The following is a 144,179-nucleotide window of genomic DNA, read 5'->3' as shown; positions in this document are numbered from 1 at the left end:
GTTCCTTCAGGATCAATTTTTTCAGAATTCGGACTGTTTGATAAAGCGTCAATAAACGAAGGTCAATAAACTAACATTTATAATATATGACTTAAAACCTCCTCCTCTTCTCAACTGAGTATTACAGATTAGTTAAAATTAATTAACTGAGTTGTAAAGTTGAAACTATATTTTATTGTACATTTAAGTAATTTTCCATACTTTATTATAATTCATCTATAAATCTTACTTATTGCCTTACTAATTGTATAATAAATGTTTACAGACTTAACAAAATATTTTATTAAACCTTTATACACTTTGTTACAATAATTATGTAAACAAACTTTAGATATTGTATTTTGGGATATTTTGAGCTGAAGGATTATAAGGTTTAAAGTCATGTTTCCCTCATCTAATAATTTACCCGCATATACAAACTTTGCTCATATTATAGTATATATATGCAAAAAATAAATAGCAAATAAACTCTTAGTTATTCTTAGTTTAGAGTATTGACTCAGATTGAATTCCTTCCTTAATTACATAACTTATGTGATTTTATTTGAAGTAATTACTGTAAACAAGTACAAATAAAGGGTGTTCTACTCACTTTTTATAATATGCTATAATGTACGATACGAGGAAACAGATGACCCGGCACGGAGCGTTGAGCTCCAAGCGGTCGCGGCACTCGTAAACTAACGGCTCACAAACAATAACTTTCTGGCCAAACCATAAGAGCTAATTAAAAAAGAAAATATGTTCTGAAAACTTCAACTATTCAACAACATTTTCCACCGTTTTTAAACTTGCCTGACCAAAAAACGGCAAAAGTAGCAGCCGACTAACTTTTTTATGTCAAGTTTTAAAATGTAAACATAATTCTCGACTTTATTTAATTATTTAAATTGCAAAACTAATTTTTTTGAACATTTGAATGATACCACAGGCATCCATAGCTTATTGACTTCACTCATACAAAGTTTCAAAGTATTTTCTTTATTATAAGTAGGGTAAATCATGAGTTGATTGAAACGGGAGAACTGAATTTTTACACTAATCGGAGCGTAGTTTTGAGTTTCTATCCCACGACAACATGGCAGACCTGGCTTCACCTGTCCCAATGTTGGCAAGATAGGCATAGCCCATTTATTTGGTCTTATTGTAATCTATGAGCCTAGCCCATCCTTATGTTACATTATCTTGATATCATTCTTTTATAGCAAATGACAGACAACAAGAGCACTCAGCTGAGAGTGATAACCAGCGATACAGTTTATCGAAGTAATTGATATACGTAGCCTAGCCCATCCTTATGTTACATTATCTTGATATCATTCTTTTATAGCAAATGACAGACAACAAGAGCTCTCAGCTGAGAGTGATAACCAGCGATACAGTTTATCGAAGTAATTGATATACGTAGCCTAGCCCATCCTTATGTTACATTATCTTGATATCATTCTTTTATAGCAAATGACAGACAACAAGAGCTCTCAGCTGAGAGTGATAACCAGCGATACAGTTTATCGAAGTAATTGATATATGTAGCCTAGCCCATCCTTATGTTACATTATCTTGATATCATTCTTTTATAGCAAATGCCAGACAACAAGAGCACTCAGCTGAGAGTGATAACCAGCGATACAGTTTATCGAAGTAATTGATATACGTAGCCTAGCCCTTCCTTATGTTACTTTATCTTGATCTCATTCTTTTATAGCAAATGACAGACAACAAGAGCTCTCAGCTGAGAGTTGTAACCATCGATACAGTTTATCGAAGTAATTGATATACGTAGCCTAGCCCATCCTTATGTTACATTATCTTGATATCATTCTTTTATAGCAAATGACAGACAACAAGAGCACTCAGCTGAGAGTGATAACTATCGATACAGTTTATCGAAGTAATTGATATACGTAGCCTAGCCCATCCTTATGTTACATTATCTTGATCTCATTCTTTTATAGCAAATGACAGACAACAAGAGCACTCAGCTGAGAGTGATATCCATCGATATAGTTTGTCGAAGTAGTTCATATAAGTAGCATAACCTATCCTTATGTATTGCCAAGTAGATCTACTCGGTGAAGAAACTGTTGTGCGCGTTTGTTTATCTGCATTCTGCTGGATCTAGTACTATTTATTATTGGTACACGCCATTTAATATTTATATTACTTGAAAGCAATAAAATAATACTGATGTAAATTTGGTAGTGATAGGCTACATGAACGTACCTTGTAAAGTCACTTTATAGTCTACCCCCAGCTGTTACGCAAGACAAGATCTCAGCGGAAAAACTGGATATGAAGAATATCACGTTGCGTGATGGTATTAAGTTTTGCCACAAGCAGATTATTGCATATCTTTATCTCGTATAGATTGATATCTGATTTGAATTACACTGTTTCAGAACTTTTGAAATCACTGTGTATAGGTAGGAATCATAAGTTAGTAATATAAATAACCATATACCGTAGTTTATTATGTGTTTCATACAACAATAGCAACGTTATAATCCTAGTAGTAGAAAGTGTAATCTGATCATTACAGGAAAGTTACAGTACGGTAGTTGAAATGATACAAGGTTGGCAACTGATTGGGCAAGCCAGTGTACGGCTGATTGAACTGACCTTGCCTGATAATGATAACGATAACGAGCAGTCTAACCTTTGACTTCTAACCTCTGCTCCACTCACATCTAACACACACACTCATTGGTAATTTCACACAGTTTTACACATAAGAAAGTTCTTACAATTTAATACCTCTATATAGATAGTAAACTGGTACTACTTACTAGAATACGAAGCTTTCTCTCCTGGCCCTCCGCTGGGCGACCGGGATGCCGTAATTGGGATAATGATGCGTCTACGTAAAAGTCAAACAATTTAGACGGTTTCCACATTTTTTGGATACTCCAAATTTAATTTTTATTTCAATATATTTATCTCTTTAATACTTGTAATTTTTGTAGATTTACAGTTTACCCTATGTTTATACTTGTAAATCAATAGTAGTTTGCTGTTGAAAAGATTTGAAGAGAACATTTATTCATATCTATAGACGGCTAGGATACCTTAAGAGTTACATAATGGTAGTGTGATATTCGAATTCCTTAAACAGCTGACAGGTTTAGGAAAGTCCAACTTTTATTTTCTCAGAAATCAATTACTTTGTGCCTCCGAACTGTATAAGTAATACAAAGCTTGACATTAAAATTTCTCCACTAACAGTCTTCTCACAGTAAATATACGTACAATCTGGTACTTACGGAGGTTTTTAAAATATCGTGTGAACACACTGGCACGATGTTACTGCGTGATACTCAATTACATGAAACCATAGAGTAAACAGAAACTACTGTATTAACACTAAATTGAAACTGTGAACTATAACTGTCTTCCGTTATATATTGTTGGTGACTTACTTTTTCTTATGTTATAGGAACATAATAAATTTTAATACTCATTCATTAATACACACTAAGTTCTATATAAATTACGTTTTAGTTTTACAAAATCCATTTGTGTCTTTTTTTCAAATTGTTTGCGATGTGTCAGAGGGAACAGAAACGTTCTCAACAACACTGTAAACTATTCGGAACACACTATAACAATGGCAGGGGCGTGGGCGAGGAAGAGCGCAGGTGTCCGTTGGATGCTAGTGATGTGGAGGCGAAAATGCGCCAGAAAAACCGTTATCCACCCGTGATTCCTGGTGTGTTCTATCTTGGCAGAGCCAGAGTGGTAAAGATAGTTGGGACAGGACAAGGTGATGTCTTTCTTCTTCTTGTGTCCATTGTGAGTGATTATAGTGTTATCTTGAGATAAACCTGAAAGGTGGGCGATGTAGGAAGAAGTATTTTACTGAAAACTGGATAGCGAATAGAGCTGGATGGTGTGTGTAATAGTTTGCTGAGAAAAATTGAGTAATAGACAAGTCACCGATAACTAGTCTCAAAGTGTAATGGAACTAGTTTAGCTATCACATACCATCCTGAGAGTTCACAATAATTCATCAGAATACGTTTAACGTGAGATTGATACCAACAGTAAATAATCATATATCGATCTAATGTATTTAAAGTTTTAAGTGTTATGTTGTCCTAGTTGAATCAGTTTCAAAATGTTTATTTAAATACTATGAAGATTCTCCACAGCGTCGGCCGCTGCTTGCTAAACTCATGGTTGAGTGCCAAATGAGCTTCAACAGTCCATGACAAATGTCTATGAACGAATTGGACGTCGTTAGAAAAGATGACGTGATGAGTTCGGCATATTTATAGAAATGGTCGTAGGAAGTTAAAAATCAGTAGTATATACTAAGCTAACAATCAGTAGTATAATATTAAGCTAACAATCAGTGTTATACATTAAGCTAAAACTCAGTAATGTATATTAAGCAAAAAAATCAGTAATGTATATTAAGCAAAAAAAATCAGTAGAATATATTAAACTAACAATCAGTAGTATTTATTAATCTAAAATCAGTAGTTTATATCAAGCCAACAATCAGTATTATATATTGAGCTAACAATCAGTAGTATATATTAAGCTAGACATCAGTAGTGTATATTAAGCCAACAATCAGTAGTGTATATTAAGCTAACAATCAGTAGAATATATTAAGCTAACAATCAGTAGAATAGCTAACATTTAGTAGTGTATATTAGCTAATAATCAGTAGTATATATCAAGATAAATATTAGTAGAATATATTAAGCTAACAATCAGTAGATTATATTAAGCTAACTAGCTGTTTCCTGCGGCTTCGCACGCAATTTCCCGTTGAAAACAGTACACTATATTCACTTATTCTTTTTCTATCACATTCTAAACATTGCTGAGATAATTGATAGCCGTTCCATCGTGAGCCTCTTGGGCGCATTATGAAGGTATGTACCATATTTCTGCCTCTATCTTTCGTGGTTTTTGCTAGGTGTTGATAAGTTATTCAGAACAATTAATGTATATGGATGAATTTCGGTAAACTAATTAGGTTATAAAGAATCAAATTCGGTCTGTTAAAATTAATTTTCTGTCTAAGATATTTCCAGTATTATTTAGGAGTGTGCCTTCAAGAAAATGTATCAAAGAAACCCAATTTCGATCATAAAGTGTCTTCTTTCGGCTCTTTTCATTTACCTTCGATGTAACCAAATTCGATTAACTTATGTGCAAACATTTACGGATTTTTACAATGAGGTTGTTTTCACAATAGCGTTTAATAGTATTTTCATTGCATTAGATAGTTTATTGATCATTGGTGCAATCTGAATTTAAAATTAGGCAATGACGTCTTCTATGCAACCTGCATTACACTACTGATCAAGCACTTTACAATAAAAATTTTCTAAATTTTAAATGTAAACAAATGTTTCTGCCTCTTTGATGAACTTCAGCTGAAAGTATTAACAGCTGTTAAGTTCGCTTTGTATTATGTGTCGTAGCGCAGTCTGTCGGATCCAATATAAAACACTCTAACATCAACAACGATTTATAATTAAAAAATTAATTAAATAAACTATTTAAACAGCCACCTCTCTAAAAGTATGCCTATGTTACTTCCAGGAACGTGTAGAATCACTGTACAAAATTTCACGATGTTTCGTGCATTGGTTTCAGAGTTATAACGGAACATACAAACAAACATTCGCATTTATATATATATATATATATATATATATATATATATATATATATATATATATATATATAAGAAGATATTCAGTAGTATACACATATTAAGCTAACAATCAGTAGTATACATTAGCTAACAATCAGTACAATATATTAAGCTAACAATCAGTAGATGATATTAACCTAATATTCAGTAGTATATATAACTAACGTTAAGCTCAATTTATTACCACTTCTCGTGACACTATGGAGAAGCTAGAGGATATGACTATTCCATAATTTAATTAGATCTACAAAATGTGCGATGGTTTTTAGATTTTGTTTTACGTTTCCATGTATGTGCCGAGATAGGTGCCCGATATGGGCTATGAGTTTAAGAGTTAGCGAGAAACTGCTTTGTATTTTTCGGATGGTCTTTTCTGGGAACTCGGTATGGAGCGAAACAAGTGATACTAGCCAGCGTATGGGCTAGTCACTAATCCGAATTTTGTTTTATGATTAAATAAGATCAATATTATTTATTGATTATCAAAACTTCTGCTTGTGTAGAGTGATCACGCCTTGTAGAGGAATTCTTAGTCGAAATTGTAGTTAGTTCGTTACGTTCGAATCAGCTCTGTTTAAACAAACATTAAAAGGCTAAACGATGTTTTGATATTCAATTCCGAGCTGATTGACATCCAAGAATGACTGGAGATTCGTCCACGTAATTTGAAGTTGCTTCAGAAGTCACCTAATATCATGTGGATCAGAAGCTGAGGATTTGACCAGTGCGGAGGAGTTCGAAACTATAGTCTAACTAAAGTAAATTTCTCTGTTGACATGTTTGAATGAAATGGAACATGGGGAAGTTGTATGTATAAATGAAGAGTTGTTATCACAGCCTTGAGATAAGACAGTTGGCTACAGCTGATTGTAGGAGAATAGCCTATATAGTAGACTTGTATATTAGTACTAGGATAGGAAATGAGCAATAGTACCTAATGACTATTATTGTTTTATTGGTTACAACATGGTTTAACACTTCATTACATACAATAATTTTAGGATTGATGGGGAGGAATTGCTGATTGACATTCTAAGCTCTCCTATGGTAGTAGACCTTCAAATATTCCCATACGAAGTATTTTGTTTTAAGTTGAATCGATATTCAATGAAGAAAAGTTAACATCAGATGTACTCGGATATCTAACCATTCATGCCATCAGTATGTTCCATTTACTTCCGAACATTATCGAGGATACCGGATAGCTCAAATGCCGTGTATATTATACTTGATGCAGGGTTGATTCAGCATAACGCGTAACTGTACATTCGACAAATGGTAACGAGTTTTACCGAGGTCTATGTCATCACTATCTTTTGCGCCATCCGTCTGCAGTAACGTTAAGGGAATGACATTCACTGCGTTTCCACTGTTGTTTAAGAATTTACTGTTCACCATGCAAAATTTTACGAAATACAATTTTACTGACCAGTTCACTAAAATGTCTACCATAGCACGTGTGGTGGTGTAGGTACTATTCCATGTTAAATTTGCATGTCTTTTCCTCGAAACAAGGCTGGTGGTAAAAAGTCCTACTCAGCAACTAACAAAACCTTGTGGACTGGTGGAATGGTGTCGACGAGGCGACACTGTGGCCGAGACAGGCTGGTAGCAGTGGTAGCTGGTAGCGGATTAATGGAGGTGTTATTTAACAGGGACAACCGACTTGTTAACTGGCAGACTCGACCGTGATAGACAACGCCCCGCCCCGCTTGTACACTGTGGATTGGAGTCCTATTACAAGTCTGAGGATGCTTTAGTTTGTATATGTTTATAAGTTTATTTACAATTGTGTTTTAAGAGGACGGCGGTTGAACTGGTTGTGCCAAATTGAGGTGACGAAGAGAAGTCTGTTTTAGATAGAAGGCACATTAGTTTTCGCCGTCATTGTCAGTTTGTGTACATTGTATATGGATTCCTATTCCTCTGTCATGACGGTCCAGGCTTCTGAAGGCACTCTTGCTTAGCAAATTTCTGGAATATCTCATTTAGAATCATATTTATTAACCTATTTAAATTTGGGAACTACTACAGTCGTTTGTCTCCTGCTACTCCCGCATCATCACAGTGAAAGACATAGCCGAGGGTGAATAGTTCTCATGGAATGTCAAGCTTATAAAGTAGCTCCAATGTAACGTCTATTATATATCTTAATCATACCTGTAATTTGATACACTAATTGAATTTAACTGATTATTTGGATTTTACTTAGTTTAAAGGCTTAAGATTGTACTTTACTATGATCTCTATAGTTGGGTGGGTATCGATAGTGAGTACTGGGGGAGGGGGGCTTTGGCGTCCAAATAATTCAGATACTGCCCCGGTTGAAGTAGTCAAACCAGTTAATATTTATAAAACATGGCATTTAAAGTTAGATATGTTGAAAATGCGTGAAAGAAGGCAAGACGAGTCGACGAGGCACACAACTCTCTGGCCGCAGCCTGTCTTCGTCTTGTGCTGCAAAAACTTGCCTTGTCTCAGGTCGACCGAGGACTCTACAAGTCAGCAGAACTGGCCTGGCCGCTGCGCTGCGCCGCGAACTGATACATGTCGTACGCCGCGCCGTGCTGTCAGTACTAAACTGAACTTACAAAGATGTTTCAATTTTAAACCACTTATCCAGTAACAATATTATATTTTCACAGTAACTCATAACCACAAGGTATATATATGTTACTTTTGCGCTCATGAATTATAACGATTCTTCTAATTTGACTCATTGTATAGTGCAAAAGACGTAAGTTGTAATGAAATAAACCTATGATGAGTTCTTGGTAGTGATAACAGCCCGGATCACACGTCAGATCGCGGATAACTCCAATGGTTGGTGATAACGTCGTGATAAATTGTAAGATTACTTAGTTGTACGTCGTTTGTTTGGCATGACTCACCAAATAGCGTACATAAGTCCGAGATGCGGAGACAACAATAGCCCGGCACTATATACAAGTACATTGCTAGCAAGCGGGTGAAACTGTAAATATTTAGAATTTGCTTTTGGCTTAGTGTTGTTTGCAAGTTAAGGTCAGACGAGTCACAAGAGAAGACCAGCGGAATCAGAGATAAGAAAGCAAGAGCAAATACTCTGACTAATGGATATTCTACACTGTGAGCAACGTGTTTGCTTTCGTCCCTTCTGTAACTGTTCGCTCTTACGTCAAAGCTTTGGCGAATACCTAAGTATTACTTCCAACCAGGGCCGTACCCAGCATCGGCGGACCCCGTCATGTCGTACCACCACGCCCCCGTAATCTCCCTCCCAGTTTATCATATTAACAACATCTTATTATTTTGTTAATGATAATTAAATACAGATATTCACTGCTCAGGGTTTGAATGTGATTGTAATGATTTAAAAAGTAATAGTCACAGTTTCATCGAACTTGTAATGAACGATATTAGAAATGTAGCCTATAATATCGTTATGGTTATTGAGCTATCTCGTCCGTCCAAACGGTCCCTTCAAATAAACTTATGATTGGCCCCTATGAGCCCTGGCTCCGGTAAAATTGTCCGAGAAAACCGGTCTGAGTACGGGCCTGCTTCCAACGTAAGATGACCATGTAGACCCAGCACCATGTTAAAAAAAGACATGCACCTATTATTCAACAAATTGCTACTTGACAATCTGTCTATACATTATGACAAATAACACTAAACTGTATGATGGAGATTCAAACATCCCCATTAACTCACAGAAATTTGTAGCCCTTTCTAAATTACTGAAAAGCTCCTAGTCTTCATTTAAAAATGTTATCATGCTTTTTTGTTTAAAAGAGGAGAGGCCAATCCCATACTAAATATTTTATATTACTATTGCAGGATTTTAAAATTCAATATAAACGTTTAAAATTTTTCTATATAAATCCATAATTATTTAAACTATTTTAACACGCATTTTGAATTCATATTTTATATTTCAACCTTGATAACAGGATGTATATAGGTTCTCTGTTATAGCAAAAAAAAATCAATATTTCCGTCCTATGTGCAATTTCAAATTATAAAAGTCTAAATTTACACTTTGTCACTCTCTTTCTATCATATCCCATATCAATGTTTAATTATGACACTAACTATGTAGTGTTTGTGTTCGTATACGAGGCGGTCGCCCAGGTGTTACTCAGGGTCTAAATTTACACTGTGTCACTCTCTTTCTATCGTGTCCCATATCAATGTTTAATTATGACACTAACTATGTAGTGTTTGTGTTCGTATACGAGGCGCTCGCCCAGGTGTTACTCAGGGTCTAAATTTACACTGTGTCACTCTCTTTCTATCGTGTCCCATATCAATGTATAATTATGACACTAACTATGTAGTGTTTGTGTTCGTATACGAGGCGCTCGCCCAGGTGTTACTCAGAGTCTAAATTTACACTGTGTCACTCTCTTTCTATCGTGTCCCATATCAATGTATAAGTATGACACTAACTATGTAGTGTTTGTGTTCGTATACGAGGCGCTCGCCCAGGTTTTACTCAGAGTCTAAATTTACACTGTGTCACTCTCTTTCTATCGTGTCCCATATCAATGTTTAATTATGACACTAACTATGTAGTGTTTGTGTTCGTATACGAGGCGCTCGCCCAGGTGTTACTCAGGGTCTAAATTTACACTGTGTCACTCTCTTTCTATCGTGTCCCATATCAATGTTTAATTATGACACTAACTATGTAGTGTTTGTGTTCGTATACGAGGCGCTCGCCCAGGTGTTACTCAGGGTCTAAATTTACACTTTGTCACTCTTTCTATCGTGTCCCATATCAATGTTTAATTATGACACTAACTATGTAGTGTTTGTGTTCGTATACGAGGCGCTCGCCCAGGTGTTACTCAGGGTCTAAATTTACACTGTGTCACTCTCTTTCTATCGTGTCCCATATCAATGTTTAATTATGACACTAACTATGTAGTGTTTGTGTTCGTATATCAAGGCTCGCCCAGGTGTTTACTCAGGTGTCCTATATTTAAACACTAAATTAACTTTTAGCTATCGTAATCCATATCAATTGTTTTTAATTATGACACATCACTATGTAGTGTTGTGTTCGTAATACCAAAGGGCTCGCCCAGGTGTTACTGAGGGTCAATATTTTACACTAAATAACTCCTATCTAATCGTGTTTCCATATCAAATGTTTAATTAAGACACTCACTATGTATGTTTGTGTGTTCGTATACCAAGGGCTCCGCCCAGGTGTTTTTTACTCCAGGGTCTATATTTACACTAAATAACACTATCTATCGTGTCCATATCAATGTTTTAAATTATGACACTCACAAGGTAGTGTTTGTGTTCGTATACCCAAAGGGCACGCCCAGGTGTTTACCTGAGGGTCTATATTTACACTTAAATAACCTCTATTCCCCCTATCGTGTCCATTATCAATGTTTAATTATTGACACTCACTATGTAGATTTTTGTGTTCGTATACCAATGGGCTTGCCCAGGTGTTACTGAGGGTCAATATTTACACTAAAGTAAACTCTATCTATCGGGTTTCCATATCAATGTTTAATTTATAGACACTCACATATGCTAGGTGTTTGTGACGTATAACCAAGGGCGTCGCCCAGGTGTTATCTGAGGGTCTATATTTAACACTAAATAACTCTATCTACTCGTTGTTCCATATCAATGTTTAATTAATGAACCACTCACTATGTATGGATTTGTTGTTTTCGTAATACCAAAGGCTCTCGGCCCAGGTGTTACCTGAGGGTCCTATATTTTAACACTAAATAACTCTATCTATCGTGTTCCATATCAATGATATAATTAATGACACTCACTATGTAGTGTTTTTTGTGTCGAATACCAAGGGCTCGCCCAGGTTGTTTATTTTAGGGTCAATATTTGCACTAACTAACTTTATCTATCGTGTTCCATATTCAAGTTTATTGTGACACTAACTTATGTAAGTGTTTGCGTTCGTATATCCAAGGGGCTCGGCCCAGGTGTTACACATGGGTCTAATATTTACACTAAATAACTCTATCTATCGTGTTCCATATGCAATGTTTTATTGTGATACACTTAACTATGTAGGTGTTGTGTTCGATATACCAAGGCTCGCCCAGGTGTTACTCAGGGTCTATATATACACTAAATAACTCTAACTATCGATGTCCATATCAATGTTTAATTATTGACAACTCACTATGTAGTGTTTGGTAGTTCGTATAATTAAAGGGCTCGCCCAGGTGTTTACTTCAGGGTCTATATTTACACTAACTAACCTCTAGCTATCGTGTCCCATGATCAATGTTTAATTATGACCACTCACTATGTAGTGTTTGTGTTCGTATACCAAGGGCTGTCGCCCAGGGGTGTTTACTCCAGTGTCTATATTTATACACTAAATAACTTTATCTACTCGTATTCCAAATAGCAATGTTTAATTATGACACTCACTATGTAGTGTTTGTGTTCGTATACCAAGGGCTCGCCCAGGTGTTTACTCAGGGGTCTATATTGACACCTAAATAACTTTATCTATCGTGTTCCATATCAATGTTTAATTATGACACTCACAATGTAGTGTTTGTGTTTCGTATACCAAGGGCTCGCCCAGGTGCTTACTCAGGGTCTAGATAGTTTACCACTAGATAACTTTAATCTATCGTATTCCATATCAATGTTTAAATTATGACACTCACGATGTAGTGTTTTGTGTTCGTATACCCAAAGAGGGCTCGCCCAGGCGTGTACTGAGAGGTCTAATATTTACACTAAATAAACTCTATCTATCGTGTTCCAAATCAATGTTTAATTATGACACTCACTATGTAGTTGGGTTTGTGTACGTATCACCAAGGGCTCGCCCAGGTGTTACTCAAGGTCTATAATTTACAACTAAATAACTCTAGCTAGTCGAGTCCATATCAATGTTTAATTATGACACTCACTAAGTAGTGTTTGTGTTTCGTTATACCAATGGGCTCTGCCAGGTGTTACTACAAGGGTCTATATTTACACTCTAAAATAACTCTATCTATCGTGTACCATATCAATGTTGTAATTATGACACCACACAATGTAGTTCTTTGTGATTCCGTAATACCAAGTGCTACGCCCAGGGTTGTAACTGTGGTCTAAATATTTACACGAAATAACTCTATCTATTCGTGTTCCATATCAATGTTTGAAATTATTGACACTCACTAATGTAGTGTTTGTGTTCGTGTATACCAAGGGCTCGCCCGCAGGTGGTTTACTGAGGGTCTAATATTTACACTAAATAACTCTATCTATCGTGGTTCACAGCATATCAATGTTTTAATTATGACACTCACTATGTAGTGTTTGTTGTTCGTATACCAATGGGCACGCCCAGGTGTTACTGAGGGTCTATATTTACACTAGAATAACTCTATCCATATCGTGTTCCATTATCAATGTTTAATGAATGACACTCACTATGTAGTGTTTGCGTGTTTCGTATACCAACGGTCTCGCCCAGGTGTAACTCACGGGTCAATATTATTGCACTAAATAACTTTTATCTATCGTGATCCATATCAAATGTTTTATTGTGACACTAACTAAGTAGTGTTTTTGGCGTTCGTATATCAGGGGGGGCCTCGCCCAGGTTGTTTACTCCAGGGTCTATATTTACACTAAATAACTCTAATCTAAGTGTTCCATATCAATGTTTTTATTGTGACACAAACTATGTAGTGTTTTGTGTTTCGTGTATACCAAGGGCTCGCCGGTGTGTTTACATCAGGGTCCTATATTTACACTAAATAACTCTATCTATCGTGTCCATATCAATGTTTAATTTATGACCACTCACTTATGTAGTGTTTGTGTTCGGTATACCAAGGGCTCGCCCAGGTGTTAATCCTCAGGGGTCCTATATTTAACACTAAATAACTTTATCTATCCGTGTTCCATATCAATTATTAATTATGACACATCCACTATGTATGTTTTTGTGTTCGTATACCCAAGGGCTTACGCCCCAGGTGTGTTCCCATGGGTCCCTATATTTACACTAAGATAACTTTAATCTATCGTAATCCAATATCGAAAGTTTAATTATGACACTCACTATGTAATAATAATGTGTTCGTATACCAAGGGCATCGCCCAGGTGTTACTGAGAGGGTCTATATTTTACAACTAAATAACTCTATCTATGGGGCGTGTTCACATATCAATGTTTAAATTTAATGACACTCACTATGTAGTGTATTGTGTTCGTAATACCCAAGGGCTCGCCCAAGTGTTACTCAGGGTCTATATTACCACTAAATAACTCTATCTATCGTGTCCATATCAAATGTTTAATTATGACACTCACTATGTACGGTGGGTTTGTTGTTTTTCTGAAACCTAAAAGGCTCGCCCAGGTGTTACGTCAAGGGTCTATATTTAATTTACACTAAATAAACTCTATACTATCTTGACAGTATCAATGTTAAATTATGACACTCCACACTATGTTAGTTTTTTTTGTGCGCGTAAACCAAGGGCTCGCCCAGGTGTTTACTGAGGGTCTATATTTACACTAAATAACTCTATCTATCGTGTTTTCCATATCAATGTTTTAATTATGACACTCCCACTATTGTAGTTGTTTGAGTGTTTCGTAAAACCCCAAGGGCTCGCCCCCAGGGTGTTTACTCAGGGTCTATATTTTACACTAAATAACTTTATCTATCGAATTCGCATATCAAATGTTTAATTATGTACACTCATTATGTAAGATGTTAGTTTTCCGTATACCAAGGGTCGCCCAGATGTTACTGAGGGTACTAATATTTACACTATATAACTCTATCTATATCGTGTTTCCATATCAATGTTTTTATTGGTGACACTAACTATGTAGCGTTTGTGTTTGTATACAAGGCGCTCGGCCTGGTATTATTCAGGTTCTATATTTACGGTATCATTCTCTATGTGTATGTGTCCCATAACATTTTAGAAATACAAGACTAACTCTATAGTGTGATACTGTGTATAATTATAATATTTCAAGCATTTTTAGTTTTATTAGGGCCATGTGGAAATTTACAGTCTATCAAACACTGTAGATGACATATTTCCTAATAGTAGGTTGGTTATCTTCTTTAATATGAAAATTTACATTGTTTATCATCACCTACTCTATCTGCGTCTCCAGTATGATACCTGCAGCACGTTGCCTCGCTGCAGCACGCATTTGCATTATCTCCTCACTCAGGACCCATCATTTAAAATGTTGAGAATATTTTTTTTTATTTACATGTTTCATTCAAGAAGTGGCTGATCAGTGATAATGGTATAGTAGAAAAAAAGCATTCATCTTCTCGTTAATCTAGCTAATATTGAGTACATCACTTCTATACGTGTCCGTATCGGTATCGTGACGTACCCACGAATCTTCTGAAAATTCTAATTCCGGGCTTGGAATCATTCTGAAGAATGAGGGGGCTTTCTCCCCTCTGTAAAACCAATCCGGATATCTTGGGTATCTGGATAAGTCATTTGCGGATAAACAAGATGTATTGTATAATACAATGTAATTAAACACATATTATATAAATTTAAACTTAGATCTTACTTCTTAAGATATTTTTACCAAGTAAGAATTAATAATAACAGTAATGCTTTGTTGGGTATGGGTGATATGTCTCAATAGATAACGAAAAACTTATACAATATTATTATTAGAGTACCTCCTGAACAAATAGTTAGAACTACTATTAACAGTGCTTCTCTGCATTACAGCAGAGATCTGTGCGTGATGGTCAGACAACGCTGTAATTAATACATCGCAATGAAACAACAATCCTGCAGACCAGTATAAACGTGATCCATCAATCACGTAGATTGTGTTAATTCCTTTGTGTACAATTTAACTTTATTGTTCAAACCAACAGATTTTATCGTGTATGTGTAAGATTACTGCTGTTTACAGTCATGAGATAAATCGACGTTAAAATCATCCAAATAATAGTTGGAATGTTAAAATTTATTATTTTATTCCAACAGCCAACAATAAAATCTGATAATTATAACAAACTTAAACGTCTGCTATTAAACTATGGCCATGAAGGCAGAATTCAGAGACACGGGTAACTAACTTCTGACTGCAGTGTAGACGGGTAGGGTCCAATAAGCGGACCCGGTTTTTTATATCGAAATTGGCAAACGATATTACTTAATCATAACCATCGATATAATCAATCGATACTGATGAATTATTTTTAACAACTTAAATAATCTATATGAACAGCTGTAAACACTTTCAAATAATACAATTAAGGTAATATTTTAAATTTCACGTAACATTGTGTATTAAAATGGCCGTCAATCTTAGGAAGCTTCACGAAATTGCTTTAAAAGACGATAAAATATGTTTTTTATGGCTTCAGGATGTTGGGTTAGTACCTAAGAATCCATTATGTGATATTTGTGGAAAGGTAACAAATGTAACTGTCAGAGGAGCTAACATGGTCGTCTTCAGATGCAAAAAAAGAAGGTAATGGTGGACACAACTTTAGTAAAAACGTTTTCGTTCTGTTTCATTTAGTTAAAGTTATGAGTTTCCCTGATTTTGGTTATGTTCATTTATTATTATTTGTTATCATTAAATTCACATTTTAATTTAAACATATGATTGTTATTACTTTTATATCGATTGATAGTCTATGATTCGATATGCGAATATTAGGTATCGATGATTATATTCTTCGATATAAAAAACCGGGTCCGCTTATTGGACCGTACCCGTGTAGACTTGACAAAAATATATAAAACCACTCTCTTTTACTTATTACAGCGACATGAACAGATACAACTTGTAATAAAAGTAATTTTTATTTTTAATTTACTTATCTATTATTTTTACTCAGAATTAAAATTAATTGTGTTAGTTATTAGATTAGGACTTTTATTTCTATATGACGCTTGCAATACAATTATTGTTAATTGTTTCCTGCAATAAAGAATATTATTATTATGTTGTTTTCCTCCCTTTGTGCTCAGATGGTCAGATAATCAGAACACGTCCGATAACCTCAACTTGTAATAAAATGTATGAAATGTTCGGTCTTATTCTAGAGCGATTCGCTCCTGAACCAATTCGGAATGATAAGCTGCCATGTAATGATAAGGAATGGTGATGTACGGATTAAAGCCCACCCAACAGGGATTGTAAAGTCAGGGGGGCGTCTAGCATACCGCCGCGCACTGTACATGTAGCCACGTCTTGGTGCAACATCAGAACAGGGATCTTGTAGCCACATCTTGGGGCACCATCAGAACAGTAATTGTAAAGTCAGAGAGAGGCGTCTAGCATACCGCCGCGCACTGTACATGTAGCCACGTCTTGGTGCAACATCAGAACAGGGATCTTGTAGCCACATCTTGGGGCACCATCAGAACAGTAATTGTAAAGTCAGAGAGGGGCGTCTAGCATACCGCCGCGCACTGTACATGTAGCCACGTCTTGGTGCAACATCAGAACAGGGATCTTGTAGCCACATCTTGGGGCACCATCAGAACAGTAATTGTAAAGTCAGAGAGGGGCGTCTAGCATACCGCCGCGCACTGTACATGTAGCCACGTCTTGGTGCAACATCAGAACAGGGATCTTGTAGCCACATCTTGGGGCACCATCAGAACAGTAATTGTAAAGTCAGAGAGGGGCGTCTAGCATACCGCCGCGCACTGTACATGTAGCCACGTCTTGGTGCAACATCAGAACAGGGATCTTGTAGCCACATCTTGGGGCACCATCAGAACAGTAATTGTAAAGTCAGAGAGAGGCGTCTAGCCTACCGCCGCGCACTGTACATGTAGCCACGTCTTGGTGCAACATCAGAACAGGGATCTTGTAGCCACATCTTGGGGCACCATCAGAACAGTAATTGTAAAGTCAGAGAGAGGCGTCTAGCCTACCGCCGCGCACTGTACATGTAGCCACGTCTTGGTGCAACATCAGAACAGGGATTTTGTAGCCACATCTTGGGGCACCATCAGAACAGTAATTGTAAAGTCAGAGAGGGGCGTCTAGCCTACCGCCGCGCACTGTACATGTAGCCACGTCTTGGTGCAACATCAGAACAGGGATCTTGTAGCCACATCTTGGGGCACCATCAGAACAGTAATTGTAAAGTCAGAGAGGGGCGTCTAGCCTACCGCCGCGCACTGTACATGTAGCCACGTCTTGGTGCAACATCAGAACAGGGATTTTGTAGCCACATCTTGGGGCACCATCAGAACAGTAATTGTAAAGTCAGAGAGAGGCGTCTAGCCTACCGCCGCGCACTGTACATGTAGCCACGTCTTGGTGCAACATCAGAACAGGGATCTTGTAGCCACATCTTGGGGCACCATCAGAACAGTAATTGTAAAGTCAGAGAGGGGCGTCTAGCCTACCGCCGCGCACTGTACATGTAGCCACGTCTTGGTGCAACATCAAAACAGGGAATTTGTAGCCACATCTTGGGGCAACATCAGAACAGAGATTGTAAAGTCAGAGAGGGGCGTCTAGCCTACCGCCGCGCAATGCACTTGTAGCCACATCTTGGTGCAACATCAGAACAGGGAATTTATAGCCACATCTTAGGGCAACATCAGAACAGGGATGATCAAGTTAGAGGGAGCGTTATGCCTATTGTCGCGCACTGTACTGGTAACGTTTATGTTCAGAATGATTTCAAATGTTCCAAAGGAGAAAAGGAGCTTCCTTTTTCCTTTTAAGATACAAATGAATATCCCCATCCACTTTCTAGGACATTGCCGAGATAGCGACTCCCAAAATTTTAAAACACCTGAGAAATAAACCTACCTTCACGTAAGGTAAATTAGAGTTGTAAAATACCTTAGACTTAATTATTACTACCGGAACAAAACACAAAGCAAGTACAGTAAGTACGAAGTGTTTGTGTATGTATGCCAGCCAGCACGCCCAGGTGTTACTCAGGGGCTATATTTACACTTTATCACTCTGTCTATCGTGATTACAGCGTGCGGTAATGGCATTTCGTGTTTTAATTAAAAACAGCTATTGCATTATGTACATAATCAAATTCTGCCATTCATTACTTTCTACTTTAACTTTAAGTAGTAGCCTAGATGAGGTACAATCTGTGAACTGTATTTCGTCATGTTTACGTTACGGTACGTCTACAGACACAGTTTGGCACAGAGACATCGTTTGGGCGTCCTTGATTTCATTTGTAATTTGTAGATCAAAATAAAATTAATTCCTTTTTACAAAATATTTATCCAGATGTGGATTATACCACTCTTATTCATCGTATGGACAGTGATGGTAAAATATTCGTAATTGTGTTACGTTTACAACTTGAACTGTTTTACATGTAGCCTACCTACAGTCTTAGAAATATAAAAATGTTTAAGATGAAAATATTCTCGGGATATACTTATAAATTACATGCATTTTATCAAAACTAAACCTTCGTATGATATTTTTACCGGTTTCTATTCCGTATTCTTCAACATTTTATTTCTTAATCGGTTATGTTTGAACGAGAATATTTGCAGTTAAAGTTAATTTGTTTTAATAATTTAAGGAGCTTTAGTAATACAATTTAATCAATATTGTGGACCGGGTTTTAAATTAAACTATTCCGCGTGCCAAATTTTGGTCAAAATGAAGTGAAATAATGAAACATTCTTTAATTATACAAGCAAAGTTACTCCCCGCATGGCCCTTTCTTACACTTAACCTGCAAAAACGTAAAATTTAAAACATTAAATAAATGCTACCTTAAGAATAAAAAATAATAATAATAAAATAAAGAAATAATTACATTTAAACAATGTGGTGAAGTTAATATAATATTTTAACATGTTAAAATTAAAATTTATCAAATTAATAAACCAAACTCATAATCACCCAGAGAAACACAACATTTCAACATCTGTCGATTTCTTCTTCATTCAGAATTTGTACAGGCGGTTTTAAACTAATTATATTTTATGTATTCTCCGATTCTGGGTCTCATGGACATGACAGAATTACTAAGTGGGCTAGTTACAAGGACGTGTGTAGGCTCTATAGCACGGTGGATGAACTGGTACGAAACAACAACTAACTGAGGGGTGAGATTTGTACCTTTCCCATCACCTCATGTACCCACAGTCAGAATACGTCATTAAATGTAATTATTCAATTATAAGCCTTGTTCAAATCAACGTAGCTTACATTAAATAAGTAATATTTCATAAATCGATTGTTTGCTCGTGTTTACAGTTTATCTAGTCATCATAAAAGTGTGATCGTAGTTTGAAAGTGTGATATATATATATATATATATATATATATATATATATATATATATATATATATATATCACCCGGCAAGTGAGAGATCCGGGTTCGAGTCCCGGCGGAGCAAGTACTTTTTGCGATTCAATGTTTATTGAAATAAATTAAATTCGGCTATTGCCATTTATACAAATTTAATGAATGTAAATAGAAGTCATTTGACAGGTATTTGGTCTTCCGATCATATGTTAGTTTGGTTATTTAAACACATAATTATGTGAAAGAAACGGCCAAATACAAAATAATTGAATCGTAAAAAGTGAGGGCTCTGTGGTGTAATGGTAGCACATTCACCCGGCAAGTGAGAGATCCGGGTTCGAGTCCCGGCGGAGCAAGTACTTTTTGCGATTCAATGTTTATTGAAATAAATTAAATTCGGCTATTGCCATTTATACAAATTTAATGTGTATATATATATATATATATATATATATATATATATATATATATATATATATATATTGAAAAGCCTTTCATCTGTTATGTATACCTTCCTTAATATCATTAATGTCAAAAAATTTTAAAATTTTGTTGTAAGTACACACATTTTTGTAAATGCACACTTAATAATTAAAATAAGTCGGGGTTGTTTACAGAATCGACGTAAAATGCATGAATTTTAGAAATGTAAACCATTATTAATTTTAAAAAATCTAACTGTACCGGTACACTAACTAGCTTAATGTATTGTACAAATACTACAACTGTTATATAAAATTTCAAGTTTACAGTATCCATTTTAGATTGTTAAGAACTAGCATATACTTACTGGGTTTTTAAGTTGTTAAGTTACTTTCATTGAGAAATTATTTCAGGCAATAACGCATTGCGTTGTTCACCCAATATACTGAGATGAATGTTTGTCGTATATTTTGGAAGTTGTAAGAAGTAACCAGCTAGTGTGGATGCAAAGACTAAATAAATATATGTATATATGGGCGTTCCATATTGTTAATAGCTTTACGGGAATATTTACACTCGCATGTCATTATAGTAGTTACCTAGGTTCCTAGGTGAGTAACGCGTTCTCGTAATGATTTCAGAGATATCCGCGGTCAAACCTGAAGTTTTTCAAAATCCTTTCACAGCTATCTTAGGTGTTCGTTGGAAATGGCTGTGAATTCCTGATACTTCGAGTTTAATGAGATAGAGTAGTATTTTATTCTTTACTCTATGACGTGTACGAGCTAAATACAAGTAGGTAGGTATATTCTCCGCACCAGTGGCAGATCCAGGGGAGAGACTATATGTCCCATCACTCACGAAAAAAACTTTATTTAGTAGTGTAAACAAATAAAATAATCTTAACATAATGAACTGAATTTTTAGTATGAATAAATTAATATAAAACTCTTTTCTTTTGTTGTATTGAAATTCAAACCACACATTATAGGATAATGGTAAACTAAAACCATGATGGCCCCTCCGAAAAAGAGTACAGGATCCGCACTTACAGTGCTGGCCAAATTATTAGACTAAAGCACATTTTTTTGTTTTTTCTTCTCAATTTTTACTAAAAAAAAAATTTAATTTCATGTTGGTATATGTTAAAGTATATACCCTCATTCGTGTGTGTTACTTTAGAGTAGTATTAGCAGAAAATTTGGTAATTTTACATTGGCGGGTGGCAACACTGCCTGTTTTGTTTATCGTCTGCCTTTACAAATCTACCAGCTTCATAATCTCAATCAGGTTACAGTTATTTTTTCCTGTGGTTAACATGTTTTAGTTTCAGTAGATCTTTCTATTAGTGTGTTCTGTTATTATTAAAGTAAGTTTAAGTTCATTTGTGAGTGTCTGAAACCACTTTTTTTACTTCCTTATTGGCTATGTATAAAATTATCAGGAAATGGGTAAAAAGAGTACCTTTCATCAAGGAAATGTGCTGTGGCTAAGGTTCTTTTGGAAGAACGACATTACACACAAACTGAAATAGCACACAGACTAAATATTTCACCGAAGTCAGTTAGTAGGATCAAGAAAAACACTTGATATCAATGTATTTATAAATCCAGCCGTATCGGAAAATGTGGCCGGAGAAAGCGTTAAGTACAAGGATGGCCAGAAAGTTGAAAAACCTGACACTAGTCAATAGAAAAATGATCAGCAAGGTTCTTAGTGACCAGTTAAGAGATTATGGCACAAATCCTTCGCCCAGGACCATCAGAAGAACCTTGAATGAACAAGGTCTTGGAGCATGCAGGCCTACAAAAAACAAACAATAATACCGGCAATGGCTAAGAAGAGATTGGAATGGGCCAAAAGCATTTAGTTCACTGATGATGATTGGAACAAGGTACAGTACCCTCAGGATTCAGTAGAGAACTGAATCCCTTTGACCCATTCCAATCTCTTCTTAGCCATTGCTGGTGTTATTTTTTGTTTTTTTTTGTAGGCCCGCTTGCGCGAAGACCTTGTTCATTCAAGGTTCTTCTGATGGTCCTGGGCGAAGCATTTGTGCCATAATCTCTTACCTGGTCACTAAGAACCTTTCTAGTCATTTTTCTAATGACTAGTGTCATGTTTTTTCAACTTTCTGGCCCATCCTTGGACTTAACGCTGTTTTCCGGCCACATTTTCCGATACGGCTGAATTTATAAATACCACTGATATCAAGTGTTTTCTTGATCCTAATAACTGACTTCTGTGAAATATTTAGTCTGTGTGCTATTTCAGTTTGTGTGTAATGTTGTTCTTCCAAAAGAACCTTGGCCACAGCACATTTTCCTTGGTGAAAGGTCCACCTTTTTACCCATTTCCTGATAATTTTATAAATAGCCAATAAGAAGTAAAAAAAGTGGTTTCATACACTCACAAATGACCTTAAACTTACTTTAAATAATAAAAAGAACACACTAATAGAAAGATCTACTGACCTAAAACATGTTAACCACAGGAAAAATTAACTGTAACCTGATTTTGGTTATGGAGCTGGTAGTTTTTGTAAAGGCAGATGATAAACAAAACAGGCAGTGTTGCCACCCGCCAACATTAAAATTACCAAATTTTCTGCTCATACTATTCTAAAGTAACACACGAATGAGGGTTTATACTTTAACATATACCAACATGAAATTAAAAAATTATTTAGTAAAAGTTGAGAAGAAAAAACAAAAAAATATGCTTTAGTCTAATAATTTGGCCAGCACTGTATCTTGCACTCGGTGGTAGTAGCAAAACGTAGTGTAACCGATACCATTAAGCTTTAGAGTAAATCCTAAAGTAATTTTATCATTTTAATTGACTCAACAATAAGTAAAAAAGCTGGTATAAAGAATTATGTACGTTTCTGCGAATTGTCCCTGTTGGTTATATAAACATGGTAAAGCATCATCCTCATAACCAATTGTCGAGACGTCCAGTGTTCGAAGCCATTATGAAAGCTACCGTGGGCTTTCGTACATTTTCATGACTGCATTACAAATATTTATAATCTTTTTCGTATCTGTTACAGTGGTCCATTTCACCTGTAATTACATTTCGATTCTAATAGTTTGGCAAGTAAAGAAAGCTCAACAGTTACTGTTGTGTTATATTTAATATAACTTGCTGCATAGTAATGAACTAAAAACCACGAAACAACAGTGAGAATATTCTGAAATCACCTCAAACAGTTTAGTAGTGTAGTTTGTAAAATTCTCAAATAATGCTCTATCCCCGACATTCATTATATCTCTCCTTATAAATAAAATTCAAATTTTGAAGTATCTTGGTAGCTATCAGATCCAGTAACACTTCCAATTTTGAGTTTCACAAGATTCGAGTAGTCCCAAGTTTGTTTGAAATTTCTACAACTAGTGCAATAAAATCAGAATTTATAAAATTAATTCTACTGATGACGCAGCACAGCCCAAAGCAAATGGAGGTTTTAGACATACAAACATTTTAAAATTGAAACAGCCACTCAGTTGTTTTAGGAACTTAATTGGAAAATAAAGAAACAAAAATAAAGCTTTATAAACATTGGTCTTTAATTGGATTTCAGTTAGTTATATATTGTATAGTGGATGTCATAGTTTTAGAATAAGAACAGCCATGGCGTTGTTGTTGATGCTAGAAAGTCTCATCTCTAAGACCAAGTGAGCGTTGTTACAGAGCCTTTCTTTCTTCAGTAATAATAAATCTTGTCTGTTCCTCTTGTTCTCACCATTGTAGACACGCCGTTTCCTGTCATTTTTATGCTGGTTTTTACCTGGATGTGCCCACGATTTTCTTGGCTACAGTGGCCAATGGAGCACTTCAAATACATGCTAATTGTAGTTTTTTAAATGTTTACCTTGTGTATCGAAGGTATTGCTATTTATAAAACAGCAGTAACTTTGTCAATACCATATTGTTATTTTTATAAAATATATTAGTAACATGTGAGTGCATTTGTGTAATCAGTTTCGTATCAATAATCTTCGCTCAATTGATTTTCGCCAAATAATTGCGAAGGAAACAATAAATCCAGTACATCTAAATTGTATAAAAGAAAACCTTAAACTTGGGATAGCCGACCATCTTTCCAGACAAAATCCTGAACCCAGATCATGCTCAATGTTACTGGGTGAGGTCAGGTTTTGTGTAACAAACATATAAAGACTAGCTTACTCTCTATATGAGTAACAACAAATTTAATGAAGAACCTATCACAAAGATATATTGGGATGGTCATGGCGGGAGACAAAGGCAACAGTAGGGAATTAAGTGGAGTAACACGTGGGTTATCCTTTATCTCTTCGCGATATCGACCGACCGGCCAGACCAGACAGTGACGCTCCTGGCGGCGACTGCACCAACTGTAAGCTTCGCTTAGCAACAGAAGTGACGTCACTGTCCCGCCACCGCTCAGCTGATTAGCCGCCAGCCGGGATCGGGCTAGACTAGACTGTACAGTGTCATTGTCGGACTGATGTTACACGCTACACATGTTTATTATGCATCGTACTCCACAAACCACAATATTATTAGCAGAGTAATAATGAATTAGTATAACTCTATTAAGCAATGTTAAAGCAATGACCTTCGATTTGTTGAGCATATAGATAACACATCAATTGAGTGGAGACGCAATCTTTAAGACTTGTTTACCTGCTCCTCTACAATGTTATTTTTGCATATGAGGTTTGATACTGTGTGTGTGTAAATATTTGGACTCTCCAAGGTATGCAGGGATGTATAGACTGTATAATTTTTAAATATAAAAAAATACCTGAAAATGTTCTCACTAATGGCTGTCAACTGCTGCTGCCATTTTAACAACTTTAGTTGAAGTTTGTGGATAAATAATTCGATAATTGTGTTCAAAATTCTGCCGATCACACAAACTATCACTTTTATCATAGAATACGTAGTATGTAAATATTTTCTGTGTTTTTGGTTGATCTCCTTTTTTTAATGAAAGAATAACTAAACATTTTCAAATCCTCAAAAAGGATATATACTACCTTTAAACAATGATTTTCACTGCCGCGCCGCGTGTACAAAGAACGTTGTTTGGTCAATTTGGATTTCGTTGTTTTTGGATGATAAGCTATTTCTTTTGTTGCCCACTTCGCCAGTCACCATGCACGACATTGGGATATTAGTCACTGTACAAAAACAGGTTGTTTTTGTGTTGTCACTTTTATATCCTGTTGGAAAATACTATTTTATAGTTTTCTGCTTGTTTGCCAATTAGAATATTTAGTCTTGAAAAAGTAGAATTGAGTTAATTATAATTAGTGTTAACCAAAATGTTTTACATTTTTCCATTTATATTCTAATAGAAAACCCGTTTTCTTGGATTAGCATAGTTTTATTCGCAAAAAGTTTAAATTTAGCTGTATTGTAATGGTGTTTCCGTGGCATATAACTAAAAATAGGTTTATATATTAAGAATAGTTAACATTTCATAGAACAATAACAAATTACTTAAACAGTAAGAATGTATATTTTGTTTAGCTTGATTTATCAATAGTTACTTACGCGTCATGTAGGCTACCTCAAATATACGCGTCAGCTATTAGTAATGTACGTACGGTACATTCATTCTAATTTACGTTGCATTAAATTGCGTTGTGTGGATGGGGCGTAATTTCAAAGGTCAAGTAGGGAGCAGTACACGTCTTATCCCGTCCTGGTTGTAAATCAACACACTCAATAGACGTGAATTTGAAATGCTCATCTATTTTACAACTCGCATGTGTTTTGCATAATATTGCGTCTCCGAAAATGTCAGTCTATATAACAATAAAAGTGCTGCATTATGTAAGGTTTTATGTCCATAACATCGCTATTGGTTATATCGCACTCGTAGTAGACTAGGAAACACGAAACCTTGTAGACTTTTGTTAATCTCAGACGCGTTAATTATAGTATATTTGATATGGCACGTGACTCATGGTTAGAGGTAAGAAATGGAAAATAGGCTAGCTTTTCGTCCGTGTCTACTTTGTAACTATTTAAACATTAATAAGCGATTTCCAGATGATTTCGTTTGACAACTATACAATTTAAAAATGGTTCCTCTCCATTTTACTCGCCCAACAAACCTCAAATAAGGGATGTTTTCTTGTACGACTGTCGATAGAATATGCAAAGAGAGCATCTCTGAATCCTAATTTGATTCATCCGTAAGAATATGAAAAATGAACTTATTGAGAGAATTGAAACGGACAATGTCAAATCAATCAACTAAATTTAGGGCTGTGGCATTTTTTATACAAAATTGTTTCCTATAATATTTTACAATATTATATTTCACAGAGTCCTCTTATTTTCTATAGTACGTTACTGTTTAATTAGCGGTCCGCATAAAATTGCGACGGATATAATTTATAATCTTAAACATTTGGCTGATAATAGTTCAAATAATTGTAATGATATAACTAACTGTTCGATGACTCGGATTCAAATGAACAGATGGATGTTAGTACATAGCTCGTCGATGTGAGTAGCAAGGTTCAGTTCCAAGTAAATAATCATTAGCGAAGAAACCTTCAAGCACAGAAACTTTTGAAGCGGCACGTTACGGCTTGTTTCATGCTATTCTTCGTGTTTTATTACACTAAACGGTGTTTTATTTTTGCTCATTCTTAATTGATCACCGAGGACTGTATGCATGGACGCATGCCGCTGGTCGGTACATGTGGAATTTCGATTTGAAACTTAAAGAATAATTAGTATGTAATTAGCTTTTACCAATGTATTAGACTTTTCGACACGAGCCTAACAATTGATTGCACCGGGTGACTATATAGTATGTGACCTCGATTATTTACGAAACACGACTTGCAGATCTCGCGCGTTTGTGGTTAGGAAAAAGTAACGTAATAAAAGTAATTTACGTCTACTGGAGGATATAGAAAGTTAGCACGGTTCCCTCGCCCGCCCCTCCTCCTCTGGCTAGCGTGAGGTGGTTGTAGAGGAGACAGGACAGGTGCTGCCGGTGCCTCTCGGTTGACCTACCTGATTAAACCTCTTCCGGCAATAACGGAAGTGACCCGGACACCGGGGCACGCTGCCACCGTCACCAACAGGCACCAGCACATATCGACTATTATTGATACGTCAGCATGTTACCATCATCAGTAATGTGTTCTGTTGGTGTTGCCATAGATCTTCAACTTGCTCTTCACTTTCTATAAATGTTTAAACTCATGTTAATCAGATGCCATCTGTAATAATCAGTTTTGATTCTCTGAAACTCTAATTACTGTCTATGTGTTGATGGATATGATTACTGTCGGTGGGCTAGGAGAAGTGGCTAGGGATCTTCCTGAGCATTCTTTTTCTACAACGTTTGTTTTTATAACATAATACTGCCCCAGGTCCGGCTTCACACGGTCTAATATATTTATTTTTATATTTCTATATTCAATCATTGATTTTTATCTTCATGATTCTGATATTGGTTCGAAATCTTCCCATAAAACCTCAAAGTACTATAATGTACTAATCTAGCTAATAATAACTAATTGCCTTACCAATCAAATGATATTATGAAATTAGATCAATTTATAATAATTTATCTAACATTAGACTGTTATTACTAATAATAACTACAGAATATATTTATACAAATATTTACACCAGTTTTTTTCATTTGAAAACACAAATAGAATATTCTTGGAAGTTACCCTTGAAAGGGCAACACATAGTAAAGTTGTCAATATCAAAAACACTGAATGCTTATCTCATCCTGCAATATTGAATGTTTGACCCTGTGACTTATTAATTAATGGTCATTGAAAAAGACAATTTCACCGGAAATTGCAGCCGCTTAAATTGGAAACGTAAGGATTAAAGGAATCCGAGGAATCAAAACAACTTCTCCAGTTCCACATCCAGTCAGTATTGTGCATTTTACTATTGAATTTTTAAAGATTTTACCTGTAGTCATGTACCATTGCATAATTTAGGGGGATTAAGGTTACAGTAGTTAAATGACAGGACACCTTACTTTCAACTCTAATTTATGCAGAAGTATTCCAGAGAGCTGCAAGGAATTCAGGAACTCTCTAGCAAAATGAATTTACAGAGTAGTATGTTTGCACCTGTGAATCAATTTTTGAAAGTATCAAGTATTTGCTTTGTCTACTTGTTCATTAAGAATTAAACTGTTGAAGAATAAAATGTTTGTGTTTATACTTTATAGTATGTTAGAATAATAAAATAACAATAATTGCTGAATTTGAGAATATAAGTAATCTAAAAGTAAACTAAGATAGTAACTCTACTAAATTTTACTCAACTTCAGTTAAAGATTACTTAATCTTGGATTTCATTTTACTTCCCAATAAAGTGTGGTATGATGTCCCCTCATCCAATCAGAGCACAGGTGCCGTTCTTTGGTCGTAAGGCCAAAACACATGGGCTTTTGAACATATCTACCATAATATTGATCGAAATTATTTGCCTTTAGGTATTTAATGGATACTTTATTGATTAAATAGCTTTGGAAATGCAAATAAAAATGTAATCTTTATAAGAGTTAAATGGTTACTGTGGGTTATTCTTAGGAGATACGAGTAGATATGCTACTGCAGACTTTTTGTTGCTATTTATGAAATGTCCAATTCTGTAGTACATTTTTTTTTTTCAAGTCGTAAGGTTTAGTCAGTATTAACAATAAAAGCACTAAAAAATATAAATTGTATTATAAACACTTTTCTCTATTTACCTACTATGATAAAAATATTGATGTATCACACCTAGGAACCTTTCCTAGTTCATAACGAAGCCAACAGTGAAAATCTTATCAAAATCCGTTGATTAGTTTAAAAATATCGATGCACAAAAAATAATTTTAATTTATACTATGTATTGATTTGCAAAACAGGTTTTGAAGATCTGAAGTTGTGTGTGAGCAAAGCAAAGTTAGTGTGTACAATACTAAAAATGCCACAATACTATTCATCCAAATTTTATGGGACTACTAATTCTCTTTCTCTGACTCACAGTATAGCATACATACTACATCTACATCCTACTCCTATACTCATACAGTGCAATGTAATTATAATCAATCCCATTCCTATGAGATAAAAGGTGTTCACAGAGTAGTATGTCAGGTGAAACTTCTTATGGCTCACTGGCAGTTAAATACTACATTTGTGCTAATGTCATCCTCAAACAATACAATTTAAGTATTATCCTGAGAGACAGAAGGTTCTTTATTTATAAAGTTTATTATTGATAGAATTAGAAATAGTAACAGATTTCCAGACTTTGCCATTTGGAAACTTTCTTCGTCTTCAGATATCAAAAACAAAATGTGACAATGAACTCGTCCAAGTCATAGTTGATAACAGAACAAGTTTGTCAACAGAACTCAAGCTTACATCTGAAGGTTGGAAAGATTGTAGCAAATACCAACCATGTCACTAAACTCAACAACACATTGGCACACCAGAGAATAGTCTCTCAGATGATAGCATAGTCTATCTCTCTCTCTCTCTCTCACACACATTCTCTGGTATGAGAGTGAGTAAGCCTGTTACATTTTCTTTGTATCTATCGAACAAGTGTGTTTTAACTCAGACATCAGAGTAATAATCTTGTTATGTTATCAGTTTATGTATTGGTGACAATGATGAGTATTGAACAGGTGTTTTAGCTCAGAAATCAGAGTAATAAGCTTGTTATGTTATCATTGTATGTATTGGTGAGAATGATGAGTATCAAACAGGTGTGTTTTAACTCTGATATCAGAGTAATAAGCTTGTTATGTTATCATTGTATGTATTGGTGAGAATGATGAGTATTAATCAGGTATGGTTTAACTCTGACATAAGATTAATAATCCTGTTATGTTATCATTGTACGTATTTGGGTGAGAATGATGAGTATCAATCAGGTATGGTTTAGCTCTGACATAAGAGTAATAATCCTGTTATGTTATCATTGTATGTATTGGTGAGAATGATGAGTATCAATCAGGTATGGTTTAGCTCTGACATAAGATTAATAATCTTGTTATGTTATCATTGTATGTATTGGTGAGAATGATGAGTATTAATCAGGTATGGTTTAGCTCTAGACATAAGATTAATAATCCTGTTATGTTATCATTGTATGTATTGGTGAGAAGAAGAGTATTAATCAGGTATGGTTTAGCTCTGACATAAGATTAATAATCCTGTTATGTTATCATTGTACGTATTGGTGAGAATGATGAGTATCAATCAGGTATGGTTTAGCTCTGACATAAGATTAATAATCTTGTTATGTTATCATTGTATGTATTGGTGAGAATGATGAGTATTAATCAGGTATGGTTTAGCTCTGACATAAGATTAATAATCCTGTTATGTATCTTTATCTTGGGTGGTAGATGAGTATGAATCAGTATGGTTTAGCTCTGACATAAGATTAATAATCCTGTTACATGTTATATAAGTATACATATGGTATGGACAAAGTAGGAATCCACCACATTACTTGTTGCATGTTCTACAGAATTCTCGTTGCCATCATGGTTCTATATGACTAATGTGAAAATGTTTACTAACACTCAGCCAAATCCTAGGGAGTGACATTTCTCAAACTCAATGTTACCTGCATAGAAATGAAGCTTCCTTCAAAATGTTAAGTTTCTAGGTCAGTTTGTTTTCAAGATATTGTATGGACAGACAGACAGTTTTATTCTATATGGTTTTTATTAAAGTTATAATATTTTAGCTCAGGCATGAGAGTAATAAATCTGTTATACTATTTCTGCATAAAAGGATGAGAGGGATGAGTATAAAGTAGAGATATTATATCTTGGTTATTTATGTGATTAAGCTGGTGCAATTGATTTTTTGTATGAAAAGTATTTTCCTATTTAAATTTTGTAGCCCTTCTCAGAAACAGAACAGTAAAAAAGATCTTTTTTGATTACTCCATGAGAAATTATAGACATTTAAAGTGGGAAATTACGGTAATTTTGAAATCAGATCCAAATAAACATGCTAATGATAGAAATGTGAAATTATGTCATTACATACATAAGTTATAACTCCAGAGTGTTACAAGGTTTTTTTTCATTAATTTACAACTTAAGTAAATGATATTGTTTTAACTAAATGCAATTTAAGAAAATTACAAGGATTTTTTTGTAAATTTTTCTTGAGAAAATCAAACTACTTTATAAATACAATACAAATAATTTCTTCCAGTCATATTTTATGTAAAATTGCAAACAGTTCAAATCCTTATCTTTAACCATTTTTCTTTTGATGTGATATTATGATGTTCCAAAATTATACTTCAGTTCTTGCTACTATCAGGGAAATAGTTTTAAAAATTTGGTCCATTTTCCAGTTTTCAGAAACGGTATCTTAAAGGGCTGTGAAAAAAATTTTATTTAGAAATGTAAAAACCATGAATTCAACCGAAAACTGATTGCATTACCTTAAGCCTAATTCTTTACCTTTGTAAGAATTAATTGGAGAAATGGTTACCACAAAGTGATGTTATAGCCCAGGCTTGAGTGTGAATAAAATCATCCATTCAAAACTATCATTTACTACTTATTATAACTCAAAAATCATAAATAATGATGTTCGTTAATTGTTATGTCTGAACATGGGATTTGTTGCAATTTAAAATATTGTGTTTCTTATTTAACAAGCAATATAGTATCATATTAACAGTAATCTTCCACTTCAACAGAATGATTCTAAAGTAATTTCTTTTTAAATAATAAAAAAAACATTCATATTCTTAAAATGAATGAATATGTCAAGTATTTAGGGTTTTATATTCTTGTCCCATCATCTTGTCTTTAATGGTGTTTGTATTACTATATAAAAGTACTGGTAGGTATTTAAATAAAGTACAATTAATTTATTTGCAGGACGGCATGTCTGCGGACAGTCTAGTGCCGGTGGACAAGGGAGTACTGTACAGCAGTCCACCACCACTGCCCGGAGCACCAGGAGTCGTACCCACATACCCTGAACGCTGCAAAACCATCGACTACCAATATGATTTAGTCCCTGCAGTCATATGTGCCATGTATCTGGTCTTCGGCGTAGTTTACAGTCTTTTTGGTGAGATGATATTTTAAAATAATATTTATATTGCATATATATGTTTTACACTATCACTAAATGGAGATTTTCAATTTTATTGCATAATGAATCCCGTATTGTACTATTTTTACTTTTACATCTAAGTTACATTAAAGATAAAACTTTTCATGAGTTCATTCAGAAATATGAATTTTTCATTATTAAAAAATAGCTATTTATTGTTTTAAGAATTACTAGGCTCTATCCAACTATGCAGTAATGTAGAATTTTATTTTTTAAATGCTGCTGTAGTTCTATAAATGCAATGCTTCTGGTGATGAGACTTTTGTATATTTTATACATCATATAAATCAGACTCATGTATGTTCAAATACTAATCAGAAGGTTTTCAATTTGTTTATTTATTGTTAACCTTGATAAAGATTCCATAAGTAATCTAAGTAAATATTTGTTCGTTCAAAACGTGTCAAGCATTGGTAAAGCTGTTGATGAGAAGGTAGAGAGTGCATCAAACCGTCGAGACTCTTCCACTCTTATATAATGTTTTGATGTCCAGGTTATCGATGCTTCAAGGCAGTCATGTTCCTCACGGGTTTCATATTTGGCTCAGTGATTATTTACATGATCTGCATCCAAGACAAACTCTTGCCACCTTACGTTAATGCAGGTATGTACTTTTCTCAACACTATGAAACTTGAATTAAATGAAATGTATGTATATATATATAAAATTGGTTTATATTTTACAGCATTACAGTAACATGTGCTTGATTTACCATTGTAAATTGAAATTAATATTGTTATTTCTGTATTATGAACATCATTAATTGTTTATAAATTATAAAATTTGCAAACCTACACTAATTCTTGGTAAAGTATTATCATTTCATTAAAAACCAATCGATAATTTTACAGGTACTTGATAACCAAGATACTCATATTTTTTCCAATTTTTCAATTTAAAATGTATTAGACAGTATTTTACAATTTTTGTCCAGAATATTGTAGACCTTGGTGTCATGGGAGAAGGCATAGCATGATGTGCTAAATTTTTCCTAAAACCACAGATCTGACATGAATATTATCTGAAGGTTTTTATCTATAGGCTGGTAATTTTTATTTAAATCTAGAATTCCTGGTTACCAAAGCACGTCATGCACCATGAATTAGAATTATTTATACAGTTTTTCTAGTGGAACAGTGAATCAGTTGAGATTTTAAAGTGTTTAGTTCCAGATCATTAAACTAATTTTGTGATTTTCAAAAAGTGTAATTTGTGGATGGCTATAAACCAAAGTTTTCAGAAATGGGTAGAGCAATGTCAATTTCAAAAATGTCACATTTTATAACTGAATCCCTCCAGATCATTATATTATAAAACCATCTATGAAAAGTTGTAAAAACTAAATAAAACTAGTAATGAACAGTAAAAGTCCCAAGATGGAGGAACTTGTATTTCTCTTTTCTATTGTAGCCTTGTCTTTGGTCTTTTAAGTAGGACATGATCCATTCAAGGTTCCTTATTCTCAGTCCATATAAGTCTACTTTATCAAGCAGTATAGAATGATTAACAAACTCAAAAACCTTGCTGGTCACATAAAATTGGTACTAGATGACCGCTACTATTCTGAACTATTCTTTGAAAACTAGTTTAATATCTACATACTATTGCATAACATTCCTTCAAGAGATTGGATTTTTACAGTGCCCCTGAGAGTCAGAAGAGTAAATCTGTATTCGTACTGAGTGATAGACTTAAACGATGCTCAGTCGCATGGACAGACTTGCACCTTCATCTAACTCATTCTTACCTATGTAGAAATGGAGTTTCATGCAAAATTTAAAATCTACAGATGAGAATCGTCAAGCAGACAGATGAGGAAATTTGCGAGAACCCTTAGAAATAGCTAAGCAAAATAAAACAATTTTTAGTTTATAACTCAATTTAATCTCAAGTTATCATTTGTTGAGTACAGGCTTTGTTAACAATCAGCCAAATAAGAAGGGATTATCACAACTGCACCATTATTGAACTTTATCTTATCGATATATTAATACATTGCTACAACAGATAATCAAAAAACCCAAAAGAATTCAATGAAAGACTTACCAACCAACCCACCAAATATCACATATAATGTGATATGATTGGTGGGGGTGGGGTGGCAGTCGTGCTGAACAGTGGGGATTCGACTGTGTGACAGAGTTAAGACCCTCTGTGTTTTGCTTGGCGGTGATCTCACTTTCACTGACTATGTTTCTCACGCCTCTAAGTGTGCTCTTGGTAGACTGAGAGACCTGAACAGGTTCAGAATACTGCTAGCAGAATCTGCTAAGCTGCAGCTCATGCAGTCATTAGGTTTGTCATTATTCAGCTACTGTTATCTTGCCTATGGGAACAGCATATCAGGAGGCGACGTGGATAGAATCTGGAAATTATAGAACAGTAAAATCAGGTTCATTTTCAACCTCCGCATTCATGGTCATGTTTCTGCTTTTCGTGATGCTGCTCAAATGCTCCCTATGGGAGTAGTATGTAAATTGCTGACATGCTGCATGATTCACAAGGCACTCATGATTGGAGAGCCACATTACCTAGTCGAGAGGCTCTTGTACCATGGGCAGGTTTCTGAATAAAGCACCTGTAGCTTCACTTTCCTAAGGTGAGGCTAGAAGTCGGGAGGAGGGGCTTCTCGTATTTCGGTCCCAATTCGTTTAGTGGCCTTCCTGAACATACCAGAAATATTGTATCTTGTGTTAGTTTTAAAACTAAGTTTAAGAAATTATTAGGTACATTTTCTAGATACGACTAGACTAATCCATGTATTGTAATGTATATATATGTGTGTTCTTTATTGTGATTTTAGAACTAGATCTTGATTTAACAAGAATTGATTTACAAAACAATGATGTACCGTTGAAATAAACTCACTGTATAAAAGGCATTTTTATTTTATTCATCTATTTATAAAATCAATGTAAAAATGTTCACTAATGCTCAACAAAAATCCCATGGAATGATATGTACCATCATCAAACTCGATGTACATCATATAGAAATTAAGCCTTATGCATAAATTGAAATCTAAGGTAAGCTTGTACAGATACTTGAGGTATCTTGCCGACAGACAGACATGAAATTGGCTTTGCCAATGCTCAGTCGTCAATAAACCCATTCATACTGATTACCTGATACCTAAGCAATATTTTTAAAAAATTCCTCAGGATCGTAGTCTTTTTTCAGGTAAGGTTTGAAATGCTAAATTTTAAAAATTGATATGTATTAGCTACTAGTCTACATCACTGAAGAATCACAAAGAAAAATCTAGTTTGAATAATTGATGTAATCTTGTGGCAGGGATGGCGCTGAGTGCTGGTCTACTACTGGGCCTGATCACAATGTTGGTCCAGTATGTTGGTCTCTTCATGACAGGCTTCCACACAGGACTATTCGTAGCCATAGCGTCGCTGGCGACCGCTGAGCAGGTCTCTCATCCCCCCACCCTCCTCACCACAGCTGGCACTTTACTGGGCTGTGGCTTGCTCTTCGCCGTTCTAAACCTGCAATGGCCAAAAGGTAAAAATAAAATTGTTTCGTTGCTATCCAGCAGTTAAGCAAAAGGTCGATAAAAAATGTATACATAAATAAACTGTTAAAAATATAGTATTTATTCAAAAATGTCAAATTATGAACTGAACTTTATATTTTGCAATGGTTCAATATGACATCTATACCTATAGTTATTACAATTCTACAATTAATTTGGAATTATTTTGTTGTCATATACAAATTGCTTTTTAATTATACATGCACTTAGTGTCATAGCTAAATTGATAGCTAACTTACCACTAAATACAAACGGGAATCTGATCTAACTTTTATGTAATCCATGCCAAAAAAGTCAAAGAAAAAACTTTGTAATTCAAACCAAGAAATTTAAACACATTCATAAAAAATGCATGTTCACAATTTGGAAACTTTTTGCCATTTTGAAAATGTTTAAATATTACAATAAAATATGTGCAAGTTCTTCATATAAATTATCTGTAAATTTAAATGTTTATAAATCGGCTATTCAATTATTGTAGACAGAAAAATTCAATATATTGTCTCTTTTATGACATAAGATGAACTTCTGAACACAATAATTACCATAGCTTATTTCTTAAACAATTCAAATTAAGAACGGTTTGGTGACAGTACTTACTATTTTCTTGGACTTAAGAATAGATTAATGAAATGAATAACTATTTAACTTAAATCCTACTGCCCACTTTTATGGAAGCAGAATACATGAAACACATTTAGGAGAACTGGGAAGTGGTTACTAAGATCTCACCCTGTTGATATTATTTTTTAATCATTATAATAAGAAATAATTCTTTACAAATTTATAATGGTTATATGAACTTGAAAAATAAATAACATACTTTTTTCCGTGATGTATCTAGTAAATATGAAAGTTGATACTTATTTTCTTTATAAATTGAATGTTATGTGTAGCTCTAACTGTGATGGGTACGAGCGTGTATGGTGGAGCAATATTGGCAGGGGCTCTTGACTACTTCGTAGAGAAGTTGATAATGGTACGTTGGGTGTGGGACCGTATCACACTGCGCCAATCCGGCCAGCCCTGCTGGTTCAGTTGGATCATCCTGTCCATCTGGCCAGGAATGGTCGTGTTTGGACTCATCACACAGTTTGCCATCACAGGCAGGGGCATCTACCACCAGCAATGTGAGTAAAGTATTATTTAATGACAATGCCTGAGTATTGTACATGTTTTATTTGTATGGTTAGACAGGGATGCTACAGGTCAGGGAAATCAGGGAAGTCAGGGAAAAAAAACAGGACTGGAAATCAGGGAAAAGTCAGGGAATTTTGACGTTGGTCAGGGAAAAATATAAAATCCCTTTACACAAATAAGCTTACTGCCGTAACAATAAACAATACACAAATAAACTAATTACTTATGGTGCAGTGTTCTAAAGTATTTTACTTCTGTGTTGTAAAAGATCATTTAAGTCAATCTTTTTGTACGTATTAAACTGTGTTCACTTTATTTTTTGCTTTTTTATATTTGCCACCCTGTTAGCCTCAACACCGCTTTTTTCCACCCATTAATTGCCAAAAACCCTGGGGATTGCGTCGAAAAAAGTCAGGGAAAAATGAAAAATTTGGTCTGGAAATCAGGGAAAAGTCAGGGAATTTCATTATTGGACTCCTGTAGCAACCCTGTTAGAACAATAAATCACAAAAGCTAGGCATGTCCTTCAGATTTAACCTACTGTAGTTGGTATTAGAAGTACTTGTGATCACAGTACTTGTTGTGTAATGTCTGAAAACCACATTCTTTTTTCCAACCAACCCTACACTCAGCATATGTTTATTAGCCTCATAGTATATAATACCTAGACCAGCAACAATCAATTGTTCCTTAGATAAAAATATTATTACAATAAATACATCACTGAACATGACAAAAATATATAATACCTAGACCAGCAACAATCTTGTTCCTTAGATAAAAATATTATCACAATAAATACATCACTGAACACGACAAAAATGTGAAACAGAACTAAAGTGTTGTGTAGATAATGAGGATGCTTGCTTGTGTGGGAAACGTACACATTCCCGCCTGTTCAGGGAATTAATTTCTCTCCTGTAGTGCAAATCGTATAGTTGGTGTTGATGCTGAGCTCATTTACACTGAGCCCATTACTTAACAACATACAATAAAAATGAATGGTTCCAAATCCACATGCATGAGTAGAAATTCGAGCATGCTCATAACTATAGGTTCTGTTTAGCAATTACTGCATTGTATGTAAGTAACAGTGTTTTCAGATGTAAGTGTTTACAAACTTTGCTTTGATACATGATACTTAATCATAATAAAAAATTTGACTATTTACTAATTTTTGTACATTTTACCTATTATTAAGTTAAGAGAATGGGGCTGTCCCTAAATTACATAACACCCTAGACGAAAGGAGATTTCAGCAGCGTTATGCACTGCTACAGGAAGAGGGTTGTAAATATTAAACCTCAATAATTGAGTACTTGAATTTTTTCACAAAATTCACCTGTTTCTCCCAAAGACTTTAAAGTTAGTATTAAATACATCCCCCACCTTAAGAAAGCAAACGGAATGAAGTCTGAATCTCCCATATAAATTCCCCACTAAATGGTAAAGCAGTTTGTTTCAATCTGCTTGTGTCAAGTGTTCTGACCGAGTAGTATGAGTTTTTGACGTTTGAGCCAAACGTTGACATTAGATCAAACTTTGCGGGTTAACATTATCTCTATGATAAATCCAAATATGCAAGTTGGTAAGAAGAATGACTCAAAGATCTGCCATCGTAGGCTAGGAGATAGGAAGTGTGATGCTTTATGTCTGGTGATATGTACCATAGATATCAATGTTACAGACAGATGTGCGGCAACTGGAGCGACAAGCAAGCAAACTTTGAATCGTGTTTCAGTTGTGCATGTGCATTACAGTCGAGTGTAACAGTACAGTGAGCACCATGCCGAGCGATGGTGTAGTGATTGTCTTGTTACGTTGTGGTTGCATTAAAAAAAGTAGCCATAGTAACACTGTTCTAAATTACAAAAATGCACACCCTTAGAAGAGACAGCAAACAGTTCAAAACCATGTTGTACAGTTTTGGAATGCTAATTTTAGATTATTTAATCACGTTTTCTTTTGGAGTTGAAAAAAATTTGTTGAATAGTATAAATTTCAGGTGTGAGGTTGTTGGTGGCAGCAGTACGTAATGTTTGAGGGGATTAATGTTACCATTACTATTCTGTAACAGGGGAGGGGGGAGGGGATCTGAAAAGTTAGAATTTAGTGTTATGTAATTAAAGGGATGGCCCCAAATGATTTATTATCATTAAAGTTTAAATGTTTAATTTACTTTTCTATCTTTTTCATATAAGTGGTGACAGTAAAGCACCAAAACCGCCATGCCAACATGCCAAGAGTGCGAACTAGAGAGCAAAGGGCTGAGCTCCGACAGAAGAAGTACCGGTACTTGTATCAAGTGCGGACTGCTCATGGAGATGTTATTAGTCAGGTAGGTACTATATTTGATACTGCTGCTAAAGGCAATATTTTTATTTAATTCACAATAACATTCCTATGCTTGGTATGTCTTAGACCTTTAACCCTTTCATAGCCAACATATGCAAATGTAACATCATAGCAGTTCCTAAAATTATTAGTATGGTATTTTTACTGTGTGCCAGGTCTATCCAGATCATTTGTAGCCCTAATTAATTAAGATAAATGAGTTTGTACTGTTACGGTACTTGTGAAACAATTTACAGAATTATATTCAAGTTGTAAAAAACAAGTAGTTCCGCATGGGCTTGATAATTCCTGAATGATTACAGGTAGCAATCAATATACATTACTGCACCTATAAATATACTTTTTGAAGTAACTACCAATTTTTTTGTCAAGTCAAGGGGATGACACGCAAGGAGTCAGAAAAAAATCTTAAATGAGAGCATAGGTTTAGTAGTGCATCAAATTAAAGGTCTTTATTAGTAGAGTACAATGCCACTAATCCGACCTCAAAAGATCCAATCTTTAAAAAATTACGCCATTTTAAAGTTTGAAACATGTATAATGTAGCTCCTGTTCTAGATGGTTTAATATCTTCAAAAAGTAGTTTGTAGGTGCAGTAATGATGTACCAAGTCTTATTGCTTTACCTATAACTGGACTTTTTTACACCCTGTATATATTTTATGGTTATTTAGTGTCAGCTAGTTGAAAGAGGGAATTATGTATACATATTTGGATCTCTCTAATCTTAACGGACAAGAAAACTAGTTCAAGAATGCATAAACTAACCTACCTGTACTGTAATTTAAATTGGAATTATAATTGATTGTGTTCCAATTGTTTAGTTCATAAATAAACTAAGATTATTAGTTTTTGATAATTTTATATTAGCCAATGTCAGTTTGGAAATGCTATTCTATTAGAGATTTGATTGTCCTCAGCTGTTAACAGTGGGAGTGAATCTTGTTACAAACTATCTACAACTGATATAATTACAATAAATAGATTACAACTAGGACATAACATGCTGCAACTAATGAAACATTGGACATAATAAAATGTAATGTTACACCCAAATATTTATAACAGACTGAGTAAATTAGTTTTTTAACATCTCATCTTTAAATGGCCAACATTTACGAAGATTTTAGGCATAAAATATTTTCAAAGATTAAGACTAAAGACTAGATGCTCTTGCTTACAGTCCTAGAATATTTGAAAATTATGGTTCTGTTTTAACCCTCTAAGTGGCAACTGCCATCTATACTGCAGTTTGGCCGCTCGCGTACTGGTAGTGGTATAGTATAGCAAACAGAATAACAAAAAAAGTTTAGATATCACAGTCTTATAACTTAATGCAACCTCTTTTCTGAGAAGTGACTAACTTTAGCTGCATGAGTGATTAAATCCTCTCTGTTGACATCTTGTTATGGTTGTCATAGTACTGACTGTTTAATATCGATGACTGTTTATTAAATACATTCATTATTTACGAATTTAAAAAATGTCTTCCAATACAGGTGAAAGAAAGTTAGATTTGATTAATGGCCATCCAGAAATATCAAATTGAAGATGCTCTAGTTTTGAAGGTCAATATGTGTTCTAAAAATAATAGGCTTTTATCAGTGATATGAGGGGTCACTTTGATAGTTTTGAGATATATGAAGAGTTTTTGTGCTAGACTTACTAAATATTAGATGTAATCAAAGTAATCACCTCCCACATCATTGCACTTTTAAAGTAAGATTTTCCACTTGTTTAAAGCAACCAGCCACTCAATTTTTCTGAATGGAGTTAAAATTATGACTCTCTTTTGCCTCCAAAGAAAAGTGATGACCATGCAATATATTATTTTCAGATTAAAGAATAACCAGATGTCACACATTGTTTTGATGGTATTTTCAGCCAAAAACTCCAAAGATTTTGCAAAAGTGTGAGAAGAGTGGGCTTTGTCATGGTCCAAATATAACTTACTCTTAATATTCAAATCCTTTAGAACTTCTGACAAGCATTTTTCAGTGCATAGTCCCTGTGATAGTTCTTTGTCCTTACAGCTTAATAGCCTTCAACAGTCCAGTATTGGAAGAAAACAGCTTACATTACTTTCTTCACTGATCATTATTTCTTGAAGAAATACTTAAAGAGCTGAATATTGTCTTATTGTTAGACTTTAATAAGACAACATTCTCTTATCGCCCACATCTGTGTTCCCCTTCTGACACGAAGTGTTTGGGCTTTACAGAATCAACTGTAACTCCAAAAGTAAACTCTAAAACCCTTCCATTTTGTTTGATTAAAGTATGCCTAAACAAGCTATTTATAATCTTTTTTGAACATTTCATTGTGTTGTGATAATTGTGGCACTAATAAAAAATTGAATAATTTAACTTGTATTATTTATATCAAGAATTAATTGTCTCTAGGTATGTACTGAGATCAATAGTAAAAATGTTTGTTATTGCAAAAATTACATGTTGTCATGGCAGAGGCCTTACCATGCAGAACATTAGGGAGAGTAGATGGTCTCACTCAGTATAGAGCTGCAATAAAGGGGTTAAAATAAAAGATTTAATGTAACTTAAACTCTAAAAATTGTATACATTTATATTGAATTTATATTATGTATAATGTTAACTCATAATTAACAACATATAAATGGGCATAAGGAAAATGTGAGCCTTTTGGAAATTACACCCAACAAATGGTCTTTGTTGTATCTGATATTTGCTCCAGACGATTATTATTGTGTATCCACTTGTGATATAACTTGTCTCTAAGCTAAAAGTTATGTCATTAAACCAGTTTTTAAAACAAGGCTTAATATTTATGACTCTCCTAGTGAGGTTGAATTGCATTAATTTATGTCAGTAATGTATTGAAACAGAAAATTTTGAAGACAATCACATATTTGAATTTTAGACCTTAAATATTCAAATATGTTGTTTTTCGGAATTAACAACTATCTTTAGTTCTTTGTCAGCCTTTATATCTATGGATCCTCAGCATCTGTAACTGATTTAACATAATGTTAAATTATAATAGGCACTATTTTTCACTCCCTTTTCATCAGTAAAGTTGATGGGCTGAAAATACATGGATCACAAATACTTCTATGATTATTGAACAAATGATATCATCATATTTCATCTCTCATAGGCTAACATTTAAATAATAAAGCACACAGAACAAGTGTGGAAGTTGTATAAATATTTGTTTAAAGCTTATTTATAATCTACATTTCTGGCATAAAATTATAAATCCTACTTCCATCTATAATCTTGAATATAAACAAGGTAAGAGTATGCCACACTACATGTTGTGCAACAGGCTTCGCTGAGTTTCAATAGACAATTTCAAGTCTTTAGTTTTCTATTATTATTATTGACAGATAGAACAACACACAATCACGTGGAAAAGAAATTTTTACATCCCTAGCAAACAAAAGAGAAATTGTATCAGCCTTGTGAATAATAGCCTTGTGAATGGCATGCCATTGAAATCAAATTCCATGATTAGACGTGTACCATCAGATCATTCTTTTCCATGTAGAAATAAAGTTTCACGCAAAATCTCAAGTCTGCAGATATCTTTTTCACAATATCTTGCCATATCATACATTCACATTTTTGTTCATTAAATTGGGTTTAATATCGGTGTTTAAATAATAAAAGTTTACTCACCAAGTCACCATAAAATGATGTTGTATGTTGGGATAGTTAGTTTACATGTCTTAATATGTCACATTTAAATATCTCTTACTAGTGTACTAAATTGGTTAACAAATTTATTTATTCTGCTATTTTCTCATTGCCATCATGGTTTACCCTTAAGACCAATGTAAAAATATTTACTAACCCTCAGCCAAATCTCATGGAATGTCATGCGCTCAGTGTTCTTCATATAGAAATGAAGCTTCATGCACATTTTCAAGTCTGTAGGTTAGTTTGTTTTTGATCGTGTGTATAGACAGACAGACAGAAATAAAATTTCTCCAGCCCATTGAGTGATAGACATCGATAAAGCTCAGCCAGTTAACCAATTTGCTGCAGCACTGTACCATCATCATCATCACCAAAATAATTAGAATGTGTGTCCATTTGTAGTCAAAATGTGTACAAGGGTCATTCAATAAGTAGTGAGACAAATTACTACTGCTCAAAAATGGTTCATTCAATCAGTAAAAAACTTTGGTTACTTTTCATCATAGTCCCCAGCAACACATACACTTGTTCCATCTTTCTGCTAATATGTAAATGCATGGCATGACATTTTTTGAGTTGTTCTCGAAGCTACTTTTGCACCTGGTTTTTAACCTCTTCATTGGATTGAAAATGTTTCCCATGTATACCCTCTTTAAGGGGTCCAAACAGGTGGAAGTCTGATGGGACGAGGTCAGGGCTGTAGGGGGAATGTGGAAGGTTCCTACCCCAGGTTCTGAAGTTTTTCTTTCGTCAGCTGTGCTGTATGTCGACGGGCGTTTTCATGAAAAAAAATCACGCAATCAATCAAGATGCATGCTGCGTTATGTTCTAATTGCAAGTCTTATTTTGTTTCCCAGCATGTTGCTTTAGTACTGGCTGTTGATTGTTCTTTGGCCTTGGAGAAAATCACAATAAACTGGCCCCTGAAAATCTCAGAATACTGTAAGCACGACTTAACCGGCAGATAGCAAGGTCCTGAATTTTTTGCGAGTGGGATATCTTTGGTTCCAATCAAGGCTCTATAATTTTGACTCTGGCTCAAGTGATGGGTCCATATTTCCTCACAAGTTACAATTCTTTTCAAATAACCTTGTCTGTTGTCTGATTTGAAGCTGGGTTCTTTGTGAGCGTCCATGAGTTGTCTAGGCAACCATCTCATACTCGCACAGGTTTTCTTATACTGGAGCTTGTTGTAAATATTTTTATGGACAGTTCCAACACTTGAATTTATTGTTACACTTATCAGTTCAACAGTGAAATGCCTATTGTCCTGAATTTACGCATCAATCCAACTTCGACTAGTGTCCACTGCGTTGCTCGTGAGAAACTTTTGTACGACCACTTTGAAATTGTTCTACCCCATTTGTAAATGTCCAATCAATTCAAACAATTGCCTCTGTACACCTTTAACATTCTTTTTGGATTTTACAACTTTCCTCACCTTCCGCGACTAAAATATGATCACGGCATGTTGCTCTTCCACGGAGCAATTCTTGAGTGGACTCACCATTATTAACTGAGTAAATTTGAGACCATGTTTGCAAAATATGATTGAATAGTCGATCAGATATCATAGCAAGATTGCTAACTTTATTTATATGAAAGTTTCATATCGATCAATTCAGCCGTTTTTGAGCATTAGTAATTTTTCTCGTTACTTATTGAATGATCCTCATATAATAAGCTTACTAGCTAAGCTAAAATCCCTAGGGTATTTTAAACTCGTTGACAGAAAAATTCTTGATTTTTGTGATAGTTAACTAGGTGATGCAGTTACAAAAAAACTAGTTTCCTGTATAGGACAAATTTTTTTGTTAAAGGGCCCATTTGAATTACTTCCTTGTAGAATCAGTATTGACATGGTATTTATTATTTGAAATTGAATTTTTTAAATGTTCAAAAGAAAAAATTATATATTTATTATTGTTTTTGTTATTTTTGTTGCTATTTTTAACGTAATGTTTCGTTTATATTAATGGCAGAATTACGTCCAGGCTTTGCAGCGCAAAGTGATTGGTGGTGGAGGTGGAGAAAGCTCGACCCTGCAGTCCGATGCTACACACCTGACGATCCTGCCAGAGACCACGGCAGTTCATCTGGCAGGCCTCACAGATGACGAGATACAGTTGGACTTGCACTACCGATAGTACGTCCCACCCCACCTCCTGGGTCAGTGATAACGTCCATCTATCATAATGTATGTGGGTTGTAAAATAATAATGATGTGACAAATTATTATAACCTGTATTTTGAAATAAATCCCTTCAACAAACGTCTTGCTTAGTTAAAACAATATTTAATGTATTGGGCATACATATGATACTGTTATGTAGTTATTTTATTTCAACCTTTCTATGTTTGACATTTTTTTAGAGATTGAAGAGATTATATCAATGGTATTTCATAGTTCTCCACTTATTCAAGTGTTATATGGCTATTTTTAGTTTCAATGGCTATTTATTAGAGTCTTTTGTTGGCTATTTTCAAACACGGATGAAGCAGAAGTATAGCAACTATATGGCATATGTCAAATGACTGGTATTAGATATTTAACATTACAAAATTATTCAAGGGGTGAGTTTTAAAATCGAGATATGTTGATCTAACATCGCTAACAAGTCAGCCTGCAGATTTTCTGTTATTACTAGCAATTTATTGTTGCCAAAAAGTCAGCTGTTTAAACTTGTAAGGCAGTTGTATTGCTGTTTTTGTATTTTATTCATATATTAAATAATACTGTGTTATATATTTAATAATGTAATAAATGACATATTGTGACTTAAAATTTCTTTTTAATGTAATAATTTTAACATATGGCCTGTAATAGCATTATTGTCAGTATTGTGGCGTTAACTTGTTAGTGAAAGTTAAAAGTGCCATTTGATCTAACTGTTCAAGAGTAAATGGATGTCTCTAAAACTAATCTATAACAATGCTTGTTAAATATAACAAGAAAACATGCAATATTAATTTAAATTAAACACTATGTTGAAATGGCATGGGCCAATCTAGATTATGTTCTCATTCAGGTATTCAAAGGTCAAAATATTGCTTTAGCACTTTGACTACAATCAAGACAGTTGCTGACGTCAAGTGATAAACCACACACTCCTATTGTTATACCTCCTCTAGTTACACACAGTAAACTCTGTTATTTATAAAAATTATACACAGTGTGTTGGAGACTAGACCTCAAATCCATTGTTATAAACTTGGCCTCAAATAAATATATACACCTTAAATGCTGACAATTTGAAATATAACATGTCATTATATTATTGATTGAGTTTGGATCCAACCGATTTAATTTGTATTTATTATAAATGATCCATTATGTACACTTGCATTGTATTTAATAACTTTAACAGATCTTGCTTATAGCTTTTTGATGTAATATTTTTCTTAATTATTTATTACTCCAACTTGATTTTAAATTACTAAAGTCCATTTTGAGTTTTATGCTTCTTAAAAGTGATTGAATTAAGTGTACTGCAAACGTTGTGATGATGTTGTTATTGCATAATGATATGTATGTTTTGTATTGTTTAATATAACAGTTTGTATGTAAATTTAAAAAATTTATTTTAATTTTTGACCTGATATTTTGTTATGATATACTATTTCTGAAAATAATACATGTATTTTTTAAGGATATGCACAAATTTAATATGCATTGGTTTATTTTTTATGACCAAGATTTTTATGCAAGATGTGAAGTGTTAGATACTTACTTATTTTGAATACACATAATTGGTTTTCACATTAAAAAATATTTGGTTTATTTGCTTACACGTATGCTTTGTGATAAGTAGTTGTAATCCAGAACATTTGCTCTATTTTAAAGTTTTAAGTGACAATACTGCCCAGTTAAATATATATATACATATACAGGGTGACTGCCGGGAACCGGACGAATTTGCAACAGCTGTTACATTGTTGTTACACGTTCTAGGGAGATTGAGGTTATGTCATTGTTTTGAGTGAGCTTTACCATTTTAGTCACGATGGATCAGTGGTCAGTTCAGCATCGTGTTTTTGCATATGACACATTTATTAAAAATGGCGAATCCGTTATCAAAACACAGCGTATCTTCCGACGCCACTTTAATATTGCGCGAAATGACACGGTTCCAAGCCGGAATACATTGCTAAGATGGGTGCACAAGTTCAGAACAACAGGAACAGTATCAAAGAAAAAGCCACCCGGTCCAGCAAGAACAGTGAGAACACCAGACAACATCGCTAGAGTGAGAACTGCTTTGATGAGGAGCCCGGGTTCGCTCTGCACGAAGACACGCACAAGAGCTACGCATGAAGCGCGATTCTGTCAGAATAATTTTAAAATCAGATTTGAAATTTCATCCCTATAAAATACAGATGGTACAGCAACTGAAAGAGAGGGACTATGGACAAAGAGAAGATTTCGCAGTACGTATGCAGGTGTTGTTTACTGATAATCCTGATGTAATGATGATAATGAGCGACGAAGCTCACTTCCACTTAAACGGTTCAGTGAACAAACAAAACTTACGATACTGGGCTCCTGAAAATCCATGTAACTTTCATGAAAAACCACTCCACTCTCCAAAAGTAACGGTTTTGGTGTGCTGTAGGCCACTTTGGGATAATTGGTCCGTATTTTTTTGAGGAAAATGGAGTCACAGTGACAGTGAATTCTGCACGCTATGTTCACATGTTGGAAACATATCTCAAGCTACAACTTCGGAGGCGAGGAATAAACGTGAAAAATGTTTACTTCCAACAAGATGGGACTACAGCGCATACTGCCGCTGCATCGATGCGAGTTGTGAAGAAGATGTTCCCTGGCAAGTTTCACGTTTTGGTGACGTGCCGTGGCCGCCGAGGTCACCAGATTTGTCGCCCTGTGACTATTTCTTATGGGGGTATTTGAAAGCTCGTGTCTATGTTCACAAACCACGAACATTATTGCAGCTAAAAGATGCAATCACCGAAGAGGTGAATTTGATTGGACAAGACATGTTGATGAGAGTGCGTAATGATTTTCTCCAGAGGTTGGAAACCTGTATCCAGGTTAACGGCCATCACATGCATGATATCATCTTTAAGAAATAAACCCAAACTAGATAAAAGGTTCCATAAAACATATGTTTTTTGAAATGGTATGTTTTCACCAATATATATTCCACAATTAAATAATTTTACTATATAAAATAAGGTTGTACTATTCATTTAAAATACGTCCGGTTCCCGGCAGTCACCCTGTATATATATATATATATATATATATAAATAACACCACACACACACACATATATATATATATATATATATATATATTTAACTGGGCAGTATTGTCACTTAAAACATATATATATATATATATATATATATATATATTATATATATATACATGACATCAATGATTAGTGTCCTTGCACATAAAAGAGTATTATTTTACAATTACATTGCTGATGCTAGATATGCATTGTGTTTTTCACGAAATCAAGTTTAAGTTGTATAAAATATAAATATATTTACCCGAATGAATAGTGATAGGGTCTGTTCACGCAGCAGGATTATGTGTACCACAATGGGATGTTGGCAATCAATGTGTTAAGAAAAGCAAATAAGGATATACTCTTTGTTCATATATTACTCATATTATAAAAGAAATTAGTACTAATTAATGAAATATTGCATACATTTTCTGCCTTTACATGAGAGAAATTTATAAGTATTTCACTGTTTCATACTATCAGAAAGTCCAATTGGGACATTTTGATACTCGTGGTTTCAAATCCTTTTATACAAAATCAAAGTTAACCCTATGCACTCAAAAGCAGTGTTTATAATTTGTCCTTGGAGTTCATATGGCCAGCTCTATTAGCCGCCGCCATTTTGTCAGGAGCGCAGATTAATTTTTGCCGTAACGTTATCTCAGCTTGTATGTCCAGCTGTACTAGCCAAGATATATATAATAAGTCCATAGCTCGCAAGGCGAGCACCACTGGCCACTAAACATAGCAGTTATTTTCTAATATTTTCTCTGTTTTATAAAGAATAGTGAGTGCTGAAACCTTTCAAGCAGCTTTATTTTAAAGTAAATTAAAGCAGTAAATTTTTAATTAACCAATAATTTTTCTCTAAACATTGAAAAAGACTGTGCAAATAAGACAAATGATGCGTAGTGGGCCTATACACTAAAGTGATAGAAACCTAGAAAATTTTACTACAAGATGTGTGCTAACCATTCTTGACTACTCATAGGTATGTATTTTTGTAAGATTTACTCCGTAAAAAAAATGTAAAGACTGAGAAAAATGTAAAATAGTTCATGTCTGAGTATAACATAACTGTAAAAGTCTACTTTGTAACATTTTATTACATATCTTTGTTAACAATATACGTATAAGAGTTATATGTTTATCTTTGTACTAGAAACATTCTCTAAAAATAAATTTCAAATTATTTTTAATTTCTTCTTTAAACATTTTAAATTACTATGCAAATAACGTAGAGGAAATTGAAAAATAATTCCAATCTTAAGTGGCATACATCAAATATGGCTGTTGAGCTGTGAATGAAAGTAATGCGGCTATGTGCTGGCCATATGAGTTGTGAGGGCAAATTACAGCAAAATAACGCAAGCTGTCTGCTACCTTGGTGTGGCCAGTGTTGCTGGCCTTTCAAGTGCAAACGGTTAAATATAATTTTCTAAATATAAAGTTTTGATTTTTTCTTTTCAAATCACTCAGGGTTTGTGTGTCAAGCATTTCTTAGATGTTATTATTACTTAACCAAAAAATAGCTTTATTGTTAAATATAAAAATAACAGTTCCAGGTATTACTAAAAGGTTTCCACCTGCATGACAAATTTTGTATAGACAGCACATACATGAGTAATTTTCTTATAAATCATTTTTTACTTACATAATCTCATAATGAATCCTATTAATCCTTAACTTAAAACAAAAATTTTGTTCCTCATACCATAACAATAATTTTTTGTAACATATTTTGTTTTAAAACAGGTATTTGGTTATGTTTATCACATGTTAGTCTGGCTATTTAAATACATAAGTGACAGAAACAGTCAAATACAAAATAATGTATTTATAGAAAGTAAGGTCTCTTTGCTGTACTGGTAGCACACTCACCTGGCAAGTGAGAGATCGGAGTTAAGTCCCAGCAGAGCAAGTACGTTTTGTAATTCAATTTTTATTGAAATTATATATAATAAATAATCCTATATTATACAGATATGAGTAAATATGTATTTAATTTTTCTGAACAGCGTATTTTATACAAAAATTAAAACAACATTAGAACTGATCAATTGATTTAACACACTAATCAAGAGGAATAAAGATTATTCAGATTACTCCACATGTAGAATCAAGAGCAGGTGTAGAATTTTGTTTTGGAAGAGTCTTAATGAAGAAGGATTACTAGGAGTTCTAGTTACCAGGAGTGAGTACAGAATAATCCCAGAAAAGGGAGAGTCCAGGGATCCTCTGAGAAAAATTTCAAAAAATTAAAAGCAAAATTGTGAAATCCGTAGCTTTAGAAATAGAACTTTTACTTATAAAATCTGGCATTTAAATAGTTTTTGCCTTACTTTTATCCTAATTTATTAAAAAACATAAAATATAAAACAAAGCATGTTAATGACACTACAAGTGAGACTTGTGTTATTTATTAAAATTAAATGCATAAAAAGCCAGAACAATTGAAGTAGAGTGTATAGAGAGCAATGAATTTTACATTTCAGCTGGTTATCAGTTTTACTCACCAAATTTTATATTACTTCAATATATTGACAGTAGCATTTTGTTCTGAAAACAACCAATATAACTTGTCATGCGTCTTTCTATTACACAACATCCACCAGGGTTGAATCATTTTGTACAGAACTTTAAAGAATTTTTGTCTTAGTTTATTAATTTGTACATAAGGAAAGTACTCACATGTTCACTTTCTTATCGCTCAAATGTTGGTTGAATAAATAGGTATAAGTATAGTTCACCCACATTATTATTGCTATGTCTGGTTTGGGATGTCCCTGTGAACTGCCAACTTGTCATTATGAATATTCTCTTGAACGTATTTGAATTTTATATATATATATATATATATATATATATATATATATATATATATATATATATATATATATAATTTAAACAATGATTAAAATCAATTCACATAACATGAACACTATCAAATTTGAAACTGTAAATGCTTTGAACATCAAGCGTTGCAAATTATTAATCTGTGGGGATTATCTAATGTGAAAGGCTAAGTGGTATTGCTTTTGAACACGTAGAAAGTTTTACAATAAGATTCATATTGTAGTTATTTTTCTACAGCACAATTTGTGTGACTTTTATTTTTTGGATTACTTTAAAAGTTCCTAAAGGTTAAAATTTAAAAATTAGTGCACTAGTTCAAGACAATTTAAACATTGTAATGTAACGACTATTTCAACAGCAAACGAATTATATTATTCAAGAATTTGCTTCCTGTGATTTTTTAGTGGTCCTTCAGTAGATTTTCAAATGTTAATTTCCTAATTAGTTATACTCATGTAATTTAGAATCTTTATGATATGAACACTGTTATGGTTTCTGAATATTTAACCATACTCCCTTTCATAAATTATAAAATATGTATCAATATAATCTGAAAATTTTAATTAAATGTGATTGGTACATGAAAAACTCTTAATTTGATGAATATTGCTATGTTGTTACCTAAGAGGTTAGTATTTTATATTTTTATTCCAAGAATCCAGATCAGAATTCCGGTTTAGTTTTGATATTTTCTTTACACTACAGTAGGTGATAATCATGTGAGCTTTATCTAATGTATTGTAATGAATACTTCAGTGTACAAAACTAACCAGCCCTTAGACATTCTAGCTGTAATAAATACCCATGTACCAATAGCATAAAATTAATAATTTGGTTATTTCTATTTCTGGTTATTATTCTCCAGAGTAAACTTAAATAAAGCAGTAACATTATTTTATTACAAATGTTCATACCTGTAACATACTACTGTAGAACTCTATCACAAATACTGGTAAACATGAGAGCACAGAGTTGTACATTTATTTGATCGTGTAATATACCACATATCATGTGTAGAGGAAAGTGGTCTGGTGTATTCTCTAATTAGTAATGTTATAGTAATTTTACTCCAGTATAGATCTTGAATGCCATATTTAAATTACTTTCAGGAGTAGGATGGGTCATATGAAGAATTAGAGAGGGGACTCACAAGCATGGGCTTTACTTTATACTTAAGTTTGATCACAGATTACCTTGTATTTAACTTACATTCAGTATCATAATAAATACTGTTTCAGTAATATCTGAATCACTCATTGTTAAAGAATGATTATAAGTACAAAATAAATTGGTTTGTTTATAGAAGAATATGTCAGTACTAACTATAATTATTGTTGTATTTTCATCACTGGTTCTTCTGAAATGGGATGCCACTAGAGAGGGGAGGGGGGAAATAAGCTTAAGCCTCATACTGCCAATACATGAAAAAGCATCCTTAGTAGCTTAAATCTACAAAATATGATTAAAGTATTATTATATTTTACTTGTTAAGATGTGTTCAGTATGGTGACACAAAATTCCTCTTGGAGGAATATATCTTTATCTTGTTTTACATTTGAACATAAAATAAACCAAAACATGTTATTAAGCAAATGTTTATTTCTATTCCACATAATCACACATATTATTATTATACACTATCATGCTTGGATGCTGTATATGCTATTAAGAGAGTGATACAAGAGTTTTGGAACTCATATTCTATTCTTTTTTCAATTTTTGTCTCAATCTTTATAGCTTATTTTTTCATAAAGTATCTAGTCCAATGCAATGTATTTACATTGATGTCAACTGGAAAATGTGTTTTAAATATACACTGATCCAGGAGGACCTAAATTATAATGTAATTATTGTAATTTTAAAATTTATTGTGATATATTGGACAATGTGTTGTGTTGATTTGTTAAGATGTATAAATGTTTATTTGTTAGGTTAGGATTTTATACAATCATGCTTTGCTGTAAGTTAATTGCTCTATAACTTCACCCATTTTGTAGTCTAGTAGTAACTGTTTGTATACAATTGTAATTATTTAAGTTTTAAGGACTATGTGATTAAATAGTATGTAATTCTGACTGATTTGAGTAAATATTATATTTATATAAATTATTATTTTTGCTTAATCTGAAAAGTGATGATTATTTAATTTTTAAGTTTTAGGTAGAAGACGAAATAAACCCAACATTTTGTGTGCACAAAACTATATTTTTCTTATGTGTAAAATGTCCAACTGGCGTTTAGGAAACACACATTAGTTGAACAATTGTATTCCATTTTGTAGATTTATACATTTTTGAAAGGTGCTCTATTAACGTGATTTTTATGGCCAATGTTACAAAAATTTTTCATTAAAATTATATATTTCAACTTTGTTTCTTATTTAACCCTTACAAATTATAAGATTAAAACATTTCGCAAGCTTTTATTTATTATAAATCACACATACAATATTGTGTTATACGTACTCAGGGGATTAATCCTTCCAAAATTGAACTACATTGAAAAGTTTCAATACCAGGATATTTTTATTTTTTGTTGTCAATAATTCGGAAATTTGGAGTATATTAGAAAAAATACATGCGAATGTTGAGTTTAGCTCCAGTTCACTTTCCTTTTAGTGCAGCATCTGGAATCTGATGCTGTCACAAACTTAACTCCTGAAATCTGGAGTCATGTTCATCTGAAGAGATCCAAAAAAAGATACAATCTCTATGTACAGTGGAGCAACTGAGTTTTATATACAATGTAGCTATGGGGGGAAGGGTTGATTCAATTTAAATGTTGAGTTTTGCTCCAGATTCAAGGAGTCAAGTCTGTGACAGCGTCATATTCTGTACACTGCACTAAGAAGAAGGTGAACTGGAGCTAAAGTCAAGATGTGATGTGTAAACTATATAGTTTGTAAGTAATAACTCCTTGACTGCAATGCCTGTGACACATGTGATCCTAATTTGCATTAACTCATTGCGGATCACTGACGAGCTGTGCTCGTCACGCAGCGGCCGGGCCTAACGAGCTCAGGTCGCAAAAGCGGTTTGCTTTTAAGTTTCCCTCCATTTGGTTCCCCTCTATTTAGTTCTATTAATGTCCGATAGATTGGGCAATCGTCTTCACTTGTCAACTAAGAGTGTTTAACAACAGTCTATGTTCAGAGTTTTCAAAAGTTTTATAAATATCCTACAGATCGCAGTTGTATGTCGAAGTTGAAAAATCATTCATATGAGTTTACTCTCTGCTGTTTAGTGCTTTTCTCAGCTGTTATTATAATAGTAACTAGTATAGCATTTTATGGTATAATTTGCGAGTCATAATATGAGCTGATTGAAATGGAAAATTTACGATCGTCTGAACTTGATCGATATTTATTAGAGATATTTATTACAGTAGTTCATAGACAATATATTGTATTTAATTATTTTGTTTTTAAGAATATAGATAGAGATATTTTTATAAACCGGAATCCAGTTCAACGTAGATATGAAGTGAGTATACAATAGCGAGCGATACAATGTGGCGCATCATTGCTGTTCGTTCTGCAACTGAATTAATTCGTGCCCGCGCGCCGAAACAATACAATCCGCAATGGGTTAAACTGACACACCCATGTTATTATGTTCTAAAAAGCTACTTCGCTACACAATGCCTGGCAGCCATAGGCATATCTAGGATGATCTAAAGGGGGGTAGTAGAAATTTTCCGTACCTCCTAGGCAAGCTAGGTACGGGAGCCAACCCCCGCCCAGAGTATGTTAAATGCTAATAATATTTAAAATTTGTCAGTTTTACAGCCATTTGAGATCATTATTATTATTATTATTTTAAGCTCTATAAAAACAGCTATAACATAAGTGAAAATATACTCTTTGGGAGACTACCCGATAACACAATAGAACTTTATGAAAATGAGGCTGTATTAATGAGAATAACAAAAGCTCAGAAAAATGGTTATATCTCAAGAACTAAGACACATCCTCCACCTTTTACCTAGAATTTATACGTTCTAATATATGGTTTTAAGATACTCGAAATGCTTAATATTTCGTTACTTTTCAGTAACATTATCAAAAGCATGTATAAAATAAAATATAAACAAATATAAGATTGAAGGTTATAAAAACATTGCAAACAACAAAAACATATGGTATCGAAACAAGTAAATTATACATGTAACCTTTCCTAAACACAGAGATAGATAAAATTTTTGAATAATAAATTTAAATTAACTGTGTCTCAAATTTAATCCAACTGGTGATTTTGTTTGAAGAGCCATTATGTTTGCTTGATATATATATATATATATATATATATATATATATATATATATATATATAATTTGAAAATATGGGCTTGTATTTGCATTACTTAAATAATATGTGTTTGGTATTTAAATGAATTTAAATTTCAAACCATGTCATCCCTAATAAAAAATATTGGGATATAAATTGACATGTATTTTTATAGGTGATAATTTACTGTGTATACAACTACACAAATTTTCAGAAATGAAATTTTTAATTGTGTGATTTTTAGTGCGGCTGAGTGGTTTAGTCAACTACGTGTATTGTGTATAGACACAGCAAACGCTCGGCGATGAAGAAATATAGACATACAAAATATGAACTTTAAGTTGAATATAATTTACAAAGCATGATATTCAGTTACTTTGGTTGTGTAATTTTGGGTTTTCGTGTATAAAGTGTGACAGAAACACACTATAGCGATCGGTTGGTATCGATCGTTATAATTAATGAACGTACACAAATATAAATCCATGAAAGATGAATCTGTTTTGTTTCTTGGCGATTTGAATGTCATCAATGTCATCATATTAGTGATAACAAGGACTCTATTGTCTTATTAGACATTCTTTTGGTTTACAGTTTTAGACAAACTATTAAAGGCATCAACCTGAGATCTGACAGAGTATAGACAGTATTTTTGTTTATCTTTCACGTAACAAGTTTGGTTTTAATTTAAGAGTTTTGTAGAAGCAAGTACGTTGAATCTGAAAAATAAAAGTGATAATTTTTAGTATAGAAAGTATCTAAAAACATTGCAACATGAAAATTGGAATAAATTATTCAATGAAAAAAGTATTGAAAAACAAATTAACAACTTTAATAGCCAAAGTTTACTTCAACGAGGTAGGTCATACCCTCTTGCAGTTTCACGTCATCATCAAAGTGCTGCGTCGCAAGCTAGGTCTTTGTTTGAAGGTTATTTTTGCTAGAATCATTGCTAGGTCTACATTGCTAGAAACAGGTGGTAGTCGCTGGGTGCAAGGTCCGGACTATAAGGCGGATGTGGAAACACCTTCCAGGACTTCTCGAGTCCGATTTTTCTATATGTTGATTTTCAGTATCCATATTGCATGGTAACACAACTTCTGTGAGACAAACCCCTTGAAATTTGATGAAAACTAAGTGAGGTCTGTTATTGTGAATCTGCAGTCTTCTTTAATCGTCTCATCAACTTAAAGAGACAATTTCATTGGTCACAATGCTTGCCCATCCACTCCGTTCGTCATTATGCACATTTTGGCCATTTTTAAACCTAATGCATCACTGAAGCACTCCACCTTCTGTAATACATTGTTCCCATAAACTTCACACAAACCCTTAGCCAACAAAAACCGTATTACTGACCGCACTTCAGAACTTGCCAGATTTTCAATTGCGTTACACATTTAAAACTGCTATTGTAAAACACCAAGGAGCGACAGTAACCTCACTAGCGTGGCTGAACAGAGAAATGCCCTAACATCAAAATGACCGTGATAGTACCAGCCCAAGCGGTTACAAAACAAAACGTAATTTACTTTCTGAATAGCCCTTGTATTTCATTGAGCAAATTATTATATCCATATTATAGATATGAGGGGATAGGCCTCAAATTACTTGCTTTTGAGGAACTTTTATCTTTCAATTTAGGATAAACTTTAGTTTACATTAGTTACACTTTAATGGTGAAGCTAAGTATCCATTTCTTGGTGATTTATTGATTACATCTAGTAGTGGTAGCACCTATTCATAGCACCACAGAACTTGTAGACTTTTTAAGATAAATTTATTGATTCCGAAAGATGTTTTTACTTTTAATATGCTGATAATTTCCACCCGTTCCTCTCTTTGCATTTTTATAATGTACCAGCTGTTGTATTGTTAATAGTCCAGTTAGTATTTGTGGTTATTTCTTAAAGTTTCTGGTTCATGAACTATTCCATACATCTGAAGACTTACTTTTTTTCATTTTCAGACCATGCTGTGTTGATTGTATTTCGTACCACTTTTTATTTATTTAGTGTATTATTGATGTAGTCAGATTTGTATTTCTTCCATGTGAATTTCAGAGTGCTATATATAAGATTAGGACATAGCCATTACTGCAGTGTTGCTCTCAATGGACAGTGAACGAAAATTTGTGAGTAATTAGTTATACACAATAAGCACATCTGACTGGTACCGCAATAACAACAATCTTTTATACTATTTCTATACTACTTTTAGTCATAAAAGTATCTGTTAATGTTTTCTGTAATCAAGTACAACTTTAGTATCCATTAACGTTATGCTTAACCTGAAAAGAGAACAGATACCAGTTTTTATTAAATGATATTCCCCACATGGGCTAGTAACAAATTAAATAAGAAGCCCCCTCAATCTTGCCTACTGCTTAATTTAATTGTGAAAATCATTTTAAATACCTTAAATATAAAAAAGTAACGTACAATCTCTCTTCCAAACACAGGACTTTGAGAAACCTTACCCGATTCACATCCCTAAAAAGTAGTACAGTACTGATATTATGAAAAGTACAGAATGCACCCAAATATTTTACTAGGGTCATATTTGGATCCAATCTATATTACCAACCTATCTTGGAAGAAGGCTTGGTAATATAAATACTAGGTTTCGATTTTCCTAGTTTTAATCAGTGAAGCTGATATGAACTTTGGTCAATCATAAGTATTCTTAAGCTTAAGTATTCTAAGTGCTAATGCACTAAAACTATGGCTACAGATAAATATCTTTTAATATCTCGTATGTGATATACACAAGGTAGGAATACACTACACTGTGATTCCGTAGCAAGCTTTGCTGAGGTTGCATGCAAAATTTTAAGTCTAGCTTATTTCATTCTCAAGATGTCCTTTGGTCAGACAGACAGACAATCATACACAAAATAAATTTTTACATCCCCATAGTAGATAAAAGAGAAATTGTACCTGCCTACTGAATGATAGGCTTCAACGATGCTCAGCCCAAATCCCATGAACAAATAAGCAACATCACAGAATTCATTACTGTCTGTGTTGAAATGAAGTTTAATGTAAAATAAAATGAAAATTTTTAGATAAAATCTTTCTGCACATAGTTGGGCTTTATTTGTTACTATGTAAAAACTTGATCTGTGATTTTCTTGTTGCCATAATGCCTACCCATAAGATCAATGTAAAAATGTTTGCTAACCCTTAGCCAAATTTCAAGGAGTGACATGAACTATCATCAAATTTGATATTGCCTATATAGAAATAAAGCTTCAAACAAAATTTCAAATCTATAGGTCAGTTCCTTTTTAAGATACCATGTGGAGAGATGGACAACCAACATTTTGGCAGCAGCTAGAGTGGTAGGCTTCGCTAACGCTCAGCCAATGAGACCATTAGTTTAAAACATTGTCCATTCTTTATTATTTTGTTATTGCAAATTAAAATAAAAGAAAGTTTCATAAAGTTAAGACCAAATGAAACCTAAAGTAAGAAATACCCTCCAATATCTCTCTGTAATTCCAGGAAACTAGCAACACGAGGGGTTCAACAATAAATCAAACAATAACAAAGTCCGACTAGCAATTTATTTTATAAACTCTTAAACAAATTTATAAAATACTACATCTACAAATTTACATATCTATTGCAATTTACATAACATGCCTAAGAAATTGGAGTTTTGAGTCAAGAAATCACAATATTAAAATGTTTCTTTACCCATTAATCAAAATGTATCAAAACCTTTTTAAATGCTGTATATTTGAGTCTTATAATACGATAAATTACTAAACCTTAGTAAACAGTATGATTAATAAATAAGTTTTTAGCTGCCGCTAAATATTACTAATAAATTACTGCATGATATGCAATTTACTTATTAAGTATGTCAATTCTCAAGTTAAACAATGAATAGAAAACAAATAATATTTTAGCATAAACATTGTCTGCAGAAACAATAGACTTAAAAATAAAAACTACATCACTGTGCAATTTCTTGGCAATTTTGCGTATGTCCCTAGACAATTTGTTAAACTTAGCTTTTTTCATAGTGCATCACAAAAAGAACAAAGCTGATTTGGAATAACATATTCATGAGACAAAACAAGGGCTAAAAGTTGTTCTGTACCAAAATGCAGTCAGTCCACTAATTGATGTCAACTGGGCCGTTACATCGCTGACACTCCGTGAAACAACTCGCAGGCACTTTGTTGGTTTGTGATATAAGGTTGTATGTGTCGATTACAAACTGAATGTTGTAATTCCATGTATGGACAGAGCCAAGAAACACACAAAATATCATACAACAACTTTTTTTCTCGTCTATATTTATCTTCTACTCTATATTTACCCCCTCTACAAAGGTTTATTGAAATATTGATCATCTTTGTCAGGCAAAGTGGTGATGTCTAACACAAGGTCACTTGATTTTGGTGAGTGAATAGGCCGACCAGCATAATGGGAGTGAAGTCCTTATCAAATTATAAGAAATTAATTAAATGAGATTATCTCTTTAGGATAACAGAAAATAGTTCAAAGCAAAACTCTGATGATCAGTTTGCCACAAAGTGAGATTCTTGCCAGAAATGTGCTGTGCTAGTTACACAATTTTGTGATTAAGGTATAAAAAACTAAATAAACTGCATGGACACATAATATTATAACTTTTTAATCTTCTACTGGTTTACGTTATGACCACAGAGTATAAACATGATGGGCAGATTGTTTGTAATGAACACTCCTACATTTATTATTATTATGATTAAATAGTTCATTAATATTTTTACAATACTCTGGTCTGAATTTCTTTATAAATTGCTCAACTGAATTTTGAACATGTTAATTTTTTATAGTAATCTACCAGTATATAATGTTATCAAGTCTGTTTGTGATTATTATAATATTGGCATTTATGTTTAAACCATTTATCTGCCACTTAAGATAAATGTGCCCATTTTTTCTGATTTTATTGTTTTCAAAGACATAATACGCAAAATTAATAATTGTAATATTTCAAATGCTCCCATAGTTATTAAAAATATTACACTTTGCCCATTTACCGGAATAATCACTGACAAAATGCCTATTCACTTTTCCATGTATCAGAGATTGTAATATATTGAGTAACGGGAAAAGAAAACCAACGTGACCTAAATTATCCATTGTACTCACCTACTTCTACTTTAATTATCCCAATTAAAGCAGTTCTGTAAAGCATGCCTCAACAAGGAACTTTATCAATTGAACTAGGACAAAACTGCATAGATCATCTTCTCTACCGTAATGCCAGTCTAGGATGTTGACACTCTACTGTGCTAGTGCACTAAATTAAATTAACAAACATTTGGAGAATAGTAACTTGTAAAAATGTAGCTATGAGTTGATATAAAATTAGTTTCTAATATCAAATAATTGTATAAAAATGTAACCGTGTACACAACCTAATTCAAAGTACAAACAACCTTGATTTCATGCTCAACTGTCTATGTTAAGCAAGTTGTAAGACATAGAATCAGATCATGGTAGAGATACTAGCAAAACATATTGACTGTATATAAATCCATATGGTACAAATATATTAACAGACATTGTGTTAAACAGAAACATAAACTTTGATCTAACCTTTTAAAGACATATTTGGTTAGCTATGGAATCCTTATTATGTTTTAAATTAAAACTTCAAAATTAATATTAAATTTAATTTAAACAGTAGGTTTTGCTAACATGAATTTTCATTGGTGTTATTCAATTTTTAGTTTTGGAACCAATTAAAATTGATGTCTGACTTTTATACAGATTAATATAGATACACAAATAAATATGTTTAGTATAACGGTGAAAACAAGCAGCAACTAAATCAATTAATTAGACATCCCAGCCAAATGTGAGAGAGTTGTTTCAGAAGTTTATTTTTTTCAGACATTATTGCTGCCAATAAGTTGTTAAGAAGTACAACTGTATTGAAAAATAAATTAACTAGTTTAATTTCAAAAACCAGTGTTAATCAAACATACAAAATGGTTTTTTAAACTTAACATCCTTTTAAATCTTTTTCCAAGGTAATCTCACCCATCCACATCACATGTGACATAAAGTTTAGATAGAAATTACATTGTAAGATGTATATTATATACTATCAAATATTTATTAGCATTTAAATAATTCATATTGTATTGCACTTAAATAATTATAAAATTTACTTTCATCGGGTTATTCATGAAAACTGTCCTAAGTAAATTGAAATCACATTTTGTTCATTACAATTGGTGCAACTTTTCATATTTAATTACAAAAATAAGAATACATATTTTACTAAAAGAAGCAGACTTAGGCAATTAAAAATTAGTTAATTTTTTTATTATATATTATTAGAGTTAACTTGAGAATATTACATTTTGGAAGTTATTTGATATTAGTCATAAGAAAAAAAACTATTCTTAACAATAATGTATATATTATATACATCATAAATATAAAATTAAATATTTGTACATGAAGAAGAATTGTTAGAAGGAAACTCTTACTAGTTTAGGAAGAGAATTGAATAGTTAGTACAGTCTACATAATATTTACAAATAGTAGTGAACTTTGGTAACTGAGTTCATATTTTTCAACATAACTGAAAGTGTATATATGTATTTAAAAAATTAATATTAAGTTTAATGTATAAGTGACTGACATTTTAGTAAACCAAATACATATAGTTCTTGAGCTAATGTGTACTCAAGATAAAATATTGATCTTGAAAGAATTAAAAAAAGTAGTTCATAATGACAAAATCTACATTGTATATGTTACTTATTAAAACGTGGAATATCATAACACATGTATGATAATGAGAGATGAATTAATGGAATGAGAGAAAATACTGTGTCTTTCACGATCTGCCACATGTTGGGAGATTAACAGTGAAGAAAACATTAAGTTCAATCAGTGTAGCTAACACTAGAAACATCCCATACATCATGAGACATGCATATCCCACCTGAAAACAGAGAAAACATCTTACAATTTAGTTACATATATTAAGTTCAATCAGTGTAGCTAACACTAGAAACATCCCATACATCATGAGACATGCATATCCCACCTGAAAACAGAGAAAACATCTTACAATTTAGTTACATATATTAAGTTCAATCAGTGTAGCTAACACTAGAAACATCCCATACATCATGAGACATGCATATCCCACCTGAAAACAGAGAAAACATCTTACAATTTAGTTACATATATTAAGTTCAATCAGTGTAGCTAACACTAGAAACATCCCATACATCATGAGACATGCATATCCCACCTGAAAACAGAGAAAACATCTTACAATTTAGTTACATATATTAAGGAAAAAACAAAAAAATTAGCAACCATTCGAGAAACAGAAACAACTTTTGAATTTTATTAAAGCCTTATTACTGAGGCAATACAAATAACTTTTATTTTACATTTTGCCATTGTTTTAAAACACCAAAGTTGTTTCAACATATAAGAAAGTCTAGAAACATCCCATGCATCATGAGACATGCATATCCCACCTGAAAACAGAGAAAACATCTTACAATTTAGTTACATATATTAAGTTCAATCAGTGTAGCTAACACTAGAAACATCCCATACATCATGAGACATGCATATCCCACCTGAAAACAGAGAAAACATCTTACAATTTAGTTACATATATTAAGTTCAATCAGTGTAGCTAACACTAGAAACATCCCATACATCATGAGACATGCATATCCCACCTGAAAACAGAGAAAACATCTTACAATTTAGTTACATATATTAAGGAAAAAAACAAAAAAATTAGCAACCATTCAAGAAACAGAAAGAACTTTTGGATTTTATTAAAGCCTTATTACTGAGGCAATACAAATAACTTTTATTTTACATTTTGCCATTGTTTTAAAACATCAAAGTTGTTTCAAAATATAAGAAAGTCAAGAAAATCATCATCTGGGACGTAGTATAGAAATTTATACTGATATACATTATTCTTTCAGAAAGAAATGGAGAACTTTACTTTGTTAATACAAATTATTTATAAAAAAATAATATATTCCTTTTCTAATGTTTGTTTATAAATTTATATTTGTATGCTTTGGACTAATGCTTTGAAATTAGAAGCCAACTAATTTTCAGAAAATGAAAAATCTGAGATAGCTGTCACCTTGCAAATTTTACATAAATTATTAATAATGTTTGAAAAATAAAATTTAGACCTAGAGTAAAAAAATGAGGCTAAAATTTGAATAAAAAGTATTTTTCCTATTCAAATTTATTTACAGGCACTAATTATGATATTACACCATAAAGTACCGAATAAACACAATACAGTTATTTATGTTTGCTAGCCAAGTAAACAAACACACCTGCCAAAATGACCGACTTGCGATACAAAGTTGTATTTCAACAGATAATGACGTCATGGTATAGAACAAAGAAAGAAAAAAAATACCTAATGTTAGGATATCTCCTAATCAAGAATCAAGAAGTTTATTGCAACAAAACATTCACAGATTTTACAAACTTCAGATGTTGTGTGAACAGGTTGCTTGTCAATAATAAATACTAAATCTGTAATACAATTACATCAGAATAAAACTTACATTACATTAAAATATTACAAACATTAAAACATGTGATCGCAAAGACTGTCATGTAAAAACTCAGTTATGCTATAGTAAGCTTTTCTAATTAGTAGACTTTTAAACTGAGTTCTTAAAACAAGACATTTTAAGCTGTTTTAAATGAGGAGGAAGCTTATTATAAAATTTAGTTCCCATATAACTTGGTGAACTTTCAAATAATGTTAATTTGTGTACAGGAAATTGCAGTCTATCTTTAAAACGGGTGTTATACTGGTGCTCATGTTGCTTTATATTTCCTGAATTTAGACGATTATGAATAAAAAATTAAACAACTATAAATATACAATGATGGAATTGTCAATATTTCTAAATCTGTAAATATTTTTTTTACATGAGGTTCTTATATTCAAAAATAGCATGGTTCTTACGTATCTCTTTTGAATTTTGAGGACAGAGATAATGCCAGAGCAGCTGCCCCATATTTGTATTCCATACTGTGCTAGTGAATAAAAGCAAGAATAATAAACTATAAGCCTAGTCTTAATGTCTACCAACTCCCTTAATGTAAACATTTGGTAGCAAGCTGAACTCAGTTTTTTGTTGTTTAAGACATCTATGTATGGTCTCCAGGAAAAATTTTTATCAATAAGGAGCCCCAAAAATTTACTAAAATCTACAGCAGTCAGAGTTGTATTCTTGAAATTTATCTGAAAATTTGACAGGGTCTTGCTTTGCAATGTTTGGAATTTTACAATTTGAGTTTTATCACTATTTAGTACAAGCCCATTATATGTAAACCATTTTTCTAAATCTATGAGTGAATTAACAATTTCTGATTTAATATGTTGTCCTCGGTTACATTTTACTAGGGATGTAGTATCATCTGCATACAATATCAAATTATTTTTAACATTATAAGGCAGATCATTTATAAAAATAATAAATAATAAAGGACCCAAAATAGATCCTTGTGGTACACCACTACATATGTTTGCCCATGATGATGTATGTTTTATGCCATTATTGTTGAGTAATATTCTTTGCTTCCTATCAGTAAGGAATGATTGGAACCATTCCAAAGGCTTACTTAAGATTCCATAAAATTTAAGTTTACTTACAAGTAATGAGTGATTTACACAGTCAAAGGCCTTGGATAGGTCACAGAAAATACCAGCAGTATCCTGCGACCCATCCAAGGCCTCTAGAATTTGCTCAATCATTTCAGATGCTGCCTCAATAGTGCTGTGGCCAGAGCGAAAGCCATACTGATTTTTTACAGAGGAAACCATTGTTTTCTAAATATGTACATAATTGCTTGTGGGCTATCTTTTCAAAGACTTTTGATATGCTAGGTAATATTGACACTGGCCTGTAGTTGTTAGGGTCTTGCCTTTCCCCTTTTTTAAAAACTGGTATTACATCTGCATATTTAAGTTGCCAGGGAAATTGACCGCACATGAAAGAGTGGTTAATAATTAAAGCCAGAGGTTGTGAGATGTAAAACGCAGAAGCCTTCAGCACTTGCACTGGGATCTCATCCCACGCAACGGATTTTGTGTGGTGTTTTAAGTGGTGTTTTAATCAAGTTGATACATTAACATTTTGCACTATAAATAAATAAAAGAGTCAGTGCTTAGGCAGATAACCACTGATTACCACTAAGAGGGTTAAAAATGATAATAGATAAAGCTAGTAAACAAACAATGCTTTCCAGTTCTTGAATTCTGTTCCAGAGGTAAGGTATAATACTCAAGACTAGATGAATTCTGGACAGAACAATTCTATTAGCATTGTAACAGATCAACATCGATAAAATTCAAATTCAAATGGTTCGTGGTGAAAATGGTAAACAGAAATTGAAGTATAACCTGTGAGTGGTAATTGACGTATAACCTGTAGATGCAAACAAGGATGTTTTTCATTCTATTCAAACATATCAGTTTGGGTTGGAGACTGGGAAGCTAATGACTTTCATTGATTTCCGCTGTGTGACCCCTCTTTTGTTGACCTTACGTTTGTCGGAGAAATCTCAGCCTTCTTCCTTCTTGATGACAAGACGGGTGACATGAGGGGTGAAGTAGTTTCTTACATTGAGGGGATCTGTGTGAATAATTATTAGGGTAAGTTAAGCTGGTGGCTTTCAGAAGTCGCAAATAGGCGTAACGGGCCCACGGCAATATAATCATAGAAAATTAAAATAAACTTCAAGCAAAATATTATTTACAAAATTATAATTTGTTTGTTAGGTTATCTATTTACGGGATTTCAAAGTACAATAAAAACACATTTTCACAATCGGTAATTTGCACGATGTCGATTAGCTGTTGACAGCAAATAAACACAGCAGACACACGACACTGGGTGAACATAAATATATAAAATACCAACTTCAAGCAAAATATTATTTACAATATTATAATTTTTTGTTAGGTTATCTATTTACGGGATTTCAAAGTACAATAAAAACACATTTTCACAATCGGTAATTTGCGCGATGTTGATCAGCTGTTGACAGCAAATAAACACAGCAGACACACGACACTGGGTGAACATAAATATATAAAATACCAACTGCAAGCAAAATATTATTTACAAAGTACAATAATTATTTAATTAGGTTACATATTTATGGTTTATAAAATCCAAAGTATGGCTAAAACACGATTTAGCAACCAGTAATTTGTGTATTGTCGATCGGCCCGATAATTAATAATGAGACTGATCTCCGCAGATTCGAATGTTGAATCCTGATTGATTCTTGAATCCAAATCTTTGTTGAAGATTCATGATTCAGTTTTAACCCATTACTAGACTGAGTACAATAAAAGATAAAGTAAGCAAAAAGGTTATTCTGATGGCATTTCTATGACAATCTTGAAGAAATATAGAAAGCTCTCAGGATTTAAGAGATTTTGGCTAAACATAAATCTTACTCACTAGAAATGCATGTTAGGTTAGTGAGTGAGGATATCTATGAACCTCAAAAGATGCTGAAACTTAGGATAAGAACTAAATTTCCTGAAAGCGAGCTAATCAACCTAGTAGCCTCTATCACATCACAAGGTGTGGCACAGTTTGAAAAACAGGACATACTGTATAATCGTGTGTCTCAGAGTCAACCAGATCATAAAATTTCAGGAGGATAAGTGGTCAGATGTTATATGAGTATTGAAATCATCAGAAGCTGATCACTTCAGGAAAATACATCTACAGGAGGCTATTGACATCCAGCTTCTCTTGATCTATAGCATACCACTTACAGCAACTGTTGAAATGACTATAGAAGCTGCAACTATTAGAAATCAGTCTAAGCATGCTAAAAGCGGTGATGATGAGAGTTTATTCATGTGGTGAACTCTTTCTAGTGAAAGCCAATCCTAGATCCGAGCTTGAGGAAAAGTAAAGCCTTAGACGAGGACAAGACAATTTTTGTACAGGCAAAACTATGATGTTAAGAGAAAGGCAGTAAAATGACTGATCCATGTAACTATGGGTGAAGATATAGGAATATTAAACTCCAAGAACACAACATATTTAAGAACAGTGACTAGGAAAAAGATGCTCAATGCTGGCATCAGAAAAGGTAAAAGTAAAAGGATTGTTTAAAGCAAATAACATGTAACCTTACTGGAGTGATTATGATTGCCAGCACACCACTGTTTGGCATTTATTTACAGTTTATGGACTATTGGTATAAATTAGCTATTATGCAGGATATAATGCGTATATGAAAATATCTGACAAGAGGCTATGGAACAACCATAATCCTGAACTAACATACTCCTCCTGCCTTCCAACCAATTATAAACTGTACTACTACATGTTAATTTAGTTCAATAATCAACTGTCCAGGAACCAGGGACTATACCTACACCTATCACTATAGATTAATTATTCCACATTGAAATATTTGTCTACCTCAAATATAAATTAGGTATTCTCTGAAGACAAGAAAAATACAATAATCTATCCTGTCTCCGTCTGAACTATCACGTCTCCATCACTCACTCATACCATGTCCTGTTCAATCCTAAGTTCCCTTATCAGTCACAGGAATTGCTTAAGAGGTTATCTTATCAGCAACTGGTTCCCAGATAATGTGAGGTGGTCAGCCATCACAGCACTGGAGGTGCTAATTTTGTAGTAAGATGTTGGACAAATCAGATAAGCTGTGACTGAATAATTGGCCGGTGCGTCTGGTCTCACTTTCCATGATTAACTTGTGACTTTGTTAATTCATCCCAGACAATTCGATGTTGATTTAGGTCTTTGTTTAAACCAGGAGCTGTCTTTTAAAGCAGATTACAAAATCTTGTTTACAATTCATTTTACATGTTTTCTTATGAAGTAATATAAGTGCATTTACAATGTAGTCTAGAGCTACAATTCAGCTTGGACTTTTAAATAGTAAGATTGAATTACCTTCCTGTCTAGCTTGAATCTGTTGATGGCGAAAGCTATGTAGAGAAGCAGTAAAGTGGAGAGGAGCGATATGGCACTGTACTCGAGCCCACGGGAGTTGATCCTAACAAAATGGTGTCCAGCACTGGTAGGTAAGAAAGAGGCCTTGATGAGCCATGGCAGACCCAGGCACAGCAGGATGTCAAATGTGTTGGAACCCAAAGAGTTGCTGATACCCATCGATCCATGACCTACACAGGTTCCATATTAACATCCAATAATTATAATTATTCAAAGAAACACATATAGCTCACAAAATTTTAGTGTTAAAAATATTAAATCTTAAAATATGTCAAATAAAAAAACCAGCTTACCTTGTTTAGCCACAATGACACTAGATACGGCTTCTGGTACACTTGTCCCAGCTGCCAAGAAAGTGATTCCCATAACCGAATCTGGGATCTTCAATGTATCACCTATGTATAGACAATACAGTAAGTTTATTCACAGTTTATACTGTATATTATAATTTATTATTAATTTCAAGATATTTTAAAATAATTTCTATACAAACATGTATTGTTATAACAATAATAAAACTTTTGGCTTGACCCTTTTAGTGCCAACTTCCTTATATATTCAGATGATTCAAAAACATTCAAAGGATGCCAATGTATGGAAATCGCGATAGCTAGCTAAGAATGTCAATGGTCTGTAATATGCAAAGGGTTTTCACAGAACTATTTTTTTTAATTTTGGACTTATTTGGGTATGTACAGTTTTAGTGTATCTAACAAAACGAACTTATTTGTTTCAAAACAATAATTTTATTTAAGTGCCTTTAACAAAGTGGAACTAAAAGAATAAAAAATTCGAATATATAAGAACTTTTAGCTAAATAAGATTATACAGTGGTTTTTTTTCCTTTTAGGTCAAATATAAGCTTCTAATATTGAAAGGTCTAGTAAATTATCTATATATTTACAGTTTTTACAAGTGTGTTAATAAAACAGTGCATGACACTCAAAATAGGCCTGGCATCCTTCAGTAGTACCAGTGCACATACCTTAGCGTTCTTTAGAGTGAATATTAATTTTTGCCTTGCACTAATACAGTGAAACTACTATATGTATGACTTGCTTGAATGATGGCAAATGTCCGAAATTCTATTATCTTTTCAAATCATCTATCATCAATAATAAATTTTAAACAAGGGATTAATTCTTGGTACAGACCTGGAACCAGTAATTAATGTCTTACGACATTTTTTCACATAAGAAAGAGGGTAAATTTTAATTCCTCAAAACATAGTGTTATAATTTTTTGTAACACATAATGATGGCAAAATGCAAAAATCCTACTATCCTTTCAAATCATCCATCGTAAATAACACATTTTCAACAAGGAATTAATTCTCGTTACAGACCCAGAATCAGTAATTGATTTCTTAAGATAATACTGTTACATTTTGTTGTATTAAAAAGCAAATGCCCCTACACAAGTTTGACCAAAACATAACAACACGTTTACATTGACAACTTTTTTCTGGACTGTTTTATTTGCCGTTGAATTTTTCAATAATAGTGGCAAAAAACTGTAATCTTTTTTATGTTAAACAACTACGTATAACAAAAAATGTATGTCATAATTTTGCATAAACAAAATTTATTTCAATATGTTATTTTAATGTTTCTTTGTGTATCCCAAGGAGTAGCTAAAAAATCACTTTACATTAAAACTTAAGCAATCGTGCACCCAACGGGGTACACGATAGTCTAACGCAGAGCTTTTTAAAGTCAAGTGTGTCATGGATCCCCACCTAATAACCTACAGTCTTTGAGGACCCCCAACCTACAGTTGGAGGAATTTAGCTGTGCTCTTATTATTCAATTCCACCAGAATCAGCACTGTCACACAACAGACTGATTTTATTGAGTATAATGAGTTATTTGAGTCAATACGATTCCTGAAAGGAGGGTTTACCCATGAGTCACAGGAAATGTTTTCAGGACGCAGCGCATAACAGTAACCCGCCAACCCCTCCCGCCTATCACCACACACTCAAGGTCACACGCGCAGCTAAAGTCCTCAAACTGTACATAAACCCCATTATGCTAATTATCATTAGTTTTGCCCATACATTTATACATAAATATATAGATTATTATTTTTAATTTGAAGTACCAGGTATTTTCGAAAATATATGAAATACAATTCTCACGAAAATATATCAAAGTAAATAATTTATTAGTTACACATTTGCATACTCTCACACTCATAAAAATTAGTACAAATTCAAAGTTTCAAAATGTTTAATTTACCCATTTTAATTGCAGTAATAACAACTCAGAATTCATTTTTATCTTTTGCTGTAATAGGACTCTAAATACGTTACTTGTACTCAAATATGTTATTAACATCATAAGACAAATATAAAACATCTGTAATTATTTTTTTTAAATATTTAGTATTAAATAAATATTGTATTATCTATGTTTTCCTCCATCTCTTTTGAAGAACATATAATATTATAACTCATCACTATCAATAGGAAAAATGAATTTGTTTCTTTAATTTTATAATGTCCAAAGTTTGGGAAGAATTGTCTACATTTTCAACCTCAGGCTGGTTCAACGTTCTTCAGTTGATTTCTCTAGACACTTTTTATGCTACAAACCATAGAAAATGTTTATTCACACAAATAAGTACAGTGGAGTCCCGCTAATCCGCCGAACGTGTAATCCGAACAGGTCCAGGAGGAATTATTTATAACGATAATGAACAGTTATAGGAACTAATTACTTAAAAAATGAAAATGGGTGCATCATTTCGTACATAAACAAATAAAACTTTAATTAAATAGACATACTACGGTATATTTTATTAAGACAAATTGTGTACGGTACAGTACATAAATAATGATGTTAAATACAGTACCAAATTGAAACTTATAGGTTAAGTATGAGTTAAATTACTGTATTAAGAAGTGAAATCAAACAAAAATTGGACGTACAGTACTGATATTATTATTGAGTACAATATTAATTGTTAAAAGACATAAATTCAGTTATTGTCTTCTGTAGCATTGAAGAGAGTTTATTGGATGACTCACATTGCTTAACAATAGAACTCTCACACTAAATACGGTAAATGTGCTTAGTATTCGCAAGCACGTTTATTTGTCAAGAAATACAATGCAACAGTCAGAAAACATGTTTTAATAAACAATGTTGATAATTCTATAACAAAATAGACCCATTCTCAAGATTAAAAACCGTATTTTTCTGTAATTCTGGCTAATCCGAACAATCACATAATCCGAATAGGGCTCGGTCCCAATTAGGTTGGATTAACGGGACTCTACTGTAGTACAAAAAGGTAAAAGTTGTTAGATGGCTTTGTTTGCTAAATCTGTGAATTCAGTTATTCAATTACATATTTTGCTGTAACTCAGTATATTTGGAAAATTCACTTCTGTCTGTCTGTCTTCCACAGCATATTTCTTCAAGTCTATGCTCAGACTTGAAATTTTGCATGAAGCTGTATAGGCAAGATCAAGTTTGATGCATATCCATTTGGTGGTATTTTTAGTTGAGTATTTACAAGTTTTCAAAGGGGAAAATGTCCAAACCCACGTAAATTTATATTGACCTCCCCATAAATTGAACCAGGGTCCTCTTGGTTGGAGAGCTGCAGCCTTGCCAGAAGTTGCAGTGAAAGTCAATCTATATTTATATCTACCTTAGTCTTAATATATATCAAAGTTACTTACCAACCACAGTTATCATCCATGCAACAACATAGGACAACCCTCCAATCCAGATGATACACATAAGAAAAGTGACGGGAAACCACTTCTTGAAGCGAGGGTGCTCACAGTCTGGTATGGTAAATAAGAATACAGTATGAATTGGTAGGACAAGTATCCAAGACAACTTTCGTAACCAACTCTTGCTGTATGGAAAACTCAGAATATCCCAGGCTGAAATAAATAAATATAAATCAGTATACTGTTAGACCTGACATTAATTAATTACAATAGACAGTCCAAATAGCATTTTGTACTGCACTGTATATTGCCATCTTTTTATTACATTGAAAATATACCCCCAAAGCTTCTATAAACAATTTTAAAAGAATTTAACCCTTCCCACACCGTACACGGATATATTAGAATGGTAGACTTTGACCAAAACGCCAAATACAGTTGTTGTATCCCATATTATAGATTATGTCTCTTTTTAGTTTTTTAGTTCAAAAAAGGCCTTCAAATGCCCGTTGCATGTTCCGTGCTTATTGCGGTTGCCAAGGAAGTATAAACAACCTTCAATCTGAGGCAGGGGGAGGGGAGTGCCCTTTGTCTAACTTGGATCACCTGATCGACAGTTTTGCGTCTCCTACAGAGCTATAACCAAACATCTATGGTGTGTATTACTGCATTCTCAGTTGTCATGAATGCGTGTCTACTATATATTTTATAATCATTCTTCATCGTGTAATAGTGTTGTGATTAGTTTGAAATATTTATCTTGTATTATAGTGCGACAAGGTGTATTTAATTTTAATAGTAGAATTCTTTTAAAAAAGTTTTGTAAATAGTTCTTTTATTTTTATCAATAAATATACTAATTTTAAGTAAGATGCCTGTTTTATATCTTTTGTGCTTTTACCTTTTATAATTTAGTTATAATAAAAATTAGCTTTCAACTTAAAGAAAAAATAGTTTTACTTGTCTTGGCATTATAGGAAAGTGAAAGGATTTGGATTAGTGGCGTACGAAGGGTTAAAATTGTTAAGGAAATAAGGTCAAGAGTACTCCCTATCTTATACTAGAAGACAAAAAGCCACTCAAACACACCAATGGCACTTGTAATTTTTTTGCACTAATACCCGCTTGACAAAACCATATTAGATTATAACATTATCTTGACAGTAAAGACATTGAAAAAAAGAAACGATGCTTCTAGGTGTCAAACGAGGCAACTCATATAGGGATTCCCTCTCCTTAATAAAGGGGTTCTTTGATAAGGTTCAAGTAATTAATTGGTAAAGTAGTAAGACGGGAAATTTGTTTATACCTCCAGTAGTCTCTGTAGGTGGAGAGTCAACAGTTGGAGGAGGTGGGGGTGGCCGGACAATGTTCCCATTCTGCTGGGGGGAGTTAACTGTTTCTGTACTTGGTACAGCCAACTGCACATCAGGTACCTCTGGCAACAAGGGCAGTGTTATCTCATAATATAACAAATTTTATAACAGATAATACGGTTTAAGTAAAATAACATAATAGGAATAAAAACAAAACTGCATGATAACCTAGTTCCAACAGTGGATGAGGTAATATTTTCCAAAACATTTCAAGTGGGAGATAGATATTTAAACAAGGAATTTGCAAAAATTAAATATAATTATTTCGTAATACAAAACCAAGTATATATATATATATATATATATATATATATATATATATATATATTATATATATATATATATATATTATATATATATATATATATATATATATATATATATATATAAGTATAGTATATAAGTATAGATATATAAGTATATATTTATATATATAAATTATGAAAAAAGTATATATATATATACACATATATATATATATACTTTTTTCATAATTTCCACCAATAACAGTGCCACCAATGGCACTTGTCATTTTTTTGTACAACCAAATTTTGAAGTCCATTCTTACTGAAGTCTACTGTCCGATTTCACACAATAATAACATTGTTCGATTCCATCAAATCATTACAGTCTTGGTGTAGACTGTAAAGATGCTTCTTTCAGTGCAGAAACATACGATGCCATGAGATCTTTAGTTTGATGAGCTATGTGTGGATAGACATTGTCATGGTGCAAAATGATTTCCTTATTTATCATACCATGCCATTTGTTTTTTGTAGAAAGTCATAGATTTTCTTTAAGATTTGACACTTAGTTGCTGAATTTATTGTCACCACAAGGCAAAAAATGCTTATAAGCAACATCCCTTTCTTGTCACTAAACCCTTAACATAGTACATATTATTTGACAGACAGCAATCGTTTGTTTGATCTTCAATTTTTATGGGTAATATGGAATGCTACCATTGATGAATTGTTGCTTGATTCTTGTGTAATGAGGGTAACCTTCAAGATTCGTGTGTCATGTTTGTCACCTATGACGTACTTCATATTGGCAGGATTCTCACATATTAAACAAATATCAAAATAAATTTGGATTGTTAAGATAAATCTTAATATATTATAAATACTCATTTAGAGTCCCAAAAAATGAATCTTTAATTGTTGTGTGTTATCTTTTTGTTCTGAACTTACTACTTTAAGGCAGCAACACAATATACTACACATATTCCATTGAATATATTGTATTTAATTTAAAATGTGAATACTATACAAAAAAATGATTTATTATACACTTCATTTACTCCTTATAAACCCTAATACTATAGATAGACTACCCCATATAGTAGTTATGAAATCTTTGATATAAGTAACCTCTGAACATATCCCAACATATTCACTTCCGGCTGATGTATACTTGACAGTAGAACCTATAGTGGATACAGCAAAAACTGATGAGTCGCTGAAATGTGGGTAACACAATAGATGTGTCTAGAAGCGACACATCACTAACTGCAAATCTTGAAATAGAGGGGTAAAAAGAGCTGGTCAATAGGTCTAGTTTACTGCAAAGGATGAGTTTACTGTTGGAGTGGGTGGGAAGTGTTGCTTCCCAAGCCCATTTTGACTGGAAGTGGCTGGAACAAAGTTAACCTCATCTTTTTCAAGGTGACATGACTGAAATAGGGATCATTATCCCTTCTCATAAAATCTCAACAGGAGGCAGCTCTTTACCTCCTCCCCCCCCTTAACCTTACTCATCCTGAAAATCCCGTCACCCATTTCAGGACTAACTTCAATGAGCAGTTTGTTCTAAGTGAACACAACATACCATAACATAACTTCTGAACAACATGGCCTAGAGTAGATTACAGCATGAGTACATGGATAGTATGTGAACTTGACACATATACTGCCACAAAAAGTCATTCTGCAATATTTGTTAGTGACATACCACTCAACACCAAGCCCTGGTGTAGTGTTCCAGCTTGAGGACAGGGATAATTCACGAACTTGGAACACATACTGCCACAAAAAATGGTTCTGCAATGTTAGTGACATAACAAATCAACACCATGGGATAGGACAAGAACTTAGCACATATACTGCCACGAAAAATGGTTCTGCAATGTTAGTGATGCAATAAATCAATTTCATGGCCTGGTGTAGCGTTCAGCACAAGGACAGGGATAGTGTAAGAACTAGAAATGTTCACTCTCTCACTCTCACAACACAGTGATTCTGCACAATCTTCAGTAGTGACAACCATTACTGGCCTGGTGTAGCATGGATCATCTGGACAGGAATTGGATAAGAATTTAATAATTGCAACTAACACAATAGCTTATATATATATATATATACACCAGTATATATTTTGTGACAATCACAATAAGTAACAAGTAATTTCAAGTAATATAATGCTTACCAACAGGGTCATGTCTTTTGAAACTTTTTTTTGATGCGTGTCTTAAACCTTTACGAGTGCACTTCTGGAAGGATTTATCCCAGTACATAACTGAAACAAATGTAGAATACTCAGTTGTATACAAATAGGCCACTAATAGCAGAACAATACAATAACACTAAGAGCATACATAATATTGAACTAATTGTAAATAAACAATTCTTCTTCCAAACAAAACATACTTGTACATCAATCCAATAGCCTAAAACTGACGGTATCTGTGTGGGTTTACACTTAAAGTGTATTTTAAATTGTATACATGCAACAAATGTATTCACTTTTTACGTTTTATTGTCTTGTGCTAGTCTATATTTAGTTATATGTCTTGTTTAACAATAAAACATCGTGTATCTTGTAGATATCATAAACTTTAAGTTGTGGCTGCAAAGAATTGTGTAGCATTTCAACATAATGTTGAGAGTTAACTATGACATTTTTAACTCCAAAAAAATAAGGTTCAACAATACCAATTTTTGAAACATCACATCATACCATAACTTTAGGACTGTGCAGTGGTTTTTATGCAATTCAATTCTTGTGGGTTGTTGACTGTCCAATAGCTGTAGCCTGCTTGTTTACAGATCCATTCAAATGGAAGTGAGCTTCATTATCAATCTCCATCATTAAAACAACATTATTATCATTTGCAACAACATCCAGCATTTTCTCAAAAAAATTGTTTGTTGATCAAAATATAACATTCATGAAGCTGAATAATCTTAATCTTGTAAAATTTTTTTAACTCATAGGTCAGGATGCGCTATAGCGAGCGATAAAATATGCCCCAGATCAAAGAATTCCGCCTAGTGGAGTGGGACGACTTCAAAGAACCTCGGCTCTGACACTGAAAAAATAATTTATTCCACCATTCTTTTAAAATTTCACATTTTGAGGACTAAGCTAACCACGTTGCCAGTAATGTGGTTAGCTGAATTTATTTAAAATTTATATATATATATATATATATATATATATATATATATATGTTTTTCCAGCTCTTTAGTCTGCTTTTGTACCCTAGAGGGGATGACATGACTTCCTCACATCATGTACGTACAAGGTAAGTCCAAGAAATTCTCATGAATTAAATACAAGAATTCTTTCTTTTTATAAAGGCCAATATTAGCCATGGTCAACTAGTGGACTAGTCCGGTCAACCAGTTGTACAATAGCATAGCTCGGAATCATCTCACTTAGAACAAGAACAGCTGATTGAGATGAAAAAGTGTTGGCTTTAAGTGCTCTAGCCTACTGCGCATGTACGCACCGACCTTGTTGTACAGCAGTGGTTGTGTCTGGACAGTAGGCTGCATATACAATGCTCTTTGACCCAACTGAGATATAAAAATTTGACAGAGCGGTTGCAGGGTCTGGACAATATCGTTAGCTAGTTGTACAACTATTTTTACTTGAGCTACTGATCTTCCACGCCCAATAGCCCATATCCGATTAAATACGCATAAAACCATAGTGGTACAACCACTAGTTGTCCATGGCTAATAGCAGCCTTATATAATATTATAACATAAAAGAATCTGCAACAAAATGTTTCTTTCCAAGTAACTAAACATATTTTTTAAGTTTGTCAGAACATCTCATAAAATGTTGATACGTTGATTTCCTTCCCGTTTCCATAATAATGTGGAACCAGAAGGGTGGATGGAAAATGTTGATTTTTCAACCAAGCCGTTGGGAGCTTCTTAAAACTCCTAGCACAAAAGTCAAAATTATAGAAAAATATTTAGAAGTGTTATAATAATCACCTGCAATATAGACCGTGTACAGAGTAACAAGGACCATAGCTTCATACCACTCTACTCGTTCATCATGGATAATGCAGATGAGAATCGTAACTGTAACTCCGTATGCCAGGCAATCTCGGGTCAATGGCCACCAATGTAGTGGGACAACCTGTAATGTAGATACAATACTACAGACACTTGTATTGGCAAGGTATTCTCTGTAAAGGCCCACCCAGCACAGCAAGGCTTCCAAAAAGGTGTATACTATGGTAACAGAAAAATTATTTAACAAGGCAATCTCAATCAAGGGAATCCAGTTGAATTTAAAAGCCTTTAATTCAGCCACAGTAGTATCTAGTACTCTGTTAGCAAGAGAATCCAAGGTCAATGACCATCAATGTGATTGGAGAATCCATAACACAAGTAAAACAAATAATAACAGAAATTATTTTGTTAACAAGGGAATCATAGGTGTAAAGACTACTGTACACATGTAATTGGTAGATTAGCAATGCAGGTGATAGTATATTGACAGGGCTTGATGTAGGATCCAGTTACATCACTGCAGTTGTTAAGCGGCATCTTAGCATTTTTTTTTTTAGTGTGCATGTCCTTTGAACAAGTTTTATATTCTTATCTGAGTGAGTGCATGATAAACGTTAACATCAAATATAAAGTTTGTATATGTAAAGTATAACACATAAATTGCCAAAAATATAGACGTTTTCCTCACTGCCACATAGGTCAGATCTCACCTCCACGATACATCCAAGCTTTAAGTCGGCCTTAAAGGGTCTCCTTAAATATTATTAAAATCTCTTGAAGAACTCTTAATTTTTCTCATCATTAATAATGTAAAGTTGTTATAAATGGCAACTTACATGTGGAGTTTGAAAAGACACATTAAAACAGTTAAGTGTATTTAGTGCTAATGATAAGCTGCCAAGTTGTGCATCTTTCTTGACTATATAATGACCAGGGGCGCACCGACTAAATATATTGCAATCAATACAAAAACTGGAAGTTCTTGTTAATAAACAGTAAATATTTAGAAACACGGAAATAAACAAGCTAAATTTTAATATAATTTTCATTACTGTAGCTCTATTTATTAGTTTGTGGCAACTTTCAAACTCAGACAACTATACTTTTTGATCCGAGAGAAGACATCAAGCTTTAGTCTTTATTTGTGATTCAAACTTAACTATTTAGTTAATGTTATGCTTAAATTTTGTTTTAATTACATATACTTCATATAAATTGCATTTGTTGCAGAATATTTTTAATGTCCCTGTAAAGCTTCCTGGTGATTGCTGGTTTAGAGTGGTGTTACTCTAAACTATACATTCTGACCTGATCCTTGCCCTCCTTTTATAAGTTAAGAATTATTATAAAATAATAACGTGGGAAACAGATTTCAATAATTTTCACAGAAGAGGACTCCTAGGATCCCTGTACTGATCTTGGAGGTTGTTTTCCATACCCCCGACTTCCTGGTGTTCCGTACACCCCCCAGAGAAGATTTCTGGGTGAGGCATGATATTGACTACTGTAAACCTACAAGATTAGAAGTGTGAGGTCATAAATTGTATTTGTCTGATCACAATGTTTTACATTTTAAATGTTTTGTGAGGAATTAAATGAACATACTGTGAGCAAAAATGTAAATATCTCATCAAAATCTAGGCTTGTTACTAATAAATAGATTGTTAACTTTAAGAAAGTCTTGTACAGTAGAACCCCTCATATCCGGCCACCACGGGACCGAGCCCCTGGCCGGATAACGATTCGGCCGGATAAACCAACCTACAGTACACAATACTTGACGAAACAAAACAATTGTACTGTACTGTACTAACCGCACTGGAAATAATCAACGAACTGTTTACAGGTTAAACCTACTAGCTCAACTGAGGACAACACAGGAAAATGTAAACAAATAGATACACCAAAATAATATTTATACCATAATAATATACGTGTCATGGGAGACTAGTGCGTGCAACTGCGCGTCTGCAAGCCGTGGTAAATAAATTTCGATATTGGCTTCCGGGAAGTGGCCGGATAAACCGAGATGCGGTAAAACCGAGGCCGGATATGAGGGGTTCTACTGTATAATGAAAATTGGTCATTAATTGTTATATATAATTAACCAGCAAATATTTTGTATATCTTTTTAACCAGTTTTCAACACTTTTGGATGATTGTTTTCCTGTTAAATGTATAAGTGAGACTAAAGTTGAGCAATTAGCAAAGATGAAAAACTAAAATGTTATTACAGATTAGCATTAAAAGAAGCTAATAAATGTAAAAATAGGAAATTATTGAAAACTCCCGAGGGTAAAGAGGAAGTGATCATAACTAATAAAACCATAGGATGGACTTCTTTAGCTAGTGCTCAACCCATCATTCTTTTTTCCTCTTCCATGGAAAAGTATGTGAGAAAGTTAAGATCTTTTTACAATAGCTAAATATTTGAAAGAAATCAGCATCATGCAACCCAAAATTTGAATTTTTTCCACTAAGGCATTGAAGGCATTATGTTCCTTAAAAACATGTCTACTAAAGATGTTTATGTTATCTCCAGTGATGTTTTAAAAAGTGTTGATGTTGAGATTATAGAACCTCTTGTTTATTGCTTTAAAAGTACATTTTAGAGGCCATATTTCTTACTTGTTTGAAACTATCCAAAATGGTACCGATATTAGAGAAAAGAAATCTGGACAAACCTAGTATTTGACCAATCTCTTGTACACCAGTTGTGGTAGAGGTCTTTGAAACATTCAGGTATGTCATAATTTTGAATCACTTAACCTATTTAGTGTTGTTTGGAAGTAAAAGTAAGACACATAATTTAATTACAGCCTTAAGACAAGACAGTAAAGTTTAACGCAAGAATGTTGTTACTTTATTAGGCATAACTTACTACAATGCCTAGAATGTTGTTACTTTATTGATGCAAGTCTGTCAGGGAAAAATCAAATTGATAGAATATTTTGCAAAAGTATATATTTACTTGCTACCTTGAAAAGACAGGTTACTTATGGTAATCAGTATTTAAGAATGTCTTATTTCTTATAGACAATATTTTGAGATATGAACTGATTGTCTAGGAAAATGGTTTAAGCCTAGAGAAGATCTTAGTTTTACTGTAAAAAGCGTAAGAATTATAAAGAATGCTGAACCTGTGGATGATTGCACACCTTTGTTCATTCATACTAATTTGTTAACCCCTGTAAATCTGCATATACTTGATATTAGTTAGTTAGGGAAAATATTAATGTTTTTATTATAAGAAACATCATTCATAGCTACATCACTAGAAGAAATATAGAGATATACTTGAGTTGTCAAAATGCAGTCTTACCAAAACTGTGAGTTATCATAAATATACAATGTGAGTTAAAAGTATGGATACACTGTTTAGTTTTTTATGGATAAAGATTGAGGGATGGAACTCGGGTTGCATTTCTAGTCACTGTTACAACTTTGCCAATTTCCCCAAAATGGGATTTGGGGAGGGGCTCCAAATTTTTAAACGTAAATATCAATGTGAAGGGACACCTCATTTCAAAGTCTTGATAAAAGAAGAAGAACAGTAGAAACTAGAGCTTTCTATCTCAACCCAGTCCCAGAAATTCACTACAACTAGCAGAGTGGTTGTACACATGTAATGCATACTAAACAGCTTGTAAAGGTCCAGGTAACTGGTAGCAGTGCAGGCATAAGATACAACATAGCCTTAACTTTTACTTTACATCTAAATACTGTTATGAAACCGAAATTAATTAATTATCTTTTGACAAAAGTAGGCTTCTCACTGTATATTTTCTTGACCAGCAAAGAGGCAAAATCAGCTGTTGAACAAAAATACTAACATCAAAGAAAATTACAATGACCATAAATATACACTTCTTAACATTTTTCTTGATTGTGGGAAGAAGGTAAGCTCAACATTGGCATCGGAAATCTAATTCATTCAAACTAGAATTGCTCATACAGGTGCCAAGCCTACAAAGTTATGTGCGGAGACATTGTGTAACTGCTAGTAATACTTAATTTTGACATAATTATTTATAATACATTAAATACATACATGTATAATAACACATTGTCATAATCTTGATCTGATCCACTGGAACATGTGGCACTCATAAAATCTTTGAATGAAAAATGTTAATTATTCTCCATGACATTAAAATAAAAAAGTGACAGAATCATAGATAAATAACACAGATATAATAACAACTGGAACTCTATTAATATTTACAAATCCTGAAATGCCGATAGAATAATAAGGTCTGTAAATGTGATTTTAATCCCTGAATTCCAAGTCAAGATTTTACTGATATTTAACATCTTCAAGATCATCACCTGGGTTTAGAGGGTTAAATTATTATCATAACATGATTAATGTAATTTTATTGTTAACTTCACGTATTACACCTAGACAGTTATTGCACAGTAGAATAACGTATTGATTATGGAAGACAAATTAGTACGTCAGGTTTAGAAACACTAGCAAAGATAACTCTGTATAGACTTACAATGAAAGTCTAAAAATGAACCGCTTTTTCATAAATATAAAAATGTCTTTAAGTACACCTAGATTGTTATAAGCAGACTATGTAGAAACACACTACTCCTCTCAAGTTTTAACTAATAATACATATTTAGTGCATTTTTAAGCGGATTACATATAGCTTGTCTTTAAATATTGTGTTACATACGTATAGCTTCTGCTTAATAACATGTCATAAATGTCGAAGAACTGTCCAATATCTTGTGTTTGTGTTCCTTTCTGAGTAGATTAGGTACTCAACAAGAGATTAGGTTCTCAGAAACAATTTTATAAATTACAGAACAAGACACTTTCGAAGGAATTCCATGGAGAATGAAACATTGTTATTTTGCATACAGTACTATTTTTCTTGATAGTAATACCTCACTTAAAGTAAAACATAAATCAAATAGTTTTACTAGTTTCAAAATGGTGGCTGTTTAAAAATGCTTACACATATTGATACATAAACCAGCAGCAAGAAACTTGCAAGACACATAAAAATTAGAGCTTAAGGACAAAAGGTTTGGTAGGCCTACTTTAATTTGAAAAATTGAAGAAAAAGTAAGTAAGAAAATACATTTTTATTCATCTCATGTCACAGATAAATGCATTTGTATAGAATTTACTATATTTAGTACAATCATTCATACTTAATTACAAATTAATGTTTAGACTCTAAATAAGCATAAATTTAAGAATATTCGCTTATTAATTTTCAAACAAAATAAATATAGCTTAAATATGTTTTTGGTTTTAACTTAACTTAATAATAAACAAATTGCAGTGTATCAATATTTGAGCATTGTAAGAAACACACACACACACACACACACACACGTGTGTGTATGTAGAAAAGCCTACATAACAAAAAAATATTCATCACTAAAATAATTCAAATTAACTGAAAAAGAATTATACTACTACAACATTTATAATGAGAATAGTTTAATTAAATGTTACCTGCATCAATAAATTATAAACTTCACTGAACTTAATGTTTAAAAAATAAAATCACAATTAACAGAATATTTTAATTCTACTGATAAAAAAGTGCTAATAGAATCACATAGCTACACAACGAAACTAAACGGTATACAGATGACATCACTAACATAATCCAACTAGCTGGTTGCTTCTAATAGTACGAGTAGTATTATGTTGAAATTTTTGAAGATATTCACATATACATACCAAAGACAGACTTTTAATACTAAGAGTGACATTGAATATTAGGAAACCAGATGAAAATGGTGTGGAGCTACTGAGTTAGAGATCAATGATGTCAGCTAGGTGAAGGCTTATGCTTAGGATTGAAATATCTATAATTTTGTTGTCTACTAGGTATGTTTAAGTGTATGAAATTTAAATCAAGAATTTCAAAAACATCAAAACTTACCATACCAGAGCCAATGCCACAGCAGGCAGCTACGGCCAGTATGTTGAACACAGCACTTCCAACAATTGTGCCAACTCCAATATCTCCTTCTGTGATGAATGTACCAATGACATTCACAAATAGTTCAGGTGCTGATGTTGCAGCTGCCATGAATGTTGCTCCAGCAACATCATTAGACATGTTTAGAGCTGAAAATAAGAAAAACTAAATTTTAAATAAGATAGTTTTAGGTTTTTTAGAATGTGCTGAGTAATAATAAGTTTCCAAATATTTAGAGAACAGTTAAATTTGCCTCTTTAGATACTATATTTGTATGTTTTCTTAATTTATTTTTGTCATAAATAAGTTGGTACTTTGGGATTATACCGACCACACCAGTATGAAGATCACATAGACATAAATTTATAGAAACAAACATGATAGAACGAAAAAAACAACTCTTAAATTACAAAATTACAAACTTACAACGATTATCAATTGTTAATGGGGTCAGATTCCGTTATATGCCCCCAACGCTTAAACTTTTTTCAATTAACTTAGACCATTATAAAACGATGTAGTTGAGTAACAGAACTAACATTCCATCAATCAACAAGCATTTCCAGGTATTGTGATCAGTATTGTTGTCGCTGTTATCTTATCTTTCTCGAGAATCCCGATTACGGCAGGCCGCACGGCATCACATGATTATTTAAGTATTTTGCACGGTACATAATTGCCTTTCTATTACAATTCAATTTATATTTCTGATCAGCCCCTCTAAAATTTGATATTTTACTGATAGATACTATCTCGAGGGATGTTTTTCTTTCGTTGACATCAGCGCGGGGCAGCAGCACCGTAGTAGGGTGTAGAACTCGGAAGTACAACAACCAGCTGAACGGGCGGCGAGAGTCTGCAATCACGTTATCTACTAGACCACTCGACTTTGACCTCTGTCTGAGGATGGGGAGGGGTTTACGATAAGACAATTCCTGTTTTATATTGACGAAATATTGTTCTACGCTAATCTAGTAATCAGTAGAAGCAAAATGTCAAATAACGATTCATGTCTGGGTGTGGTCGGTATAATCCCAAAGTACCAATAAGTCTTTCATTGTTGTGTAAAACAAGCACAAAACATAAAATAACACAATGAAAATGAAATATATTATTAACAATCAAGTGTAATAACCTTAATGGTTTTAAAAATTAATTTTATTTCTTGAAAGATGAGTTCATGATTGAATTAATTGTTTTATGTAAGAATAAAATCTAATCTATCTACATACATTCTAGAGTTCCCACAGAAAAAAAGGATTCTAGGTGTTTAGCAAGTTAGATGTGAAGTACTAATAGCAATAACACCGGTATTAACTATAACTACGATACTATGATACAATTGCTGAGGTCAGGTTTAGGCTCAATTGACTAAGAAAATGTGGATCTATTGTGACTTAACCCTATTACCTAGACAATCAGGTCATCTTGAGGCTCTTTATAAACCTCAAAGAAGTCCTTAGAAGTTAAAACTTGCTGGTACTTCAGTATTATCCGGAGGCCACTATGTCCATATCTTATTTGTTATTTAGGCTACATAATGAGGTCAGATCACGTCAAAACAACTTTTCCGTTGTCAGATCACATTGGATGATATGGACATGATCTGAGGTCAAAACAATATCGATAGGAAATTTCCTTGGCCATCAGTGCTGGCTAGGTTCCACCCTGCACTTTTGCCCTAAACAAATAATAGTGTCCAAATTCAAGCTCAGATCACATGAGTACTCGTAAAGTTTCACTTTAACTTTGGTACTATTAGTAACATATTTATAATAACCTAATTTAATCTTACTTATATTGCATAACAAGTAGTAGATAGGGCCAGAATGGTCTCAGGATAATACCAAAGTACTGGAAAGGTTTGTAAATCTGTTTCGATCTAATCATGGCAATCGCTACGCAATCACTATTGTATATAGCACAGCCTCCTTGCAGAAGTGACTCATGTCCGACTCAAAGATGACCATTTTCAAAAGGTAGTAGTTAATGACAGTGTCCAGTCAACAGATTGGAAAATAATGTGATCTCCGGCCTTCTGAGATCAAGAATAGCTTCGCTGTCTATTGTTAAGGATTTATGACAGCTTTAGATTGTCTCAGACGTACAAGGCTTTTCCAGTAGAGAAAAAAAGGATAGTCCTGTACAGCCATTGATTTAATGACAGTATATATGACCTGACACTTAACCAAACCACAAATGTTGATCTATGTACTTGATCTATGAGTTGCAACATGATTACAGATCTCGACGTCTCGACCACCTGTCCACTATCTCATTCCCTTCAGTACCCTCATGCCCCGATAGCCAAGGTTTTAGGCGAGAGATCTCAGTTCAACTTGACTGTCCAATTGAATATAGATCATGGCATCCTTTGGTTTTCTTGCCAAGTTGATCCAGGCACACAGTTGTTATGCAAGCATATCTGGCAATATACACCTTTTACTATAGAGAGTGTCATTGACGAATTTAAGCCATTTAGTGTATTCTGAATACTATAAACATTCCTGTAACATTCAATGTAATGAACAAAATTGTGTATGTGTATATGTAAGTTACTTGAAATTGGCTTCCTTTGACACTGTGGCAAGTGTCATATTTAAAGTGGCCGAAGGAATAAAAACAGAGGAACAGATTATTAAAATGGACTACAGTATAATTAGCGGCCACCAACATAATTGGATGATGATTATCAATTTTAAATATTAATACTATGGAATACAACATTTGACGTAAAGATATTCATAACTAATCATTACCAGCTTTCTTATTTAGACTAGTGACTTCATTATCAGCTGTTGTTTTTTCATTTATACAGGAGAAGGTTAGTGACAACGACAAGAACAATGGTGATGAATATGCCAATATTGGCTCAAAATGTTTTTATAAACAAAGAAATATTTTAAAACTGGTCTCAGAAGTGAGTGCATTGTCAATCATCTTGCAAAATATATGTATTGATAAGAAATTATGATTACTGATGTGATCCATTCGCATATTTTTTAAATGCTAACAAACATGACAGCAAAGTAATAGTATTACGCCGCTCACAAATAATTTAAATACAATTTAATCATTTTATACGATTTGGTTCTTTTCCGTTAATTCACTACCAATCCAATATTTAAAATAATATCTCTATTAAATTTCATTATGACAAGTCACTTAAGACCCTAGCTTGCCTATTCAAAGCTCAGATCACGCGATGCTTGCCCGCTGCGCAGCGCTTCGCGCTGCTTGCTCTTTTAGCAACTCGAGCTTGCAAACTCCAAGCCCAGATCAAGCGGCGCGCGTTTATCACTAAAAAAAAAAGATAAATCCTATCGTTTCCGTATTCTGTATTCCGATTGGTCCATCCGTAGGAATTTCCTCACTGCGCATGTGCGTGGAGATAGAATATATAGGGTGAACTGTTAACACGCTTATATAGGTAGGAGGTGGCCAAACTCATGATTCGTCGGTTAAAAGTGACCAACCAGAGTTTAAGGATTTCCCGCTTTTCAATAGACAATGAATTAACCGCTTTAATCGGACGATCTTTGTTCGAAATGAAACTTCAATCTTCATGCGACCGCAGTGATCAGTACTATTTACAACAATAACAATTGTACATTATCCTTTTGTGGTTATCCTTTTGAATTATAAATAAAACATATGACGGCGTGTAAAATGTTTTTTAGATGCTATTTAAATCACTTCATTCCAGGTATTTACTATTATTAACTAACACAATTGGCTAAAGAAAACCAAAATTGAATCTAATTTAAGTACAAACATCATTGGTAATGAATTAACGGAATTCCAGACCATAAAATTAATGGTAGTGAATTAACGGAAAAGAACCTACAATTTAAAAAACAAATTCATTTCTTTTACATATAAAAATATAGCTTTTCTATATTAACATTATAAAAACCTAAAATGTAATTCAATTCGACATCATCGTTCAGTTCGTTTCAAAGTAAGAAAGTGTTTGGAAATAAATTTAAAATTAAAATCATGTGTTTTATTATATGTACTAATGCCGGCAAGTACAGTGACTACATGTCTTCTTTATTTCACAAGCAATCACATTTATCCTTGAAAATAAAGAAGGTAAGTACAGTAAGTGTTATTGTTTTGTTCTAATAATATTAATTTTATATTATATTATATTTTAATTTGTAAATTATATCACTATTTAGCTATATATTAATTTCTAAGATTGAAAACTAGCCAAACCATATTGTTTTTTAAAATATCTATTAGGTTATTTGGTCAGAAATTTTGCTTTCAGCCCTTTGGATGGTCATGAATATAGATGATTCCGTATCATTCAATAATCATCATCCGATAATGTTGGTGGCTGTATATTATACTACATCCAACCTCAACGAGCCATTCACTGTTTATTATTTACTGATTTTGTGGATAAAATTGGCCCTGGATGGAACAGAGTATGATAAACGGGCCTTGTTCTTATATTGCCTAGTATAATAACATTGATATTCAATAAGATATCTAACAAGAGAGCTATAGATATTTATCAATAATTTAATACACCTAGCCTACAATAAAAAGTTATAAAAATATAACGAACCATAACATTTAAAGAAAGATAACAATAAGTAAAAGTTTGTTGTAACCCTTTAAAAATCTCTCTCCCGAGTAGCAATGCACAACTGCTTTTTAAATGTTTGGAAATAGTTATCTGTATGGACAACCATAATTCTACACATATTGTATTCTACCCCCTCAACCCAAATTTGTTTATTGATAGATAACTTACCGTACTTATTAACTGAATCGTTATGATGTGATTTGTATTATTTTTCAGATTACACTTCAATTATTTAAATATTGTAGAGGCACAGATTAAATCTTATGAACTAGCTTTACTTGCTATTCATTTGGTTTTTATTATGATTGTCAGATGTGGACCTATGTTTCGGCTTTATTTCTCCCTCTAAGGTATCCCACCAAATACTTTTACACTTTTTTAGTTTCAGTTCTAATTTGGCCGATAAAACTGTGTATGAACATTGCCTAGGATTTACAGGGTTAGACAACCCTAATTGTAACCTGTACAATGTAGCCGGGCTGGATTTTAATTTGACATCTAGAAACGTGTCTCCAAATTCAACTTTAACTTTGTCAATTTTGGCTTTAACCACAATCGAAATTATGATAAATTCTACAGTCTGGCACCAATAATAATTTATTCCCGGTTTATCGGCATGTAATGTCAAAGTCATGTTTTTTTATTGATGGTAGGACTATAAAAACATTGTCCATAAAATACCAGCTATTAAGAATTTCGTTTAATCTATCATTAAAAGCCCCAAAAATATACTTTCCTTTAAAATAGCGGATGTAACATTATTAATTTAAAGGTCGAATGTTACCACAAAGTTTAAAACACAATAACACAACAAATAACATAACCTGACTTGTCAAATTTGAGGCAGAAGATTCATTATAACAATAACCAACAAATCAAACTCAACCATCGCACACCCGAAACTATATAGAGTAAACAAGAAAAAAATAGGAACTAAAAAAAACAACATTTACTTCAAGCTGTCATGTGACTATGTGAGTTTTGTCGTGGGAAGAGATGACATCCAGATAATATCTATAATATATTAAATGATTGTAAATAAAAAAGAATGTAATTTATCAGAAGTCTTGCAAGCTTTATGGTATATCAGTATCATCCGGAGGACACTCTGTCACTGTTTATCATGTGTTACCATACAAGTAGATAAATATCTACGCAGTAGTATAGAACTTTTCCGACGTCAGATCATGTACCAGATCATCCTAGGTGATCTGACGTCGGAAAAGTTCTGTACTACTGCGTATATATTTACCGAGAGTAAGAATCGGGAATGCCCCTGACCATCAGTACTCGCTTCGGTGGCGCCCCCCCCCCTCCTTACTATGTACTTCGGGTGGAAAAAGAAAAACCTCTCGACATAGTACCCAAATTCAAGCTCAAATTACGTGGGCGCTCGTAAAGGTTCACTTCAACTTTGGTTACTACTAGTAACATATGTATGATAACCTAATCTAAACCTACTTATATCGCGTAGTAAAAGTAGTAGATAGAGACAGAGTGTAATATCCTCTGGATAATAGCAAAATACCAATTCTGTTCCAAGGATTATTACGTTGGTTCAACTACAAACCCTCAAATATTATGATGAATAACCATCGGTCTTTATCCAACAGAGAAGGTGAAAATTTTGGTTCAATAAATACACTGGGTCACAAAGAAATATTAAATAATTGCTACTCGTTAAAAGGAATTTGTAAAGTACCAAATATAGATGATTCTTAAAAAACTCAAATTGCATAAATTAGGACTAGTAAATCAATTAATCGCTAAATCAAAAGTATAGTTTGGTCTAAGATATTTAAATAAAAGATGAATGTTTATATTGCCTAAATTACATTATTTTAATTAGAACAATGTATATAATTGTTTCAAGTCAAGTCAAGTCAAAATTTATGTATTGCCATAATAACATAAGTACATGCATTGGCTTGCGTCAAAATAAATATAACTAAAAACTACTAGCAATCTATGTATGGTACTCTATCTACCTTTAATATACTCTTCTATAGAATAAAAACAATTTTCAATTAGGAATGATTTGAGCTTTCTTTTAAAATAGTTTAGATCCAAGTTAGATTTAAGGTGATCAGGGAGAGCGTTGAACAATGATACGGCACTGTAATAGGTGTGATGCTTAAAGAAAGAAGTGGTATGGTAAGGAATATTCAGTTTTTATTTGTTTCGCAGGTTATATCCAGATTGAGGGACAAGAGATAGAAAAATACCATGGTTCTGCTTAAAAAACATCAAAGTGTAAAAAATGTAAACACAAGGAAATGTCAGAAGTTCAAGCTTCTTAAAAACAGATTTACAAGACTCTCTTTGACGAATGCCAGAAACAATTCGCAATGCCCTCTTCTGCAAGGCAAAGATACAATGCGTATTGCATCTCTCGGAACCCAGATGGTTACCGCATAAGAAAGGAAAGGAAAAATAAGTGCATAATATGCTGTAAGTACAACATCAGTGTTTACAAAATGAGAAAGCCTACAAGTAAAGCCTACAGTACAAATATTCCAGAACTTATCCTCTGCGCCACGTCGCTTATATGACAGGAAAAAACTTAAATTTCTGTCAATAGATAAGCCCAAAAACTTAACGCTTTGTTCAGAAAAGACTTCTACATCATCAACCCAAACACTAAGGTCATCATTATGCTTTCTTGTGATAGCAAATTCAAGTAATGTGGTTTTATTAGTGTTGATAACTAATCCATTTCCTTGGAACCATTGGACTATCCGGTTAGATTCTACAAAGGTTTTGACCTCCATGATTTCACGACATTGGCTCTCTATCACAATTGATTGTGTCGTCCTCAAACAAGCACAAGTGGGCAATCTGAGGTACATCTTCTAAGATCATTAATATATAAAATAAACAAAAGAGGACCCAGAATGGAACCCTGGGGTACACCCGCTTTAACAGTTTTGCACATCAGAATGCCAATGCTTTAAAGTGTTTCCATCCACAAAAGGCAATCCTACAACTTGTCGACGTTCTTTCAAGTAAGAAGAAAACCACTGCTTTGCGACACCACGTATACCAATGCTCTCAAACTTTTTTAGTAGATGCTCATGAGGAACTATGTCGAATGCCTTTCGCAAATCGAAAAAGACACCAGAAGCAGACTTGCCTCTATCCAGAGCCTTGATGACTTTATCAATGAAAGTAAACATAGCATTGACAGTTGACCCTCCTTTGACAAAATCAAAACTGGTTTGCTGAACAAAATAGTATTTTGAATCAGAAAAGACCATAATCTACTTAAAGCTGCCTTTTCAAAAACCTTAGAGAACGTTTGAAACAATGGAGATCGGTCTAAGTTATCGAGATCATCAACCTTTCCTCTTTTGTGCAAAGGCTTTACGATAGCTAGTTGTTAACCACATCTGGAAAGGTTCCACTTTCAAAAGAACAGTTAACTAATGCACGAGTGGTTCAGCAAGGGATTCCCAAGGATGACTTAAGCAGTTTAGATGACATATTTTCATAGCCTGATGATGTCTTTGCTTTTAAAGATTTTATAATGTCTGACATTTCCTTCCTACAAACAGAGTAAAAAAATAAAGAATAGGTGTTATAGCAAGGAAGATAATCTGAAAAAACTCCCCCAGTAGAAGTGAAACCATTCTGGGAAACATTTATTAAAGAAATTATTAATAATATTTGAGACCAGCTTTGGATCACTCACGATCAAGAAGCCCTTTTTCTTTCCCTATTTTCGTTCACTATATCCCATACAGTTTTTGCTTTATTTGAAGAGTTTTGGATCTCCTCCAGCACTTTGGCTGATTTTGCAATTCTAATTTTAGACTTGGTATTGCCGTTTTAATGATAAATAATGCTGTCTTCTCACATCAGAAAAATCCAAATCTTTAGTCAAGTGATACCACTGGATGACCTCATCACGAAGTTTCAGTTGATCAACACTTAGAGACACTTTACCTCTAGAGACATTCTTCCGAATTCTAATTTTATTGTTAAGTGGGCATTGCATTGATGGATGACAGTTTGCTTGCCATAGTACTCGAGATAAAAATTGTTTATTCTTGTTCACTTTATGCGTCAGCATCTGCGTAAGTTCCCACGCATCTTTATTCGTGAGTGTAAACGTGCTCTAGTGAGGCAGGTTATTGACAGGATCTGAATTTGCGCTCTCTAACTCATATCCAAAGCCTGTCTTCTTATACAGCTCGGTCTTTGGCAACCCCAATCCATGTAAGCTATGTTAGTAGCTCTAATCAACAGCAATTAATAGAAACATTTTTCATGAATGCATTTTATTTGTACAATTGTATGATTAGTTTTAAATGCATACATTTTAACAGTCTTCATATAAATATAATTAATTGTAATAACTGATATTAATGTTTCATTAGTTTATTATAATTATGTACTAAAGTCTAATATAAGTGCGACCCACCTTTACATATCCTTTCTACTGCAGGTACGAAGTACTTGTCGCACACTAAGGCGAGGGCCAAAAATAAATATAATGAAGTTGTGACGTGAAATACTAATGCACCATTTTGTCTTTGTTCCTCCGTAAACATGTCATGGGGGAAGTCGTCCATAGCTGGCGGTGTACAGCTCATGTTGTTGAAGTGTTCTCCTGCACAGTAAAATATCATTTTAAAATGGAAACATATAACACACCTAATTATCAAATTAAATTTATTTAGAGTTATTTTTATCAAGACCATAATAAAGGTAATGGTAATAATGTGAGTTATTTGGTAACTTTATAGTCAAAATAAAGATGCTAATTTTAAGTCACTTAGGATTATTGATTGCTTGTATACCTACTATTGTGTTAATCACTAACCAACCTAACCTTTCAAATTCCCTGTTTCGGATGTTTGCACGACATTATATCACTGAAAAAAGCGAAATAATCTATTGAATATTCTACAAGTTTTTAGTTAAATTTTACTTTTCTTTCCTCATCGGAAACGGAAGGTTCTTCCATGCATAGTGCCAAATTGAAATACATCAATATTTTTGATAAATAATACAAAAGCTACAAGTAATTTCTGTGCTGAACCGTAAAAGAGTAATGTTCTGTTCATTTTCAAAACATAAATCATTTGTACATAAGTTAAATAACAATTAATCAATTACTGTTAAACGTAAACAATACCTGTTTAAACTGTAATTGATATTTTAAATTAACAGTGTCGATACTGAACCAATCAGAAAGAGAGTCGCTAGCGCTGCTTAAGGCTAGGTATCCAGTACAATACAATATAATCTTTTTACTCATAAATATAATATATACTCATAAATGTAATATATACTCATATGTAATGGTATGAACGTGACACGTACAATAATTAAGATTCAGTCACTAAAATAGAGAAACACAACAATATATAAATAATAAGAGATTTATTAATTTGTAGCATAGCTGAGGGGAGACATCTCCCGATGGACTGAAATGACTCCGAAATTAAAAAGTAATAAATGTTTATGCTATGTATAATTTCAAGTTTAATATGTATGGATTTTTATAACCATTTGTATTATTACTATTGTAATTCATGAACTCATCAACACTGCAGAAAAAAGCTTTTAGCTTACTATGAAATTAATTTGTATTACTTTCTAATAATGTACATAAGTAAAATGTTTTGGCGTCAGCTTGAATTGGAAAACAAATTTAATTTATACTATTGTATAGATATTGGTATTTTATTGTGTCTTGTATTATAGTTATGAATATCGTTTCCTGTTTTATATTTAGTTTTAAAAACGACACATACTATAGATAGAATCATTATCTGTAACACCCTGAATGTATTTTCCCAACATGACGTAGTTATAATTTATTTAGTATACTTTCCATGCCGTACTCTTGTCAAATCAAATTCTTTCTGAAATTCATTATTGGTCCGATTTCCAGAACAATCATTTTATGCTATTTTAAAACGACAATAATTCCTGAGGATTCTCAGAGCATATACGAGTATACCCAAGGAACATTAGGAACAAAATTAGTTGAAATGATTACAAAAGTAAAGATTGATCTAAATGTATATACCTAAAAAGGAACTTGTTGTTAGTTCTTAAAGAGCAGCCCGTTCTTCAAACATACAGTAGTAGCCATAGAGCGTCATTTCGAGAACATTTAGTGGTCCGCCTCAAATGTCATTAAATATTTTGGTGCGGGCTGCTTTAGTAAGATAATTTGTATTACTATAACAATTCTTCTGTTTAGTTGATAGGAATATGAATTAATTTTCTGGTTAAGAAATAATTATAAGAATTGTAATCGTTCGTAATATAAGTACGAAAAGAATGCTCTGGAAAGATCAAAGAAAATTTCCACTGTGGGCTGATGATTTCCAATCCTGTTATTATAGATTCTATTAGGATTATTCCAATTGGTGACCTCCTTAAAAAAAATAAATAAAAAGATTATAATTTGGAGAAAACGTGAAACTTATCAAAATAATTCATTAAACAGATGAGGCAGTTTTTTCAAAACCAAACTTTGCTAAATACTTGTACAGGTAGATATAGAGCGATAATTTGTAAGATTTCAGAATGCCATATGACGTGTAAAATTATTTTTTTGTTTTTTTTTACTGCATGAATAAGCTACATGTGTGTCCTCCTCCGTAGACTAATAGTTATAGTCTCGGCTCTCTAACTGAGGATTCGCGGGATCAAATCCCAGGGAGGCCCAATCGGGTATTGAAATGAAAGAAAAAGTGTTTGTACTTTGAAAATAAAAACCATTGTACTTAGAAGCTTAAAACAGATAAGACTTAAAAGAGAACAAACAAATTTCAAAAGCTACATGTGTTAGCTTAACAAGTCATATGTTAAAATCTCATATAATTGTACTCAGTCTTTTTTCCAAATGTATTTATCTGTGATTTTCTCGTTGACATCATGGTTAACCATACACCAACGTAAACACTTTCCACTACTGTACAATGACTGTCTAGCTATAATACATGTAGTTAACGTACACCAAAATCTCATTAAGTGACATTCACTATCACCGAAATCGATGTTGCCTATATAGAAATGAAGAAACTTCTTGCAAAGTGTCAAGTCTATTATAGTTCGTTCTCAAAATTTCTATTCGACGGAAGAAATGTAATTTTTCTAAAATGTAGTCTATTTATATTCTAAACTTTTTAGACTGGACGAATTGTTAGCGGAAATATTGGTGTTGTAAGCTTTCAGTGTAAAAGATATTGCTGTTGTATCGCTGCCGCTCAGCGACTAGAACTACAAGGAGAGACAATATTGAAAAGAGATGTAAATCCAGTAATAGTTGATTTCATTTCATCAAAATAAAGTTCATATAGGTACACATTCTATGAGCATTATGGATAAGCACTAAGTGTAAAATATTTGGTACGTTTTTATTTCACCTGATTTTCTTGATTTGTTTGTCCTTTTAATTTTCCTGCGTAGAGTAACAAGAAAAAATATTTTTCTCTTAACTGGCAGTTTTGAGCAGCGGATGTTAACAAAATATCCTAATCTGTAATTGCCTATAAAATATTGTTTTCTACAGATGACTCGATTTAAGATTGTGAGAGAGTGTATAATATTATATTTCGTCAGAGGACCATCATTCGTTCTCTTGCAGAAGATGTAACTTATTAAAATTAACTAATTAGGAATCGAATAACAGGATGTGTGATCTTAGATGTGTTTTAGACGTTGATGTACTTTTCGAAACTTAAACACTCTTTAAACAAATAAAACCAAAGAAATCTAATCAACAATTGAATTTATCTGTACTGGATATTGTAACAATGTCCAATTTCTTTTGAACTATAATGTCAGACAGAAGAGGGGGGTCAATGTTGTGGGGGGGGGTTTCATCCTCATTATACTGAATGCTGTGTAGAATTATTATTATCATTAGACAAATATATAGGTGTATCCCCCAAAAAAACTTGTGTAACTTACATCTTATTCTAATAACATGGCTAAAAAGTTATTATTGGCCTTTTGAAATAAAAATTTCAATCTTTTACGTGGTCTGAAACCGATCTCAAATTTAAACCCATTTTTATGTTATCCATTGTTGCTGTTGTAGCTATCCTGTTAAGAAAATGATTTATTATGTAAGCCTGATCAAACGTCTTTGACTACTTAGCTTCTGTTCATTAATTTAGAACTCTCAATAACATATATTGGAACAAGTGAAAAATAAATAAAAATAATAAAGACGTTCCATCGAGAATCATGCACCACTATTGAATCTGATCTTGGTTTTGTACAAATTAAGTTTGAAGCAAATTTCAAAGTAATAATATAATTTGTTCTCGAGATATCCTCCTGAGTGATAGGCTTCGCTGACGCTTAGGAAATAACATGTAATAAAATCTACCATTATTGAACTCAATATTATTTATGTAGAAATAAAGTTTCATGCAAAATTTCTAGTTATAGCTAATTCTTTCGAGATATATCGCCCTGACCCTGATTGAAGAAAGGCTTCGTTTACGCGGAACTTTTTTTTTATTATTACGTAGAAAAATAGTATACTACGTATACTATTTTTGTTCATGCAGACGTACCCCAAACATCACACCTGGACGTAGTCCAGCTAATCTGTAATGGAGAAAGGAATACTAATAACTAACATACTAAATTCTAAAAAACCACGCATTTCTTTGTTTTCAGTTTGTGATTGCTGATGGATGGATACTAGGATTTCTGACATTCGCCATTGTTACAATAGGTTACAAAACATATATGGCTAAGCTTCAAGGATTGGAATCTTCCCTTTTCCTCAGGTGTAAAAACTGCATAAACATCTCAATTAGAGAGAAGTATAACATAGTGTGTGTAGTGTAGCATAACGATGTCAAATGTGCAGAATACTATTACCTATTCTTTTCATTACACCGTAGAATCAAGTTCTTTATCTTAGAAAAGAAATTACTATAAGAATTTATAGATTTTCCAACAAAAAATGGGCAATTACAAGAATTTTGGCTACATTATATTATGGTACAAGACGAGCAGAGGATCATAAGATATCAGATTTAAAAGGTTAATGACTAACTCAAACTGAACGAGCGTTATTCTACGTACTGTATTATATACTCGTATACAAATGCAGACAATTCTATCTTCTGACATCATTGGTAAAATCCCCAAAACTTCATCTGCTTTTAGGAGTAATTTAAAGTTCAGTAAATAAGGAAACAATTACCCCAATTAGAAAAAAATATCAGTAGACCAACCAATATCTGGAATGATGCTTATACCACAGGGACAAAGAACTCGTCAGATTAAGCAGTCATTATTTCAGTATCAGATACTGAGATAAACCTAGTATGTTTAAAAAAGTACTGAAGTTCAGATTTGCAACTAAGTTATGAAAAATCCTCAAGATTGGATTGTAGTGTTCTAAGAAGATGGCCTAAACTTATCACCGATAAACTGAAACGAGAAATATTAACTTATTCTGTACGATTTCAAAATACCATCTAACGTATAGCTGATCAATGCAAAGCTATCTCACAAAGATTTTTAGATGTAACTTATTTATGTAATTTATAAGTCTGAATGTTCAAGGTGATATATAGAGATAAGACTATATTTCGAGCAGTTTTTGTAATTCTACAAAAAAATTGCAAGATTGCAGTTGACAGGAATGAAACCCTACAACTTCAGAGTAGATAAAAATAAAGATAAAGTAATACAAGACCAATCACACTATTCATCGCGGAAAATGCCAAAATGAGTTTCTCTCTTTGAGGTGGAAGATAGTTAAACTTTATTAGTTTATGTACTTATAAGCTTGAAGTAATCAATTAAAATTCTATTCGCGTGACGAGTTTCGCACGGTTACAAAATTGTCAAACGAACAGTTAAAAAACACAAGATGATATGCATAACTACACACATGTACACCTGACTCATGGTAAATATACTAAAATTTCGCCTAGACGGTTCATCAAAGTTTAAAGTATAGTGAAAGACAGAATGGCCCGTACCATTACCCTCAGCTCGGTCGTACCATTACCAGATCGAAATATAATGTCGATAACACTTCATACATGAATTAGCGTTTGTTGTTTTTAAAATGTTCAAGACCATAGGGAAGGATTTAATGTTGGATTATATATTATGTGAACTGTTTTATTGAATTATTAAATACACATTAAATATTAAAACGTACAAGAAACCAGATTTATTATCTAAAATAGTTCAACTTACTATAATTTACAGTAATAGCCATAATAAAATATCAGATGATTAATACAATTCCAATTGATTTGCCAGTACATAACACTCCTTCCCAGCGTACAATAGTCCTTCAGATATAACGGGGAGATCAACGTGTTCGAACATGATTAGGGCGTTTTACACTTTTGTTCGAGGAGATATTAGGCTGAACCTATCTACAAGGGCCATTATTGTCTAACCTGATTATGTGATTCTGGCTTGTATGGTTGAATCGGGTGAGGAATAAAAAAGTCAGTGTTTTAGTGAGGTTTGAGTTGATCAACATACATGACGTCGTATTTCTGTTTCATCTTTAGTCATAAGACGGTAGCTTAATGGTCCAGTCACACAAGAGATTCTAGTAAGAATCCATCTTGGCCTCCGTTGGTTATGGTATTTCGCAAAATCACAGTCATTATCTTCAAATTATCGTTGTGGCGAGCTTGAGTAATTGTGAAACGCCTTAGATATGCTACTTTTTTCTTTTTTTATCAGGGTAGTAATCAGGATGAATCCCATTAAATATTGCTCTAATTCGCCTGTCATAAAGTAGTTTACTTCGAGGCATATTTGTCGAGCAATGAGGTGTCATATGGGACGAAAGTAAACACTGAGCTAACCTCTTTTTCAAATCACCATTTATTACTCGTCACAAATAATCTAAGATTCTTGTTGTGTGAACCATTCGTTTTGCCTGATAATTTGACGATGAATGGTATGGAGCAACTAAGATATGACGGAGGCCATTGTTGGTAGCAAAAGATCTGAATTGTTTTACTATCTTTATGTCTTCTATGTCAAGTTTTGGCCACAAAAAATAACTTCATGCTAATGGGGTTATTGACGGTTCGAACAATACCGTCATCCCCCATGTGAAAAAGTATCAAAACTTGCTGTCTCAGTGAAGCTGTAGTGATATCCTAGTTCCACAGAGTAAATATTGTTTGTAACAAGAAATAGTACGTTGAAGTGAAGTGAAAGTTGTTAAACTTGGATTAGAGTTATGATTTAGCCAACCATGTAAAGTCCAAAGAATTTTGTTGATAGAAGAGTGTCCTTTTTCCTTTCCTTTGCAACTATATCAGCAGTTATATAGACATATTCATCCGATTCAGTGGAGAAAATATCATTTAAGACTTCATTTATCTCTTGGTTTGCAGTATTTAAGAGACATAGAAGACGAGTTAACCTCTCTGTATTTTGAATAGAAATTCCAGGTCTGTATACTAGATCAAAGTCATATCCGTTTAAAACGGGAGGTTTCAGTGAATCAAACGAGGTTACGCCTGATAATCATGTGAGGTGTTAGGCGTTTGTTTACCCACAGTGAAAAGACTCAAATCGCCAGTATTAAATATTAAAATAAAGTTCCACCCTCATCGCTAATATTAAATATTAAAACTTATAAGAAACCAGATTTATTCTCTAAAATAGTTCAACTATAACTTACAATAGTCATGATCATAACAAAACACATCAAATTGTTCATTAATACAATTCAAGCTGATCTATTTTCCAGTACGTAACACTATGACAAGACCAAAAGTAAAAAGACAATTATGATGCTTAAGTGAAAACATACAAGTGATGTACATATACATTAACATACATTATACACTAATAATTACGATTACATTGATACATTTTTTAGTAGGATCTAACGTAGCAATCCACCAACATAAACGATTAAAATTGCACATGTTATTTTTATGAAAAACATATATAATCTATGTTTATTATTGTATTCATTGCTATCTAACTCTTTTGCAATATTGCGGTGTTATAGAAGCATCTGTAGAGCAAGGGTTCAGATATATTTGCAGTATTTTCTTACTTGTGTATACTTACTAAGATATAATTAGTTATAGTGCAACAATGATGTATCCTTATGTTAGGTTTAGGCTATTCATGTATGTTTCACAATAAACTAAACAGGTTATGTATGAATAATTAATAGATTTTTTCAAACAATGAAACACCAGGGGTACATGTTCGTTCCATCAGATTTTGGGGAAGAACATGTAAAGTACTGCTACTTATTTTTGTGAATTAATTAATTATTGACTTACATTGTTGAGAATTAAGGATTTATTTGTGAAAAGCACAATAATAACTTAATAAATAAACTGTTGCTGGAAATCAAATTTATACTTTGCAGTAATTTGTCTATAGTATGGTATTAGATTACTGAAAATATTTACAGGTTGCATCCCTGCTGAGTCAAGACTGCAGAATTTGAATAGGTTTCTCCCACACCAAATAAAACATGTACGAGTATATTTGATTATTTTTGAAAACATCGCAGCTTAAATAGCTATGTACATTTCAGGTGGATCTTCTCCGGTTGTAGAATTCGCCTATGTGATAACGGTGGTTTCATTTACTGAGGGAATATTTGGACTTACAAGTACACTTTTTGACTTTACCTACAGCATTTTGTAAAATGATCTTATAATTACAATAACAGCGAAATAAAATGTAAAAAAATTATAGATAACTATTGAATACAGTTAATTTGGTTTCCTCTCACCTACTTAGCCAATTCTAAAATCAACTAGTCACCCAACAAACCTTCATTGCTCAGTAAAAACGTCGTTTTGACCTTCTTTGCGACTAAAACATCTAGTTGTAAAACAAGTCTATATATCGTATACTTCTTCATTTTCAAAACCACCAAACATGGGGAAGATAATTATTTAAACTTTCACATTGCTCTAGGTCATCCTCGTCATTGCGTCCTATGTGAATTTGTACTATATGTCTTACGAGACATTTCTATTTCCCTGAAACTAATACAGTAGCCGCTATTTGTCTAATCACAATTGTATGTGCAGTAATTTCTTCTATACCAGACAGAATAAGTGTTAGAATATTGCAGACATTTTATTCTTGACTCCTCTGGTTTGTAAGAGACATTGTTGATGTATGAGACATGATGTTTTATTTTAATTTGCGTAATATGTCGACTGAATGATATTTTAGGCAACAAAACTGGCTATGTAATACTTAAATCTTAATATTCCTTTTGCCAATTTCAATGACTTCCATTTCACAATGTATTGCATAATACTGCAGTTTCATAATTGCAGATACTGCGTGCACGAAATGCGTGCAAAGTTGTAAAATTATAGTTTCTCTTTAAAAGAACTTTTATAAATCAATAGCACAGGGATTTTGAATAATGTGATGAGAACAAAGAAATTTCTGTTCTTTCTAATAGTCAATTTCCTGCAGGGATGTGCAGCTATTCACAGCGCACAATGCCAGGTAATTAGGGAAACGCATGTCCAAACAAGCCCGCCCAGTTGTTGTAAACAGTCTCTTTCCTAAGCATCGGCCACTATGCGAATTTAACTTTGTTACAGAATATATTATCGTGTTTCATGTTTACACGAAGTTATAAAAGATATAATCAGTATACATTTACAGGATGATTCAAAAATAGAATGCCAAATTTCATGAAATAGTAAACTCATTTCCTATGAATACACTTCCTAAAACGTTATTTTATGTTGGTGTGTATGTTTTACATTGTAGTGCTATCATTGAAAGTACAAAGTCGAGATTTTTAACATAAATTACTAAAAAATTAATTATTACTTGTACAACAAAGACTGGACTGTGGTATTCTGTTAAAAAACGTTGATGTAAAAGTCAACCAAAATCTAACACTTTATAAATTTTAAAAGAGTAGTACAAGTTATTCTAAAACTAACAGCGTATAATTTATTATAATCGTTAAATTAAAATTAAAATTAAAAGTTACGTCATTTTTCTCGCATCAGTTAAATAACCAAAAATTCATTTTCTACAATAGGCCATCCGTCTGAATAAACGCATTAAATCAATTAAATCACAAAAAAGATGTTACTGAAAAAAGATTACTAAAAAAGATTTTTAGTTAATTTTTTCCTTGGCATTAATTTAAGTTCAACTGTTTATTTAAACAGACGCCGAAAAAATAGCTGTTTGTGTATAACAGCGAATCGTACCTTGACAAGAATCATAAATACATTGAAATTGAATATCATCGAATGAAATGTCCACAACACATCACAACTTTTTTTTTCTTCTCTAATTGTTAGCTCTAGGCTAGTAGGCTTCGGGAAATCCCACGCCGCCTCAATGTACTATTTGTTTCTTGACGTAGGAGTCTTGTAAGGATCTAGACAACTAATCATATCAAAAATTGGCTGTTTTAACAATCAGCTGAGGATATAAAACAATCGAGAGTAAGGAAGAGAATTTATTTATGCTCAATAATGTTCAGTACACAGACTTCTGACTAGGTACTTGTCTTCTTGGTAGCCAGTAACAATTCAAGCCACATACATACAAATCGTCACATTTACGTGACGAGATATTTAAAAATAAAGAAATCTAATTTAAGTTAACTGTTGCAGAATAAAGTTTTCACCTTCACAAATTAAAATGTTATGATACAATGATACATTTTTACAAAGGATAAATGAGTATACAATTGATTGATGATGGAATTAATGCATTGTTAAAATAATATAAAAAAAGTATTAATTATTAATAATGTTAATAAAAGAGTACAAAGTTACTTAATATACATTTCATAATGATTTTTTTTAACTAAAGACCAAATGATATACGAAATACTGTATGACAGACTATGGTGTTTATAGAATTTTATCATAAATTGGGAAGGAATAATATTTGTACTGCAATGTCTTTTTAACATTTTCTAGATTTTCTGTTTTCTTATTATTGTAATAGATTTTAATAACCATAATAAAAATATCTAACAAACACGCTAATGCTGTTAACCACAAAAAAAAATATTAAAAAACATGTAACAGTGTAATGTCTGGCCGGTGCCTACAAAAATCCTGATTAGTATTTTATTTTTATTTTTCAAATCCTTCGAGGGCTTTCATTGCTGGAGTATATAATCTAATTATAGGTATTAATTCAACCTTACTACATTAGTTTAAATATTTAAAAAAAAGGTAAGCGACAATAATGAGTCATTATTGATCAATATGGTACGAATATATCAACACATTTCTTCATCTTGACGCACAGTTGGTACTGAAAATAGGGAAACTTTTTTAGCACCTTTTCCTCAAGTGCACTGATCTCATCCCTTATGGCGCTAATTCTAGTTCAAGAAAGACATTTAGGATGAAAAAGTAACATGATCAAAAAGCGACATTGCTGACAACCGTTTATACATTTATACAACACGGGGGCTGATGCTTTTGATACAACTGCAAGTTCCCTCTCCCATTCAACGTGGCCGTTTTCATCAATGGGCAGAATGGTTTTACCGACGGGTGTTAAAGCTTTTGGCAGTGCAGAGAGACAAACGAGAGCAGGAGCGATAAAGTTAAATGCTATGCCATCTTAAGTGAAATTTTTTAATCATTTGGGGGCTAACCAAATTCAGAAGTAATGCAACATAAAAAGTTGAAGTTATTGTGTGTAAATAATATTCTTATATGTCTGAACGCAGAGATAAAAAACTAAATTTTAAACTCCCGTTATTGTAGATCTACTGTTTAGTTTGTGGCTAACTTTCAAATTCGGGCATCTAAACCTTTTGATCCCATTGTAATAGCAGTGTCTGTTTATTGGGGCGCCAGCGTGACAATGACCATTAGCTTATTGTTACAATTAGCTTAATTCCTCTCAATTACCATGCGCCACTTGCCTTGTAATTATGTACTATTAAGTTATAAACTGAAATATGAGTAAGATGAAAACATTTAGTGGTGCCGAATTCCCACAATCATACAGCTCAAAACCAAGATCAACAGAAAAGTTAATTTGTTAAGAGCCACCCTTGGTGCAGCTTGTCGCAACCTTTTCTCAACAACAACTAGATAATATATTGTAGTAAAGTTATGTTTATGTTTCTTCAGCGTAGGCTAATTACACTATAACATTTACAACAAACCTTTATCTAATTAAATATGAAACCTATAGGTTACGTTTAAAATATTAAAAGAGATTACAGCAAATTATGTTTCTTTTATATAACGTTTTCATTTTAGGATAAGCAGAAAAATAAAATTCTTCTGGTTTGTAATGACTAGTATAAGATTTAGAACCAGATTGACTTCACACAACGTAGCTATGGTGGGAAGAGTGGATTCAATGTGAATGTTGAGTTTAGTTTCAGTTCAACTTCTTAATGCAGGGGCCAGTTCCAGGAGACAAGTCTTTGATAGCGTCAGATTCCAGACGCTGCACTAAGAGGAAAGTGAACTATACCTAAACTCAACATTCACATTGAATAAACCCTTCCCACCATAGCTACGTTATACGTACAAAACTCGGTTGCTCCAGCGTCCTTAGAGATCGTGTCAGAACATCGTAGTGCACTCAAATGTGCACCTATGAGACAATTAGAATACCTCTCCATCTAGATTACACTTTTTTTAATATTTAGTAGTTTGGGTGCCTCTGATGTCGAAACGATGTAAAGACTTCATTTTGAGCTTCTTCGTCCTTGTCTTTTTTTGGGTCGCTTCAGACGAACACGACTCCAGATTAGAGGAGTCAATTTTATGTGACACCGTCAGATTCCAGACGCTGCACTAAGAGAGAAATGAACTGGAGCTAAACTCAACATTCACAGATTTACTTATTGACGTTAACGAAAACCAGTAGCTTCGGAAAATTAGCGGTAAAGTTAAATTTTGTCAATAACCATACTATCACTTCCGAAAAAAAAAAAAAACTAAAAATATCTAGCAGCGGAATCTTTAATTTACATAGCTTCGCTTCCCTCATTTTAAACCAAAACAGCCTCATAATCAGCAGTGTTAACTACTTTTCTCCCAACAAAGCCCATCTTAAAGCAAATGAACCATAAACAATGTTATAACTCTTATTTTAAAGTTATAACTCTTATTACCTACAAACACCTTCGCAAGGCACAATACAGAAGTGGTTAAGGAAAACAGGATAATGAATCCATAATTATTGCACTTGGAACATTATTTTTATAATGATGTACAGTCAGTGAAGCGCTGTTTCTGGTATGAGCATCACGATTCAACACCTTGAGGACAAAAACGATGTTGCAGTTGCTCATCCACACTTACCTTGTGATTCATAACAGCCTAAGAAGCTTTTCTCACATTAGTAAAATTATTTGAGTTTGCCCTAATTGTATTACCATATTAACACACACCGCTGGTTAATCACAGGTCCTGGTAAGTAGTTTTAAGAAACGAGACGAGAATGCGAGAGTGCCATACCGGTATCGAAGCCAAATACAGGGAAATTTCTTGATGTTGAAGTTTTTTTTCTAATGGGTATAACTCTTGGACTAATTAGAAGTGACGTAAAATTGCTCAAAATGTCTAGATGTGTTATATTGTTAGGTGTAACCCATTCCCAACTGACTTCATAGAAAAGAAAGTTGTAAATCACATCTCCAATATTTTTATAATCAAAGCTATTTGCACCTTTCTATCATAATGGTATAAATATGGCTTGTAATACAATATCTTCTTGACGTTCTTCATAATCTCTGGTTTTTTTCATCCTCCCCAATTTGAAAAGAATGCTATAGTATCAGGAAGTAGCTCCACTTTAAATGTTGGTGAATTATCATCTAGAAGCCGATGACGTTATATTTTCACTCGTGAAGGAAAAATACCTTCCGTAGCATTGGTATGTGTTCTGTGAAAACTCCGGAGGAATCTATTCGACTGTTAATAACCGTAATGTTGGTAAAATTGACGTTAAGAAGTTTGTAACAATTGGAGTGTATAATGCAGACATAACAAGGAAGGCTCGAAGCACATCACATTCTGCAAAACTTCCATCACTTCCTGCTCCAATAACTAAAGTTAGTTTGCTGCGGCATATGGAATTGCTGTGCAGCGAAAGGAACTGGTTAGATTGGGCTGGAACTATGCAAGCGAATTATTAAAAATCTGGTAATTCACTTTCAGATGTATCTTCTATATGGCCACTGGTTTGAGACAGGGGATTGACCTTTGAAGTTGCCATCGAAAAATATAAGGTGGTGTTGACAACAAGAGGGCAGGACAAAGAAATTGGAGACCAAGCAAATTGCAGGCTTATGCAAGACAATAGAGCAGTCAAAATTTCAGTTGTGCTCCATTTTAATCTATGAATATGCGGGAAAGCAGTAATATAACAATTTATACTCTGTCCGCAGACCCTGGCCGTGGCACCTGAAGGATAACGAATCTTCTCGCACGCGCACCCACAGTCATCATCATCGGGCTATCTTGTTTCCAACTAACATTCATCATATTGATTAGTTCTTATATTAGAAATAGATTAAAATTAATTCAACTACTTTTAATAATGTGATATTCTTGCAGTAGGTTAGGGTAGTATGGTTTATTGAATGCACCATTATTGAGCGCATAAGAAAGTACCTAGATAATTGAAAGTATCTAACGGTCTTAAAATAATAAATATCTTAAAATTAGAAGTACTTTCAGAGCTCTCATGTTGAGCCAAATAATTGATGCGAAACCCATCAATGTCACTGGAAACATCACTAAAATATACATATTATATAAAAGAGTACAGTGATTAATGAATTATTTCACAGTATTGCTTGTTTCATTGCTGAGATGAGTACACCCAGTTAGATAAATCGTTGAAACGAGCCTCCGTGCACCATACTGCGCCGGTTGAGTTAATAAGTGAGGCGGCATTCAACAAAAGATCCTACGCTCGGCTTGGACAATTGAACAATTGTAGTACTAAAAGCAACTATCATCATTATCATAACAGTCGGTGTGTTTCGAAAGACTAATTCTTTACCTGCCTGCCACACGATCCTTGAGTGATAAAGTACAGCTTATAAACGATTATCAAGACAATTTGAATAGTGTTACTACCTCGTAGTTTTATTACCTACTGCAATACCAAACTGGACGTTAATCGTTGCGACAGAACTGTACTAGATTATAGTACAGAATCGACAGTAACACAAGTCGTTAGACTGTACATTCCTACCAGAGTCATCATCACTCCTTATACTCAAGCCTTATCACAATTTTTACAAAAGAAAATTGTATTGTGACGTATACCAGAGAAAATATTTGATATCGAATTTGATCCCAACCCTCTGTGCTATGTTGGCGTGTGTATTAAACCACTTTTTCTGGCAAGACTCACATTCTTCAATACCGCTGTTTAATTATCTATAACTGAAAACTTTAACCATGACGTTTTCATTTCTCATTATTTTATTTGTTTCGTCCTTAAAATACTATTATTTTTAGAAACATGAAATTCAAACCCAACTAGTTAGGACTATAAGGGGAACATACAAATCACACTTTATTAACTTTTCATATTTTACTCCCAATCACTCAGACCCGTATCCTGTTTTTGCGATTTTCGTCAAACACTGTTGTTCCGCTAAATAATATGTTTTCTCTCAACAGATTTACTTACGTAACTGTAAACTGTTCTCAAATGTTTTTAAACTGTAATTCTGACAGTAAAGTATTAAAAAGACATTATACTAAATCCAAATATACACAGAACATTGAGCAACTCACGTCGCAAGTTTACATACGGTTGTGGTAGTAGTGGGTCGAACTGAGTCCGTGACACCAAAATATGCACAGGTCGGAGTTTTGTAAAGTTGCTTTAATTGAGAAGAATTGCTAGTAGCGTAAAGTTGTCATTAACCGAAGCAGGAAGATGAGTTAATCAACACAATTGTGGATTCGTAGGTAGCACATTTGACTTTACTGCCTTCATGACAGTCGTATTTAATTCGTTACTCACGAGCATGTTTGTTATCAGCGTAGCTGTTTAAAAAGACTAACGGTTCATTAAGGGTTATGATGAAGTTATACTCAACACAAAATATCTTGAGATGTATTTGTAATATTGTAAACCTGTGTAGACAAAGTTGATCAGCTTAGTTTAAATTTCCTAAAAAAATAATTCTCATGGCACAATTATATTTTATATCGTAATAACGTGTTGTTACATTCATTATGTAGGTTTTTGTACTTATATTAACTAAAATGTACAACACTGAATCGGTTTAATTGTCATTTTGTATTAATTCCGTTTAAAGGCTAGTCCAACATCATTTTATACCTTTGCTGCTTGAACCGATTGCAATATAGTCAGTGTTAATTGAAAGAGAATCTTAAAATTCCAACCCTTATTAAGATTTGTAAACAATTACAGCTTTAATAGTAATAAACCATTTTGCTCCCATCAATTACACAATTATTATTGCTCTAAGAGTTGATAAAGTGATATTGTGAGGTCTTAGTCAAAAAGATGTTTTGGAAAATATACCTAGCGCTTAATATTGGCCGAGGTGCCTGGAATTGCTATAATGTAAGAATCCGGGATAATGCAGGTGTTTGTATAATATCATCACAGTTGCGTTCCTCGCTGGTCTTTTAAATTAGAAACAACTGAAATCTTACAAAATAATTATAGAAATGCCATGAACTGGAATCTCAGATGTATACACTTTGGTAGTTGCAATCTGGTGTAATTGAAACATATTTTGCAATAATTTCCAAATAGTTTTCCACAGTTTATTGTGTTACTCACAACCCAGAGTGTATCAATAAATTATTAAGCAGATATGAAAACAGATGTCAACTGATTGTCACGAAATTGCTGAAATATGTTGGCCTCTGAGAAAAGTTGCTATTCCACTCCACGTCTCCGCCTCAGTTCAATAACTACACGTTATTGGTAACAAGTTCAATACCAACTACTGTATAGCAACAAAAGTTATGAAATGTTCCATTGATAAATAATACGTTCATGTTACTCCATGGTTGCTCATTGAAAATGGGAGGTGCTTTCTTCAAATCGAGGCTCCGACCCGTTCTTAGAAATTGTCTTTTCACCTTAGGACATAAAAAGCGAATGTGTACGAGAATTAGAAGATCTCTTCCAGTGATGATTGGTAAGTAATTTTAAAAAGGTTTGCCCATTATCTCCTGTTAGACTTAGACGCAGATCTATTAGTACGAAGTTACAAATAATAGCCAGTTATATTTATTAAAAAGAAAACTCTGCGGATCTGTGAAAAACATTTAAAATAATTGTTAGTCGTAAAACTTATTTTGACGCATACTGTCGGTACATTGCAAAATCAAAGTGTTGGAAAAATACTCAATAATCACATTTTGTATGTGAAATTGATGAAGAATATTTCAAAATTAAGTATGAGTGTTGTGTTTATTAAAATAACACTAAGCAAGTTTTACTCGTACGTTCAGCTCCAAATCTACCACTGATATCAATGTTGATAGTACTTTGGATCTTAAAATGTTTGCCTCTGATTATTAGAAATAAAATGCACTTGAAACTAAAAATCACATGCCAGTATTTAACTAAGAAATGTTTACGCACCAGGTGAAGTAAGCGGAGAGGAATGGTATAGCACACGGGAGGAATTACCTGTATAGTCACAATTAGGGAAATGTATAATTCTTAAGCATGTAGAGGGATAGAGAGATATGGTTTCGGAGAAAATGTTGTCTATTTGATGTTGTGTTTTTGTAAGTAGGTGAATACAAGAATGTTGTATGTATCAGTTGATCAATTAACAATATTCAGTTATGAATTGAATTAAATATTTCTTCACGTCATTTTATGTAGAAATCCTAGAGAACTGCGATCAACAGATAAGCTAATAACAGCTACTCCACTATTGTTCTGTGGATACGTATCAGTGTAACCAGAGCGCGTTGTTTAACCCACAGAACTTGGTGATTTACAAATGCTGCGATATTGGAAATGTTTTATAAATTTGTGTTTTTTTTTTTTCAAGAAAGGAATTGTTTAAAATAAAAAATACATTCTTATTCTTCTACTTGAAGTTATTCAAGTTTCAACTGTAATTTTTATTTTTATTTATTGATCCGGCTTGTCTTCTTCTTTGTAAATTTTCGGCTATAAGTATTTTATTCAAATTTGAATTATTTGTCTTTTCTGCCATCGTTTGTAAATTGGTTGTTTAGCGTACACAAATATAATTTGATAAAAGCCACATTAATTGAATTATTTATGATAAAGTCCTTTTTTGGATAAAAAAATAAATTTCGTTTCTTTTTGGAGAGCGTAACTGCAGTTTTCACCTTCTTGTAACTTCACATCACGAAGCTCCTTCAATGAACATGATAATGCAATTTTAGATGTAATGATTGACAAATGTTTAACGTGGTTGTATCTGTACTGGATATAAAAGTACAGCATGTATATGTTCAGATTAACAGTATTTATTGTAACTTATCCATATCCTACAAAATACATTTTTCTAAGAATAAAAATTTGGGTTCTGCCTATGCGTAGGTACACACAAACCAAATCTGTCTTTATAACCGATAATCTTTAAAGTCAGTAACTTGTGTTTCATGACACAAATACACAACTCTAACGTAATCGTAGACAATAATTGGAAACTACTTTGACAAAGATAAATCTTGCTACAGAATATTATTTTCAAAAGCTTAATTTTCAGGAAACTACTTTGACAAAGATAAATCTTGCTACAGAATATTATTTTCAAAAGCTTAATTTTCAGGAAACTACTTTGACAAAGATAAATCTTGCTACAGAATATTATTTGCAAAAGCTTAATTTTTAAATATAATACCGCGCTTGGAAAAATCTAATTTAGGTTAACACTGACTAACAATTCGGTACAAGTTACACTGTATGTTTATGTAAAGTAAAATCTTGAATATCTAAGTTTTAGTACTCAATAGAAAATGTGATGAATGAGTCACACATATGCTATTTTAGCTTAATTTACGTCGGGTACTTATTGTGCAATTGCCTTGTGTAAAATATTTAAAGATCGTCGACAGCAACCACGTGACTGCTTTTACTTATTTTTATCCAAATAGACAAATCAATTATATGAAATTGATATTTTACATTTTAAATATTTGATTGACGGACCGAGTGCAAGATTATCTATTAATACTGAGAATTATAAACTAGATACCATAATAAAGTCATAATTAACTCATAAATACCTCCTTCGCTTTCGTAATCCATTGTAGCGGTGGCTCACAGAAAGCATTGGCTACTGAATTAGGTCGCCGCTGGCCATCCCATGCTATTATACTATTTAGATTGGTAGTTACGCCCTAGCTATTCAACCGACCACGCTCGCCGCGACCCTGCGTCTTCAGTCCGTCCCACTCCACCACTAGGACATAACTATTACAATACTTCCCATCCATCATCTCATTTTCAATTAAACACAGTTCATCCGCCAGTTTCTTTTATTACCGTACCTTAAAAATTTAGTAAATAATAAATCCCATAATATATTATTAACGTATTCATTCTTTTAATTGATAATTGTATCATTATCAACTTTGTCATTTATTACACTTTTAATCAATCTTCAGACACGTGTTTAATTTTTGTGCAAATCAAACCTGCGCACAGGCTTCTGCCAATGTACCTCTATCTGTTTTAATATTGTTATGTATTACTGTAATAAATAGCATAATTTCGTTGTAATGTTATGATTTATTTTTATAATATGTGATTATTTGATTTTTTTGTTATGTAAAAGGTCAATAGTATTGTAATTATATTTCTATCTGGAAATCAATTTATTTTTAATTCATTCGTTAACTTAAGGGATGAGATATTGTACTCTTTCCTAAAAGTGCCTTTGATGTGAACAACAGGCTAATATTACATTTGTATACATCTGTTAATAACCCACCTAGATGTATGCACGGACCTAATCACTGGCTGTGGAAGCACCTAGTGGAAGGCTATATGGATCATCAAAGTGTTAAATTACGTCTGGATTCTGCCTTTATTAACTGAGTTTATACTAAAATCACAAAATACTTGTGTATTCTCAGCACAAAAATCTTTACAAACAAAATGTCTAATTCCATTCATTCATTTTTATTTTTAATGTCAGGAGCCATTCTCTGTTGACTTCTACTCCAGAGATGAGTGGAAATCGCAAGATAACATCCCAACAATAAGAAAGAGCTTTGTCTGGTACACGGACGGCTCGCTTATTAAGGGCAGAACTGGATATGGAGTGTTTAGTCAATCCCCTAGAACTGCCCTTTGCGGCAGTTTGGGACGGAACTGCTCCATATTTCAAGCCGAAATCTATGGTATCCTGGTCTGTGCCAACCTAGGCCTTACCAGAGGGTACCAAGGAAAGAACATCTGTATAATGTCAGACAGTCAGGCAGCTCTTAAAGCTCTTGACTCCAACAGCATTACATCCAAGCTTGTGTGGGAGTGCTTTAACACTCTCTGCAAACTTGGATCACGCAACTTTGTGCGTCTTGGTTGGGTACCGGGCCACACAGGCATAGGTGGCAACGAATGCGCCGACAGGCTTGCCAAAAGCGGAGCAAGCATGCCATACACCGGTCCAGAACCGAGTTGTGGTATAAGCAAGTCAGCCGCTTACCAAAGTATAAACAAATGGTCCAGGAAGACACACCGCTTGCGGTGGCAGAGTCACCAAGGACAAGCACTCGGCAAAAGACTGCTTGCTGATTCTAGCTCCGGCTTCACCAGATGGCTGATGGGGCTGGGCAGGGATCGGGTTAAGCAAGTGATTGCCTTGATCACTGGACACGGCCACTTCAGGAAACACCTAAACACTCTAGGTTTACGAAATGAGGACTCGGAGTGTAGACTCTGCAATAAGTCTGAAGAGACTGCACATAATACTGGACTGTGAGAGACTGGGAGCAAGGAGAAGGGCTCTTTTCGGTGATAAACAACCAGGCGACGAACCAGATGCTAGTATCGGGGAAAAGCTTCTTAGCCTAATTAAGGGCACAAAGATAGGCTTACCCCTCTAACATCAAAGGGGCACACAATAAGCTCAGATTGACGTGTGAGGATCTGTGAATCCACCCCAATACCCCAACGCTAAAAAAAAAAAAAAAATGTCAGGAAATAATGTTTATATCCATATACAGGGGGAGTCAGCTAGTGTCCTAAACGTATATTAGGATAACGATTAGAGCTATAGCAAAGAAACAAAATGCAACCACCCTACCTAAATTACACACAGGGAATCCATTTAAGAAATGCAAGCAGTGCATTGTGCTAATTACAAATATATTACGGAATAATTGAACTAATGTAAAGAAATACCGTACAATTAATACTAGTTTAATCAGGGACGGCCCGAGATAAAAACTTAGTCTGTGTAAGACCTTATTCCACCCCCACCCCCCACAACCACTACCCCTCGATCTAGTTTGGGTTTAGTCAGCACACCGCCGCGCCGCGTGACCGATGCTTCTCCAACGACAGGAGTTTCATTCGGTCTTAGGGTGATCGGAAGAAAGTTACCAATACAAACCGTATTACTTCTAAATCAGTAATACAGAAATTTTAGTTCTAATAACTATAAACTCATACAATTTCAAATTTTGGTTTATGCTAAGTTCATAAGCAAAACTGTATCCTTGTCAGAATATTCCATTATTCTCTTCAAGTAAACTAAGGAGGGAGTCCTCTCGTACTCTCTGAATACGCTACTGGCATTACATGGTAGAAAGACTGAATTTATTAAATGACGAATTTTGAATTTACTTGGTTTCGAAAGTAATCACACTGAATCAACTGACTAGTCTTTTTCAATTCTCAGAAGAACGGGAGGGAAACTTAATATTTTAAACGCAAGTGCTTTCCGGAATTTATTACATTAGTTATACTTTAGAACAGTATTATAGATGTAACTTTCTTGCACTTCTGGTTCTTGCAGATGAGATGGCTACTACCATCATATTCATAGTCGCAACTCTTTCCAAATTTAAAGTTTGGAGAGTTGGTTGAGCACATTTACGTTCACGTGTATATAACTGAGGCGAAAATGTCCAATAAACCACAACATTTTCTCTATATGTGTTATAGCCTCCGACAACCGCTACCGTCACTGAATTACATAAAGCGATCGATTAATTTACCACTGATGTTTATAAAAACAAAAATCTACTTATAAAGACATAAATGTAAGTAAATGACACATAAATGTAAATTTAGACGAGATTATAAATAAATAAGTTTGTGTGCTCTGAACGTAAACTGTAATACAAAGTTTAAAATTCGGCAAATTCTTAAGTAGATAGAATATTAGAAGAATCCTTGTTTTTTCGAGAGAAATCAAACCTTGGAAGGATTAGTAATAAATACAATCATTACCGTATTTCTTAAAAATTACACAACCACATTAAAACTAAATTATAAAGCAGGAAATTGAAATCTCTAAGTTTAAAAATAATAGAAGGCTAATTAACTAGTATATTTCCAGTTAACCCTACTATAAAGTCTGATATGAATATTCCAAAGTATATCAAAATATAAACCTGCTGTTAAACAAAATTATCCTTGCTAAAGCATTAAAATATTTTCTAATCATATAATAAACATTTGCTATTCACAGTTATTGGTTTTTTCTTACTGTGTGAATACGAATACGTATATACTACTTATGGTCAACCCTTCACTTCTGAAATCTTTACTACGAATTAACGATAAAAATAGAAAATTAGATTAGATTAAGTTAAAAAATTATTTAAAATTAATTTTTAATTTAATCAGATGTTTATAACTCATAAAGATTGATTGTTAAAAGTTGTTATACAGATTTATATTGCAGTAACTCAAATAAAATGTGCTATATTTCTAATAATGTAGTTTCTTAGGTCACGCAAGAAAAACTCTTCCAAAAATAGTGGCCACTGGATAATACCAAATGCCCCTTTCTCTTTCACAGTATGTTCTACTGACAGTTTACAATTAATTACGGTATTATCGCTATTTAGATGGCATCTGTTCCCATTTATTCAGCTGTTAACTAGTAAAAATATATAATATACATTTTGATAAATCCGTTACTAGTACATCACTTGCAGCAGTATAGACTATAAATATATTACCATCATAGTTGTTGTACTTGTACATTGTTAATGTATTTGGGATATAACATATTTGTTAAGCACTTACTCCCTTTAAAAATTCTCTAACTGATAAGTCAGAGATAACATAAGTTCTTATTAAAATTTGTATATATGAATTCTAATTACGTATAATTATATATGAATTCTAATACCCCTGTCCATACAACTATAAGGATCTCCACAATCGATTTATCTGCCTTTTTATGGACCTGTCTATTTATATAGATATATAAAATTCAGCTGGTCTATCTCACAAATAGATTTGTAGCAAGAAACTCACCTGAATGAGTCTTGATTGTAAAAGCCATAAGAGTACTTTCAAAATGACCAAATTCAATGTATATGTTCTAAATATAAGTAATTTAATATAATATTCTACAAAACACACTAAATTAATGTAACCATTTATAACAATTCATATATAAAACTTTAAAACTATCTCGTTAAGTACATTTTTTGTGTTACAAATTGTATTGTTAGCTTCCAAAGATTTTCTATTTTAAGGTCGTAGAATCGGTCTCAAGTTGGGAAAATCAAACCGTTAGATACTCTCCGGCTACAGCTCTTTTATCAAGGAAGGAAATTACAACCTTTTATTTCTGTAAAGAAAGAAAAAACGAAATATTTAAATTGTAGACATAAATATTAGTATTTTGTAAGGTTTAAAATCAGACATACACACAAAACAACAAATGTTTTAACATTATGAACTTTTACAGTTCTGTATGTTGTAGAGTAGGAGAAGTACGACACAACACGTGTCATAAGTCTTCGCTGAGTTTACAAAACAAGATTCAAGTCTAAAGCTCATTTCATTTTCAACATGTCCTGCGAACAAATAGACAGATAATTATCATATGGAAAAGAAATGTTTACATCCTCCTGGCAGACAAAAGAAAATTGTGTGAGCCAACTGAATGGTAGGCTTCAATGACGCTGAACCAAATTCCACGGTTTTAGATGCACCATCATAGAACTCGTTCGTGAATTCGTCTACAGATTATATATATTTTCGTGGTATCTTGCTACATGATACATTCATTAATAGAAGTGATTATATAATAAACGTTCCCTTGAGTTTGGGAGGGTACTACGCAAGAGTGCTCTGAAATCAAATATTGTCACCGACTTTTAACATTGACTTTCCACTCTATTATTTTTATTCTTCTTACTGTATGAATAAGCAAAATGTGCTAATGTTTATTGTATATGATTGTACTCAGCTGATTTACAAATGTATTTATTTTGCAATTTTCTCGTTGGCATCACGATTACCCAGAAGACCAATGTAAAAAATTAGATAACACTCAGCCAAATCCCACAGTGTGACATGCACCATTACTGAACTCGGTGTTGCCTATATAAGAATGAAGCTTCATGCAAAATTGCAAGTCTACAGGTTAATTTATTCTCAAAATAATGGCATGTATAAGCCATGAGAATGTTCACAGAAGATTCACCGGCTGAAGAGAATGGACGTACTGAACAGTACATGCAAAATCCGCCGAGATTAGACGGAGGGTCGCGGCTCTATGGAATAATTGACCCGGCGCGGCGACTACGTGCTTGGCATTACGAGAGCAACATACTAGCCGGCCTAAATATGTCGTATCAATGTTGTATTCTTCAATTTTTATTGTTCAAATATTCAATAAAACCTTAGACATTTTGGTATTACCAGTGGGGTTGTGCTCGAAATCAAGTAATGTAGTAGAACTCAAAGCAAAGATAGTCTTGTAACGTTACGTAAGTCGCCACCGGAAGGTTTCGTAGTTTTAGTACCCTTACATAAGGCAACAATTGTTCGCAAAGTTGTACTTATGTAGAATATGTTAATGTATGATTATATACAGGCTCATAAATATATGAAATTCCAGGAAGATGAGCAAAATCTACATGAAACCTCACATGAATTATACGTTAATGTTGGTTACTCCTTCAGTTGTAAAGTCTTAACTTCCTAAAAGTCTTTAATCCTTTACATAGCATGTATCAATTTAGATCCATTATCCTGACTGTGTCTACTGTCAATAGTATGGCCCACTCTCTATGTACTGCTAAGAAGTCTTATGCTTTAAAAGTTAAAGGTCATTTCCACATTCGAGGGTGTAGTTTTGTAATATTTAAAGCCTTAATCCGGAACTGTTATCACGATAGTTCATGTTAGTCTCAGATGATTATGCATTAGCTTGTGGAAACGCCGAACACTAATCGGGATTGGAACCCGGAATCCTGGGTATACGGTGTTGAGAAGCTAACTACTCAGATACCAGGATGGATAAGTATTTCTCTGTTTGAATGTCTTACAGTTATTCGCTTAAGATACTAAACTCAATCGACACTCATAAGTAGTGCTTACTCTGAAGAATTATCAACATTCAGTTATATTGAATCAGTCGCAACTCACCATTTGACTTTACTATCACATTCCAGCTCCTAGACTCGAATAATGAGTACACCTCCTTCATTTCCATTGGGTAGTATCGCTTCTCTCCATGTTGAAAGTTATGCCTAATATATCTGTGCACCGGTACATCTTTTAGAAACATGTACGTTTGCTTTTACTGGTATTCAAGTTAAAATAAAAACTACACAAGACGCTTTTGAAGTTTTAATTTATAATAGGATCTATTAAAAAAAAGAATACTCCAAAACATTATATGCTCATGTTGGTGTGTGTAGTTGTCACGATGACACCTATGTAATATGAAGAATTGTTTAAGAGATGCAGAAATCCTTCACTGCTTTATGTTATTTATATCTGTAAACCAATCTTTGACATAATAGAAAAACTCTCCTTAACTTGACTGAGGTTTTTCATAACATCACCATCTCCACACCCTAAAAATCCCCAAAACGTTTTTGGTATAATTTTTGTTTATTCGATAACTTTTACTTCTGCCCTTCTCTCTCATATCACTGTTCTAGGATTGATTCACAGCCTTTATCACGAACATCATCTATGAACACATTTATGGGTAATCTTATAAATTACAATCACCGCAATCAATTTTCTCTATCGCTCCAGGAAACTTCCACATTACCTCTAACAGTAACATCAATCGGACCATTACTATGATCAACAAAATGGTTTGTAGCATATTTTTAGGAACGTTATGGCCATAGGCAGAAAAGAAGCATTTCAGCATTTATTTCAACTCGTTGCTCCACGCCATATATGTTCCAAAGGAATCCTGGAGAAGCGTTATTAGGAACCCTGATGTAAACTGAGAAGCTTTCCTCCTCAGCAACTTTGATGTAACTAAGTGATTTGAAAAAATCCAATCTCCATGCTCAATCCTGTCCTGTTACTCTAGGACAGATTTTTTTTTATATTGCCACCATTGTCATCCTGAAGCCAAATATGAAAATTGATGTTTTCTTACATTTCTGGGGAAAACAAGTTGTAATTTTAAGAAACTCGGATCTCTCCAATTTACTTTGTCTGGCTTCTATATTGTTTTATATATGAAACGTCAAAAATGATCTCCTGGTCATACACCATTACATACTTAAAATTAAAGAAGTCCTACTCCTGGGCAGCCCTTTCTAACTTGAAATAGATTCTTGAAAATCAGTTCAGTAGTTTTAGAAGGAACTGGTGGACTTACGTTAAAGATTTGACGTAGAAACAGGTCGAATTGTATAAACTTTATCTTTACTGAAGATGGTTAAAAAGTTTAAACAATATAGGCCTACACATAAAGCATCTATGGTGGGAAGGGCTGATTCGATGTGAATGTTGAATTTAACTCCAGTTCACCTTCCTCTTACGTGCAGCATCTGAAATCGGATGATGTTGCAGACGACCTCAGAAATCTGGGGTCATGTTCGTCTGGAGTCGTTCTTCTAGTCGGTGACGAAGAACAAAGATGCTCAAAACGAACTCCACGCAGTGTTTCGTCACCAGAGACACCAAGATTACAAACAATAGTGTAATCTAGGTGAAGAGTTATTCTCATTGTCTCATCAGGTACACAATTGAGCGCACTACGATTTTGACTGACACGATCCCAAATTTATTACATTGTTTCAACTTTACTTACTGGCTTTATTAGTCCTTCAATAGATTAATTGTAATGATCACAAAATAATAATTTGTTATTGTTAACACCATTCATCTTATAGTGCAAAATAACTTACTATAATTATTTTAGTATATTTATTATAAAACGAAATAAGCAACAAAACATTTTAAAACCTTCTCGAAGGTTTCAATTAAAAAGTACTTTCTTGGTAATTCTGAATTTTGTTTTGAACAAAACAAAATTATTCTAAAGCCTTGTTTATGAATATAAAACGAATCGTTTATAAATTAATTGTCGATTTTCTAGATCCCATTAAAGAACCTTTTCTCATATTAAAATATTTTTTTAAGTTAAAACAATATAATAAATTCAGGGCAACATGTCCTCAAATTAATAGTATGAGTATTTCGTTATGTGTTATTGGTGAACGCGGTTCCAGCAACACGCACGTTGTTCAGTACAAGTGATTTAATAAAGATTACTACTGGTAAGAGTAACAATCTTGAAAGCTGTAGCAATTTTATTGATATATAACAATATAGCATGACCATTTCAGGACAACTTCAGCATAGGCAAGTCTACCAAGAACATATATTTAGCGTTCGTATTCATCTACTTTCCAGAACAATAATGCAAACTTTGCACTGAGTCAGAGAAATACCATTCAAATTTGAGAGCAAATTTTGATCGTTTCAGTATATTGTCACCCGTTATGAAAGCTTTACTTTGCTGAACTCATGGTTGAGGTTTACATCCATGATCCATGAACGCTAATAGATAGAGTGAGTTGTCCTAATTTGTTCCATTAAATTGATGAAGAGGTTGTTTATAGTTAATTAACACATTACGGTCAAAACCTACAATATTTACTCTGTATAACTGTACTTTCAATATCAAAAACATACTTCTATATTAAATTTAATAGCTAGAAACAGACTTAAATTACAGTTTTACTAAAATCTTTTCAAATTTATTTAATGAGTGTGTATTTGACTTTCCCCAAGTACAAAACACTAGTGGCTTATTTGCGAGTACAATATCCACTCCGGTACATTTTAAAATTACCTTCATTTAAAAAATGTACATCGTAACAATGTTCTCACATCAAATTCTTGCAAATGACTTGGACGAGTATAACTCAATCTGAGCCTTTATTTAATATTCTCGCTCAAACTCTATCAAGCCGTTCTCCGGGAATCTGACTGTATGGTTCTGAGAATTGAAGGATGTATTAAAAAAAATATTAATTCATATTTTTCATTTTCTTTTATCATTCATGTTTCTTTAAACAGAAGTGTGAAGCCCCTACCGTAGCACTTACAGTAATTCCCTACGGGGTCAATCCCTCCCTTCACAATTTAGAATAAGATTGTCTGATCCACCCCGCAATTAAACCTTGGATAATGCCACTGCTTATTTCTGCGAGAGACATTTCAAAACCCTTGAAATACTCGTATATCAATGTCTGAACGATGCCCACTCTTCGTCACCAACTATGATTTAGTATTCACAGATCAAAGATCAATCAGTCTCAATTCACACTCTATCATTTGTAATCTTATTACTGATATATGTGATGAAGAAGGTAACAGAGATAGTTTATTTAAATGACACTAATAATACAGCAGTCATGCTGATCAGGACCCTGAAATTAAATAGAACAGCAGGAACTTTATAAAACTACTTAATTTGAGTTCACTGCAAATTACTGTGTATTCAATGCCTTAACTGCTGTGTATTTTCAACTGTACGTTACAGTAATGATGGTAGGAGTGAAACTCCTTCTTTTCAAAAGAACGTAAAATAGTCGTATATACACCAAAGAATTCAACATATCCACGATTTTTAAAGGCTTCCCCAAGCTTCAAGTTATAAGACTTACGTATTCTTGTGTGTTTAACTCTTTGGAGTCTGTAATAAAAATTATGGTAAATTGTTACTAACAATAACATCAGTTGTTGCGTGTACCATAATAGCAAAAATGTAATTTTAATGCAATATTGTATGTATTATTATCTTTTTATTGAAGTACTCTGGTGTCATAAAACACAGTAAAATATACAAAAATAAATTATTCACACCGCATCATAACATGGAATTTTCTCAGTGTGACAAATAAAGTCTTTTCTTTGGAATAATCTCCGATAGGAAAACCCCCTTCAAATAGTAGCCTCTGGATAATACCAAAGAACCGTTATAAAGGTACTGGTGAAAAATTATTATGAGCTTTAGTTTGAGTGGTGGAATTTGCGTTAATCAAAATTTAGAGTCGTGATAAATATGAATACAAAGCTTTCGAGTTTTTTCGATACTTTAAATTACTATTTATTTCTAAGAAATTGTATTTAATAATTTCAATATATTATAAAAAAATCAATATTATATATAGATATCAATACATTTAAACTTAATAATTTTCAAAAACACAAACTTTATCTAAAAAAAACTCAAAAGCGTTAGGCTTTAATAAGAACCCCACAGGGCCTTCTCAAAATTATGTAATTGTCTGTCCGGCCATGCATAACTCTTGATTAGAAAGGTCTTGCAGACGTGGTATATTTGTTACTCTTGGTCCAAGGAAGTACTCTATTACTCTTTGAACCACAAAGTCAAAAAAATTCTAACCTCTTATAGGGAAACTGTGATAGTATCGAGAAAATCGCAAAATATAAACAATTTTTAAGCAAACTGCAGAGTGCTATCACACGATATAGCCTATGTGTAAGACATGTGCTGAAATTACTTTATTGAGTTGGTTACTAAGACTTTCAAAAGTACTTAAACTCTGGTCATATCGTTCATGGTTTTGGATCGTTTGAAAAAAATGTTTATTTGAAATATTTATTTCAATAATACGAGTACTTAAACTTTGGTCATATCGTTCACATACATACATATTTTGGTTCAAATGTACACATTAAAAAATGTGAAGTGGTATGTGATGTAAAACCTAATTTGAAACATATTTTTAAAAAAAATATGTTTTATAATCAAATGATAGATAATAAATGTGGTTAAGTGAGAACTTCGAAACTGTCAGTATTAATTAAAAATAAAGAAACTACTAATTCTGTGTTCTGGAAACTACTAGAATGCACTAGTATGTGAGGTCCTTGATGGCAGACTGAATAGCATCAGGATGAATGTTCATTTGACAAACGTATACATACGTTCATCAATATCCACCAATATTACAAATGAGCATATTCTAGCATAATAAAGAAACCAACGTACAAAAATTGAAATATTGGAGTACAGTAGTGTTTATGTTAATCATAGCCTGGCTGGAGCATTAAGTCGCCCATCATCATGATCATTTATTTCGTAGAGTATGTTTCCCACAACGGCATTTAAAGATATTCCAAGAACATTAGGATGAACTGAAGGAGAGAAGGAATTGCAAGAAATCCAAAAGTTTTTCTTCTAGGCATGTGAACCTTAACTCAATATACTTTCAGAAATACTGATACAGATAAGATTTTCTGAAAGAAAAGTGATTAGAGAATTTAGGAACCATTTTGGCAGAATTGAATAAGGTTGGCTTTCCAATTCCGATGTTCTAGACAGCTAGCACGCATCGGCCGTTCTCGGCGTTATTCGAGTATGATCGGTTAACTCCGGCGTTACTAGTGCTTGATCGAGCAACTTCTGCGCCATAAAGTAACTAACATAACCACTAAAAAGATTCTATTTTCTTGTGTTGGTTCATGGTTGACGTTTTAGATTTTTAGTCTTCAAAAATCCCTAAACGTATATGCAAGTTCAATAGTGAACTGAAAAAAGAATTTCCGTATATGAAAAAGACTTTAGTCTTTATAGAACGTGATGCCTGACGTTCAATGGCAAACGTGCAATATTTTTTTGTTTTGTTTTTCAAGGCGGAAAACCTTGACATTAACCAAAATTTTAGGAGTGAAAAACATAAATTAGCCTTCTCAGCAGCATCATCCTCAAATGGTGTTAAATAAATTAAGTCTTAAGTAAATCTGTAAAGTTTTCAACTCACGGTGCTAAAGAATTGGAACTGACTGTTGCAGAGAGAGTATTCGCTTTTAATACTGTTAGAGCTTTCACTCAATGGAATGTATAACAAAAATATTCAAAAACTGTTTGAACCAAAATTTGAGTGTGCACAAACCAAAGTTGAAGCTGTTATAGCCAATATTTTGGCTCTTTTTGCAGAGAGTGAGTTAACATTTAAAGAGTGTTAAAGAGAATTGTGCAGCCCGCTTAGGAAAGAACAATGTATTTTATAAGCTAGAAAAACACCTCAGTACAAGTTGTAATTGGAATTGTACTGCTCATGGCATAAACAATAAATTCCAGACAGCAAAGCTAATTTCTCTATTGAAATGGAGCCAATTGTTGCTAAGATTTACAGTCACTTTTACATTTACATGGTGAGTCAGGTTATTAGAATTTTGCGAGGAAGCTGCCGTGGAGTATAAGAAACTCTTAGATTACAACAAAACTAGATGGCTGGCACCTATGCCGGCGGCTGTTGGGCGATTCGTAAAATTGTTTGAGCTACTGATAACTTACTTTGTGACCAATGATAAAAGCCCTAAACTCATCAAAGACTGTTTTAATTGCCCATTTGCCTGTTTGACATTTTTGGGCGTAGTCAAGGTGCTGTTTTACCCTTAGTCATGTTGCAAGTTGTACGTATGAGTATTAGTGCAGTTCAAGTTGCTACAGTATTGTCTGATCTGCGTCAGAAGAATAAAGAAAAATTGGCAAAAACAGTCATACCTCTCGTTGTCTGCAACTTCGTTAAATAAATAGGAGAAGCAGTTGACAAGGAGTGCATTGTAAATACTTTCTGAACACTCTATGAGAATTACATCAAATACATCAGTGGAACGGCAAAATATTAAGCATAATTATTAAACTGAAGCAAGAGCCTATTTTAGTTCTAGCAATATTACTAGGTAGTAGAACGTGCCTTTCCGGTCTAATATCCCTTAACTGCCTTGTTGGGGTCTATACTGACCCCACATGTTTTTAGTTTATCTTTTAACCGCTAGGGAGCAGTCATGGCTTGAAGTTAGTCTGTGTAATGTCAGTGACCTTCGAGACGCGCTGAGTTCTGCTCTTTGTTACTTCCTGCGCTTTTCCTGTATACCGTAGATTGTCGCCTGGGGTCAAGTTTGACCCCACCAAGGCAGTTGTGTAGCCTTTTTTGCGTGTACAATTTGTATAAGTCTAAATTGTAATTTTGTTTATTTACGTGTTTTTGACAGTTTTTTGAAGTGTGTTGGATTGTTTTATACATATTATCATGACCGAACTAAGAGACAGTGAAATTGATCGTGTTCTGGATGATATTTCGGACATAGAAGTCTGTTCCGAAACTTCTGATGGACCTGCTGTGGAAAGTGACCATGACACTCGTTCAGAAGTCGATAAAAAATGATTTTTGCATTGATAATGAGTGTGAATCAGATCAACCTCAATCGTCTTATACTGAATTTGAAGATATTTTTGACAACAACCTTCCATCAACGAGTGCTGAAATTAGTCAACCTAAGCCTAATCTTCGAGAAAAACTAACAGGTCCTGCAAAAGCAAAGCTAATTACCTGTATCAAGAAAGCTTTGAACTTTTCAATGATGATTCCGATATCGATCCAGATTATTCACCTGAAGACCATCCTCCTTCAAAGCGTTTTGCATGTTTGTCTAGACGTCTCCAGGATTCTCCCCCAATCAGTGTTCAGTGTAGCCAAACGCCTATTCAAAGTTGATTCACAACGTGATCAGCGTTCTCCTCAAACATCTTTCAACGATTCACAAGATAATGGAATAGAATATGAGCCGCAGACAGCACAAGACAATAATCCAGGTAATCGTATTGCAGTTCGTTGTATTCTGGGACACAAAAATCAAATGATGGTGAAAAAGAATATTTTTCCTTATAAATAGAGTCTCCATCCTCCCACATCCAGTCGCGTACGGGCCCACAATATCATTAGTAGATTACCAGGAATAAGAGGTAATCCTGGGGCCAATAAGCCTGAACAGCCCTTGCAATCATGGCGTCTAATTATTGATAATAACATTTTGGAAAGAAATCTTGAGCATACTAATGAAAAAATAACTGAGCTTGCAGCTAATTATTCTAGTGAAAGTTTAAAAAGTGGATACATGACTTATTTAGACAAGGTTGAATTAGATGCTTTTTTGGGACTTTGTACTTGGCTGGAGTATTTAAATCCAATCATGAAGATGTATCGGCGCTCTTTGCCACTGATGGTACAGGTAGAGATAATTTTAGATCAACCATGTACAAAAATAGATTTTTTATTTTTGCTTTATGCTTTGAGGTTTGATGATGCATCAACCAGAGATGCCAGGAAGGCAAGTGATCCACTAGCGGCTGTATCAGATGTGTCTTTAACATGTTCGTTTCGAACTCAAAATCAAACTATTGCTGTGGACAATATGCTACGGTGGATGAAATGCTAGTTGCATTCAAAGGCAGCTTCCGTCACAAAGTTTATATGAAGAGCAAACCGTCAAAGTACGGTATAAAAAATATTCAATTTGGCTGATGCTAGATCATCTTATTTTGTCAACGGTCATGTTTATTGTGCAATGACAGTGCCCAATCCAAAAAAGCTTTTGAAGCCCACACAGACTGTTCTATCTTTAGTAGAGCCGATAGTTTCAATAAAATCGTAATGCCACAGGTGATAACTAATTTTTCTTCAATAGAACTTGTGAACGAATTTGCTCAAAACGGCCTCACCTATGTTGGAACACTAAAAAAAACAAACTGGAAATTCCGGAATCATTTCTACCCTATAAGAACAAGGCAGTTTGTTCTTCTCCGTTTGCTTTCAACTCTAACAAAACTTTAGTTTCTTATACACCAAAGTACAACAGATCCGTAGTCATGATTTCCACAATACACCATGAGAAATCTATCTTGACAAATCGTGATGACAAACTCCCTGAGGTAATCGACTTCTATAATACAACCAAGGTAGGAGTTGATTCGCTGGATCAAAAGTGTACCCAGTTCTCAGTAAGTCGCCGCACTCAGAGATGGCCTGTTGCCGTATGGTACGCAGTTATGGATATTGCTGGTGTCAATGCTAGAGTTCTCCTTCAATCTTCTGGATATGACTCGATTTCACAGCGTCGGCTGTTTTTACTCTCGCTAGGAAGAGACCTAATAAACCCGCATTTAGTGAGACGTTCTCAGGAAATTCATCTTCCCAGAGAACTAAGAGCCACCATGAGAAAGGTGATGCCAGGAGGTGAAAAACACACTGTCAAGAGAAACTGAAGTTTGCAGAACGGCGTGCATCTAAACGTCATCGCTGCTACCTGTGCCCAAGATCTAAGGATCAAAAGCATCCCACACAATGCAGCAACTGTCTAAAAGGGGTATGTAAGCAGCAAAGTAGCCAGATAATTGTATGCGATGGCTGCAGGACTTAAAAGGGTAAGTTATATTCTTTAGTTAATTTTTTCACTAAAACAATATTAGGTAACTTTGGAGGTAAAATTTCACCAAATAGTTTTTTATTGCAAAGTTTTGTTTTTAAAGGTGATTGAGACCATTCTAGAGGAAGATAAAAACAAGAGAACTTTCAGTAAAACAGTAAAATTAAAAACTTTACTACTTAAACAAAAATGTTTAAATATTATATGACAGAAAAATCTGAAAATTTCAATGTCATAAATAAAATAGGTAAAAAATTATTTTTAATTTTATTATAATGCCTTTATAATGTACAATTGGCTATTATCTTTATAAAGGTATCTAGTTTATCTAGTTTGTAAAGGCTAGAGAAAGTTGACCTTTAAACCACTGATAACAACTTGCGATTACCACTGAGACTTGTGTGGTTCTAATACCAACGACAAAGTATTAAATAAAATACAATATTACTTCCACATCACTCCTATAGAATAATACATACATATTGATTGAAATATACTCAGTCCTTAAATATATTTAAAAAATACTAGTAAACTCATATTACTGGGCTTGAGTGTATTTAAATTGTTAATCTTTTATAGGAGTATAAAAATACTTAAAATAAATTTAATAAATACTAACTTGATTGATTTAACTATTTTGACTCATTTTTTTGATTCATATTTTAATTAAACCTGACCACCAAAAATTGACAGACAGGCAGCCAAAGCCTATAAAACTTATTTTTAAAATGTCCAAAACTAAAACTAGTGGCTCTAAATACCCCTGTGGTGCCTGTGACATTGGAGTCAAATACTCATCTATTAAATGCACTGCTCATGTCAACTATGGTACCATGGAGGCTGTGTTAACATTAAGGACAAACAACTAAAAAAAACTAACAGCAAATGAAATTAAAAATTGGATGTGCAAGAAATGCCTTAACATTCCAAAATCACCTGTGAACCAATTATCTGAAAACACCCCATGCGACAATCTTAGAGATGGAAGAAAGAAATAACACGAGCCTAGATATCCCTAAAATCCATGATACTGAAATGGAGGAAATTACAACCAAAGTAGAGAACTTTGAAAACCAAGAAAACGCTGACCTTGAAACATCGCTCACCTTAGCTGCAGAGGTAGGGAGTGCGCTACTTGCTGAAAACCAGAAACTTAAACAAGACCTATACCAAACTAGCCTACAGAACTGTAAGCTAAATGCAAAAATCTTAGAACTAGAAAAACAAAAATGAAACTAATCTATGAAGAACAAATAGCACAACTAGAAATTGAAAAGGAGCGCATTCTGAACAGAAATAACTTCTTGGAAAATCTGGTTTACGAACTGGAAAAGCAGCTAGTGAAAGAAAAAGAAATGCAAGAACAGCTGAAGAAGAACTTTGAAGAGCATGACAAATAAAAAGAAGTAACAATTACCAAATTAGAAAAAAGGGCTCAAGAAATGCAACGCAAATCTCACTTTGAAAAGGGAAACACAATGGACAAATACACAATATCTGAAAAAATACTGAAAAACTCAGAAACACAGACAAGCAATAATGAAACACCGGCCATGAATACAAACATGTATGTACTAAACACAATTAGCCGAACTGAAATTACGACTTAATAAGCTGGAGAACCTGAGTGTTACAACACAAAAACAAGATATGACATTTAACAAAACTGAAGATATGACATTTGACAAAACTGAAGACCTGAGAACAGCCACACTTCCAACTCCAATGACTTCCAGAACACCTAAACAAACAAAGCAAGGACAGGAAGAAGAATTTCCAATCCCACACAAAAAATCAAAGACACGAGAAAACGAGAAATGTTTTCAGCACATCACTGCAAATAACAAAATACAGATCGAAACCAAGGCTTAAATACAGAGTCACATACAACAGACCACACCATTAAAAAGCTCCGAACCGAAAATTCCACACACGAAAATGAAACTTTACAAAAACAATTTCAAAGTGACAATAGCCCCCTCCTATCACAGCCACAAAACTCAACTCTGGTGAAACCATAGCTGACTTCTACTATAAGCAAACTAAAAAATTAAAAACTGGAAAATGTAAAACAAAAATTGCTGCATCCTCCACCACCTCTGAACAGTATTTTAAACCCTGAAACAAACAGACAATTACCATCCCCCTGAAAAACCCTAAATACACCACACTACCAAATAACAGCCCTTTTTTAGAAGCGGGCCTGAAGGGAAAAGAACACACATAACAATGGCTACACCAACAGAACAAAACACAAATCTTAATCAATTCACTCTCCTTCACCAGAATATTAACTGGCTGTCAAACAAAATTGAAAGGCTAAATCAATTTTTTAAGCCACAATAAACCAGACTTTATTATATTAACAGAGCATGGACTTAATCAAGAAAAACTAGAAAGAACAAACATAGAAGGCTACTCCTCTCGTTGGAGGCTTTACGAGAAAGAACCACATTAAGGGAGGAGTAGCAGGCTATGTTAAACAAGACCTACAAAAATTTGTAAAACTACTAGAAACCAGCTCAGATGAAACTGAACTTATCTGTGAGTCAGCCCTTTTCGAAATAAAACTTAGAAAGGAAACAATAAATGTCCTCGGGGTCTACAGACCGCCAAGCACAAAGATAGACAATGCCATCGATATATTATTAAATGTACTGGACAAAGCACTTAGCACATACAAAAAAATCATAGTCATGGGTGATATTAATGCCGACAATCTACAGGAGAACAGTGATAACACTAAATTAAAAGAACTTCTCGCTGCATTTGATTTGGTAAGGATGCAGCTCCCACCCACAAGAATCACCCATGAAACTTCAAAATCAATAGACTGGGTGTGCACTAACATAAACCCAGAATTAGTAAAAAACATCAGTAATCCAAAGCGGCCTCTCTGACCACACAGCACAATTAACCACACTAACCATAGTAAAACACTGTCCCACCAAAATTAAAACAAAGAAGAGAAAATTTCAAACAAAAAATCAATAGAAAAACTTCAAATCAACTCTAGCCAAACAAAAATGGGATGCGGTGTGCCACTCCAACAACACTGACACAGCTTACAACATATTCCACAATATCATCCAAGCAACCCTTGACAACACCTGCCCACTGAAGACCTTCAAAAATAAACATAACAAAACCCAGACCTGGGACATTGAATGCACAAGACTCAAGGAACAGTACATCCGAGCCCTAGAAAAAGAGCAGTGCACAGGCCGAATAGAAGACAAAACAGAGACAATAGCCAGGAAAAAGGACTACGACTTAAAGCTCAAAAAGCTCAAAAAAGAGTCGGTAGCAGCACATATAAGTAACTCCGAAAATAAGCCCAGAGCCCTATGGCAAATAATAAACAAAGAGAAGACAGCCAGACACAAATCGAACAACCAAATATACCTTCAAATCAATGGAAAAATACTTCACAACCCTGCAGACGTAGCAGACTGCTTTAACAAATTTTTCTCCTCAATAGCACAAAGAACTCTCCAAGACAGCCACTTAAATGCCACAAATACTACAAGCCAAAATCCCCCGCCACTCACTAACAACACTTTTCAGTTCGAACCAACAACAAAAGAAGAAGTGGAGAAAAATAATAGACTCCATGAAAACAAAAACCTCATCTGGCCTAGATAACATCTCATCAAAACTAGCAAAAATCTGTTAAAGAAGAAATTTCTGATCCCCTAACACACATCATAAACCATATCCTTACAACAAGGGATTTACCCTGAAAAAACTAAAAACAGCAAAAGTAATACCCGAAATATAAAAAAGGACCAACCACCGACATGACTAGCTACCGACCAATATCACTCATATCCACCTTCTCCAAAATTATTGAAAAGATAGTACTAGAAAGACTTTTACAATATCTTGAGCACAATAACCTACTAACTAAACATCAGCATGGTTTCAATGAAAGGACGATCCACAACCACAGCCCTAATTCAACTTATAGAGCATGTCATAGACAAACTGGAAGAGGGCCACACTGCTACTAGTTTTATTCTTAGACTTTACAAAAGCATTTGACTGCTTAAATCATAAACGCCTTCTTCAAAAACTAAAAAGCATGGGTGTAAAAGATAAAACTGCAGACTGGTTCTGGAACTACCTAAACAACAGGAAACAACTGGTGGAAATCCAATACACTAAAAACAATTTATTAGAAAAAGTTCAGTCAAAAACTGCCGACATGCAGATGGGAGTGCCACAAGGATCAGTGCTGGGCCCGGTCCTGTTCCTACTGCTTACAAACGACCTACACCAACCCGACTACCTAGAGCGCATCTGTTACACAACCATGTTACGCAGATGACACTGTCATAACAATATCTGACAAAACCACGCAACACCTTGCCAGAAGTCTAAGCAGCGCCCTAATCACAACAAAACAATACTGCATCTCGAACAACTTAGTGCTAAATGGCAATAAAACTGTTCAAATAAACTTCTCCACCAGGCAAAAAAATACACATCTTCCAATCACTGACCTAGAAACAAAAAACCAAACAAATTACCTTGGTATATTAATTGATGAACATATAACCTGGAAAGCACACACTGAACAGCTTTGCAAAAAATTAAGCACCAGCATATTTGTAATACGCAGAATTAAACAGATTAGCAATAAAGACGCAGCTAAAACCGCCTACTTTTCACTATTTGAGACACATCTCAGATACGGTATAGCACTATGGGGAGGAACAGCTAACTGCAACATGGAGAAGATCCTCAGGCAGCAAAAACTAGCAATAAGAGCTCTAGAAGGACTCCAATACCAAGAAAGCTGTCGGGAAGCATTTAGAAAATTGAAGATCCTCACAGTAGTAAACTTGTACATCCTAGAAGTAATTCTGCATGCGGTACACTCAAGAAAAACTAGAAACAGAGACCTTCACCAGTATCACACACGCCATGTCCTTGACTTCACACTGCCTGTACACCACCTGAGCCTCACAGCCAGGAAACCATCATATAAGGGAGCGGCCTACTTCAATAAAACTTCCAGAATCCCTAAAGAATGAAACCACCCAAACGTTTAAAAAAAAGCATTAACTGCCTGGCTACAAGAGAGACCCTTTCTTTTACTCAGAAAGTGAATTTTTAAAACTTGTAATTTAGATTAAGCTATGTAATTTTTATACAACCATGAAATCTGTACCAATGACGCATGTACAGTTCTCAACGAAACATGTCAATAAAGTCTATTGTCTATTGTCTATTAAACTAGTTAGTTTCAATGGTAATAAATAGTTTCTTTTACTTTATGACATGTGTGTGATTATTTATAACCAAAACAATTTGGGGTCACTATTGACCCCCAGCAAGGCAGTTACGTAAGTAAACTTCATCAAGGCAGTTAAGGGTTAATCCTGTAAGTTGTAAAAGCATTTGTTCTACCCAATACAATATGCAAATTTTTTCATGTATTTTTTATAGTTTGTCTACATTTCTAAACTTCCTCCCTGCTAATTTACCGTCCCAACCCCCAAATCTGGCTTCCTGAGGTGTAAGCCCTTTCCAACCCATGTCAAGAGTTAAGTTGCAAAATAAACAAATTGATTACAAAGACTAACACAAACTCAACTGTAATAAACACATCTTTCCCATCTCTGACTTTGTGGACAATCACCTGAAATGTCAGTTGTGGCCTTGTGGCTAAGTCTGAATACAATATAAAACGAACATCTGATGATTATGCCCAAGCCCTTGCACAAGTTAAGAATTAAAAAAAAAAAAAAAAAAAAAAATAGAAACTTCAAGGAACTAATCTCCTCCTCCATGGGATGCATCCATGACGAAGTTTCACCTTGGAACAAATGTGGGGGGGGGGGGGGGTGGGGGGGGGGGGGGGTGGGGGGGGGGGGGGGTGGGGGGGGGGGGGGGTGGGGGGGGGGGGGGGTGGGGGGGGGGGGGGGTGGGTTATAAATTCAATGTATTAAAAAAAATTACTTCTTATATAAACAATTAAATGGCTCAACAAAAAGAGTATAAATCATCATAAAATAAACTCTTAGCCTGATACATAAAAAAATGCATCCAACACATGTTCAAAATTGAAGAATCACATACTTGAGGCACACCATGGAAACTCACATAATTAGCTGCCACAACTAACTGAAAAATAGTCCATTAATAATAACAAACAGTGTTGTCTACTTATAAGATGTTATAGGGGCTATCTGGGTGTTTATTTCAGATGTGGAAAAATATATTCTTTTAGGTGAGTGTTAAAGTTAATGTATCCTAATCTATTGAGAATGTTGCTAAATCTGTTTGGAATCAATGAAAAATCTATTAAAATTGTTGTTAAACCTGTTTTGAATAAGTGTAAATTCTAAATATACTTGCTGCATCATATGGCTACTTTTGGAATTGCTGATGAAAATATCTAGCTGTTACATGCTGCATTGCACACAAATTTTTGTTGAATAGCAGGGACCTTATGGGCATGTCTTTTCTAAATAGCACTGCAGTCACGAAATAAGTAATGGGCATTTGAAGATATTCCTATTCGAATTTCTGTGAAACATTACATGATTTTTTATTTAACAGCTCAAAAGATTTCAGTAGTTCTTGAACTGTCTTAGTCCAGGGAGAGGAATTCTTAAGTTGGAGTTTGTTAGCGAGAGCATTTATGACACAAAATGAAGGAGTCTATGACTATTTTACTATGATAATTTTGATATGGAAGTTGGCATATTTGTGGATCATATTTTACCATTTATACTTACTTTCAGTGCAATTATACATAGTACCATGCTTTTGCATAACAAGGGCACAAAAATCTAAACAATAACATGTATAATACTCATAATTAAGTTACATACCTGAAAGAAACATTTGTCTGTTTGGCAGACCTTCTAGCTCACTTGGTAGTATAAATATCTCTAAACCTGATACAGGATAGTGCAAGTTCTTGCTCTTTGATCTCTGTTTGCTATGTTATTTCCATTGTCTTGATTCAGTCTAGGAATAATATCAACTTTTATAAACATCTTTAGTTTTGTACCCATCATCAGTGTAAAACATAATTGCTTTTCCTTTGGTTTTATTAATTGTTTTTTAATAAAATATTTTGAGTTATTGGTATTGGAATCAAGTGAAAATAGTGGTAGTAATGATAATCATTGATATCTCGATAGCATTATATATTGAGCGTTGAAGTTGGTTTACATCGAGCGGCTTATCATATTTAACAAATTCTTTTATTAATAATATGTATTTGCTGAAATGCAATTCTTATCTATGGAGTCTCTGGAGATCCTAGTCAGTGGGAGATAAATTCTTGTAGAACTGTGATCGCATAGAACCTCGTCAAAAATTTGTTTCTCTACAGAGTGAACCAGATTGTCAATATTCGCATCTCCAATCGTAATGGTGTTATTTTTCATTCTTTGTAGTGTGTTGAGCACTTTCCTTAATATGTCAAGCCCTTGATAAACAGTCTCTAAATGTTTATCAGGAGGGTGATAAACTCCAAGGATATTAAGTGATCTCTTATTATTTAGCTTCAAGGTTTACTGCAGTGATTTCACACACCAATGGAACACTCAAATTTTCAATATTCAGACTGTTAATTACGTTCTCAGTCCTAACATGCTTAAATATAGCAACTCCTCCTTTTTTTAATGTTTTCCCTACTAAATGCTGAGATTAAGAAATAATCAACCAGTCGGGTATCCTTTATTTTGTCTCCATGTTCAGTTAAAATCAAAATATCGGGTGAGATTGAGCTTAGAAGGTAATTTAATCTGTCAATTTTATTACTAATTATCTGGATTCTGGTGAAAAATGGTCAAAGGTTTAAAATTGGTTTTTGACTGCTATCTAAAAAATGAATCTGGTCGGAAAGTTCTCTTCATAGTTCCGTTTTTTGTTCAAGGTGGTTTGTCTGTTTCCATCTGTGTCCACACTAGTTTTTAGTTTGTTTTTTATTTGAGGTGGTTTGGCTGTTTCCACCTGTGTCCATAGTAGTTTCCAGTTTTTTATTAGAGGTGGTTTGGCTGCTTCCACCTGTATCCATAGTTGTTTTAAGTTTTTTATTTGAGGTGGTTTGGCTGCTTCCATCTGTGTCCAACGTTGCTTTCAGTTGTTTTATTTGAGGTGGTTTGGCTGTTTTCATCTGTGTCCAACGTTGCTTTCAGTTTTTTTTTTATTAGAGGTGGTTTGGCTGCTTTCACCTGTATCCATAGTTGTTTTAAGTTTTTTTATTTGAGGTGGTTTGGCTGCTTCCATCTGTGTCCAACGTTGCTTTCAGTTGTTTTATTTGAGGTGGTTTGGCTGTTTTCATCTGTGTCCAACGTTGCTTTCAGTTTTTTTTTATTAGAGGTGGTTTGGCTGCTTTCACCTGTGTCCATAATAATTTTTAGTTTTTTATTAGAGGTGGTTTGGTTGCTTCCACCTGTGTCCACAGTAGCTTTCAGTTTTTTTATTATAGTTAGTTTGACTGTTTCCACCTGTCACTAAGTATTGTGTTAAGATAGATGTATTACCTAAATAGATGTATTGCTAATAAAAATATAAACTTTAAAGGAGAATATTGGTTATTGCAGGATATTATTTTGAGATAGATTTGTGACACCTGACACAGATTTATAGACAGAATATTTAGTAGGCCTTTTTTGAAATGTACAATTCTTTAGTAAATTATCTTGTTATAAGTTGTAAGGTTTAGTCAGTAATAACAATTAAAGCACTCAATAAAATCAAGTATTGCACTATACTAACTTTTCTCTACTTTCTATAATTACAATATTGACGTATCATACCTAGGAACCTGCACTAAGTTCATAACAAAGCCGACAATGAAAAGCGTATCAAAAATCTGTTGAGTAGTTTAGAAAATATCAATGCTCAAATAGACAAACACAAAAAGTGACTTTATTTATACTATATATTGAAAAACAAACATTTCTTTTACAAATGAGTTTTTCTTTAAATTAAATTTAGCTCATAAGCTTAGTAATTTTTCAAATACTACCATATTATAGGGAATTTTAAAATTTTCACAACAATATATAATGTGTAATAGTTTTGTTCAAGTAGATTTATTAAAATAATAACACTAACTTAGCTATGGTAGGAAGGGTTGATTTAATGCGAATGTTTATGTTTAGTTCCAGTTTATCATCCTCTTAGTGCAGCGTCTGGAATATGACGATGTCTAAGGCTTGACTCGTGGAATCTGGAGTCATGTTCGTCTAAAAAGATTAAAAGAATAGGTAATAAAGTATCCCAAACAAACCCTTTACATTGTTTTGATATCAGAGACACCTAGACTACAAAATATAAAAATATAGTGTAATCTAGGTTGAAGAAGTATTCTCATTGTCAAGTGTCACTACATCAGGTGCACAATTGAGTGCACTACGATGTTTCTGACATGGTCTCTAAGCATGGTGGAGCAACTGAGTTTTCAGCACATAATATAGGTATGTTAGGAAGAGTTATATGTTAATGTTGAATTTAGTTCCTAGTGTGGTGCAGCATCTGAAATCTGACGCTGTCTCAGACTTGACTCCTGGAATCTGAAGTCATATTCATATGAAAAGCCAAATAAAACAGTATTTTTCGGTTATCATAATTTAAATAAAATGAACTAAGTTCACACTAAAAGTTTATAATGGTTCAAAGACAAAATAAAGTTGATTAAAAACTTACAAAAATCACATTTATTTCAAACATACTTCTGTAAAAACTGAAATAAAAATATTTTTTCTAAGATCTTAAAATAGAAACAATAATTGCATTGTAAAAATATTTTTTTAATAATGTAAATTAAAATTATAATTGTTCTGTTCTAATATACAAAGAACATAAAAGTATAAAAGTTACTAAAATAATGGGACTTATTCTAGTAAAAAGGACATTTCAACGTCATAATATTTTTTTATTGTTTTTAGTGTTATTTTCAGAATTTACATGAAATTTACAAAATATTTAGAATAATTATTTTGATTTGATTGAATGTGTATTCTTAAGATTTAGCAAACCATACACCTCATAATGTGTCAACTATTATAAAAAACTTCTTCTATAAATAACCTTTCAAATGGTAAAATACAACTTTATATTACTTGCTCTTAATGTTCTAAATAGAAAAAGTACAGTATGGTTAGAAAATAGAAACAATTGGAACAAAATTACCATCTCATTTCTTATAACAAATATACTGAAAATGTTAAAAATATTTTTTTATTGTCACAAATAAAAGAAACCTAATAACAAGTACGAATATAATATAGATGTAGAAACATTATATAGCTGTTGTTCCAAATATTCTCCATTTGCTCTCACACAGGCATTAAGGGCTCCATACACCTGCGAGCCTAGCTCATGAGCCGGACCCGCTGATTATTCACCATACACCTAGGTATCTTGTTTGCCCAGTTGCAAACATGAGTTTTTCGAAGAAGGTTGCAGCTGCGGTCATAGTGTTAGATGAGCTAGGTGTATTTAAGAAGAAAAGGGTAATGTGGTCAAAGAATTGGTTACTAAATAGAAAGAGATTTAGTCACTTGAATTTATTGAATTTTATTAGGAATGATAGTCGCCAAGACTATCAGAACTATTTAAGGATGTTAGCTGAAAGTTTTAACATGTTATTGGACAAGGTTAAACCACTTATAACAAAAAAAGACACTATACTGCGAAACGCTATATTACCAAAGGAACGCCTCACTGCTACTCTCCGTTTTCAGGCTACCAGACGGTCTACATAATAAATGCTATCGGCAAATTTCGATACTCTTCAATAAATGTTGTTAAAAAATCAGGGCTCATAAATAACTTGGAGTCAGCCATGTTAACTCAAAACAAACAAAACACCTTACCCTTGGCGGAACGAGTGGTGCGTAACGTTTGGCCTGCAGTAGTGAAAACGGAATGAACAGATTTTTCGGTGGTGGGGGCACGAGTCCGATCCGTAATGCGCCATACACTGGCGAACTGATACACGAGTTGAGCCGCACAGCAAGCAGGGGCGGATCCGGCTCGGCTCGCCTGAATTTGACTTGGTTCGGCTCTTTATTGTCCATACACTGACGGATTTGGTCCATTTCTAGGCGAGTATCATTCTTTTCAGTAACTCTTTTTTACAGTTTACACCTGTCTCATACATTACACTCTTCATGTACCCCTACACAAACAAGTCCATCTTGTTTTAGCCAGCCGTGGCGATTACCATTGGCTAGTCCCTCTGGTCAGTCGTAGGTGGTTAGTAGACAAGTGAAGACGTATTGTGACCTATATTCCGTATTTTAGTTTTAATGATTGGTGTTTTGTGTAGTTTTCTATTAAGTGCATGTTTATAGAGTTAGTGAAGTTGACAAACAACATGTAGGTTGTGATTCCTGACTTAGGCGTGCCACAACGCTTTGGTAAGATTTGTTTATTTTAACCTAGTTTGTAATTATGTATTAGGTTAGTTCTTTACCTGAAGAAGAGATCAGATTGCAGATCTCGAAACATAGTGTTACTATTTTCTTGTTTCACTGAACGATGGCAAATGTCCGGAAAAATCCTTTTCCTTCACAATCCTTCCATCGCCAAAAATAACCTTCAAACATAAGTAGTACTATCCAAAACTATATATAGTCCTGTTTATAATTCAAATCCAAAATATCTTTATTCCTATTTTTATACATTTCTACAGGAATAGTCTTAAGGACTTCTTTTTTGATAATGTTTGGTAGTTTTAATGAAACATATTGTTAATATAAGTTGGTTATTTTTATAAAATTCAAAATTTGGTCTGTTTGATATAATCAGGGAACAAGTTTGAGTGTTATAATGATGATAATGTTTTGAGCTGACATGTCCTTTCCCATTCTTACTTGGTACTTGTAAATACTGAAATCTATCAGATAAGTACGAATTAAACCAGTCATACTCTTTACCTCTAGTACCAAAGTTATTTAGAGTTTGCAGATGTGTTCTTTGGGAAAACTATCAAAAGCGTGGCTCAGGTTCATAATTGCTCCAGAAACAATCTGTCTTTCAATTATAAAATTTATGACCGACTCTATAAAGGCTGTAACTGTAGTTACAGGAGACCTTTCACTACAAAAACCATTTTGTTCCTCTTAACAGTTTTTTCCAAGTAGTTAAGCTGAAATTGTACTACCCGTTCAGAAATTTGTTAAATAACTGGAAGCAGACTTATTGGATGATAGCTTGTTACATTTTGAACATCACCAATGATTTTTTTGTACAGTTTTTTCCTCACTTTTTCTACTGCAACAATCATTCTTCTCAGTAATTCTTTTTTACAGTTTACACCTGTCTCATACACTACACTCTTCATGTACCCCTACACAAACAAGTCCATTAGGCTTTGTCTGGAGATCAAGATGGCCAACCTTCAACTAATCCAAGTCCAATCTAAATTGGGTGGTTCTTGGTCAACCACAACCAAACTTCCTGAGAGAAATGTGAAGGTGAGACATCTTGTTAGAGTATTATTTTCCACATACATTCCAGTTTCAATACCTAGCTGCCTTTTGTTAACTTCAGGATTTTCTTGCAATCTATTAAGAATGCCTTCTTCGACATCAACATGATATATTTACTTCTCCATTCTTTTTTATGGGCCGAACCAGTTTCAAACCAGTACTGGTGAAGTCATGTTACAACGTGAGTACTGGAAATGGTATGATCAGAGTAGCTGCCTACATGTTCACAGCATACAATCCATGCATTCAGCATATTCACGACTTGAGAATGATATCATTGACAGCACACTAGCCACTTATGACTGACCAAAACTCAGTTTGATATACCTTTATTACCTTATCAATTTGCGTTATCACAGTTGTAAATAGTAAAAATGACTGAGTCCATTTAACACAGTTAGGCTTCAATGGACATTAGGAATGAGTAAAACAGTACAAAACACAAGAATTTGACAATGATCCTTTTTTTTAGTAGTATATTATTAACTAATGGGTTCAATTTACTTAGTGTGGTTTGATTTATCTCTTTAAAAATATTGTAACAACTGAAAAATTGATTTAACCAAGAAATATAATGCTTTTTATAATGCAGTGTTTTTTTACATTCAGATTTACCTTGCTCCATAAAAAATAATAGCAATAAACGTTTTATTATATGATTTTATAGTGTAATAAATTATTGGGGAAGTTTTTATTATAGTTGACACATTCTAGAGTGTATGGTTTACTACATCTAAAGCTGTCAATTATATGATTGTTATTTCAAATAAATCAAATTCAGTCTTCAAATCCAAAAGTACATAAAGATGACAAACATAATTATATGTAAACACATAGTACCTTTTTGAAAATTGTATTTATATTATGATTTTTTTAACAAACGTATATTAAAATTATATAACTTATTCTGTTCTAATATACAAAGTAAAACATATTTCTCCCAAAATGAATAGATTTTACAAAAATAAATGTATATAAGAAAGTCAAAAAGATCTCTCTATACCCTTTAATATCATGAAACAAAAAAACACATGCCTTTTAAAAACTAAAAAAATATAATTTTTAAATGGCCATTTGACTAGAACAAGTCACGTTATTGAAATAAATCCTACAATAATATTTTATTTCTTTACAGTATGACTTTAAATTTTGCACCATTTAGTAACCAAAACCAAGTATCTTAAATTTTTTTTGTGCTGTAACGCACACACACACACACACAATAATATATATATATATATATATATATATATATATATATATATATATATATATATATATGATTAACACTAGTCACTCCATACATACTGTAAGTAGGACTATCCAAAACTATATATAGTCCTGTTTCTAATTCAAATCCAAAATATCTTTTATTCCTATTTTTATACATTTCTACAGGAATAGTCTTAAGCACTTCTTTTTTGATAATGTTTTGTAGTTTTAATGAAACATATTGTTAATATAGGTTGGTTATTTTTATAAAATTCAAAATTTGGTCTGTTTGATATAATCAGGGAACAAGTTTGAGTGTTATAATGATGATAATGTTTTGAGCTGACTTCTGTATTTGATTCTTGGTTTGCCCTGAAATGTAATATAGATAAATATACAAACCATAAACAGTCACGATGATCAACAAAAGCAACCCTCACAGTCATCACACGATGCAGTTTGAGCAAAATACAAATTTTGTTTTTTTGGCCTGTTAAAATTTTGTCTAGGTTTGTTTTAGTAGTAGTTTTATAGACAGAAACACCATAGGCTATATGTGACTGTATTGGGGAGAAGTATATTGTTTGTATTTTTCTAATATTGCAAAAATTTAAAGGAGATTTTATTTAGTGTTTTTTATGTCCAGATCCCAGCTGAAGTTTTTATCTTTTACTAAACCAAGAAATTTTGTGCTTTATTCCTGCTGAATTTTCTGATAATTAATTAAGATTTTAGGTTTTTTGTTTAGTTTTTGTTGTTAGATACCAAAAGTAATAGTGATTGCTTTATTGACATTGAAGAGGCATCTTCCATGGCATTGTATCTTCCTTTGGCATTGTATGCATTTCAATGCCAAAGGTAAGGACTGGCTGGCTGGTAAAATTGATGAGGCCGTGAAAAGTTACAGCACTCGACCTCCTTCGGCCATGGACCCGAGCAGCGCAGGAGAACCCAGTACGGAAGACATGTTACAACCTACTGTCGAAACCTTGACGGGAAATGTGCAGCCTCCTCTTCACGGTCATCGAATAGAAGAACAAACAGACAGCACTCATCCAAACCCCTAACTCTTTTTCATCTTAACATTCAATCTATAAAAAATAAAGTAGATGTTTTAGACTTATTTTTAGATAGCTATGACTGTGATATCCTAACTCTTAATGAACACTGGTTATTTTATGAAGAATCTGATTTGTATATACCAAATGGTTATCAATTAGCAAGTATTTACTGTAGAGAGAAACCACTCTGTAGGGGCGGCAGCTCAATCTTTGTAAAGTCCAAAATCCAATATAAAACTGTAGATATTAGTAATTTTTGTGTTGTCTTTGTTTTGGAAGCAACAGCTATATATTTAAAGGAGATTGATGTTGTTATAGTTACCATCTACCGTACTCCAAAGAGTAATATTTTTAGTTTCTTTGACTATTTGGAGTCTTTAATGATATTTTTAAATAAAAATTTTGCAACTGTGATACTAACAGGTGATTTTAATGTAGATGTAAGAAAAGATTCTTCTGAAAAATTTACTTTTTTGAATTTATTAAGATCATTTAATATGTATTGTCATAATTTTGATACAACTAGAGAAGATGCTTGTCTTGACAATGTTGTTAGTAATTTAAGCAAAAACAAAGTAAAATGTCAAGTTATCGAACCAAATGTATCTGATCATGCTGGTATATACACAGAGTTTTATGAGTTGCATTTTTCAAATACAGTTACCAGACAAAAATATTCTTAAAAGAAAAGTGAGAGATCTGTCTTTTGGTGCCATTGAAGGTTTGAAACATAGACTGAATCAGACTGACTGGTGGCAGCTTACTTTTTTTTCAAACTGTTGACGATGCTTTTGATTTTTTTATACAAATATTAACAAGTTCACTTAAAGAATGCTGTCCTGTTAAAGATGTCAAAATCAAAAGTAGAAATAGACCAAAGGTTGACTGGTTTACACCTGAACTATATAAACTTAGAAATATAGTAACAGTGTTTTATGATAGATTCAAGATAAGTAAGGGCACAGAAAATGAAGCTGAACACAAAAAAATGTATATAGAAATAAAAAAGATGTATAAAAATAGAATTAAGGAAGAAAAACGATTAGCCACTGACAGATATATTATGAGAGCTCCAAATAAATGTAAAGCTGCTTGGAGTATAATAAAAAAGGAAATTCATTGTAAGAAAGAAAGCGTTGAAGAATTAATAAAGCCTGATGACTTTAATGATTATTTTATAAATATAGTTAGTACTACACATTTGAAGCAAAATAATTTTGACATTGCTATTGAGCTTTTGAGTAATTATTTATCTAGATTTAATAATGCTAGTAAAACATTCCAATTAAATGTAATAACTGAATTTGAAATTATAAAATATGTATCTAAGTTGAGTGGATCAAAAAGCGAAGATTATTTTGGGTTTTCTAATAAAATCATCAAGGATATTATACCCTACATAGTAAAACCATTGACATTTCTATTCAACTGGATGTTATCTGAGGGGATTTTTCCTAAAGCACTGAAATGTTCCAAAGTAGTACCAGTATATAAGAAGGGCAGCAAGGCAGATCCTGCTAGTTACCGTCCCATTTCTTTGGTTCCCATACTGAGTAAGATTTTTGAGTGTTGTTTAAAAGACCAATTGTATGATTTCTTTTCTCAAAACAATTTGCTCTGTAAAGAACAATATGGATTTATAAAAAAAATCAAACACTGTGAAAGCAATAGGAAAAATTGTGGAAAACATTTTAAATATTTTTGAGAAAAAGATTATATCATCTGCAACATTGATAGATTTAAGTAAAGCGTTTGACTGTATTAATCATGAGTTGTTGTTAAAAAAGTTGTTTAGTTATGGCATAAAACATAAAGCATTACAATTATTGTCATCTTATTTATCTGACAGGAAACAGATGGTTGTCCAAGGGGAGAACAAGTCCAATTTCAGAACAGTGAAATTGGGAGTTCCTCAAGGCTCTGTTTTGGGACCTTTTCTGTTTATTGTTGCAATCAATGATTTTTCATCTAGCCTACCTTGTAATTCTGTTTTGTACGCGGATGATACTACTCTTTTTAAACTGTAATAAAGACTCACAAACCTTAAAATCTGATCAAGAACGTTCATTTAAATTAGCTCTAGAATGGTTTAAAGCAAATGGGTTGGCAGTGAATCATAATAAAACTGAATATTTAACATTATCTCTACACAATAATACTAAATACAGTAATGATTCTGTTAAGTTATTGGGTGTTATCCTAGATAGTAAATTAAGCTGGCAACATCATGTTAATTATTTATGTACTAAACTAT

The 144,179-nt window shown here is 33.4% G+C and overlaps 2 protein-coding genes across 9 annotated transcripts in view; one reads left to right on the top strand and one right to left on the bottom strand.

The window, feature by feature from the left end:
• LOC124360616 (transmembrane protein 198) overlaps positions 1-45,505 on the top strand; it is a 51,557-nt gene extending 6,052 nt beyond the window's left edge. The window contains exons 1-7 of one of the 3 annotated variants that reach the window (XM_046814378.1): positions 25,097-25,115; positions 32,274-32,469; positions 33,008-33,118; positions 35,810-36,028; positions 36,956-37,189; positions 39,401-39,537; positions 45,216-45,505. In XM_046814378.1, the coding sequence (XP_046670334.1) occupies positions 32,280-32,469; positions 33,008-33,118; positions 35,810-36,028; positions 36,956-37,189; positions 39,401-39,537; positions 45,216-45,380 (1,056 nt within the window). In that variant the 5' untranslated portion in view covers positions 25,097-25,115; positions 32,274-32,279 and the 3' untranslated portion in view covers positions 45,381-45,505. Of the gene's footprint in view, positions 1-25,096; positions 25,116-32,273; positions 32,470-33,007; positions 33,119-35,809; positions 36,029-36,955; positions 37,190-39,400; positions 39,538-45,215 lie in introns of those variants that run through there. The other 2 variants (XM_046814379.1, XM_046814377.1) reach the window with 2 other exon arrangements.
• Positions 45,506-59,182: 13,677 nt separating this feature from the next.
• Positions 59,183-111,924, bottom strand: LOC124360614 (sodium/potassium/calcium exchanger 4). Of its 6 annotated transcripts, none has more exons than XM_046814368.1 (10): positions 111,768-111,924; positions 92,981-93,169; positions 83,919-84,106; positions 77,980-78,127; positions 76,178-76,267; positions 73,684-73,812; positions 72,378-72,587; positions 68,980-69,081; positions 68,627-68,856; positions 59,183-62,598 (listed from the first exon to the last, which is right to left on the bottom strand). In XM_046814368.1, the coding sequence occupies exons 1-10, from the start codon at positions 111,787-111,789 to the stop codon at positions 62,491-62,493; spliced, it is 1,416 nt and encodes a 471-aa protein (XP_046670324.1). In that variant the 5' UTR covers positions 111,790-111,924; the 3' UTR covers positions 59,183-62,490. The 6 variants fall into 6 exon arrangements, with proteins under 6 accessions (XP_046670324.1, XP_046670326.1, XP_046670330.1 ...); XM_046814370.1 differs by lacking the exon at positions 111,768-111,924 and adding an exon at positions 108,300-108,427; XM_046814369.1 differs by lacking the exon at positions 59,183-62,598 and adding an exon at positions 63,131-63,358.
• Between the last annotated feature and the right edge of the window lie 32,255 nt (positions 111,925-144,179).

This window comes from Homalodisca vitripennis, chromosome 4 (genome assembly GCF_021130785.1).
Source record: "Homalodisca vitripennis isolate AUS2020 chromosome 4, UT_GWSS_2.1, whole genome shotgun sequence".
NCBI classification, from domain to species: Eukaryota; Metazoa; Arthropoda; class Insecta; order Hemiptera; family Cicadellidae; genus Homalodisca; species Homalodisca vitripennis.
Note: the sequence above shows the minus strand (reverse complement) of the source record. Positions and strands in the feature narration are given on the sequence as shown.

Coding starts and splice junctions, on each gene's coding strand:
- LOC124360614 (XM_046814368.1), bottom strand. CDS start 111,789: ATGGATTACGAAAGCGAAGGAG. Junction 68,857..68,979: donor TGTCATTGTGGCTAAACAAG/GTAAGCTGGTTT, acceptor GAACCTGTGTAG/GTCATGGATCGATGGGTATC. Junction 62,599..68,626: donor GATTCAAGCTAGACAGGAAG/GTAATTCAATCT, acceptor CTCTGTTTTCAG/GTGGGATATGCATGTCTCAT.